The sequence below is a fragment of the Melanotaenia boesemani genome, chromosome 4, assembly GCF_017639745.1.
Source record: "Melanotaenia boesemani isolate fMelBoe1 chromosome 4, fMelBoe1.pri, whole genome shotgun sequence".
In the NCBI taxonomy this organism is placed as follows: domain Eukaryota; kingdom Metazoa; phylum Chordata; class Actinopteri; order Atheriniformes; family Melanotaeniidae; genus Melanotaenia; species Melanotaenia boesemani.
In genome coordinates, this window is record NC_055685.1 from 1,287,655 (window position 1) to 1,430,193 (window position 142,539).

The 142,539-nt window shown below is 43.7% G+C and overlaps 4 protein-coding genes and 1 long non-coding RNA gene across 8 annotated transcripts; 2 read left to right on the forward strand and 3 right to left on the reverse strand.

Annotated features, from left to right (window-relative positions):
• Positions 1 to 2,846: 2,846 nt before the first annotated feature.
• Positions 2,847 to 13,578, reverse strand: fam161a (FAM161 centrosomal protein A). The gene is made up of 7 exons (XM_041981892.1): positions 13,297 to 13,578; positions 11,841 to 12,109; positions 5,724 to 6,914; positions 5,284 to 5,451; positions 5,021 to 5,120; positions 3,774 to 3,895; positions 2,847 to 3,634 (listed from the first exon to the last, which is right to left on the reverse strand). The coding sequence occupies exons 1-7, from the start codon at positions 13,450 to 13,452 to the stop codon at positions 3,340 to 3,342; spliced, it is 2,301 nt and encodes a 766-aa protein (XP_041837826.1). The 5' UTR covers positions 13,453 to 13,578; the 3' UTR covers positions 2,847 to 3,339.
• A 785-nt stretch (positions 13,579 to 14,363) lies between these two features.
• cct4 (chaperonin containing TCP1, subunit 4 (delta)) lies at positions 14,364 to 19,916 on the reverse strand. Its single transcript, XM_041982772.1, has 13 exons — positions 19,613 to 19,916; positions 19,218 to 19,270; positions 19,028 to 19,117; positions 18,824 to 18,932; positions 17,878 to 18,142; positions 17,654 to 17,786; positions 17,312 to 17,451; positions 17,128 to 17,224; positions 16,492 to 16,602; positions 16,103 to 16,233; positions 15,763 to 15,997; positions 14,596 to 14,709; positions 14,364 to 14,516 (listed from the first exon to the last, which is right to left on the reverse strand). Exons 1-13 carry the CDS (start codon positions 19,728 to 19,730, stop codon positions 14,502 to 14,504), a joined length of 1,611 nt encoding a protein of 536 aa, XP_041838706.1. The 5' UTR covers positions 19,731 to 19,916; the 3' UTR covers positions 14,364 to 14,501.
• Positions 19,917 to 20,086: 170 nt separating this feature from the next.
• Positions 20,087 to 35,790, forward strand: pus10 (pseudouridine synthase 10). 4 transcript variants are annotated; one of them, XM_041982767.1, is made up of 18 exons: positions 20,087 to 20,179; positions 20,778 to 20,905; positions 23,415 to 23,717; positions 23,799 to 23,885; positions 23,961 to 23,995; positions 24,069 to 24,183; positions 24,266 to 24,327; positions 27,067 to 27,112; positions 27,412 to 27,476; positions 27,555 to 27,640; positions 27,720 to 27,845; positions 28,946 to 29,002; positions 29,288 to 29,364; positions 30,419 to 30,474; positions 30,570 to 30,687; positions 33,760 to 33,902; positions 34,053 to 34,152; positions 35,465 to 35,790. In XM_041982767.1, the coding sequence occupies exons 1-18, from the start codon at positions 20,155 to 20,157 to the stop codon at positions 35,501 to 35,503; spliced, it is 1,668 nt and encodes a 555-aa protein (XP_041838701.1). In that variant the 5' UTR covers positions 20,087 to 20,154; the 3' UTR covers positions 35,504 to 35,790. The 4 variants fall into 4 exon arrangements, with proteins under 4 accessions (XP_041838701.1, XP_041838703.1, XP_041838704.1 ...); XM_041982769.1 differs by having other exon boundaries at positions 20,089 to 20,233; XM_041982770.1 differs by lacking the exons at positions 20,087 to 20,179; positions 20,778 to 20,905 and adding an exon at positions 22,662 to 22,745.
• A 7,746-nt stretch (positions 35,791 to 43,536) lies between these two features.
• On the forward strand, positions 43,537 to 44,345 carry LOC121637703. Its single transcript, XR_006009926.1, has 3 exons — positions 43,537 to 43,722; positions 43,929 to 44,010; positions 44,258 to 44,345. It is a non-coding gene; the product is annotated as an uncharacterized LOC121637703 (long non-coding RNA).
• A 13,860-nt stretch (positions 44,346 to 58,205) lies between these two features.
• On the reverse strand, positions 58,206 to 120,960 carry akt3b (v-akt murine thymoma viral oncogene homolog 3b). Its single transcript, XM_041982515.1, has 14 exons — positions 120,489 to 120,960; positions 116,851 to 117,301; positions 95,536 to 95,661; positions 95,343 to 95,454; positions 90,639 to 90,783; positions 90,339 to 90,470; positions 86,195 to 86,260; positions 86,004 to 86,072; positions 62,161 to 62,283; positions 61,934 to 62,062; positions 61,526 to 61,740; positions 60,899 to 60,986; positions 59,838 to 59,940; positions 58,206 to 58,952 (listed from the first exon to the last, which is right to left on the reverse strand). Exons 2-14 carry the CDS (start codon positions 116,894 to 116,896, stop codon positions 58,867 to 58,869), a joined length of 1,440 nt encoding a protein of 479 aa, XP_041838449.1. The 5' UTR covers positions 116,897 to 117,301; positions 120,489 to 120,960; the 3' UTR covers positions 58,206 to 58,866.
• Between the last annotated feature and the right edge of the window lie 21,579 nt (positions 120,961 to 142,539).

Genomic DNA, 142,539 nt, shown 5'->3' on the forward strand with positions numbered 1-142,539 from the left:
GGGTGCCGATCGTAGCTGGTTAGGGCTGCCGGCGGCGAAGATAGTTAGGGGGCTATAGGGCAAGGCTGCGGTGTAGGCAGGGCAAGTGGGAGTTAGAGGGGCCATCTAGGAGCACGCTGTCCACTCTCCAGCTGTGGGAGAGGTTTTCCAGCCGCCATTGGAAACCTCACGGCGCTGGGGCGGTGTTCCAGACAGAGACTCGATCATGCCGGACCAGTGCCAAAGCTCAGACCCCGGGGGAGGGTCTTGAGCCCCCGGAGAGCTAAGTGGCCTTTTAGAACATTTATTTGTGTGTATGAGTGTGTGATTGAGTGTTAGAGTTTTAATTACAGCCAGTGGGGAAACCTGTCCGGGGGGAATCCAGGGAAGCCAGCGTAGTCGGAAGGTTCGGTGCTGCCCGCTGCTTGTCTTAGAGACACTTGGGGTTGGGGAAGATCATGTTGGTTTGCAGTGTAATGCTTGCCGTGTGAGATGGCTTAAGCTCTTTAACTGCTGTGCTATTGCTGTGCCTTATGGGGGTGGTTTGGTTGCTCGGTTTTGGCTTCTTCTGTGACTCACGTGCATGAAATGCAAGTACTGGCGCGGCCCTGTGCTGGATGAAAGAACTGACTGATCCTGGCTCCTTTACAGGTTGAAACAGGCTGCCTAATGAGTTGTCATAAATAAAGTTGGTTACTTGTAATTATACTCGCTCCCTCTGTGTTCTTTGCATCTAAAGGGACCCCTCAGCAAACAATTATTACACCATCATAAACTGGACATTTGTATGGACTAAAACTGTACATTTTACATTAAAATAATATACAAATATTTAATGACATAGGAGATTTCATTCAAACACTTCATTTATGAAATTGGGCGTAGCAGATATGACTACAGGTGGAGAACATAGGGAAAAGGAAAAAGGCGCAAAAAACTTTCAGATTTATGAAAACAAAGTGCGCGCACACGTCCTACGTCTGTTTTTCTTTATAAATCAGGATAAACGGAATCAACTCTAAGGCTGGTGCGCGTGAGGGAGCGTCTTGTCACGTGTTTATGGTGTGTATAAAAGGTCAGGTGACCCTACAATAAGACTGCATCATATCAGTTCCATGATGAAGGAGGGGAACAGGGGGAAGAAGCAGGTTTTTAGGAATGACAGACTGAGATTCTGATGGACCACGTTGAAATGCTATAAAAGCATTTATTTGGTGGACACGGCGTGGACGTTACTGGTGTCAGAAAGACAGAAAAGTGGCAGCAGGTGGAGACGCTGTCATCGGTGTCAGAAGGGAAGACGCGCCAGTATCAGTGGTCGCTGCTGGATATCTCGGGGTATCCGTCTGCCACGCGGGAGACCGATGTTCCAATCCCACAGAGGTGTAACACCGTCCAGGTGGGCCGCAGGCAGGACGCTGCAGCTGTGGGTGGAGAGGGTGAGGCCAGAGACTCCACCCAGCAGCCGTGTCCTTAGAGGAAGTCCTGCAGGTGCAGAGGTGAAGCTGAACAGTCAAGTCTGAAAGGTTAGAGAATTTAGAAATGTGGATAATGAAGCAGTGAAGGTGCATGGATGGAAGTTATTGTGCATATTGTGAATATTTCTCTCTCCTCACCATCTAGAAGCTGTGAGATTCTCATCCTGCTTTCTGTCTGTTCACCTGATGCTGATATTCATCACATATTGTTCCTTCTGTGTTTAGAAGGAAGCAGCTTCACAGCTTTAAATTCATCCTGCTGACTTTTTACCTTTTAGTTAGTAAATCCTGAACATTTCATCCTTCTTTCTCATAAATATGTGGTTTTATATATGAAGAAATATTTTAACTGTTGGTGTTTAAAGAGAAAACTGCTGCTAAACCTGTTGATGTGTTTAGTTCAGGGGTCTGCAGCCTTTCCAATCCAAAGAGCCATTTTTCCCTCAGCCAGCTAAATAAAACTCTTTTAGAGACGCAAATATTACCAGACTTTTCAAAAAGGAAACTTAACATATATTTTTAATGAAGAACCACCAAAGGATATTTGTTATTTTTGAAAAACCACATTTTTATTTCAGTTTTTAGGTTTTAAAACAAAGAAAAACATAAACCTTTATAAAAAGAGGATAGACAGACTTTCTTCTAAGGGATGTAGATATTTGTGGAAAATGATGTGAAAACAGTTTCCAACCTAATAAGAAGGACAGATAAAGAAAATATTATAGGTGCTTTTAGTAGGGCGGCATGGCTCAGTGGGTAGAGTGGTTGTCCTGCAACCCAAGGGTTGCCGGTTCAATCCTGGCCCAGAGAGTTCATGTCGAGGTGCCCTTGGGCAAGACACCAAACCCTTAAAAGCTCCTGATGGGTCGTGTTTGAGCGCCTTGCATGGCAGCTTTCAATACATGTAAAGCATTTTGGATAAAAGCACTATATACAGGCCATTATGTTGTAGAAATTCAACACAAGTATTCCACGAAAGAGTGAAAAATTGCTCAAATAAAATAAATAAAAACTGCATTTGTTATTACATCTAAATTTTAAAGATTAGTTAGTTCATGTTTAGCTGTGTAGAAGGAGCCACTGTGGAAGGTCCAGAGAGCCACGTGCAGACTCGCAGGTTGGAGACCCCTGACTTAGTGTTTGTAAACCAAAATGTACTGCATTTTCTTCATATAGCAGTAGGACTTCTTCTAAAGGAAAATAACATTTTGCACATAACAATGCAATTAATTTCAACATTTCATGCAATTGTGATTAAAAATTGTAATCATTGCCCAGCACAAGAAAAAAAAAAAAAAATATATATATATATATATATATATGAGAAATATATAATATGTATGTAAATAAATAAAATGAAAATGTGTTAATGAATTTTGTGGGAACCTTTTATTTTCTTCAAGACATTTCAGGTTGTTTTTTTTAAAGGATAGTTGATTAAATGTAGACGTCTTTAACGTACTTGTACTAATTTGCACTAAAAGAAAGGAGAAATGTTTTCATTATTTATAGGTTGCTGTGTTATTCCACCGGTCGGCCCACTGGAGGCCACACCGTGCTGCATGAACTGAAATAAAGTTGGTAAACTGACACCACTTGGCTGAGGAATGATTCTACAGGATGATGAGTGTCCTTAATTTGTTGCTAAAACAAAAAAATTTTTATTATGTCAAGAATAATGAAGAATGTAGGGATTTTAGAAACAGCCAATAAAGGTTTAACAGAGTTAAACATCATTTTTATTCTTGATTTATATACTTGTTTCTTGTGTCTTAAAAATCCTGTAAGGTTTCGTCCTCCTCGCTTGGTTTGTTAAACGTTCTCTGAGCTCTTCTTCATGGCTGAGAATCACTGTCCTGCTTCCTGCTGTCTACTGTCAGCATCACTGTCCTGCTTCCTGCTGTCTACTGTCAGCATCACTGTCCTCTGAGAAGTTCTCATGATCATCTGAGTAATGGTAACTGTCATCAGAATAGTGCTGATCACTGGCATGGTAATCCTCTTCTGTGTGGGGACGGCTGCCATCTTCCCCATCCTGGTGGTTTACTGGTTTATCGCCCTCCTCCTCATCCTCTCTTTGTCCTTTCCTCTCAGAAGGATCATCAATGTCTTCATCATCCAGGAAGACCTTTCTGTAGAGAACAGGTTCATAGTCCATGTCTGCCTCTGTCAGGTCCCTAATGAGCCAGAGAAAAACATCCGCAGCGTGATGAGCTTTGAAACGTGTCCTCCACTTCTCTCTCAATATGTTAGATATGTGTGAAATATCAGAATGATTCATTTTTTCCTGGTAAATGAAAAAGCTTTGGGACTTACCTGAGGCAGTCATCACTGATCGTGGCGGATGCAGCTGCTTTGCTGCTGATGAACTCCTCCATCACATCACATCCATGCAGGGTTTCTGTGTAGCGCTTCTCTGCTGCATGTTTGGCATTTCTCTGTTATCGGTGAACAGGTTCAGAAAGTTAGCTCACTCAGCAACTAGCCAAAGCTCCATGTAAGTTTATACTTCTGTATGAACTGCACGCTTGACTTCCCTTTAAACGGATCTTCCTCTGAGGAGCACCGCTCAGCTTTCTTAACTGTTCTTATTAAAAATAAACTGAACTAATGGCTGCACAATATTCCCACTCATCACATTTAGTAGTTCTCCAGTTGGTCTTTCTCTGACTTATTTCTCTGTTTTTAGTTGCCAGTGAAACCTCCTGACCTTCCTCAGACTGATGTTTAACAGTGCAGTAAGTGGTACCCAACCTGGGGTCCGGGACCCCCCGAGGGTGTTCCCCAAAGAGCACAGGTGGTCCCTGAGGTTTTGAACATTCAGAGCCATTGTGATTAATGTCCCAAATTTAATAAAAAAACAAGCTTTGGATTTATCCAAGGACAGGACCCAGCCAGAAAGCAGTTTTTATGGTGAGAGTCTGGAAGCATAAAAACAGCGTGGTTTCAGCAGGTGGGGCAGGGCTGTTCACGGCTTTTTAGTTGGGAGCCACTGCAGTAAGACAAGATGTAAAATACATAAAGCTTTTAGTTTTTACTCAAATATCAAAGTTTTTAAGAAGCGTCTGTAAAAAGCTGGAACAAGACAACAGGAGGGGCGTCAGCAGCAGGACTGGGTCTACTGGCTGGACTGGTGTTTTTATGTCTAGTCAAGCTGACGAACGTAAGCCGGTGATTTTATGTAGGCTACATGTATAATTACTTCGATGAACCCAGTCGAACCCAGTCGGCCCGGCAGAAGCTGCTTCAACCCTGATGGATGAAACCGACCCAAACAGACGCTGTGAAGTTTTAAAAACAACAAGTGCTTCTTGCTACAGAAACCACAATCACTTCATATTTCTTCTTTTCCAACATGCATTCAACAAGTTTAGTTTCTACATTTCTGGTTATGAACTCTATTTTCCACCAGATATCCGTGTAAAAGGGAAACTTGAGAACATTCGTGCACAGCTTTACACATACAAAGACCTGGCTGAGTTTCTACTGAACGTATAGAAATGTGTAGCTGTGTAGCGAGGCTCATGGGCTTCTGTGTTGTCTCTGGATGAGACGCCGTTCACCTGTGCAACCTGCTCCAGCAGCAGCGGCCTTCCCTTCACCCTCTGCTGCATCTCTTTAATCTCTTGCTGGTATTCCTTTTTGCGCTGAAGGTCTTGTTTCCTGTAGAAACAACAGATTTATGGATCACCTCTTTTCTAAAGGCAAAGAGGGATGAATCCCTCAGGCTAAAAGACTTTTAATCCATCCTGCAGTCCAGATTTGGAAAGTTACATTTAAGTAATATTAAATGAAAGAAGCCTGTGTTTGTTGTTTTGATGAGTACCTGAACTCTTTCAGTTTGCTGTGGTGGGTCTGTGAGAGAGCCAGATGGGGGTCGTTGGCTTGGGCTCGTTTCAAGACCACCCTCTGTAGCTTCTTCTCCCTTTGCCTCTGCTTCTCCTTCCACCGCTCCTCCTCCTCCTCCACCTTCTTCCTTTGCTCCAGCACCTTCCTACTCAGGGAGATAATTCTGTCACACACTGAGGAAGGGTTGGAGGAGGAGGATGCTGGCAGGAAGGGGTCAGCACCTGATACTGGTATGGAGTGGATGCTGGGTTACAAGCACACAGCAGAGGGATGTTGGAAAGGGAAGTTTAACCATAAAGGAGCGCAGACACAGGCAGCAGCTGCTGGGACCACTATGTCTAAACAGGACCTCGGAGCTGGGGCGTTTTGACTATCTCAACTAAAATGGTGGAGGTGTGTGGACACCTAATGTGGTACCTCACTGCATCATTTCGCTTTTTTGTGGCGTCTGTGGCTTTGGCCGGCAGGATTTCCAGGCTGCCTGAAAGGGAGGAACAGAGGCTTGAATTTGGCGTTTTGGCCAGCTTGGGGCCAAGGTACGGCCAGCGTGGCATCCGAGGGCTGCTCTGCTCCTTCTGAATGTCGGCCATGATACGTTCTCGATGTGAGGAGATCTGAGACGTCTTCAGATTGAAGGGCTCGCATGCAGTCGTAGGCTTCACCTCCTTCCGTTTCTCCAGGTGCTTCTGGAAGCGTCTGTAGCTCGCATCGAAATCAGGTACCTCTTTGTTTATCTGCGGCCTGTGTGTGAAGCTTTGATCTCCTGTTGCAGCATCTTTGTTTTGCTTACGGTCACTGAGTCGCCGCGTGAGCATGCTGGAGGGCAATGAGGAACTACGGAGCATCTCCTGGGCCCTCATCTGTATCTTAATAGACCTGTACAGCTGCTCCTCTTTCATCTGCTCGCCCAGTGCTGCCGTGTACACAGACTTAGGCACAGGCTTGGCCTTAAAGGGCTGAACTTTCTCCTGCTCGGATCGCTGTGACTGATGCAGCTGTTTCTGCTCCTTCTTCAGACGCTCCCTCTCCAGAAAGCTGAAAGGCTTCTGAATGGTTCGAAGATGCTGCTCCTCTCGGTCTCGCATGGTTTTGCGTCGCTCCTCGTTGCGCTCCTGCAGCTCTGTATAAAGTGGGAGGTGAACATGTGCAGGTACTGGACTAGCACGAAACTTTCTCTGGCATTCGGCCAGTTGCTCCATTTGTCTCCGCAGCTCCGTGTTCTCCAGTTCAACATCTGAGCGCGTCTTCAAGCCAAGCTTCTGCCTCTCTGCTTCACGCATCGTCATGAGGAAAGGTTTTGGGATAGTAATTCTGCTTTTCCAGTGCTCCTGCCTCCGCTTTCCTTTCCTCGTTTGGGTTACCCTCTGGTCCCCCGGCATGCTGTGCAGCGAGGAGGAAGAATGGCGGTGATCGTAAGGTGACACCTTAAAGTCCTTCCACATATTCTTGATGTGTTCTTTGGGAGAAAAAAGCAGACCTTTCTCCACATCGTTCCCGACAGCTTCTTCCTCATCAGGATGGTCACAGGCCCACCGGAGTTCAACAGCAGAGAGCGACCTCCTCAAACGGTGGCCTGAAGGTGCCGGACCGATACTGGACCACAGCAGCCTGTGAAAGGTCATTCATGGATGAATGAATAAATAATGAAATCTGTTGTAATTAATATGAAAAAGCACTATATTATCGTCGACACTGACTCAGCAGCTCCACTTCAAACAAAAACATCAGGAGTTAAATCAAAAACACCGTGGAGAAGCCTGGAAATGAAAGAGTTAAAAAGAACAGTCCATCAGCAAATTTTAAAGGAACAACTCAAAAATCTACAATAATTCAGTAAAACTGGGAAGAAAACTCTACTTTTCAAACCTCATTACAGATAACAAAAACAAGCCAGATTCCTTTTTAAACCACGGATCTTTAATAAATTCTGATTCTAACACGTCCTCCATGCCTGCATCAGTTTCTGCAGACTACTTCAAAAGTAAGATTAATGTTATTAGATCCAGTCTTTTATCTCAACAACATGTTGATTTTAACAGATCTGAACCTCTGCTTTTACCTGAGGAAACACTGGAGGATGCTTGGTCGAGTTTTCTCCCAACTTAACCCAACAACCTGCCTTTTACATCCAGTTCCCACTTCAAAGACCATAATGAGTGTTTTTCATTTTTAGGTAATGCAGTTTTGTTGTGTAAAGACTTATTTTGTTTTCAGTATGCATGAACTGAATTGAGATGAATTTTTTAAATCTTGTAAAGCACTTTGTATGAAGCCTTTGGTATGAAAAGGGCTTTATAAATAAAGTTTGATAATCTGAAGAAGGGTGAAAGCTGTCATGGCGTCAGACCACCGTTTGAAGGCGTCTTGTTCCACTTCAGAATGAAACCTAATGGGATTTCATTGGAATATGAACGCAAGCAGACGGGACGGGGCAAGAAAATATCTGACGGGCTGCCAGGAAAAGAGTGGTGATGCAAATAAGCCCTTAAAAAAAGGTTCTAGAAAAAAGATTTTTAGAAATAAATTTGTAAACGCCAACACCCAAAGGTATTTTAATCAACAACATATTTTCATTGTAATGTGTATTTCATACCTGTAATTTAAGAATGGTCTGAAAACAAATGATCCCTCCGATCCAACGTCTTTGCTTATTTTAGAAATTCATGCATATTAATAAAAGCAGCCAATCCACATGTGTGAGCGTTTTCTTTCTTTGAGTGACTTAAACAGTAAAAAGCTGGTTGTTGCATAATTATCTGTCAACTAAATAATGAAATGAATGAATGAATGAAAAATACTTTATTAATCCCAAAGGGAAATTCAATATTGTAGTAGTAGTAATTTTTTAGTAAATCAATCACATTAATTAATTAAGGGCTTTGTTCTTCAGCCTGATAGCTGCTGGAAGGAAGGATCTTCTGTATCTCTCTGTCTTGCATCGGACTTGAACAAGCCTCCCACTGAACACACTCTGTTGTTTCGTCACGGCGTTGTGTAGAGGGTGTGAAGGATCTTCCATTATCTTCATCAGCTTGTACAGAATTCTTTTTTTGATGATCAACTGCAGCGGCTCCAGAGTTACTCCAAGCACAGAACCAGCTTTCTTGATCAGTTTGTTAATTCTTTTCAAGTCTCTGGTTCTGATGCCGCTGCCCCAGCAGATTGCTGCAAAGCTGATTGCACTTTCAACAACAGACCTGTAGAACATTTGCAACATTTTGGTGCAGACGTTAAAAGATCTCAGCTTCCTTAAGAAGTAGAGTCTGCTCTGACCTTTCTTGTAAATGTACTCAGTGTTGCTTTTCCACTCAAGTCTGTTGTCCAGCTGAACTCCAAGGTACTTGTATTCCTCCACCACCTCCACCTCCTCTCCCATGATGGAAACACTTCTATGTGTGTTCTTGTTCCTCCTGAAGTCAACAATCATCTCCTTTGTTTTCTTGGTATTCAAGATGAGATGATTGTCACCGCACCATTTCACAAACTGACCGACCAGTTCTCTGTACTCTGCTTCTTGTCCATCACTGATACACCCAACAACTGCTGAGTCATCAGAGTATTTCTGCAGATGACAGAACTCAGAGTTGTACTGGAAGTCTGAGGTGTACAGCGTGAATAGAAATGGTGAAAGTACAGTCCCTTGTGGTGTTCCAGTGCAGCTGACCACCATCTCAGATACACAACCTTTCAGTCTCACAAACTGTGGTCTGTTTGTGAGGTAGTCGTAAATCCAGGTGGTTGTGGAGGGATCCACCTGGAATTTCTGCAGCTTCTCACACAGCAGAGCAGGCTGAATCGTATTAAAAGCACTTGAGAAATCAAAGAACATGACCCTCAAAGTGCTGCCTGACTGGTCCAGATGAGAGTGGGCTCTCTGAAGCAGGTATATGATTGCATCTTCAACCCCAAGCCCATTACGGTATGCAAACTGTAATGGGTCCTGAAAGGTGTTCACCTGCTTGCTGAGGTGAGCCAGTAAGAGTCTCTCCAGGACTTTCATGACGTGAGATGTCAGGGCGACTGGTCTGTAGTCTTTTGGTTCAGCTGGTTGTGGTTTTTTAGGCACTGGAACAAGGCAGGATGTTTTCCACAGCACCGGGATTCTTTTCTGGCTCAGGCTGGTGTTGAACAGGTGCTGGAGAATCGGACATAGCTGTTTTGAGCAGGTCTTGAGAACTCTGGGACTGACACCATCTGGACCTGCAGCCTTGTTCTGGTTCAGTTTCACCAGTTGTTGCATGACTTGGTTACAGGAGACAGACAGAGTGGAGGTGGAGGCAGAGGAGGTTTCAGGAAGTCCTGATGTGGAGGGAGATGAGGTTGTGTCCAGGTCCTTGACTGAGCTGCAGGGTGACAGAGTGGAGGTGTGACAGGAAAGCTGTGGGCTCATGGAGGGTGTGTGGCTAGTTGGGGTTGAAGCAGGAGGTGAGCTAAACCTATTGAAGAACATGTTCAGTTCATTCGCTCTGTCCAGACCTCCATCAGTCTGATCCTCCTTTATCCCGAAGCCAGTGATCATCTTCATTCCTGACCACACATCCCTCACATTGTTTTTCTGAAGCTTACTTTCCAACTTCTTCCTGTAGTCCTCCTTGCACTTCTTCATTTGTGTTTTAAGTTGTTTTTGTGTGGACTTCAATAACTCCCTGTCTCCATCCCTAAAAGCTTTCTTTTTGATGTTCAGCAGCTTTTTCAGGTCACTGGTGATCCAGGGTTTGTTATTGGGGAAGCACCTCACTGTTCTTGTTGGAATGGTGCTGTCCACACAGAAGTTAATATAATCTGTCACACACTCAGTCAAGGCATTGATGTCATCTCCATGAGGTTCACATAGGACGTTCCAGTCTGTAGCCTCGAAGCATCCTCTCAGAGCATCTTCAGCTTCATTAGACCAGGTTCTAATAGCCTTTCTAATGACTGGTTGTTGCTGAACGATGGGCTTGTAGGAGGAGGAGAGAAGAACTAGGTTATGGTCTGATCTTCCTAAAGGTGGCAGGGCAAAGGAGCTGTATGCATTTTTAATATTTGCATAAAATAAGTCCAACGTTTTGTTTTCTCTGGTGGAGCAGCTGACAAACTGTTGGAAAGTTGGTAGAGTTGCAGAGAGGGAGATGTTGTTAAAATCTCCAGAGATCGCCACAAATGCGTTTGGATGTTGTGTTTGAAGCCTGGCCACTACAGAGTTAATGACATCACAGGCTGCGTCTGGAGCGGTACCAGGTAATATATATACCGCTACCAGAATAACGCATGTGAACTCTCTGGGTAAATAATACGGGCGGAGACTCACAGCTAGCAGTTCAATGTCTCTTTTGCAGATCTTCTCTTTAACAGTGACATGTTCAGGATGACACCAGCGCTGGTTTACCAGCACCGCAATTCCACCTCCCTTCAGCTTCCCGCTGAGTTGTTTATTGCGGTCTGCACGGACCGTCCTGAAGCCGTGTACAGACGCATTACAGTCTGGGATGTGTTCATGCAGCCATGTCTCGGTGAAGCACATAATACTGCACTCTCTGTATTCTTTAAGAGACCTGGTTAGCTCCTGAAGTTCATCAATTTTGTTAACTAGCGATCTCACGTTTCCCATAACAACCGTTGGAAGAAACGGTTTGAATCGCCACCGTTTTTCTCTCTGCCTCGCTCCTGCCCTGCATCCTCTTCTCTTTCTTTTCAACTCCGTTGGGATTTGAAGTTTTGTTTCACTGATAATCTTGAGTTTGGAGAGTTTTATCAGTTGATCCCGATGGTAAACAAGTCTCGTTGCCATGGAGACTCACAATAACAATGTCTTGCAAAAAAGAAAAAATATTCAGAAAAATCTCCCGTATAGCACAGCCTCTGACCAGCGCGAAAGAATCTACCCGAACAGACACAGATTGACAGCTGATATCTTAAAAAAGACGGCTATATTGCAAAAAATCACAAGTTAAAAACAGAGCTACTACAATTGCTGCTGCCACCTAGCGGCGCATTCTAGAATAATAATAATAATCAATTAAACATAATACTGTGTTCACATTTCATCTAAACAAATTAAGATTCTTTCACTAAACATGTTGTATGAATCATCACTTGTAAAGAAGAAAGCTCTGAAGATTTAACTGAACGACAGCAATCAAACCACTTCTGTTTGGGACAATCCGCTGATCTTTCTGTAAATAAATTTATAACACATTTTTCTTTTTAAATGTCATTTTTAAACATAATACAAGTCCATTAATCTCCATGAAATCAAGATGGTAGATATTTCAGAGATGGATAGCTCAAAATGAAAATAAAATGAAACACTAAAATATCAATAATAAATATAAACACTACGGAGACCACATGAAGTGACTGTAAAAGTAAAATCTGTTTAAACTGTTGTGTTACAGTGGCATCCTCCCACGTATTGGAGGAGATTTAACTCACATCAGCACCACTGTACTTTAGTTTGACTCTGCTGTCACTTTAGTGCCACTGAAACAACTTTGTGTGTTTAAAACAAAAAATAGCACAACACTTTCATCATACTGACCTACAGCCACCCACCTGTGCCCTGCATCCACCACCATTGTGTCTAATGGCTCTATGGACTTGAGCTGCAGCTTGTGCCTATACATGCTCTCCAGCTCAGCCATGGTCCGCAGGTGAGCCCTCTTCAGCTCCTCCAGCTTACTGTAGTACTCCTCGTTGGAGAAGAAGATTTCCCTCAAGTTGAAGCGGTCTCCTGCTGCTGCATAGTTTCTCCCCAGGTGAGGGTCACCGTTTCCCAGACAGGCTTCGTCACAGCAATCAGAGCCTGAGTCCTCATACTCCAGCTGAAAGGGTCAAAGGTCACACAAAGCTCCAGTAAGTGGTCACTCTATCACTGAAATCCTGACACTAAATGGTTTTCTTTATATATTATATTGTTGTGCAACATTAAATTTAAATTTAAATGCTACAAGATGTTGGCTTTCCCCTCCATGCCCTGCAAGGTGCCTACCAAGGCTCCTACAAGGCTAAGCCTATTATCCTGCAGGAGCAGACACAGGAGCCATATGGTGGAGCGCAGATGGCAGCTTAGCCTGAAAGAGCTGAAATACTGGTATACCATGGATCAGGTGTGTGGTCTCATTACTTCTTCCTCTATAATAGGGCGTTAGAACATCATCAAGACTGGATGAACACGATCCCTGTATGAAATACAGCATTGTTGTTGTCCAGGAGATAAAAACAAGTTCGAGATTATCAACCGAGCGTCACGTCTGGTAATCTAGTAAAGACGGAAATCCAGTCAGGACAACAAATTACAGATCAAATCCCTTCCATGACATGGACTGACCTGAAACTGTCACGAGTTTGTTGACTGGTCTAGATCATCCTCAGATCCAGACTCTATCAAGTCTGGACTACGATGGTTGAAAGAGACCTTTGACCCTAAAGCAGATTTATGTTTTCACCTAAACCAGACAGGCAGCATGGGTGTGATGGGTTGAAGGATTTCACACCGGTAAAGCCAGACTGGAACTTTATGATAGACATCGTCTGATTATAAAATGTACTGTTATCCTCACTAATGTGCACATGTGGTTAGTTATCTTTCATTCATCGTTCTGTGAAGTCATGTTCATGTTTTCAGAATTTTCTGGGAAAGAAACTTCAGTTTTATGTAGTTAATGAGACTGTAATAAAATAAAAATCATGATGTTTAATCACTGCCTTGTCTGCTAAATTAGACTTTTTTAAACTGAATTTTTAAACTTGATCGTGTTTTTAAAAACTGTTTTAATCTAATGTTCTTTTTTCTTTCTTGTTTTTTATTATAAATTATGCTTATTTTCTGACGTTTCAATGTAAAGCACTTTAAAACACTCCTTTAAGCTCACCTGTTATTTATAACTAACAGGACCAAGTCCTTTGTATTAAAGAGAGAGTCTGGGTCCTTTTGAGGACTTCAAAACAAAAACCCTGACCGTGGACATTTGGAGAAAAAATAGAAAACATTTATATTAATGGGCTTTACCTCATTTTCGTAGTCCCGGTTGTCCAGGTGTCCTGATGCGGTGTACGGCAGGACTCCCTCCCTCTCGTACGAAGCTAGCGGCGCTTTAGTGTGCGGGTCTACCGGCGTTTTCAGACACGAAGTAACCAGAACGTTCGTCCGGTGAGCATTTGCCATCTCTATGTAGACTTTGTTTCGGTTTTTTATGGGTTAATGGCATTAAAATTAAGGGCTACATGAGTTAAGTCTACGGAGCAGGCGTCGCACTCAAGCTTCCTTCCTACTCGGTTTCCAGGCAACGGATTAGCGGAGCTCACGTCTCACGATCTCTCGCGTGACTTCATTACCAGTCCTACACGCTTGCTTAGCCGTATATTATAAAAGCTTTGCTGGAAAGAGGACTGCAGTTCTTTCTCCGTTAAAGTATCATATAAATATATATTATCAATGCACATAAATAAAAAAATATTTAAAATCAAGTCTAGAGTTCAGTTAATAAATAGCTGGATTTTTAGTCATTTAGGGTAAAAAATAAAAAAGGAAAGCAACATTCGTCAAAGCACACAGCCTATATTTCTTCATCAACCACTGCTTGCAGAGGATGTACTTTTGTATTAAATCACTGCTGCAAGACATATTTCATAATGAGGAAAACTTGCTTTGAGGTAAAAATCTGCAGTGTTGTGTTTCTTCAGCACAGACTAATTTGCACATTTGTCAATATGTTGTTATTTTCAATCACATCCTCTTAAAAAATGTAGTTTGGACAAATATTACCACCCACATAAGAAAATGATGTGGTTGCAATAAACCCGCAAAAATCCCTTTAAAGGAATACATATAATTCATATTTATAATTTATACATTACTTAACATATGTAGTTTTATTTAATTTCACTACTTAATATGCAAGTTAGCTACTTTAACATTTTACTGCTTTGTTTGCATTTACAATATTTAGCAAAATATAAAGTGAGCAAAGAGATAAAAATTAGCACAATGTATGCCATCGACTCTTCAGTAAAACGACTCAAACCTGAACTGAGGTCACACTGAGCAGGTTAAAGAAATCATACAGGCGAAGGATGGAGTGTCAACAACAAAAGCCTTTTTTTATTAAATAGGCAACGTAGCAACTACAGTGGAAATCTGAGCAGACTGAAGCCGGCAGGATCCGCCATCCGTCGACAAACAAGCCACTTCATGACGCGACTCACGGGGCAGACTTATCGAGTGTTGACCTGGAAGGAGACAAAAACAATAAATACGGAACAATGTGCTCAGTTTCAGCAACAACCTAAATAGGACGATGCTCCTTACCACGTCGTCGATCTTGAGAATGCTACGGACGGTTTCTGTGGCCAGGGTCAGCGCACTGACGGAGACCAGGAGAGGCTGCACCACCAGCTCCTCCAGGATGTTGGAGATCCCTCCCTGTCACAGACACGTTCGTTCAGTTAGTCTTCACTGATCACGTCAAACTCTGTACGTTTACTTGTTTAGCTACGTTTAAATGATTGTGTAAAGGCAGATAAAGAATTATATTGGGAACATAACATATTATTTTGGTTTGGTGGAGATACAAACAGTTTTAATAACATATAAAGCAAGAAATAATTTACGACATTACAACATACAAAATGTTTTTTTAATCATGAAGGGGGATATAATCTGGAGGAAATTTAAATCTAAAGATCTTAAGAACAACTATGAAAACCGCGTGTTTTACAATATATGGTGCAAAATTAAGGAATAAACTTCATGAAGAACCAAATGTCTAAACAACATCCAGTTTAAAGGGAAATAAATTAAATAATAAAAACCAGAAAATTGTATTCAGAAAGTACAGAGAAGATATTTAAATCTATATTTTTAACTATGTATGTAGAAGTATCGTGTTTGAAAGTGTGTGTATACAAAAAGAAAATGTAAATTATGCATTTGTACACGGTGGGTAGGTAGGTTCCCTTCAACTCATCTTTTATCTGTTGCTTTTGTTAGTGATGAATAAAAATTTATTTTTAAAAATCAGAGTATTTACATTTGTGACTAAATGTATTAGACGTAGAAGTACAGCTTTATATTGTAGATGTAGAATTTAATCATGTTGGCAATCTGTTTATATTACAATGTACATTTTTAGCCATTTTCATATGCATTTCCCATTCTGTTCACATGACACAGCATTACAATCCTTTTAATACAAATGCCTTTTTATTTATTACATAAGCATCTTCTTCCTGCTGGTAGCTTTAATTAATGGTGGGCCTCATAAATGTGTGAAAATACACACATTCATGAGCCCCACACATGCATCTGCTTGTGCTAAGAGACAGGATGGGTTGAAAATGTATTTATCTCAAAAAATGACAGATTTTTCATTTTGATCCAACTGTGAAATGATTGTAGGAAACAGCCCTGCTGTCTGCTGTGTGGCATGAGTTTAGCTGATCCGTGGAGATTAATTATCAAGGGAAGCGGGCAAACCTTGCGGACATTGATGCCAGCCATCTTGTCTCCCTGTGCATGCCTGTTGCGAAGCTCCGTCACCGTGGAGATGGGATTTAGGCCGGCGTTCTCAGCGAGAGTTGAGGGTATTACCTCCAGGGCATCGCCGTACGCCCGCACACAGTAGGCCTCCATGCCACCGAGGGTGCGCGAGTACTCTGCCAAACGCACAGCCAGCTCGATCTCTGGGGCGCCACCTCCAGCGATCAGAGCCCTGAAAGATGGAGGAGGCGGAGGCTTGACTTTGACTCCTGTGGAGCAAACCGAAGCAAGAACATGCCTGCTCATAAAGGCCAGAATCTACGGAAAACGAACGTACCGCTTCTTGACCAGGCAGCGGATGACACAGAGCGCGTCATGGATGGAGCGCTCCGCCTCCTCAATCACCAGCTTGTTGGAGCCACGAACCACAATGCTAACAGTCTTCCCAGGACTGGAGCAGCCGGTGATCTGGAACAGCAAGCAGCCACTCACTAGAAGCATGAATCTGTGTTCAGCATCATGTCAAACATGAGAGTCTGACCAAGGCAAGCGAGACACTTCATGAAGACATCAGTAACGGTGAAAGAGGGCACATGTCCCCCGTTTGACCTGCAACAATCAGATGGATTTCTATGTCCTGATAAGTAAAAAACATCGTAGAATATCGAGGGTCTGCTTTATTTTTTAATAATAGCCCTGAATTTTCCAGGACTGTGCAGAACGTACCTTGACCAGTTTGCCAGAACCGTCCAGGCTGACCTCCTCTGCCAACTCTGCTGTGCCAAGCATTTCTGGAGTGAAGTGGTCAATGTGGGCGATGGGCTTGGTTCCGATAGTCTGATAAAAAACAAGAGTCTTTGTTTAACTTTCCAGCAGTTTCATCAGACAGGAATGGACCACCAAGAGTCCCTTTAGTCATATCCAAGTAAAAAATCATTTACACTGTTCCACACTGTAAAGAGTAAATAAAAGAGTGAAAACAAAGTTTACTGTGGTCGATTTAACACATGCAAAGACAACCTGAAATGTTTAAAGACGTTTGTTCACTCCAGACAGCAGAAACGTTTTTATTTAATCTCACATCAGACCAGCACACATACTGGACCATTAACTGCCCGAATGCCTGGAAAGAAGCAAAAATAAGTCGTGGAGTTCCCCAAGGCTCCATCCTGGGCCACCGTCGTTTAACATCTACACGCTCAGATTATGAAAAGCTGCCTTTCCCGCATCCAGCTGAGCCTGTTTGCAGCTACTTTCCAGCTGCTTCTTGCCTTCCAGGATGTGTAAAAATATGAGCAAATATCGGTATCTTAACAAAACAGAGCCTCATCTGCTATTCTCAATGACTTCTCCTTCACACACCTTGCAGATGAACTCAATGTCCTCCCTCTCGACTTCTTTCACCACCATGATCTTCATTTTGTTCAGGAAGTGCAGAGCAAGGTCGCTCAGAGCATCTCTGCCAGACGACAGTTTATAATTAGCATGAAAGACATTAAACATTCATTTAAGACATGAACAACATCTGTTTCCAGCTGTTCTGTACCTTAGGATGGACTTCTGGATGAGCAGCACGTTGCAGCCAGCTTTCTTAATCTGTTTTACCAAGTTGAGGATGTAGGCACGCTCCTCCCGCAGCACGCGGTCCATCTGGGCGTAGTCCGATACCACGATCTGGTTGTCCATCTGTTGGTGCACAGGATGGCACGACAGAGAAAAGCTTTAATGTTTGGCCAAAACCTGCATCATAGTTACACTAAGTATGCTGGAATTAACAAACCATATGTAGAAACTAACACCACATGTATAACTGGTTCCTTAAAAGTTAAAAGTCAACCACAAAGCAGAAAAACGTTCAATCTAAGTTTCAGTTTGTCAAGTCACTTACATCCGTTTTGGGAGGCGACAGACAGAACTGGATGAGGCCAATCTTAGCCTTCTCCACCCGGGTTACACCAGTACTGGCCACCCTCTGAGTGAGCACCAGGCCGTCCACCAGCTCACAGTCATCAATGGTCCCTCTGAGTTCCCAACACAGCACAGAGGAGACAATGACGTCGTAAAGGAGCTCACACGAGAGGAAAAGATAAATAAAAAATCAGAGACATTCACCCAAGCTTCTTGATGATTTTAATGTCATGCAGGTCAACACCGGTGGCTGTGCCCGGGTCGATGACTCTCATCACAGCGTCCACACTCATGGGAGCCAGCAGGCTGGAGTACTGAGACACCACCTTGGAGCAAAGTGATGTGGTGGCACTGTTGAGCAGCGTTTCACGATCACTCAGCTCCACCGGCCGGCTCATGGCCGTCAGCACCTCGATGCCCTTATCCACAGCCTTCTGGAACGACTCCGAGATGATGGTGGGGTGGATCCCTGCCAACGAGACAAGGAAACGTACAACCTGTACGTTAAAAATACAGTACAGAAAAAAATTATTTTTTTACTTTAGCAAAAACATTTTCTTCTTATAGTGTAAAGCTGTAAATAAGTTCATGATTTACTGAGTCAATATTCTTTTCTCATTTAACCAGCTGACAATTCAGGTTTTACAGATATTACAAACTCTGTCACAGTACGGTTTGATTTGAGGACCCAGCTATCTATACAAAATATTAATAATAATACTAAAAATAATAATATTTATGGTTTGTTGTATTCAAGTGGAACAGTTTATTCTGCAGTTATACCATAATATATGTATACCATGGTCTGGGTAAATCTGGATATCACATACTGATTTAATACAATCACTTCCACTAAAATCAAATCAAACAAAGCAACTGAAACATCAAAATCTCATTTTCTTCCTCAGCTCAATCAGAAAAATGTTGACAGTCCTTCCATGGTGTAATGAACTTATGTTTAGTTATAAATTATTCAGGTTTCACAGCTGCATGATGTGAAGAACTGAAGACATGACCATCTCCTAACACCAATATCCTAGCATGGCATTCAGATTACAATTACTCTTGTCTTTGCAGTGCACAGTAAACAGCCAAGATGCCACATAAAAACTCAATGAGCAAGAGCTGGCTGGATCTCTTCAGCTCTTACCTTTCTGCAGCAGTTTGGAGCAGGCGTCCAGCAGAGCTCCAGCAATCACCACTACAGAGGTGGTGCCATCACCAGCCTCTATATCCTGAGCTTTGGACAGCTCCACCAGCTACAACATAACATACACCCAGATCAATTTATTCTCAGGATCATCATGCGTTCATGTTTCTTTTTTTTAAACAGGCATGGTCATAAAATACACACCATTTTGGCTGCAGGGTGGAGCACCTGCATCTGTTTCAATATGGTGGCCCCATCATTGGTAATGGTCACATCGCCTTTCTCATCCTGGATCTAAGAAAACGTAGAAAAACAGTCTCTTTAGTGTTTCAATTACCTGAAACTTCAAAACGACGTTTCAAAACGAGCTCAAAGGGAAAATGGTTTTCCTGACCATTTTGTCCATCCCTTTGGGTCCTAAACTTGTCCTGATGGCATCAGCAACAGCTGTCAATCAAACAAGAGATGGTGTGTAAGGTGACACAATCAGCTCAGGCAAAACATCCCGACAAAAATACAAACAGAATATCTTGAGTACTTTTGTATGTAGTAGTTTTTTAATTAAAACATCATCATATATATGATATAGGATTCATATTAAGCTCTGCTCCTGTCACTATATCGTGTACTTTTTTTATCCACTTGGTGTCTGCTGAAATGGGATTTGAGATTTTATTTATTCATATTACATAAAACAGATGTCTTTCCAGAATCAACAAAGTCATTTATTGGCCTAATTAGATGTCTTATCTCAGAGGTTTATAACAGTCTGTTAAGCTTGTAACCTACCTTTGGCAGCAGAAATGTTACTGAAGCGAATTTGGGCCGGCTTGTCGCGGTCCACATACGCCCCACCTTTGTTTTTGCCTGCGTTTGAGGGTCTCGGTGCAGCCATGGCTTCTGGCATCGCGACTTTATATTTGATGGAAAATATTAAAGGAGGTCTTCAGAGCGGGACCGACTGCAATCGAAGATGAAACACCGCGGCTCGGCCAAGGATGGACTTAGATTAAAACGTTTTCACCGAGTCGCGGTCAGAACGTTCCAGAGCCGCCGACTGAAACAAGGGGAAGGCTGTCAAACTGGCCGTCGCTTGGAGATGACGTAAGAGACAGTAGTTATCAATAGCCGAGTCAACAGAACTATGTCCTCATTTTTCACTTATATTTTGTGGCAATCGGGACATTTACCGTCCAAATTCTTATAAAATATAAATCTTTTTATTTTGAATCATCAAAAGCGGATTCAGAAGTTTCTTTATTTTGTTTTTCTTTTATCTTTGAGCTATCTGGGATTGATTAGCTTTGGCTAATGCATGAGGCTAAAACAGAATGCAAGCGCGGATGTATTTTGGACGTGCATCTGCCAGATTTCCTTAATATATTTATTTTTGTTATTTAACCACGTCAGGTAGGTTATGTGAGGTGTTTTTTTTAACTTGTTGGGTTGTTTGCATAGACATTCAAAAGGTTGATTTCTAAGCTTAGGGGAAGCTAACTTATCTTAGCAGTTGTCATGTTTTTATCTCATGTTTTACGTTGCTGTGGTGCTTCTTGTTAACCCCGTTGTGAAATGCTTCATTTTGCTCTGAAAGGCCCAGTCTGTTCTGACTGGTCAGAGGCAGCTATGCATTCTTGGTTTGTGGAAAACTAGCCTTTACCAGACAATAACGTATCTTCAAAATATGCTAATTTATCTGCTGTATTAACAGAATTTAATGAGTAATTGAAACATGATCACAGGAGAGCTGTCAGTGGACACAGTGGATTATAATTCAGCTAGGAATGGGGTAAAATATGTTTTTCGTCCCCAAGTTGGCTGTGTCTAAAAGGAAAAGGAAAGGCAGAGCCACCAGATCTTTTCTTGAATTAATAAAGAACCTGTCCATTGTGGTTAATATAGTATTTAATCATTACATCTGACCGAATAATTGTTCTTGCTCCTCATCCTACAGTCATGCTGCCACTGAAGGAAAAGGATAAACCCATCATCCAGAAGCTGCTGTCAGCTGGCTGCTGCGCCCGCTGTGTTCTCAGATTTTGTTGTGTGAGTGTTCAGGCAGCCTACCAACAACCACAACAGGTAGGAATCATACTGTATTCATGTCATTACGCTGTCCTTTGTACTGAGGGACTTTGTGTGGTTGTTATGAATACAATCCCTACAAGACAATATGGAAGATGAAAATGAAAAACAAAAAAATCTAAATTAAACATTGTTTTTCTCACATTAGCTTTACAATTCCCCTCCTTGAGCTGCCGCCTCATCAGGGTGGAGAAACTGCATACCCAATAACAGGACCTCAGTAGTTGGTGGGATTTGTGCCTCTGGCAGGGTCACCCAACATAAACAGGTCCTAGGTGAGGGACCAGATGGAGAGTGGTTGAAAAAGGCTTCCTTTTATGACCAAGAACATTTTATCTTCCTTTCTTTCACCTCGGATATGGGTCACCAGGGGCCTCCATTCAAGCCAAGTGCTGGGCACAGGGAAGACCCAGGACACACTAGAGGGACTAGGTCTCTTGGCTAGTATGGGAACGCCACAGGATTCCCCTGGAAGAACTATGAGAAGTGGCTGGGGAAAGGAAAATCTGGGCTTCTCTGCTTGAGCTGCTGCTCCTGCAACAAGCAGATGGATGGACGGATGGATGGATGAACGGATGGGTGGATGGACGGATGGGTGGATGGACGGACGGATGGATGGACAGATGGATGGATGGACGGATGGGTGGATGGATGATAGATGGATGGATGATGGATGGGTGGATGGATGGATGGATAGATGGATGGATGATGGATGGATGGATGGATGGACGGATGGGTGGATGGATGGATGGATGGGTGGATGGATGGATAGATGGATGGATGGGTGGGTGGATGGATGGATGGACGGATGGATGGATGGGTGGGTGGATGGATGGGTGGGTGGGTGGATGGATGGATGGACGGATGGGTGGATGGATGGATGGGTGGGTGGATGGATGGATAGATGGATGGATGGGTGGGTGGATGGATGGATGGATGGATGGACGGACGGACGGATGGATGGGTGGATGGATGGGTGGGTGGATGGATGGATGGACGGATGGGTGGATGGATAGATGGATGGATGGATGATGGATGGATGGATGGATGGACGGATGGGTGGATGGATGGATAGATGGATGGATGGATGGATGGATGGGTGGGTGGATGGATGGATAGATGGATGGATGGACAGATGGATGGATGGACGGATGGGTAGATGGATGGATGATGGATGGACGGATGGGTGGATGGATAGATGGATGGATGATGGATGGATGGATGGATGGACGGATGGGTGGATGGATGGATGGATGGGTGGATGGATGGATAGATGGATGGATGGGTGGGTGGATGGATGGATGGGTGGATGGGTGGATGGATGGATAGGATGGATGGATGGGTGGGTGGATGGATGGATGGACGGATGGGTGGATGGATGGATGGGTGGATGGATGGATGGATGGATGGGTGGATGGATGGATAGATGGATGGATGGGTGGGTGGATGGATGGATGGATGGACGGATGGACGGATGGGTGGATGGATGGATGGATGGATGATGGATAGATGGATGGATGGATAGATTACTAATATAAGTCATCCATTCCTCCATTTCAGGACTCTAAACAAGATAAAGTGAAAGTAATCCTTTGTAAACTGTCAGACTATTACAGGGCTGCGTTTAGAAATGGCAGCGATAGCTTAAGATTCTATTCTATTCTATTATTCTATTGTAGCTTTAGATGCAGAGAAGCAGCCTTTTGCTCATTTTTTCCAGAAGTTGCATTTCCTTTTGTGCTCAGAGCCATGTGGGTTTGACTGTTAGGGAGTGGACCGAGCTGAAAAGATTCCTGATCTGTGATGTGCAGCACGTCTAAAAGCCAGAGTGTGCATGGTATGGGCTCATAACAGGGATCTTGGTGAAGAGGATCTACATTTCTATGATAGTTTCATTAATGCAGAAAAGCACATAAAGATTTTGGTTCAATGTCGGCAACTTTCTACATGAAATCTTTTCATCCATTATTTTTCAATGCAAACATTCTGCACACATAACAAAGACGTGGCTGGAGAAGACGAGGGTGCAGGCACCCATCCAGACCTGTCTTCAGTAGAGAACGTGGAGAAATGTTTGAAACCTAAAATGCTTCATTCTGCTGTGTCTGAAATGCCAGAAGATCAGAGAACAAATGGCAGCTTTAAAAAAAAGAAAAGAAAGAAAAAGCTTAACTTTTTTCTGTTTGCAGGTGTAAAATACAAAAATTGAAGAACAGTAACAAATTACATGACGTTCACAAGAAAGCATGAAATATCTTGAGTTTATGCAATAAAACAAAAAGCCAGAATAAAAAAAAAAAAAAAAAAACATATTTTTTTGTTTACACTTTCCATACAGTCCCAACTTTTTTCCTTTGGTTTGGCAGTATTTATTATTTCTGTTAGTTTTGGTGATGAAAGCGTCTCAAAAATGACCAGTAAATAAAAAGCTGGAAAGCATTCGGGTGGGGCAACGCTGTTCCTTCCTGTTTTTAATGACTGACTGATCGTCTTTCAACACATACAGGAGACACTTAAAGAACTTAAAGCTTTCATTGTGGATGCAGCACACAGCAAAGTTCAAGACTCCACGGATATAAACAACTCCCATGATGCAACAGGATCAGAAACGTCTGAAGACCCACCCAGTAAAAAAGCCAAACTTGACTCCAGTGAATCGTCTGCTCAGACGGACGCTGCTGCTGCTGCTGATGAGGATGACGATGATGCTGATGATGAGGACGTCAGATTGAAGCGCGAGGAATTACGTGTGTGTGTTGTGTGTTTTGGAGTTCTGCAGGATTTCAGTGACACAGTCCAGGTGATGAAGGTGTGTTTGTTTGAAACAGTCATTGTTTTGTGGTGAATATTCTCTCGGTGGCTGGAAATGTCAACCTGTCCGTTTCCACAGATCGCAGAGACGGTGAAGATGCAAGGCTACGAGTTCTCCACGCTGACGCTGTCCGTCTCTCTGCCTGCGCAGCTGTATGTCCGCGAGGTCAGTGTGTGTGTTTTTCTTACGTTGTTCATTAAAGTCCTCCTTGCATCATTGTTAATGAGTTTTTTCCGGCAGCACTCCTGTTGGCTCCATGTGAAGAATGAAATAAGGTGAAATTTGTCTCGCATGTTCCATCAGAAGTCGTGTCGAGTCAGATGAAATCAATTCTTTTCCTTCTTTCAGACAGAAGGTGATGGTGCTTGACAAAAGTGATGTCATCCAGGTAAAAGAGGCCTTCAAATGGATCATACAGGGTCTGGTTGCTAAGGAGCTGGGGGGCGTTGCTGTGGTTACCAAGGTAGGCAGCATCCAATCATGAAAAGGCAAAAATTGATCCTGGCACTCCCTGAAATGACATCAGAGCGACTTTGTGTTTTCAGAGCATGTTTGAGGTCAGCATGGCGTTTACTCACCCAGAGACGGAGTCCGACTGCCACTTCCTGTGAGTCCTCGGTCCTCCTCTCAAACCTGTCTGAGACTCATCACTTCTACTGGAGATGCTTGTTCAGTAAAATTAAAAGCCTGAGTCGTCCATATTAAAAACCACTATTAGGAACATAATTACAGCTGGTACAAGGTCTGCGCTCCCGGGTTTAGCCTTTCTTGCTTCGCAGTGAAAACATTCATTCAGCATTTCTTATTATAAACTCGGCACAGCAAAAAGGAAATTAGCATCTGGTTAATTATTTCTCCCCTTTACTTATATCTACTGGTGTTGTGTTATATGTGGTTCAAAAGCCTGATTAGTCCCCTTTTACAACAAGGTATAACTTGTAAGGCCTGTCCTTCTGTGCAATGAACAAAGCAAGTAGGTAGGGCCCCCAGAAATGAGTAAAACCCGGTAATGTTCCTCTGTCTGATTTTTATTCTTGTTTGGAGATTTAAACAAACCTTATTGGCATATAATCGATACCAGAATGAGATTCTGGAAAGCAGCAGTGATCCCACATCTCCAGGATGACAACGCACCCCCCCCCCAAAGCCAGAATCCTCACAGAACACCTCCAGGATTTGGGATTGGAGACGATGAAGTGACTCAGCCCGTCATGTGAGATCAGCTTGGTTCCAGACCCGGGTCCAGACCAGAGTCCAGACAAGAGTCTAGACCCGGGTCCAGACCAGAGTCCGGACAGGGTCCAGACCCGAGTCCAGACCCGAGTCCGGACAAGAGTCCAGACCAGAGTCCAGACCCGAGTCCACACCAGAGTCCACACCAGAGTCCAGACCCGGGTCCAGACCAGAGTCCGGACAAGAGTCCAGACCAGAGTCCAGACCCGGGTCCACACCAGAGTCCAGACCCGGGTCCAGACAAGAGTCCGGACCCGAGTCCAGACAAGAGTCCGGACAGGGTCCAGACCAGAGTCCGGACAAGAGTCCAGACATGAGTCCAGACATGAGCCCAGACATAAGTCCAGACAAGAGTCCGGACCCGAGTCCAGACAAGAGTCCGGACAGGGTCCAGACCAGAGTCCAGACCAGAGTCCAGACCCGGATCCAGACCGGAGTCCAGACAAGAGTCCGGACAGGGTCCAGACCAGAGTTCAGACCAGAGTCCAGACCTGGGTCCAGACCCAGGTCCAGACCAGAGTCCAGACCCGAGTCCAGACAAGAGTCCGGACAGGATCCAGACCAGAGTTCAGACCCGAGTCCAGACAAGGGTTGGGACAGGGTCCAGCCTAGAGTTCAGACCAGAGTCCGGACAGGGTCCAGACAAGAGTCCGGACCCGAGTCCAGACAAGAGTCCGGACAGGATCCAGACCAGAGTTCAGACCAGAGTCCAGACCAGAGTCCAGACAAGGGTTGGGACAGGGTCCAGACCAGAGTTCAGACCAGAGTCCAGACCAGAGTCCAGACCCGGATCCAGACCGGAGTCCAGACCAGAGTCCAGACCAGAGTCCAGACAAGGGTTGGGACAGGGTCCAGCCTAGAGTTCAGACCAGAGTCCGGACAGGGTCCAGACAAGAGTCCGGACCCGAGTCCAGACAAGAGTCTGGACAGGATCCAGACCAGAGTTCAGACCAGAGTCCAGACCAGAGTCCAGACAAGGGTTGGGACAGGGTCCAGACCAGAGTTCAGACCAGAGTCCAGACCAGAGTCCAGACCCGGATCCAGACCGGAGTCCAGACAAGAGTCCGGACAGGGTCCAGACCAGAGTTCAGACCAGAGTCCAGACCCGGGTCCAGACCCGAGTCCAGACAAGAGTCCGGACAAGAGTCCAGACCAGAGTCCGGACAAGAGTCAAGACATGAGTCCAGACCAGAGTCCGGACAAGAGTCCAGACCAGAGTCCAGACCCGGGTCCACACCAGAGTCCAGACCCGGGTCCAGACAAGAGTCCGGACCCGAGTCCAGACAAGAGTCCGGACAGGGTCCAGACCAGAGTCCAGACCCGAGTCCAGACAAGAGTCCGGACATGGTCCAGACCAGAGTTCAGACCAGAGTCCAGACCAGAGTCCAGACCAGAGTCCAGACCCGGATCCAGGCCCGAGTCCAGGCCCGAGTCCAGACCCGAGTCCAGACAAGAGTCCGGACAAGAGTCCGGACAGGATCCAGACCAGAGTTCAGACCAGAGTCCAGACCCGAGTCCAGACAAGGGTTGGGACAGGGTCCAGACTAGAGTTCAGACCAGAGTCCGGACAGGGTCCAGACAAGAGTCCAGACCCGAGTCCAGACCAGAGTCCAGACAAGGGTTGGGACAGGGTCCAGACCAGAGTTCAGACCAGAGTCCGGACAGGGTCCAGACCAGAGTTCAGCCCAGAGTCCAGACCAGAGTCCAGACCCCTGGAGAAGCAGCATTTAGCTGTTCTGCTGTAAACAAGTTGAAGTAGCTGCTGGTGGAGATTAGATGTTAAATCCAGGTTAAAACATTTTCTCCTGCATAAAATCTGCTCGGTAACAATAAACGACTTCATTTTAATCAAGTGGAGAAATAACCAATCAAAGGCAAACATAACTTTTTGAGCTTGGGGTTCTATGAAATCTGTCATCATGTCACATCCTGTTTTTCTAAAAACTGTCTGATGATCATTGTGGGTTTCAATGTTTTGCTCAAGGACACTTCGGCACGATGTCGAGTTTTAGTCTATGGCCTCAGTAGCTTCTACAATCAGATGTTTCTTTAATCAGAAACCAGACGATTAGCGTGACGTCTGTCCTGTCTGCTATGTTCTGTCTTTCCTCAGACGAACCGCTTGTCCTGACTGCTTCACTTCAACCAAGAACAAGCAGGTGAGAAGCCAAAAAACCCCAATTATCACAATCAGGAGTAGATGCATTTCATTTAAAGTGAGATATGCTGCTCATTAGATTTAACTGTGAGAGATTTAGTTACATGTAAGTTTAAAACATTTGCAGCTTCATGATTTTCTATAACACATTTTAAAGGTTAAACCGGTATGAAAATACGGTTGGACAGCTAATTGAAAGTGAAGACATGAAATCCAGAGCGAGTTAAACTGGCTGATGAGCTCAGTTATTTAAATCTTTCCAAGCAGGACTGATCGGGTCTTTGTCTCGTTTCTCTGCAGTCTGTCTTCACTCGCATGTCTGTGGTCAAAGCTCTGGAGAAAATATCTGATGCCAAGTTTCTGAGGTAATTATCACCTCACTATGTCATTTTAGATTATTTTCAATTTATTCACATATTTGTTTGTTTGTTTTTCGTCTCCAGGCATTACCCTTGTCCTCCCAAGCAGCCAACCAGCAGATGCATCTCTCGGGATGTCCAGTGTCTCCACATGTCCGTCTTCGTAGCCGGTAATACTCGACTTCCAGAACTTCCATCAACATCTTTTCTACACCAAAAGACTAAATGATGGTTCTTTTTTATGTTCAGGCAGGTACAATAAATTCTGCCGCAGTCTGCCTCAGACTCCCTGGGTGATTGATGGAGAGAGGAGGATGGAGTCCTCGGTGGAGGAGCTGATTGCAACACCCATCCTGTCTGCTTTCCGAGCTGACGGTGAGTCCACCCTGGACCTTCATCACGCTGGTTCAGGGGTAAATAGCTGCTGTTTTCCTCCTGTTTTCATCTTTAACTACCATATGCTACCACCTCAGGCTGAGTACGACACAGACCTTGTTACCCTGTTTCAATAAATATTTGTAGTCTTTTACTTTTGGCTTGGAATGTCACAAAAATGGTAAAAAAAAGATGGCAGTGGGTGTAAATGTGAGTTCAGTAGTTCAAACACTGGCCACAGTTTGTGTGGTCCTGGCTCTAGCGCCCTCTAGTGGCCAGCTGCCACTGATATGCTCCCTTTTTCTGGACTTTTTGAGGACACCAGCAGCAGCATCTAGATTAGTTGCAGTTCTTAGTGAAATTTTAGAGAGACCTGTAAAAACTCCATGACAGTATTCAAGACTACTGAAAACAGATGATGGAAATTTTTTCTTAATCATGATGAGCCATCAGCCCCTCGCTCTAGATATATTCTTCAGGTGGTAAAAGGCTGATCTGGTTCTTGTTTAAAATGGCTGTTAAAATTTAGCCCAAAGTTCTTACTGATGGAATCTGGATGCTCCTCTTTGTTTCCAAACACAATGATTTTAGTTTTATGTTTATTTAGCTTGAGGAAATTCTGGCACATCCATGTCTGAGTGGATGCCTGCATGGTGGCTGGCTGTGAGCATAATTATGATCAGATATTTAGTTTTTTATGAGCTCATGGGAGCATGTACATGCTGAGCAACAGGGGGCCTAAAATGGAGCCTTGGGGAACTTCACATAATATATAATTCCAAGTAATTGATATGAGGTAGTTCCTGTCTTTCAGAACTGGACCGGAGATTCCCTCTCAATGTTCCAATCGGGCTAATAGGATGTTCTGGTCGACCGTTTTAAAAGCAGCACTGAGATATAACAGAACCAAAACCGAGTGAAATCTCGGTTTTCTGAGGGGGCCGTCTGTCGTTTTCTGACCCCTGTCTACTGGAACATCTGCAGTCTGGCTACATTAAAAATAACATTTAAGCTTATTGTTAGTGAAAATGTTTTTACTCCTAAATTGACTTTATAGGAAATGCATAAAAGTTCTGCTTTTTCTTTTTCTTGCTTGATAGGATTTAATTTCTCCTCATCTGGGAGGGAAGACGTGGACGTCAGGACTCTGGGAAACGGTGAGATTTGGTTTTTTTAAGATCCAGTGTGGTCGATGTCATCCCAAAAAAGTAGTAAAATACTTAACCTTTTTATTCTAAAGTAACAACAACACAAAGCTTCTTATTTTCACTTTATTTTACACACACGGAGATACATTCAGGAATATTCCTTTTCATATCTAATAGATGACCCAAAGATATTTGACACTGGAGGTGTGAAACTGCATTTGCCCAGGATGTTGCCCGACTGAAACTATTTATTTATTTAGTCATTTCACTTCCTGTTTTTGTTTCCCCTGACAGGACGTCCATTTGCACTGGAGCTGCTGAATCCACACAGATCCAGACTCAGCAAAGTGGAGATGAAGCAGCTGCAGGAGGTGCTGAATATCTCCATTAACTCTGCGTTGTTCAGCAGACACTCAAAGGGAAAACAAGAGGCAGTTTAACTCTGTTTGTGGCTTTGTGAGAAAGTTCATATGGTAACTGAAAATATCATGAATCTTCTTGGAGGGAATCCTAAATGGATAGACACGCGGTTTGCACAGCTAATCTCTGCCTTTTAGTTATTATGTGGCCACATCTTAGAAGCTCATTTTCTGAAACACGATGCCATTTTTCTCCATTGGCCAAATGCAAAATTCAGTATGAAATGTGTTCTGGTTCTTATCAGGTGTATGATGAAAGCCCCGGGAGCTGTTAGTAAAGTCCAGTTACGTTGTCATTTAGGCAGTTGATCACAACAATTTAGCCTTTTCCATCGTAGTTTTGAGAAAACCATGGCCATCAAAACTAAAACTGGCTAAAACATGGCTAGAAGTGTGTGAGAACTTTTGAGAGATTTATCGCACGAAACTGTTGAGACTCCCATAGAAGTGAAAGAGCAAGCCCAGTTTGGAGACCTATAACTCAGACATACTTTCACGTAGAAATTCCTCCATAACTTGAGCTGTTCATGAAAGATAAAACTTTTTGTGTCTGGAAGTGCATTTTGATAACTTTTACGGTTCTATGGGACCATGCTGGCCATTTGTTTTAAGTCACTTCCTTGCTTCCTTGGGGAATGCCATGATGCAGTGGTATGGCACATGGTAAGTCTGCAGAAGATAAACTGGCTGCAGTTTTGTGTGTTTGTTGCATTAAAAAAAAATCATAAATAATAGGAGGAAAAAACTTAATGCAGCACAATATTTCATGAAATGTATTCCTTGCATCAAAATCTAAATTGTCATTTAAACATATTTTGAATAAAAATCTGTTTCATCATATGATATATTTACCGTATTTTATATTCTTAGTAATTCAGTGTATTGTCTAAATTGTTTTCAAGTCCTTACTTTTTTAAACATGTTACATAAAATTCTTTCTGGTGACAAACAGAGCTGCACCTGTGCAGTACTACAGTCCTCACACAAATCTTTTTGTTTGTTTTAGACAATAAACACATCTTCAGACAAAATCAGAGTAAGAGACCTGCAGATAGTTTCCAGGTGAGTGACAACTGAGCTAAAACTTTATCTACACAGTTAAACCTCCACCTTTTGAGTGAGGAGTTTGTGTGGGTTTTCTTTGTGTTAAACTGCAGAGAGGCAATGAGTCGGATGAAGGAGGGAGAGGAGGAGAAGACCAAGTCATATACAGCATTGGTCTGGACCCAGAGGCCCATCCAGAGAGATGACATCGCCTTTATTGATGACATTAAGGTCAGTAAAACTTTCACATTAGTCTGTTTTGTCCAGAGATGAGAGTGCAGTATCTGTTGATGTGTTTTTGGTAAGGCAGGTTTATTTCTATAGCACATTTCATGAACAAAACAACTCAAAGTGCTCTACATAAACCATTAAAAGAGCTGAGTGTCATCAGCATAATTATAATCAGATATTTAATTTGTTTCCATAGTTGGACTTAGTGGGAGCATGTAGATGCTGAACAATAAAAGTGGAGCCGTGGGGAACTTCACGTATCACCTTTGTTTAAGTACCAGTATCAGTAGTTATCAACTGATACAAAGTAGTAGGGAGCCGCCACCTTACCATGGTGGAGGAGTTTGCGTGTCCTGATGATCCTAGTGGCTATGTTGTCGGGGGGCTCATGCCCCTGGTAGGGTCACCCATGGCAGACAGGTGTCTAGGGGAGGGACTAGACGAAGCGTGGCTCAAAACACCCCTTTGATGATGACAAATCATGGACCCAGGTTTCCCTTACCTGGACATGGGTCACTGGGGATCCCCTCTGGAGCCAGGCCTGGTGGCTGAGGCCCGAAAGGGTGACATGGGCCCCCCCCTGCCGTGGGCTCACCACCTGCAGGAGGGGCCATCGGTGTCAGGTGCAGCGTGAGCTGGCGGTCTGATCCTCAGCTGCAGAAGCTAGCTCTAGGGACGTGGAATGTCACCTCTCTGGCGGGGACGGAACCTGAGCTGGTACTCGAGGTTGAATGGTTCCGTCTAGATATAGTTGGACTCACCTCGACGCATGGCTTGGGCTCTGGAACCACTGTCCTTGAGAGGGGCTGGACCCTCTTCCATTCTGGAGTTGCTCCCGGTGAGAGGCGCCGAGCAGGTGTGGGCATGCTCATTGCCCCCAACTTGGCGCCTGTACGTTGGGGTTTACCCCGGTGGACAAAAGGGTAGCCTCCATCCGCTCTGCCCTTTGTCACCGATTCTGTTCATAACTTTTATGGACAGAATTTCTAGGTGCATCCGAGGTGTTGAGGGGATCTGGTTTGGTGGCCTCAGGATTGGGTCTCTGCTCTTTGCGGATGATGTGGTTCTGTTGGCTTCATCAAGCCGTGATCTTCAGCTCTCAATGGAGCGATTCGCAGCTGAGTGTGAAGCGACTTGGATGAGAATCAGCACCTCCAAATCCGAGACCATGGTCCTCAGCCGGAAAAGGGTGGAGTGCTGGACTCTTTCAGTACAAGCGGCTGAAATGAGTTTTCTCCGCAGGGTGGCCGGACTCTCCCTTAGAGATAGGGTGAGAAGCTCGGTGATCCGGGAGGGGCTCAGAGTAGAGACGCTGCTCCTCCACATCGAGAGGAGCCAGATGAGGTGGCTCGGGAATCTGGTTAGGATGCCTCCTGGATGCCTCCCTGGTGAGGTGTTCCGGACACGTCCCACCGGAAAGAGGCCCCGGGGAAGACCCAGGACACGCTGGACAGACTACATCTCTCGGCTGGCCTGGGAACGCCTCGGGATCCCTTCGGATGAGCTGGTGAATGTGGCCGGGGAGAGGGAAGTCTGGGTTTCCCTGCTTAGGCAGCTGCCCCCACGACCCGACTCGAATGGATGGAAGGACAAAGCAGTAGGGCCGGGCGATTAATAGAATTTTAATCTCAATTACAATCTGAGTTTTCAATGATCACAAAAATTAAATGATCCAGTTATTTTTGTCCTTCGCAGTTTCCTCTTGTCCTGTTTTCAGTTACAAATCGAGCACCACTGGCATTGCAGCGCTCTACTGCAGACTCCTCCCACTGCTGCAGACTCCTCCCACAGCCCCACCTGCTTTGCTTTTATTCAGCACGAGTTGCCAACACCTCTCAAGTTAGACTGAAAGTCGCGACTAAATAATCCACCAGCTCCCCGAGACACAAAGAGACAAACGTTATAAACAAACAGAACTTTTTCACTCCAAAGGCCAGTAAACACAACAAACAGCCCAGATTTAAGAACCTCATCAAAACTTTGGACAAACGGCATCACCTCCGTCTCGTCTCCATGTTAGTGGAGCGTCTCTCCTGCCCTGGATGATGAGGATGATGAGGGTGGTGTGAAGGACGTGGCTACAGTCCAGTGTTTCACCACCGCTACGATCAACCACCGTTACGACCAACCTGTGGTCAAGCTGGATCATAGAGCCGCATATAAATTGTCTAATTGTGTTAAATAATTAAGATTTCAATTTCAGTCAAAATAATCGTGATTATCATTTTTCCCATAATGGAGCAGCCCTACGAAGTAGTTCCTGTCTTCTAAGTAGCATTAAAACCAATTAAAAACTGGACCGGAGATCCCAACCCAGTGTACCAGTCGGTATAACAGGAAGTTCTGGTCGACGGAGGTTCAGCCAGATGGAACCATGACTGAACTTCTGCTGCTGCCTGTGTTTACATGGATGTCATTTCAGACTTTGAAGAGGGCAGTTTCAGAGTGTGGTCCAAGCCCTGACTGAAATACATCAAAATGAAGTTGTAAATAAGTTGTTGACAAACAACTTTTTGGAATTATTTTATTTGAAAATGGGAATTTTGGTAGGAAAAGAGCTGACTGTATAGAATAGTAAGTGTCGTATGAATGGGTGAATGTGGTTTGTTTTATTCTGGAAACTGATGTGTGAAGACGACAACCTTCTGATTAGTAGTTGCCATTTTTGAGCCCTTTGGTACCAGACGTCATGTAGTCCTGCTTCAACACACTTAAATCAGATTAAATGGATCTAACAGCCTGTTCTGCACAATGACTCATTATTGTTGGTGCAGGGATACAAGGAAAATCTGCTGGGTTGCTGCCCTTGTAGGACCGAAATAAGTAGCCCTGATGTATACCATTCCAGTTTCAATCATGTCTGTAGATTCAGTAAACAGTTATTACAGCCCAGCGTTTGAGGCCATGCTGTCCTCCAGTAGCAGATGATACAAAAACGCTCATGTTACATCAGCAAGGGTCCAGTAAAATAGTTGGTCTTTAATTCATTAGACAAAAATTTAAGGATATTAAGGGGTTTATGGGAGCAACACTGAAGAACCAAGAACCTGTAACCTTTGTTTTTCTGATCAGGATCTGACTCTAAACCAGAAGACCCCTCTGAGGGTTTTGCATCGACGGGCTCTGGCCATCCGGCAGCGAGTCATCCACAACATGAACACCCGCTTCCTGGACTCTCATCACTTTTACCTGGGCCTGAAAACCCAGGCTGGGACGTATCCTTGCAATAGATCCCATCTCTCACTTTCCAGATTACTGTTAAAGACCAGACCAGGTTAGAAACTGGGCCATTCCACTGATTTAGACTAAATTCCTGCAGTCAAACAATAGAAAAATGGGTGTAAAAGCTTCTTAATGTTGAACAGATATATCAAAGAGTTCGTCCATGGAGACTTTGGCCGCACAAAACCGAACCTGTGTCAGCTGCTGAAGACGGACACGGACATCGTGGAACTGGATGTGGAGGTGGGAGAAAAATAACGAGGTTAACCTGGCAAATGGTCATTCACTGGTTTCATTTTGTAGAAAAACTATAAAAAGTGACTAGTTTAATTAGTTTATTATTATAGTTTAGAGGTCACGGCCCTCAGTATCGGTATTATTCAGGCTTTATGTGCTCCTTCTTGATGTCGGGATTGATCCATCAACTGCACCTGGCTGAATATGAAACTCTCTGACCGCTTTAATTCAGTGGGGTGTGTGGCTAAAGATCTTGGTTTTCTCCCATCAGTTGTGTCTAAACTTTGCACAGGTACCAACAAAATGACAAGTTTGTATAAAGGAAACAAGGTCTGCAGACACATAACTGCAGTCTGACTTGCAGTTTTAGACTTGTGCAGGTATTTTCACTCTTTTTTTCCTTTTAGGATGAATTTGTATATGGGTTTTTTTTATTACATTTCTTTTCTTTCCAAAGTCAAAATATCAAGCTATTTAATAAAACAACCATGTTAATTATTTTATTTACTTAAACATGCTCAGAGAACAGTGATTCCATGTATTTTTTGCCAGAAGTTGACCTGAAGAGAAAAAGGTTGTATAAAAACTCAGCATCAACGTTGTTACGGACACTGTGTTAGTACCAGGTTGGACCCTTTTTCCTTCAGAAGTGCCTTAATTCTTGATTCACCAGGGAGTTGGAAACATTCCTCAGAGATTTTGGTCCAAACTGACATGAAATCATCACACAGTTGCTGCAGGTTTGTTGCAGCTGAAATGGAGACTCATCAGACCAGCAACGTTTCTCCATCTTCTTGGTGAGTGTGTGTGAATTGTAGCCTCAGTTTCCTGCTCTTAGCTGGCAGGAGGCACCCAGTGTGTCTTCTGCTGCTGGAGCATCTGCTTCCAGGCTGGACGTGTTGCGTTCAGAGATGCTGGTCTTCAGACCTTGTTGGAACCAGTCTGCCCATTCTCCTCTGACATCAGCTGGATATTTTCTCTTCGTCGGAAACCCTGGAGATGGCTGTGTGACCAGTAGATCAGCAGTTTCTGAAATAACCAACAACCATGCCACGTTCAGAGTCACTTAAATCTCTTTTCTTCCTCATTGTGATGCTCAGATTGAACTTGAAGTTGTGTTGACATGACTACATGAGTTGAGCTGCTGCCATGTGATTGGCTGATGAGACATTTCTGTTAACAAGCAGATGAACATGTGGAGCTGATAATGTGGACAATAAGTTTGTGTTGCTCTGATTTGTGTAAATAGGTATTTAAATGGTCAAATAAAATGATACAGTTCCTACATGTTCAGACTAATCTCTGTCTCCTGTCTCAGTCTGTGGACGTGGACTGGCCTCCTGCCGTACCAGAGTGACGCCCACGCTGACCTTGTATGGAGACGCCTGGTGCAGCTGGAGGTGGGCTGACTCAGCGATGAGGATGGAGGACTAACAGGATCTCCGAGCGGCCGGCTCTGTGCAGCCTCATCTGTTTAGCTTCCGTATTGTTTTTTTTAAGTCGGAGGTGACTATCTTCAGTTTGATCTCAGGACATGTTTATTATACGCCAGCAGTGGTCGCTTTCTGTTGTGTTTTGCATCAGTAGCCATGAAAGGCATCATTGAGTTTATTTTTCAATAAAATCCAGGTGGTGTCGTCCTGAGTGGGGTGATGTAGTTTATTTCCTCTGTACCGTGGCTGCTGTAGGACTTAGCAGCTTTATTTACGAGGCCTGACTTTTTTTTTGGTTTTTAAGGAAGGTCATTCAAACTTTAAAAGATGCATCACATTTAATGTTTCTTTAATATAAAGTTCTTACAATGAGTCTCTGGATGAGACGGTGAACTGAGAAGATTCCTCCATCTTACTGTCGAAATCTTTTTCATTATTTTGGATCACATTAAGCCCACTTGTAAAGTTTTGGTTGAATTATTGTCAGACCTAGTTTTTCTGCCTCCTCTGATCTTGGTGTTCCTGTGTAAATTGACCTGGAACACTAGAAAATTTAATGTTATCTATTTTTTCTACTTCTGTTTCAATGTACAATGAATCCAACAGAAGTTACATTTCCATTTTACTCCATCCACATCTCTAACCCCAACCCAAGCCATCCTGAGAGCATGCAGACATAAATTTTATCCTGTTTTATATTACTATGCAGCTCTATTAGTTTATCTTATTGGTTGTCAGGCTGCCTAAAACAGCCTGAGTCCTAAAGAGTCGTGTCGATGGGGCAACCAAATATTTTGATGTCATGGAATTATTTCGACCCTGTGATGGACTGGTGACCTGTCCAGGTGTACCTGCCTCTCACCTGCTAAGATGTTGGGTTAGGCTCCAGCTTCCCTGCTACCCTTCACTGCACAAAGCGGCGTAGCTCATGGATGGATGGATGGAAGTATTTCACAGGCAGGACGTTTATTAACACAATTTAGTGATGGATTCCAGTAATATTAAAATTTTTCAGGACATCTTAGACTAAATTTAAAAGTTTCCAGCTTCACTAGAAATAATAAATCATGTAGCCATGATTAAATGGACGGTCGCTGAGAGGATTTCTATGCAAAAAGAATTCTTCTACGTGCTATTAAAGGTGTAAATGCTATAATATTATCTGGCATTGATGTAGTGACAAGTTTATCAGGAGACACACCAAAGATGGCCATCTATGAAGAAGGGCTAGTGGAAATACCGACTACATCAGAGATGAATTTTAAAAAAGTTTGCCAATAATTAGTTTGGAAAATAACCAAAACAGTGTGCTAAGTTACAGAGCGTCTGGGACCATCTATCACATGCTTCAGTTGTACCAGGATAGAACTTGGGAGTTTTTCTCTACAATTGTCCTGTGAGAAGCTGTGAGGACCCGAGAGCAGACGAGAAGCCTTAAAATCACAAAAAAAGTTTTTTTGGACAAAGGAGGAGTAATATGCTGATGTAGAGGCAGGTTGGCAGGCTTAAACAGCGGAGACAGCAGGTGGCAGGAGTACTTCTGAACGGAGTGGAGCACATATTAATTTTCACAAGTTATGTACAAAAACTAGGAGAGAGCTGCAGAAAACAAACCTTACCCCGCGGGTGCAGCAGAGGTGTGTGATAGACCAGAACATATATGCTGTTAGAGTAATGATCATCCTCAGCTGTGAGAGACAGAAACAAAGAAGGCAAGTCCACACTGTTGTTGAAAAATTACCAAGCGTCTGGAATGAGTAAAAGTATATAAGGTTTATTTACAGAAGTATTGAATAAAGAATTACTTGCAAGTAATGAGAGTGGTCGTCCCGACTCGCGTGAAGGCGGGAGAGACTCTGAAGATTCATCAGAGAGAAACAGTTTTATTCAGCTGGTCTCCAGCTGAAGGTCAAACAGCAAAATAATAAATGAGGAATAGAAGACTTAGTGGCTCCACTTTCTTCCAGTTTTCAGACAAAACCCACAAACCACAACAAGCTGATATCCCAAACAACTACTGCTAAAAACCAGCCTCAACTCTGTCATATCAGAGCTCTGGGAAGAAAGTGGTCAGTCTGACCTCTCACACACACACACACCCCCTTTCTTCAAAAGCTCCTGCTGTAACATGCCTTATAAAGCAGTGTGTACTAACCACCTGGACAGGAGACAAGAGAAGCTCCTACACATCTTTATTCTTCAGCTTGTTCTGCAGATATACACAGTCCGTCATCCATATGTGTCCTAAACCTACACACACTGGTTCCTACTACACATTCACTTCTGCTACATCTGCTATTTCTACAGATGTTGTCCTCGTCATCTTCTTCCTCTTCTCTGGTTTGTTCCTTTCACTGGTCACATGCTATCTAATCTGCTCAACACTACCCCAGTGGTTGCCGGTGGTATTGCTCCGTTTGCTGCATCAAGCAACGGATCTCCACGGTGCCTGAAAACGTTTGTGTATCCATCATCTGTGTGGAGGCCTGAACTCTGACCTATGACCTAACTAAAGGGATGAACCAGAGTTGTGTCGACACATTAACAGACAACTTAGCAAAGAACCAGTTTAAACTGGATTTTTAGGCTCTTTGTTACCATCAGCTGTCACAACGACACACCATTTGTTCCCATTTCTTTAGTTTAATCTGTCATCAAACTTTCCAAGTTTTTAAGGTTACCTGCGGTTTTAAAACAGTGTTTTATCATGTCCCACCATCACCCAGTTAACTGAACATCTGTTTATTCCTCATCCTGGAACTTTTATTTCTTGCATTTTATCCTATTTCATTTTAGCCTTTATTAAATTCTTTTCAAGGGTTTTTGGGCTCTGGTAGCCTTTATTCAGCAGTAGCTTGACAGGAAAGAGTGGGTAATGATGTGCAGCAGAACCTGGGCCGGCTGCACCAAGGCTGTAGCCTTTGTACATAGGCTTTTTCTTTTTAAATTTAGTTTTTAATCTACTTTTTTAATTATTCCTCTTCACCACACGTTAAGACATTTTGAAATTTTATATATGAATTGTGCTGTACAAGTAAACTTGTCTTGCAGACGTCATTTTGATCACTTTGTGTCTCCTGATTATTTTATGGTGTTTATATCTGTCATCTGTTGAGACGGATGTCACAGTGAGCTGTTGGTGTTTCTGTGCTTCCGTGTCAATGCCCCGTGTGTGTCTGAAAACTTGCAAAAACTGGTTATATTCTGATTTCCTGGGAATGAGAACACGTCATTCTCATTTTAACAACCCCAGTTCCCCCAAAACGCTGGGGTGCTGTTTGAAATATAAATAAAAACAGAATGCACACTGATAAATCTCATAAACCCAGCTTTTATTCACAGTGGAACCAAGAAAGTAGATTTAGGCTATGTCCACACGGCACCGAATCTGATTCAGGTGTGAAGATGGTGGCGAAAACTAGTAGAAAGGCTTCAACATCCCCACAACACCGTTTTTAGTACAAACTACAGGCTGTAGGGGGCGCTAAAGAGTAACACTCCAAAGCTAGAGCGAAACAACGCATGTGCAGATAAAGGCTCACTGCGTGTTGCAGGAAGTTGACATTGGAAGCAGAGAAGAGAAGATAGCTGAGGATTCACTGTGAAGCAAAAGAAAAACATTTCTTTGAACGAATGAAGACGTTGAGCTGCTCCTTCAAAAAATGCTTGACTACAAAGCATAAAAAACTCTAGGAAGGGTGGACTGGGAATCCGTGCGTGTTCGTCACATTGACGTCATATCTTCGAGTGGTGCATTTACACTGTCTGCACAGTACCGCAGACGGTAGAGGACTCAAACCGATCCACCTTGGTACCTGGCTTCAGACATTGTCGGTTTCATGGAAGCTAACTCCTGGCTTCGTGGGGATGAAAGGGCGGTTTGCTAAAATACTTTTGCGGTCGTGCTGCAAACCGGCGTCGTGGGGACGGCCCCTAAATGCTGAAAGTGAGACAAAATCAACAAAAAATGCAAAGATTTTGAAAGGAGTTCATCATCTCCAGAACATCGTATGATCTCTGGAAACTTTTATATCGCATCTTAAACACGTTTACTCCTTAGCTTTTAACACAGCATGATAATTGTGTGGTCTTTTAATTTCTCTTAGTGTATCTTAGTCCTTTTAAAAAATGTTTTTAGTCTTGTAATTTCTTCTATACTATCTTCTATCTATCTTTAAATTGTTTGTGTCATGAATGGTGGACGTCGGAGGAAGTGAGGACCCAACTGCAGGCAGTCAGAGGCAGGAGGCAGAATTGGTGCAGGTGACCGGTTTATTTCCAGAACTCAAGACAGGGATAAGTCCAACGAACTAAACCACACATGACCAAATGAGAGGATCTGACAAGGAGTGACTGAAAACCAGGAGTACTTATACACAGAGGGAGTAACAAGACACATGTAAAGTGGATGACTAATCAGACCAGATGAACTAATGAGGCAGGAACAGAAAACCACAGCACACAAGGGAAAACTAACTAAACATGACCAGAAACCCCAAAACATGAACATAACACACACCAACACCCAGAAACCATGACAGATTGTCTTTAAATTTAATTTAGTGTAGTCTACCTTTCTAATTGCTTTCTCTTAATCTGATCATTTATTTTAATGCATGTTATTATTTTTATTGGTTTTAGTGATTTCCTTGGTATACTTAAAATTTATTCATGTATTTTGTTTCACTAGTCTTTGATGTCCTTTTGGAGACTTTCTGGCTGTGTAGGGAACGTCTCTGTGTTCCACCAGTAAGATTTTATATGTTTAGTACATTGGCAACCATGAATTTTTAAATGTGAATTGGACTGATCAAAAGATTGAGAAAATCTGGAGACATGTCAGTGAGCAACACCGCTGAAAAAGCAGTTTTGGATGTTAGTGATCTTTAAGGTTTTGGGAAGCACAACATAAACAGACATGATCCTAACATGGAAATCACTGCAGGAATCAGTTCACCATGAAACCCACAAATGTAGGTTAAAGCTCTGTCACGCAAAGAAGAAGGCTCTTCGTCCTATAACGTCTTCTTGTGTTTATTTGCTGAATCAGCCGCAGTGTGTGTTTAAAACGGCCAGTGTGTTTATATTTGCCTTTTAGCGTGTGACGCGGTACATAAAATGAAACTCAGCTGCTATGTCGGGCAGCATCCTGGTAGCAAAAGTTGTCAAGTTCGGTGTTTTCAGCTTTGGGACGCTGCTGGCCAGCAACGGCTCCAGTAATGTACATAATAAATGTGGCGTGTCGAGTAACGAAGTACAGACACTTTGCTTAAGTGAAATTTTGCGTTTTTATACTTTACTGGAGTAATTATTTTTCGGTGACTTTTTACTTCTAGTCATTACACTTTAAAAATAGCCTCGTTACTCCTTTCTAATTTGGGTTGTCATCATTAAAACACGCACATAAAAAACCCTATCCAGATACATCAGATAGAGTGACTGTGACTTTGGTTGAATGACAAGTATAAACATATATCACTCTGACATCTTATTGGTTTAAACTAAATATGTTAATAGTTTCTAGCTCTTCACGTCCATGTACACACCAGCTGATTATTATGTCATTTTCCATCCAGCGACACCTCTGTTGAAGCAGCGGGGTACCGTCAACGTGTCAGGTATGTGTGACACATGACATGTCGAATCCATGTTCATGACGCAAGTCACGTCACAGTCTAGCAAGGACATACTAGACACATGTAGCCTGGTACAAAGATGTCCGTGGTAGAGACTAAACTGAACAGCTTACTTATAGCATCCCAAAATTTTCAACATTAACATTCTAAATATAAAATTCTAATCATTATGGCCTCTAGAATAATGTTTTTTGTGGGAGGTTGTGCACTGTGGGCCCCTGTGGAATGGCCTAAGTTTTTGTTCTTAATAGATTTTTTTGTCCTTACTCTACTTTTATACTTTATGTAGTTTTGAAACCAGTACTTTTACATTTTTACTTGAGTAAAAAGCTTAAGTTGATACCTCTACCTGAATAATATATGTGAATACTTTTGACAACTCTGCCTAAATGTCACTGTACCATCAAGCATGTCAGGCATGTATTGGACGCTGTATAAATAGATCCTATCCGACAACGGCACCCAGTAAAACTGGGACTAAATCTACCTACTGCAAGCCGTGGTTTGGTGGGAGCAATTACAACAGTGCAGCCCAAACAAGTGTAGAAGTAATTTATATTACAATTAATGTCTTATTTAAAAAAATGTCCTTCATCCACTTGGGCTGGAGCTCCGGCTGCAGCACACCTCTCACACGGAGGCTGGTCCGAGAGGTCCTAGGTTGGCCAAGTAGATCCTTGGCCCCAGCAGGGGCTGTATCGTCTGACGTATTCAAGTCCCCGAGTCCACAAACACAATCTGTTCTGCACAAGTGATGGCCCAGTACACTTGCTGCAGACAAAAAAAAAAGGAAAAAGAAGCTGGCAGTATCTCCACACAAAACAAACAACACAAACACCAAAGTTAGCAGGTAGGCTAAAAAAACACTGCTATTAACAAACACAGCTTAATCAGCTAAAATTTAAAGTAGCAGTCCAATCTGTGTAGTCTTCCTTTGTGTGGTTACAGTATGTTTTTTCTTGCGTTGAGGAGGCGGGATTCACCATCAAACCAGGAGCAGACCAATCTAGCTCCCAGTAACTTCAAGCCACTTTACAGGACGACCACTTTGGGTGGGCCTTGAGACTATGCTGACCAAAGGCAGAGGATAGCACAGGCCAGAATCCCAGCGGCAGCTAGATGGAGGTGGTCACTTGCCACAGCGACAGAGGACCAAATACAGGGGTCTATAAACCCACAGAATTTTCATAACTCCACACAGAAACCCAGACACAACCACCAGAATATTTACAACAATAACTAATAGCAGCTTGGAGCAGGACACACAGCAGGGGCTCCTCGCTGCCTCACACCAGTCTGCTTTTTCACCTCTATGTCCTCTAATGTCATTTGGCCAGCAATCGTCTGCACCAGTTACTACTAATCAGCAGAGTTCAACACAAGTGGGGGAAAATGGATGTTGTGGGGAAGTTACGACCACTGGTTGCTGATTCAGGACTGTTACAGACCGATGCAGGGCTTCGGTTAGAAAGCTGACGAGTCATCCAAGAAGATTTGACACTTTACTTGAGAGCAGGCAGATACAGAATTACAGCCGTGGGCACGCAGGTGAACAGCATGTACAGGCAGCAGGGACAGGCAATGGATGGCAGTAAAAGGCAGGATAAACAGGGTAGGCTGTTTTAGGCGGTTTCTGGAATACAACAGAAAGGGGATGTACTGGTCACAACCTCTTATCACGTAACAGGTTACTGACGGCTTAACATCATTATGACACACAACATAGGAAGTACGCAGAACCTGAAGTTAGCAGCTACGGGACGTAGCTAACGGCTAATCCACAACATAACATCAGCTGCAACTCACATATGTTAGCGAGTGTAAACATGTCCCCTACTAAACAACACTAGTAGTCTTAACTGGTCATATTCATGCCCTACTTTCTTCAGATATGAACATAACTTACATCGTCAAGGACTGCATTAAGGCGCTGAACACATCGTATGAACTACGCGGCGAGCCGGAAGCGGAACTACTCTAACTAGTACAATGTAAACGCTTCCTTCAGAGTAAGAACACAAGTCCGTCACTTGGAGAATTCACAACAGATGTTGTTTATACAAGAAAAAAATAATAAGATAAGACAATTACCATTCTGAGCACAACATGTAAAACAATATAAGAAATTTAATCACAACTCCCATTTAGTCTCCCCGTAAAATTTAATGTCAGAAAGTTACATAGTGAGTCTTTAAATATACTCTAAAATGCTGGAATTTCATGCCATGAATGTATACATCTGGAGCTACGTTGGTCTACAGCTCACAATGTTGCCTAAAAATTAAAGTGTAAATTCGGTGGCAGTGACAGAAAGTGAGGACGTATCTTAGCAACACCTTGATGTGACGACTCTGCTTCACGCTTATGTTTAAAAGACTTCTGGAACTGGCCTCATCTGAACTGGTTTCCATGGAAATCCTCAGTCCACCAGTCAAACTTCAGTACGTTCTGACCTCTGTGACGAAGCTCAGAAACCTGCAGATTGACAGCATTTTACCCCACAAGCGGTAAGAACAGCTCCTTGCTTCACTGGAACTGACGTAGTTTACAGGAGAGTTCTTATTAAAAAGTATATTAACTTATTTTTAGTCAGACTAATAGACTTGTATTTTTTTCTGTATCTGGGATTGAAGTGTTTCTTTATCTGCTGTCTTTGTCCCAGTTTCTGATTTTTCTTCTCTGACTTTGTGTCTCTTTTTGTATTTTTTTTCAGAGCAGATTAAAAAATGAAGGAAGAAGAGGAGGAAGTTTCAATTGAGGAGAAAAACCATCAACTGTCTTCCCTGCCAGCAGAAGTAAATCACTTTTTTGTTGTCATTCAAAATTATAAGCTAATATCTGATTTAGTCCTTTTTAAACAGTTTCCGAGCTTTTCTGGAGTTTGGTGAACAGAAGTGTTAATAAATTATCTTGATTAAAAAGCTAATAACAAAACTTTGGTGTAATGTTTAACTTTTCTAGATATAATAAGTAGCCTAATTATTATTTTTTCAGTGGTCACCATGGTAACAGTATATCTTTCCTTCTGTCTTTGCTTCATAGAATCAATGTCAAGCCAGGCCTCATGATGAAGAGAAAGGTGGGCCCAGTGAAGGACTGTCGGCTCATCAGACCCCAACTGTGGACAAACAACACCGCTGTGATTGTGGAAAATCCTTCAGGTGGCTGTCCAGGCTGAAACAACACCAGCGCATCCACACCGGAGAAAAGCCGTACGCCTGTGACCGGTGTGGGAAGAGTTTCAGCCAGTTGGGAAGTCTGAAACTACATCAGCGCATCCACAGTAAAGAAACTCTTCTCCCACCTCTGTGATAATCTTTAATAATAATCTTTGCATGCAGTTCGTCGAGTGTTGTGTTATTTTTTGCAGCAAGCAGAGTCATGTCTGCATGTGACAAGTTCAGAAAGGGTCTCAGTTTTACTGAGTGAAGCTGCACTTGTTTGCCATGGTGATTTATGTGGGTATGATCAAGTATAAAGTTAGTGTTGATCACAGGATAAAACAGCATCTAAATACTGTTCTGAGATCAGTTTAATATTCTCAAAATGGAAAGTTTTTTCGGTACATACAAATACAAATCATGTCCTAATAAATAAACCAACCAAAGAAAATGCTAGGCTAACATCTTCACTAATATTTATGATGAAGTGAGAAGTGGATTACGTTTAAGTTATATTAGTGATCATCTTCCTGAGGACACCATGAAGACAACCAGTAACAGCCCATTTATGCTCCCTTACTTATGTAAATAAGTACGTACGTTTCTAACGCCACATGTTGCCTCATACTTCTGTGCATCTTTTATGTTGCCATGGTTATGAAGTCAATTCATCCACTAGTGGGGAGTGTTGAGTTCAAAATTCACTCCCACGTTCTGACGTCAGTTTCAGACACTGCTTGGTGGCGGTAATGCACAGTTATAAACACACACACACACACACACACACACACACACACACACACACACACACACCCACACACACACACACACACACAAATACACACACACACACACACACACACAATGAAAACTGTAACTTCAGTATTCTGTAGAATGAGAACACACACTATGAAAACGTAATAGTGAATGGATTAACAATAATAAATTAATAATGAAAACTGAATATACATGTGATTATTATAGTAGTAGTAGTAGTAGTAGTTTATTTCGAGCACATACAAAACCACATGTACAGCCATGCGAATTCAAATTACAAAAAAGAAAAATGAAACAAAGGTCATGCTCGAAAAGGGGAGGGAAGAAGTAAAACTTATTAAATCCCACCCCTTCTCCAAAGTTAAAATAATATTTTCCACTTCCTGTTAATTTACCATCTGAACTTTACAGTCCTATATCACAATACACATATAATAATTTCATATTGTTCAACCATTGCAAGTAGTTCATCTTAAACCAACACAAAAAATACATATTTCAAAAAGAAGCTTCTTCATTCATATATTGTGTGAAAGCAAAATCTTTAAACATTTTTTTAAATTGCTTTAAATTTGGACATTCCTTGAGCTCCACATTCAACTTATTCCACAATTTTACTCCACAAACAGAAATACAGAAACATCTCCTCCTTGTTTTTACCCTTCTGACCTTATAATTAAATTTCCCTCTCAAAAGATAACCCCCTTCCCTCTCTGTAAACAGTCCTTGAATATTTGCAGGTAGTAATTTGTGTTTTGCCTTAAATAAAATTTGTATAGTCTGTAAATTAATAATGTCTTTCAGTTTTAATAATTTTGACTGCAAAAATAATGAACTGGTATGGTTCCTATAACCTGCCCCATGGATGATCCTTATGGCTTTCTTTTGGAGAACAAATAGTGGATGTACTATTGTTTTGTAATTATTACCCCAAACTTCTGCACAGTAATTAAAATATGAAAGAACTAACGAGCAATAAAGAGTATGTAGTGATTTATGATCTAAATTCTGTTTTGCTTTATTTAATACTGCTAAACTTCTTGAAACTTTACTGTGGGTATGTCTAATGTGTTGTTTCTAGCTAATTTGTTCATCTATTATCAACCCTAAAAATTTGATTTTATTCACTCTTTCAAGCTCTACCCCATCCAACATAATTTCAGTCTGCAAATTTGTTTGATCATTTCCAAACACCATTATTTTGGTTTTCGTCAAATTTAATGATCATTTATTTCGATCAAACCATAATTTCATTTTTTTATTTCTATGTTAATCTCCTCTATTAACAACTGGAGATTACTGCTAGAACAAAATGCACTGGTATCATCTGCAAATAAGACCAACTTTAACACATTTGTTACCTTACACAAATCATTTATATAAAGAATGAACAATTTGGGGCCCAAGACTGACCCCTGTGGGACACCACAAGAAATGTCCAAACTAGTGGAGCAGACGTCCCCAAGCTTGACAAACTGCTTCCTTTCCATCAGAAAACTTTTGATCCAGTCAAGTACCTTACCTCTAATCCCATATCGGTCTAATTTATACAACAAAATATCATGGTTAATTGTATCAAACGCTTTCTTCAAATAAAAAAATAATCCCACTGTGTGCAATCTTTTATCAAATGAATTTGTTATATCTTCTATAGAATCTATAATTGCCATTGATGTTGCTCTATTTGCCCGGAATCCATATTGATTTTCATGAAGTATTTTGTATTTTTCTATGAATTTATCCAGTCTAATTATAAAAAGTTTTTCTAGAATTTTGGAGAATTGAGAAAGTAGTGAAACTGGTCTATAGTTTGTAAATTGGTGTTTATTCCCAGATTTATACAGTGGAATTACTTTGGTTATTTTCATTTTATTAGGAAATGTACCAGACTGAAATGATAAATTCATTGATAACTTTCTTAACAACAGTCATATCAATACCATCATAATCTACAGAAGTTTTATTCTATTTATTATATGAGTATATATGAACATTTCTTTCACAACACACACACACACACACACACACATACACACACACACTACTGCCAGGATGAGCAGAGTCATGACAACTATAGTGTAACCTGAATATTACTTTAAATTCAATAATAGTTGTCTAACAATAGTTGAATAATAATAGTTGAATAATAATAGTTGAATAAAAATAGTTGTCTAATAATAGTTGAATAATAATAGTTGTCTAATAATAGTTGAATAATAATAGTTGAATAATAATAGTTGAATAATAATAGTTGAATAATTATAGTTGAATAATAATAGTTGTCTAATAATAGTTGAATAATAATAGTTGAATAATAATAGTTGAATAATAATAGTTGTCTAATAATAGTTGAATAATAATAGTTGAATAATAATAGTTGTCTAATAATAGTTGAATAATAATAGTTGTCTAATAATAGTTGAATAATAATAGTTGTCTAATAATAGTTGAATAATAATAGTTGAATAATAATAGTTGTCTAATAATAGTTGAATAATAATAGTTGAATAATAATAGTTGAATAATAATAGTTGTCTAATAATAGTTGAATAATAATAGTTGAATAATAACAGTTGTCTAATAATAGTTGAAAAATAATAGTTGTCTAATAATAGTTGAATAATAATAGTTGAATAATAATAGTTGAATAATAATAGTTGAATAACAATAGTTGAATAATAATAGTTGTCTAATAATAGTTGAATAATAATAGTTGTCTAATAATAGTTGAATAATAATAGTTGAATAATAATAGTTGTCTAATAATAGTTGAATAATAAAAGTTTAATAATAATAGTTGTCTAATAATAGTTGAATAATAATAGTTGAATAATAATAGTTGAATAATAATAGTTGTCTAATAATAGTTGAATAATAATAGTTGTCTAATAATAGTTGAATAATAATAGCTGTCTAATAATAGTTGAATAATAATAGTTGAATAATAATAGTTGTCTAATAATAGTTGAATAATAATAGTTGTCTAATAATAGTTGTCTAATAATAGTTGAATAATAATAGTTGTCTAATAATAGTTGAATAATAATAGTTGAATAATAATAGTTGTCTAATAATAGTTGAATAATAATAGTTGTCTAATAATAGTTGTCTAATAATAATTGAATAATAATAGTTGTCTAATAATAGTTGAATAATAATAATTGAATAATAATAGTTGTCTAATAATAGTTGTCTAATAATAATTGAATAATAATAGTTGTCTAATAATAGTTGAATAATAATAGTTGAATAATAATAGCTTAATAATAATAGTTGTCTAATAATAGTTGAATAATAATAGTTGTCTAATAATAGTTGAATAATAATAGTTGAATAATAATAGTTGAATAATAATAGTTGTCTAATAATAGTTGAATAATAATAGTTGAATAATAATAGTTGAATAATAATAGCTTAATAATAATAGTTGTCTAATAATAGTTGAATAATAATAGTTGAATAATAGTAGTTGTCTAATAATAGTTGTCTAATAATAGTTGAATAAAAATAGTTGTCTAATAATAGTTGAATAATAATAGTTGTCTAATAATAGTTGAATAATAATAGTTGAATAATAGTAGTTGTCTAATAATAGTTGTCTAATAATAGTTGAATAATAATAGTTGTCTAATAATAGTTGAATAATAATAGTTGTCTAATAATAGTTGAATAATAATAGTTGAATAATAATAGTTGTCTAATAATAGTTGAATAATAATAGTTGTCTAATAATAGTTGAATAATAATAGTTGAATAATAGTAGTTGTCTAATAATAGTTGTCTAATAATAGTTGAATAATAATAGTTGTCTAATAATAGTTGAATAATAATAGTTGTCTAATAATAGTTGAATAATAATAGTTGAATAATAATAGTTTTCTAATAATAGTTGAATAATAATAGTTGTCTAATAATAGTTGAATAATAATAGTTGTCTAATAATAGTTGAATAATAATAGTTGTCTAATAATAGTTGAATAATAATAGTTGAATAATAATAGTTGTCTAATAATAGTTGAATAATAATAGTTGTCTAATAATAGTTGAATAATAATAGTTGAATAATAATAGTTGAATAACAATCGTTGTCTAATAATAGTTGAATAATAATAGTTGTCTAATAATAGTTGAATAATAATAGTTGTCTAATAATAGTTGAATAATAATAGTTGTCTAATAATAGTTGTCTAATAATAGTTGTCTAATAATAGTTGAATAATAATAGTTGAATAATAAAAGTTGAATAATAATAGTTGTCTAATAATAGTTGAATAATAATAGTTGAATAATAATAGTTGTCTAATAATAGTTGAATAATAATAGTTGTCTAATAATAGTTGAATAATAATACTTGTCTAATAATAGTTGTCTAATAATAGTTGAATAATAATAGCTGTCTAATAATAGTTGAATAATAATAGTTGTCTAATAATAGTTGTCTAATAATAGTTGTCTAATAATAGTTGTCTAATAATAATTGAATAATAATAGTTGTCTAATAATAGTTGAATAATAATAATTGAATAATAATAGTTGTCTAATAATAGTTGTCTAATAATAATTGAATAATAATAGTTGTCTAATAATAGTTGTCTAATAATAATTGAATAATAATAGTTGAATAATAATAATTGAATAATAATAGTTGTCTAATAATAGTTGTCTAATAATAATTGAATAATAATAGTTGAATAATAATAGTTGTCTAATAATAGTTGAATAATAATAGTTGTCTAATAATAGTTGTCTAATAATAATTGAATAATAATAGTTGTCTAATAATAGTTGAATAATAATAGTTGAATAATAATAGTTGTCTAATAATAGTTGTCTAATAATTGAATAATAATAGTTGTCTAATAATAGTTGAATAATAATAGTTGAATAATAATAGTTGAATAATAATAGCTTAATAATAATAGTTGTCTAATAATAGTTGAATAATAATAGTTGTCTAATAATAGTTGAATAATAATAGTTGAATAATAATAGTTGTCTAATAATAGTTGTCTAATAATAGTTGAATAATAATAGTTGTCTAATAATAGTTGAATAATAATAGTTGAATAATAATAGTTGTCTAATAATAGTTGAATAATAATAGTTGAATAATAATAGTTGTCTAATAATAGTTGAATAATAATAGTTGTCTAATAATAGTTGAATAATAATAGTTGAATAAAAATAGTTGAATAATAATAGTTGAATAATAATAGTTGAATAATAATAGTTGTCTAATAATAGTTGAATAATAATAGTTGAATAAAAATAGTTGAATAATAATACTCTTGTTTAATCGTCTTTCAGTGATTGCATGGACCGTGTAACTATCATAACTATTATATAAGTATTTTATGTCCACTTTAGCTGCTTTAAATGGCATCAATAATGCTGGAATTTCCATAGCCATAACAATTGACTTATCACAAAATATTCACTTTATGTTCAATTTATAACCATAAAAAAACACTATTTGAGTCTAAGAGTGAGAGGATAGGTGGGAGGCTTGTCAAAGGATCGCTAACATACAGGAGAAGATCATCGGCGTACAATGAAACATGATGTGCCGCCCCATATCTTCCGATTCCCCTAAGTCCACCTTCTAATATTTGTGCAATAGAGAGTGGTTCAGTGGTGCTGTAGAAAAATGAATTACCAGAGTCTGGTTAAGAGAAAGTGTGACAAAGTTTAGTAAAAAGAACAAATACTTGCAGCAAGGAGAGCATCATCTGACTCGCATAAAGTCAGAGGAGACTCTGGGGAGGCAAGAGGAAAACAAAAGTTCTACATTTCTGTTGAAAGAATCCTCCTTCCTGAAGACCTTGGGTGGACACACAACTCCCAGGACTGGCATCAAAGCAACCTCACATAGTTGTCTCCACAAGAACCAGTGTGACTACGGGTCTGAAGAAGGACCAGATAAAGGTCATCTTACCCTCGTAGTGAACTTTTAACAGAGCATGTATATGAAGAGAATAAACCTTAAAAAGTGAATTAAAGCATGATGAGTGAAAATGTACAATGTAAAAAGTGTCATAAAATGTGAAATCTAGTAACATTCAATGAAGAAATGTATATAATGAAAGAAATAATGGGATAAATGAACCCTTAATGAAGTGAATATATGAAGCAATAAGGCATAATAAGTTACATTTCTTCCACAATGATAAGCGTGAACAGCCCTGGGGAGAGAGGATGCAGGGCTAGCCCCACATTTACCCTAGAAACACCACGAGGATCCAGAAAGAAGTGAAGCTAAGGACAGTCTATGATAGGAAGAGTGAATCCTTCACTATGAACCTCCTTCATATCCATGGAAACCAGCAGGACCTTCATGGTTCTTTTGAAACACAGCAAACGAAAGACCTGGTTTCTGGTTCTGGTTGCGAGCCCCAGAGTTTCTGTCCTACGGTGATGAGACAGAGGTCTTTGTATCAGCAGAGTCTCTGCTTTCATGTGACTCCTGGTTTGTGTGGACAAATTAGCAGAAAGTAGACAGTACAGTTCTCAGGATTTTTTATGTTCCCATATCATTGTTTGGGGGTTAAACTGTGTTTGGTCCGGACACCAGTGGTTGTTAGAGTCTTTTAGCTGAGTTTATCCCCGTCAGAGGTTAATAAAACCTTCAGCTTGAGTACTGGTTTATAGGTGCATGAATAAGGTGATATAAATTAAATTTCTATTTAAAGAACCTTACCATTGTCATGCCTACACCCGCCTCTCGGGTACGCTCCACTTCTCCTGAGTACTAACCACTGGTTCCTGCACTACATTACCCAGAATCCCTCTGTTCCAGCCATCTTGGATCTCACCTGCTTCCCATCATCATCATCATCATCAGTCTGCACCTGGTTGTCTCCCTATAGAAACTCCCCGTCCAGACTGATGCTTGTGTTGTTTGTCTGTGTTCCCCAGACATCTGTGCTACAGGCTTCATTAAACACTTCGGCTTTGTACCTGCGCTTGTTTCCGGCTTCTCCCTCTGGCTCGCCTGACAAGCATGTAGTAATAAATATTTAAATCATAGATTTATTAATTAGATCTGAATGATCATGTTCAATATTTACTGTATGAAAGTCTTTTTTTTCAGTCCAGTTTCTTCTGGCATGCCTCAGTCCTGGAGTGGTCCTCGCTCTGGCATGTACAGCACCAAGATGATCAGGACTTTCCAACGATACAACACCAACTAACAATAATAATAATAATAATCAACCAAACACAAGGATCCCAAATATTACAGCTGAAATCATTTGGTCCAAAACTTAATTAAATATACAGAGTGATTTTACATTAGACATATTTGAATATAGGAGGAAAAACTGGTGCACAAGTTTATATTGTTTTGGGTGCTTGGGTTTGTGGATGAGCACCAGGAGAGGGCGCTGTAGAAGTGCTGCTACAGTGAGTGAGGTGTGACTGTGAACGAGGCCATACCTCAAATTCTGGTATCAATCCAATACCAAGTAAATCCAGGGCAAGAATTGCTGATACCACCACTGATATCCATCCTGTTTGCTTGAAATTTCACCATCATTTAATGATTTTGCATTTTATAATTGATCATTATTATAATTAAACACAATATAAAGATTACTGTCAAATAAAACATGTTTTATCAAGAAACTAAATGGCAGAACTTAAAATTTAAATTTAAGCTTTTTTTTTATTTGTAAACAAGATAAAATCAACAATGTCACGAAATAAGAAAATAAACTTATTAACTTTTCTTAAACTTTAGTTTGAGAAAAACAAAGTCAAGAGTGTAAATTAGCTAAACAAAAACAAACCCTACTACTGGTGGCTTCTATTATTATTATTATTCTATTAGTATTTGGCTTTTCCCCTAAAGTACTCTGTAAGTAGAATAACGATGTCACCACACTGGTATCAATCGATACCAATACTAGCCCTGGTATTGATAATATCTATATTTGGCTCGATCTGCCCATCCTACCTACAGCAAAGAGAAGAAGAAGAAGAAAGCTGGAAGCTTTGCTTGGCCTGAGTCTTTTCACTGCCCTGGATATGCACATTGAAGGTAACAAAGTCATTTCTACAACAAGCCCCAGACCCACAACCTGCAACCCTCACAACACAAAACCAGCTACACACTGACTGCTCCTCAGGCCCAGGTAAGGGAAGCTGGATGTGCAAAAGGATTTGTGCACAAAATTAAACTGAAACCACAACCAATTCTAGTGCAACAGAAGCTGAGGGAGGAGCTTAAAGATCTGCAGGACAAGAGCTCCTTGATCACATTGATGCATCTCCATGGGTTTCCACTCAGAGGAGAGGTGGAGGAAATGCCAAGCCTCGCCACACATGGACGAACTGCTCACTAACCTGCCAGAGGCCAGCTTCTGCAGATCATCAGATGCTTCTACACCCAGATATCTGTGACATTAATGCGTTTATTACAGCATTTAAAAAAATGATGTCCACCGTACTAGCTGGCCTTCCAGTTGTATGATCCTACCTTGATGATTTGCTATGGCACCACCCAGCAGGTGCCAACCTGTGCGTGTGCCAGCCTACGGAGAGAACTGCATGCCTTGAATGAAGCGGGACTCATACTGAATATGAGTGAATGTAAGTTCAATCAGCATCTTAGTCTTTCCCTAGAACACACCACATCCAAAGATGGACTCTAACCCAACAAAGACTGAGTCAATGCAATGGGTCATGCACCTGCCCCACATCATACGTGCTCCTTGAGGTCATGTCTTGGTCTTGCTTCTTTCCAGGCTTCCACTTCCTGCTACAGGAGCGGTTCCAGACATGGTTGCTGCTGTGTTTCACAGTTTCAGAGTGTCCTGATGTAGCATTTGCTCCTTCCGTCGTAACTGATGTAGTTATCCCGTTTCTGACCACTGTTTTCAGCCACGAAGGAAACCCTTCCTACTTAGTCTCAGACAATGGATCCCATACCTTTACCACTTCTTCTGAGGGAGAGAGAAGTAAAGCACCTGCACTCAGGTGTATCCTATCCAAGAGCTAACGAAGCCATGGAGAGGTCCAGCAGGGGCCTTGAAGAGCTCAGGAGTAATGAATGAGAGCCTAAAATATTTAAAGATAGCCAGTTTTAACCACTTTTTCATTTTTACACATGGTCGACTTATGTTGAATGCTTTACGTTTGCTCCTCCACACATCTCTGTAATATAATTACGTCTCATTTGACCTCTTTTCAGCCGGAAGCTGCTTTCTTTATCCATGTGGTGGCAAAGCTGAGCTTCCAGCTCTTCCTTACAGGCAGGCAGGCGTCTTACACCCCGAACGCCATAAAAGTCGGGACGCTGTGTGAAACGTTAATGTTGGAACAGATTTCTTAAAATATTCGCTTATTTTGACATTCTGATGGATCTGCATAATTTCTAATAGATATTCATGTTCAGTCTGAAATGTTTTTCCTTTGTGCCATCTTCATTTATTCTTCGCCAGTTACACACACACACAGATATTTACAGTCTCACAAATGTTCCCTTTACTACTCCAAAAGTGTCCAGCTAGACCAGAGGTGTCAAACATGCGGCCCAGGGGCCAAAACCGGCCCATCAGAGGATCCACGGCATGAATTTGGTAAATGTGAAAATGACATTAACTACAATTTTTTAACAGTAATTCCTCATTAGTCTACGTGAGGTTTCATTTTTTGTGTTGAAATATAAATAATTACCAAGGCGGGGGGTCACTTGTTCTTACTCTACAGAACAGACTTTGTGTGATGAGGATTATTACATGTAGAAATATACACGTACGTACATTTAAAATAACTTCTAGATCTCGAAATGACTAATCATGATGTGAAATACGGGATTTCCAGTTCCAGACCCCTGTGCTTAAATATTTGGTGATTTGTACCGAATCAAACGTGTAAATGACCAACATCACTTCCTTAGAAAGGTGAAAAGTAAATGTTTTGATGAAACACTTCTTTAACTAAAGCAAAGGGAAGTGGTAGTCATTATTTACCTGTTCTGGCCGGCTGATTGTGGCCCTGAACAAGACCTTGTGGCATGTTGTGATACTTAAAATGCCCCTTTTTCAGATGGTCTTCCTCTTTTTCTTGCAAACACCCAGCTTGCCTGACCTCTTATGTAGCACGTTCAGCTTTGCTGTAAACTCAATATTTAATCAACTTCTTTCTCATCAGCTTATAAAACCATCCATTCAGAAATAAAGCAGGCCTATTACAGATTTGCTTCATTTTTATTGTTATTACTGAAGTGTGTTTCTTTTATCAGATAACCCGTGTGGTTCTTTAACTTGCATGAATTAACTCGCTTCTAGCTGCTGATCCTCAGCTCTGAGCACAAAAAACAAAAACAAACAAAAAAAACAGCCACAACAGCAGAAAGCCTGAAATTTATTCATTTTAATTTAATTCAAAATAAATACTACCACAGCAATGCAAGTCCAATATTGAGATCTTGCTCTAATGTTTGGTAAGAAAAAAACAAAAGAAAAACAACTTAAACTCAAAACATTAAAAAAAGAGATTTAAGTTAATAATGCGTCCATCATCATTTTTCAGCGACTTTCAAAATGTGCCTTTTTCAAACATACAAGGTAACTCTGCTTAAAACACCAACATAAACAAACGTTACAGTAAAAAAGGAGGAAGCGAGGACTGGTGGGACAGATCGGCGTAGTTCTGGGTGGGACAGGAGTGGATTTAAAAAGTGTGGGGCCGTCCCCCGTCTCTTGAGCCTCGTCTCTGGTAGTTTGTATAAACTTTATTTATAATTTTTATCTACAAACAGACTGTGTGCAGCTATTTTTCCTCTCAATCGTGACAGAAAACAGTCTTTTCTGTGCTGCTGGATGTTTCAGTCGAACACTTTCTGCTCAGTAGCAATAACCTGCAGCATGAAAGGCAATCTGAAAACAGCTGGTAGCAGCCAGTCACGTTAAAGGCTTTTGGCCATTTTAAGTGTCAACAACAACAAAAAAAAATGCCTTGACAATAATATAATAAAGCTACGAAGTTGTTGGTCTATCACAAAAAAAAATCCATTGAAAACGTAGAAACTGCAGCTGAAACTATACACACACATTGGATTGCATTTCTGGGAAATAAAATATTTTTAAGACTTTTTTTTGAGGTTTTTATGATCGTTTGAGGAATTTCCTTGAAAATGTTTGAAATTTTATTTGACAGTGTACTGACATGAAATCATGAACTGATGTATGTAAATAAAGGTTTGGTACAACAGATATTTCAGATACAGGCTCTTATAACTGTAGCTGAAGAGAGAAATGAAATTAAAACTACGTCATCACATCTAGTTTTCTCTTTTTGACGAGCAAACTACACAAAAACAGCAAAAACTATTTTATTTCCAATAAATGCAGTCCTATTATTACGTTATAGGCTAGTTATTACATTTTTAAGGGCTCTTCTTACATTAGCACTAACCAGTCAGTGATGTAATAACCTATTACATTAGTGACTTTACCTTGAAGATGGCCAAAATGACAACATTACTGGCTGCTACACACCTCTACACCTCTCATCTCCCCAAACCTGTGAAGGAACCCTCACACATTTACCTATTTTACCAGGTTTAAATGACAAATCTGCAGGACATTACAGTTTCCCTTCAAACTGACCACGCTGAGGCCATGTCGTCAATATGTCCTCATTATGTCGTCATGATGTCATCATTATGTCCTCATTATGTCGTCAGTATGTCGTCATGTCGTCATTATGTCATCGTGATGTCCTCATGTCGTCATGATGTCCTCATGATGTCGTCATTATGTCCCCATGTCCTCGTCATGTCATCATGATGTCCTCATGTCGTCGTCATTATGTCCTCATGTCGTCATGATGTCCTCATTATGTCCTCATGTCGTCATTATGTCGTCATGATTTCATGTCGTCATTATGTCTGCATGATGTCCTCATGTCGTCATTATACCGTCATTATGTAGTCATGATGTCCTCATGTCGTCATTATGTCCTCATGATATCCTCATTATGTCGTCATTATGTCCTAATGATGTCCTCATGACGTCATTATGTCTGCATGATGTCCTCACGTCCTCATTATGTAGTCATTATGTCCTAATGATGTCCTCATGTTGTCATTATGTCATCATGATGTCCTCATTATGTCCTAATGATGTCCTCATGTTGTCATTATGTCATCATGATGTCCTCATGTCGTCATGATGTCCTCATGTCGTCATGTCTGCATGTCCTCATGTCGTCATTATGTCCTCATGATATCCTCATTATGTCCTAATGATGTCCTCATGACGTCATTATGTCTGCATGATGTCCTCATGTCATCATTATGTCCTCATGATATCTTCATTATGTCGTCATTATGTCCTAATGATGTCCTCATGTTGTCATTATGTCATCATGATGTCCTCATGTCGTCATGATGTCCTCATGATATCCTCATTATGCCGTCATTATGTCCTAATGATGTCCTCATGTTGTCATTATGTCATCATGATGTCCTCACGTCGTCATTATGTCTGGGTTTGTCAACTTTTGACTCATTTTAGGGAAATAAACACACAGATAAAAAGACTCCGGGTTATAGCAGCATTTCAACCATCTTTTAGGAAGATGAAATTCACAGGAAATATGAGGATGCACAAACAGGAAGTAACACAATAAAACTAAAACACAAATGAAAAAAAGCCACGGCCTCAGTCGGATGATAGTTGTGAAAAACGCCACATCTGGTTAGTTTGAGGTCTGCAGCTGATCATTACGGACGACGATGAAGAAACGTCGGTGTTTGCACGCTATCACCCCACGTCCCACATACATGCAGTAATCCAGACATACTTGAAGCCACGCTCGTCTGTAAACATCCACTAATCCTTCTTCTACAAGAGACAGAAAAGAGGAGGAAGAGGAGGAGAGAACAGAGGAAGTCCTTCCAGAGTCTGATGGTTGTTGTGCTCTGTGGTGCCTGAGTGAGTTTAGCTTTTCAGAAAAACAAGGAATTTTAAATGAAATGAACGTGTTCAAATAAAAACACAGTACAGTGGTCAAACAGCAGCGATGAAAGAAATAATACACACTCATCAATTCTCATTTTCTGCTTTTTTTTTTAATCTTTCTTTTTTTTAAATTGCCACAGGATTGGCAAATGTGCACTGCCATGGCAAACAATGAGGAAGATTCATTTTTTGTTTTGTCATTTGAAATGAGTGAACCACGAGCCATGCACTTATTCTCAACTACGACCCATAACAACCGAAGACCCGCCCACCCCAAAGAGAGAAAACAACAAACCAAACACCCTGTCGGTACGATACGAAATGTCTGCACATGTAAGGCAACATTTTTGGTTTCTTGTTCCCTAAAACGACTTTTCCAAACCAAGTGCAAAAAAGTCAAAAGAAGACGAAAACGGGTACAAACAAACAAACAAAAAACGGTTAACGCAACCAGCGTCAACAACTTAACACTGACAGAGAAAATAAATAACAAAAACATTGCCTTCTGCAGTAGATAGCGCTGAAAATGTGGGAGACTTTTTTTAGTGTGGGGAGACCAGCTGGAGTCTGTCCCACTGTGCAAAACCTCTGAAGTCCCTAAAAAGACCTCCACCCGTCTGCGAGGTAGCAGACGAGGAGAAAAAGAAGGGAGAATGTTTTTTTTCCTTTTTGACTTTTTCCTTCCCGAGAATGGCTACGTGTTTTCCTCAAAATGGCCACGAATGGGGCGAAGCAGCCGGAGAGCTCACTCCCGTCCGCTGGCTGAGTAGGAGAACTGTGGGAAATGAGGCCGTCGCTCGTTGTCTGCTGCGTCCATCCCGTCCTCGTCATCTGTCCACACACACACACACACACAGATTTTTCTGTTACACGCGTATAGGCTTGTTTCAACGCAGACAGAATGCTAACATGCTAACATGCTGCTGCGTCTTGGTTTGGTCACTAAAACAACAGACTTGTTCCGTGGGTTGAACTTCGTTCTGAGACACTTGTTTCTGATCTCACTGCTGAATCTGATGTGATTAAAAACCTTCTGATCTGCAACAACATCGAAGCCATATCTGAATTTTTACTGTCACCATCATGCTAGTCTCAGCAATGGTACGAACCAGGTAAAAACCACATGAGCCCGTGATGACAGGTGACGGGAAAAAACAACAAAACCTTTAAACCTCGTTGTCTAAGTATGACAAGGTCACTATGGAGTCAAATTAGCCTCAATAACTGGTACAAACCCTGCAGACGCACGCTTGAATCCACATGAAAACACAGTTTAAACACAAATTTCACACATCACACAAAAAAAGAAGACGTGAGACATAAATTCAAACATAAATACATGAATACAAGTAAGTAAAAACAAAGAAAATAAAAAGAAATTTGGGACAACAGGTGTCGGGGGGTAAAGATGTAAAACTACACAGCAGCAGATTCAAAGCAGAGCTTCACACCTGCTCAGCAAAACAACCCGACCGTTTCCTGGATTAAAGTCAGAGGACCGTGACGACCAATCAAGAGGGCATAAAACTCGACTGACTCAACTTTTACTTCTAAAGCTCCTGAAATGGTGAAGGTGACCAAGACGCACAGCAGACCATGAACACAGAGGATGTTAGAGCAGCTATGACCAGTAAAACCACAGCAAGGCCGGATTAACTCCACCACACAAGCAGCGACTGAACATGAGGTGAAGACAGGATTTATGGCCATCCTTACACTTTTCTGGTGGAGTGATGGTGATGGTCTGTGCTGTGAACTCTTCATCGAAGTAGCGCGTGTCGGTCTCCGAGCTGACCTGCGGCTGGAAGGGCGGGACCAGCTGGGACAGACAGGAAGCAGGTCGGTGAGTTCCAGGCCCAGAAACAGCTTGAAAGGGCTTTTTATGCTCTAGATCCCTGCTTTCAGATCATTGTAAAAATACACAGCCTACATTTAAAGTCAAAATGAACCATTAATGAAGAGAAAAATCTTTGAAATTTGCACCTTAATTTTTTTAACACATTAACTCATTAATGTCACATTAAAATCTGAATTTGACATCATCTCTGTGAAAGAAGCTGACCTGGGGCATGCGAGTATCTTGTCTCAGTGGTAAATCACCTTATTTATGATGGTTCTGACAGTGGTCCGGCCTTAAATCAGAGGATGCTGCAAGATGACCATGTCGTTGATGTTACCTTATTCATGTTCAGGAGGTCCTCGGGGACCCTGCGTGTTTTACAGGTGTCCATAACACACCCAACTCCAATCAACGGCTCATTCACATTTAGCAGTTCGGTTAATCCGACTCTGGCGTGCTGGAGCTGGAACCATCTAAAACCCTGAGCCAGGGGGTCCTGAGGACCAGGACTGAGGAACACAGATTTAATTAATGGCTCGTCCTTTCTGATGATACATGGTCACACGTTCATAACTTTCCTCCACCCCCGTGTGCACATGCAGGTGAGCACACTCCCCGATTGGGGTGCTGTTCGGCTCAACTGGCTGAGCAGCCCCCCCATGTACAGATCCGAACCCCGCTCTCTGACCCCTTTCCTGTGAAGCTACTGTTAAAAATAAAGGCCACTAGAGCCCAAAAAGCACAATCAAGTTATTAAATCGTGATTTTCTTCCTTTTAACGCAAAACCTCTGCTCACTGGAGATCCTGTGCTGCGCCTGGATGAAGATGAGGCCTGGATGAAGATGAGGCCATTTAGTTTTTTGTTTTAGCGACTACAACCCAGACAAATTCTGAAACCCTCCGATGAGATCATCCAGCAGCAAATCCTGCTCTCACCTTCTTGTCATAGATGTCCTGCCAGTCGACTGTGCCAAAGAAATTGTGCCGCATGATCTCCTTCGCATCATCCGGTCCGCCGCCCAACCTGTCAGAAACACACAGAAGAAGATCTTAAAACCAGCATCAAATGTCTCCTCATAAAGTCTCCAGATCCCAAAATAGCTCGGGGGAACGAGTTGACTCAGAAGCTTCAGTTTTTACCAGCTTCCTTATCAGAGACAGAAAATACATCAAGGATGAGACAACATGGTGCCAACTTCGTCCTGAACAACACAGTCCTGTTCAAACCTGTCCTGGATCACATGGCCTGGATCTAAATCTGGTTTTATATTATATACCGAGTCAAAAAAAAATATATGTAATATTATATTAAGCTGTTTGGTAACTCACCAGATCCAGAATATCAACATTATGTGGGTCAAACGTAGTCGGGTTATGATGACATCTACCGTGATGTCATGTTGCCATCGACTCGTCATCCGATGGCTTAAAGCTTTAAAACCATCCCTATCTCTAAATAGTAAAGAATCCTTCAAAAATTCCTGGATCCCGACGATGATCCGGACCACCCGTTTCTTTATTCCTGAAAATTTAATTAAAATCTGTGTGTGTGTGTGTGTGTACCGTTTATTGGGGTCCTTGATTAGCAGCCCTGACAGCAGCGACTTGGCGTCAGCCGACAGCGTTCGTGGGAACTTGATCTCTTCCATGAGGATGAGCTCAAACAGCTTCTCGTGGTCCTGGTTGTAGAACGGCAGGCGGCCACACATCATCTCATACGTCACCACGCCCAAACCCCACCAGTCTACTGCCCGCCCGTAGTCATTGTCCTCCAGCACCTGATAACACACAAGTCAGGCACTTTACCCACCGAGACCTGGATTTGATGAAGTTCCCTCTAAAGGAGCTAAAACAGACCAATATGAAGAAGCTTATCACCAAAATATACCACAAGCGCTCAGAGTGGATGCAGCTTTCATGGCTTATGTCACCAACACGTGAGCTACAACATGAAAATGTTGGTCCTCTGACCTCAGGAGCCAGGTACTCCGGTGTTCCACAGAAGGTCTTCATGGTGGCAGTGTCAGTGATGCCTTCTTTACAGAGGCCAAAATCAGTGATCTTAATGTGGCCGTCTTTGTCCAACATGAGGTTCTCCAGCTGTCGGGGAGGTCAAAAGAAAGTAGTTTGGTTTGTCCAGCTGAACGTGTTTCACTACAAAAAGCGTGTGGTGCGTCAGACGAGGATGAGCAGCTTACCTTCAGGTCTCGGTAGACGATCTTGGCAGAATGCAGGTAGTCTAAAGCAGAAACGATCTCGGCGCCGTAGAAACGAGTGCGGTCTTCTGAAAACACTCGCTCTCTTGACAGGTGGAAAAACAGCTGCACACAGAAACAGTTCACACACTAAACGCCCTTCATCCACATTCACACAGTTTTAAAGAGTCTTCCTAGTTTTATTTGTTCCCATTCAATCTAATGAATTTAATTTCAAATCTGCTTTACTTTAGCGTGACTTAATTTAGCGTGTCAGAATTTCTAAAAGGCCGGTTTGTAAAAAGCTTCCTAGCGAAGGAAACCAGAGGATCAGCCCCTCCATCCTGACAACACAAGTGGTGGGAAACAGAGAAGACCACGTTCCAGCTAAGCTAGACTGAAGGAGGGCGGCTACGAGCCTCGGCCACAAAATCTGGAGTTTGCAGATAAAAGCTGGCGGCCACCGTTCACCGTGTGCCAGCACTAGCAAACAATCCAGAATCCACGCAGCCTACATCATACGGAGGAGCTGGTGGGGTGAAGGAAGGAGCAGCTACAGTTTGCTAACGGCAGACATGGAGTGAGGGGACGTTAAAGAGGAAACCAAGGAGACAAAAACACCAACAAATACGTAACATAATAAAATAAATAAAGTTTAAGAAGAGGCTCAAGACTCACCTTTTAGCTTTTACCAGAAGTTTTCATTTTTTATTTGTACTTTAGCCTTTTACTTTATTTATTTATTTACTTTTATCTGTTCTTTTTGCTTTTCGGGGCTTGTTTTGACATGTTAAACCTCCACACCGGGGCCTTGCCTGCTGGGTCTGGGAGGTCCCTACAGCTGGGGTTAGGACTCTGGCCCGCCCTGGTTTGGTCGGGTTCTGTGGTGGCGTCCTCTGTGGCCATGGGGGGGCTGGCTCCTGGTGTGGACGGATCCTCAACGTTTCGTTTCCTCACCGCAGCTTTTATTTTACACCCACATTCAGTCAAGGGACAGAAATGAACGATTGGAGTTCATGTCTGTGTCAAACAGGGCGGGAGTGTGTGTGTGTGTGTGTGTGTGATTAGGATCAGCTGTTTAAAGTTGCTATATTTTGATGTGTAAAGACTTATTTTATTTTAACATGTATAAATTGTTTTTATTATGTGAAGCACTTTGTGTTGCTCTTTGCCTGAAATAAATATAATTTATAAATAAAGTGATTTGATAAAGAGACAGAATATTTGTTAAAGCCGTGCTTTACGTGGACAGATATGTAAACTGGCTCAGAATGAAGTTCTCAGAATAAAAAAGGTGTGAAGAATGTCTCTGTTATTACAGGTTATCTGGAGATCATGGACTTTAGTACAATCTGCTTTATTACTCAGGGAGGAGAACAAACTTCCTGGTGCCTTAAAAACACAAGGAACCAGTGGCGTAAACATTGATGCACAGGTATTGTAGGTGTTTCAATTTAAATTACCAATTTCTAATCATTAGATTTAAAAAATCATTAATACCCTAATGTCTAAATTTATTAAGATTTAGCAAAAAATAAAAATGGATATGATAAAAAGAAAAAACAAATACTAGAAAAAGAACAGAAAATAAAACAGAAACAAATATTAGATAATAAAAATAAATTTAAAATTATATATATTCACACACATACAGACGTGGATAGAATTGTTGGTTCCCTTCGGTTAATAAAAGAAAAACTCACAAACAGAAATAACTTGAATCTGACAAAAGTTATAATAAATAAAAATTCTATGAAATTTAATGAAAGTCAGACGTTGCTTTTCAACCATCAACAGAATTATTTAAAAAAAAAAAACTCATGAAACAGGCCTGGACTAAAATGATGGAACCCTTAGAAAAGACTGAAAATAATGTGACCAAAGGGACGTGTTAATCCAGGTGTGTCCACTAATTAGCATCACAGGTGTCTACAAGCTTGTAACCAGTCAGTGGGTCTATATATAAGCTACAGGTAGTCACTGTGCTGTTTGGTGACATGGTGGGTACCACACTCAACATGGACCAGAGGAAGCAAAGGAAAGACTTGTCTCAGGAGGTTAGAAAGAAAATTATAGACAGCATGTTAAAGGTAAAGTCTATAAGACCATCTCCAAGCAGCTTGATGTTCCTGTGGCTACAGCTGCACATATTATTCAGAAATGTAAGATCCATGGGACTGTAGCCAACCTCCCTGGACGTGGCCGCAGGAGGAAAACCGATGACAAACCAAAGAGACGGATAATACGAACGGTAACAAAAGAGCCCAGAAAAACTTCTAAAGAGATTAAAGGTGAACTTCAAGCTGAAGGAACATCAGTGTCAGATCGCACCATCCGTCGTCGTTTGAGCCAAAGTGGACTTAATGGGAGACGACCAAGGAGGAACCATTGTTAAAAACAAACCATAACAAAGACAAACTACATGCTGACAAGCCACAAAGCTTCTGGGAGAATGTCCTATGGACAGATGAGACACAAATGGAACTTTTTGCCATCAGCTCTATGTTTCCAGACGGAAAAATGAAGCATATGAAGAAAGAACACCGTCCCTACTGTGGAACATGGAGGAGGTTCTGTTATGTTCTGGGCTGCTTTGCTGCATCTGGTACAGGGTGTCTGGAATCTGTGCAGGTACAATGAAATCTCAAGACTATCAAGGAATTCTAGAGAGAAATGTGCTGCCAGTGCTTGGTCTCGGTCGCAGGTCACGGGTCTTACAACTCCATTCTCTGTGGGGAACTACATCTCCGCCCCCCTAAAACATTGCCTTTAACTTCGATGCCACCGCTGACCAACACCCTTAGAATCCAGTCCATCACAGGCAAGAACCTTTCTCAGTGCACCAACCAGCTCCAGATCCCGCCATTATCCCTTAGTGTAGGATGTTTACATCAAGAAAAGATTAGATTAGATTAGATTCAAATTTATTGTCATCACACATGTACAGGTACATGGCAACGAAATGCAGTTTAACATCTAACCAGAAGTGCAAAAACAGCAAGAGCAGATATAATGAATTAAGTATGTACATGGTATGTTATGCGAATATTTACAGTGATTTACAGATGCAACAAAAGCAGCAAGTACAGATATAAGAAATTAAATATGTACAAGGTATGTTATGAGAATATCTTAGTGATTTATAGAATGGACTATGAACATATTATCCAGATTAATATATAGCTTTAAATATAGTCAACTATTAACAAACTATGAACATAATTTACAGGATGAAATATGCAGATGATAAATTATGCTATATAAAGCTACAGGTGGAATGACATGAAATATTGCAATAATATAGACAGTAGCTACCTAGGATTGCTAAAAACTAGTGAAATGCGTGAGTGCAGGATAATCAAGTGGTACAGTGGTGGCGGAGTACAGTTTATGGTCTAAGGAGGAATGGGGGGTGGGCAGTGAAGTTGTGTGTCGGGGTCAGCAAGAATTCAGTAAGGACACAGGAGAAGCTATTCCTCAGTCTGCAGGTCCTTGTCTGGAAACTCCTGAAGCGCTTGCCCGAGGGCAGTAAGGAAAACAGTTTATGGGCAGGGTGGGAAGAGTCCTTGCGGGCTCGGTTCAGACAGCGTTTCTTCTGGATGTCCTCGATGGCTGGAAGTGGAGTTCCTGCGTTGTGTTGGGCAGTTTTCACCTCCCGCTGCAGTGCCTTGAGCTCCGCGATCGAGCAGCTTCCAAACCAGACTGTGACACAGTTTGTTAGGATGCTTTCAATCACACAGCGGTGAAAGTTCACCAGGATGTCTGAAGACAGGTGGTTCTTCCTTAGTGATCTCATGAAGAACAGGCGCTGGTGAGGTTTTTTGACCAGACTGGAGGTGTTGGTGGTCCAGGACAGGTCCTCTGAGATGTGGGTGCCCAGGAACTTGAAGCTGGAGACACACTCTACAGCCTTCCCGTTGATCCAGATGGGGTCGTGTGTGCCTCCTTCCTGAAGTCCACAATGAGCTCCTTGGTCTTGCTGGTGTTGAGGAGCAGGTTATTTGCAGTGTACCACGTGGCCAGGTGCTGCACCTCTTCTCTGTGGGCGGTCTCATCGTTGTTCCTGATGAGACCAATCACCGTGGCGTCGTCCGCAAACTTGATGATGGCGTTGGATCCATGCACAGGTCTGCAGTCGTGGGTTATGAGGGAGAAGAGGAATGGGCTCAGCACACAGCCCTGTGGCACCCCGGTGTTGAGGGTGATAGTGGTGGAGCAGGTGTGGCCTGGCCTAAAGTGCTGTGGTCTGTTGGTCAGGAAGTCCATAATCCAATTGCAAATTGATGTGATCTCCAAGTTTAGTGATTAACTTGGAGGGAATACCGGTGTTGAATACTGACCTGAAGTCTGCAAACAGCAATCGTGCATATGTGTTGCTGTTGTCCAGGTGTGTGAGCACAGAGTGCAGCGCTATGGAAACTGCATCATCAATGCTCCTGTTGCTGCGGTAGGCAAACTGGTGTGGATCCAGTGTGGGTGGAAGGGAGTTCTTCAGGTGTGCCAGGACCAATTTCCTGCAATTTCCTTAGGCGTCAAAGCTACCGAGTCTCACGTTCAGATGTTAAACTGCATATTGACCTCCCAGTGGAGGTCATACTGTATGACCAGCAATATGGTTTTAGAACAAATAGGACAACTGCTCATGCATTAATAGATTTCACTGAAGAAATAACAACGGCCATAGAAAATAAAGAATATGCTGTAGGGATTTTTTTAGACTTACAGAAAGCATTTGATACTGTGAATCATGAACTGTTAATGGAAAAATTGCATGGATATGGAATTAGAGGGATAGCATATAATTGGATCAATAGCTACTTAAAAAATAGAAAACAATATGTTCAATTACATGAAGCTAAGTCTAGTGTACAAAGTGTAATAAGTGGGGTGCCCCAGGGGTCAGTTTTGGGGCCATTTCTGTTCATTTTGTACATAAATAATATATGTGAATTGACAACAAACATGAAAATCATTTTATTTGCAGATGATGCAAATTTAGTTTGCTGTGGGGAAAATCTGCAGCAACTCCTGGATATCGTCGAAAAAGAACTCACTAAGTTGAAGAAATGGTTTGATGAAAATAAACTAACCTTGAATGTAAGTAAAACTAAATTTATGATCTTTGGGAATCGCCGAATAGACACAAACAAACAACTATTGATAGAAAATACTAAAATAGAAAGAGTAACTGAGATAAAATTTCTTGGGGTAATAATAGATGATAAAATAAACTGGAAATCGCATATAAATTATATAAAATCCAAAATTTCCAAATCAATTGCAGTTTTATACAGGGTCAAGCACCTCCTAAATCAAGCATCACTTTTCACTTTGTATTGTTCCTTCATACTACCATATATGACCTATTGTGTGGAAGTTTGGGGAAACACTTATAAAACAAACACTGATCCAATATACATTCTACAGAAAAAAGCAATAAGGATCGTTTGCAATGCAGAGTTTAGACAACCAACCAATCAACTCTTTGTTAAACTGAACGCACTTAAGTTTAAAGACCTTGTTGACTTTAAAACAGCACAACTAATGTATGGTGTAATTCATCGGAAGGTTCCTGACGGTATCCAGGGGTTGTTTCAGATTAGGGAAAGTAGATACGGTCTGCGAGGAATGTGTATTTTTAAAAAACAACCAGTAAGAACAAACATAAAACTACATAGCCCTGTAATCCGGGGAGTCAATTTGTGGAATAAATTGAACAATAAAATGAAACTATGTGAAACAATAAATATATTTAAGAAACTATTCAAAACCGATAAATTTTGTATATATAGGACGGAAATATAATTAGGCCCGAGCACCGAAGGCGGTGCGAAGGCCTATTGTAATTGCTCCGTTTCTTCCTTATTCTTCTTCTTCTTGTCAAAAGTAAATTGCATTTTAGGGGACCTGAACATGCACGAAAACGCGCCTAATTTTGCGTACCCCCCCAAGGGAATGTGTAAATTTACGTATTTTGTGGTGCTTGGGACGGTTCGGGCAAAATTGAATGAGAGCGCCACCTATTTATGATGCCCCGCCACTGCACCTCATCAATCTTTATGAAAATCGCTACATGTATTCCAAATGTTTGGGCGAACAAAAAATCCTCTTGGAATAACAGCCTAAAACCAACAGGAAGTCGGCCATTTTTGGTCAAAGTCGCCATTTTGGCGTTTTACTGACATTTTCAAAATCTATCTCCTCCCAGAGATTTCTTCGTACCGCTACCAAAATAGCTCAGGATGTCCAGAAGACATGTCTCTTTAAAAGTTATTGAAAGTTTTCTAATAGGAGAAAGGGCATGGAGGGGGTGGGGCCTCAAAGTTTGACGTCTCGCCGTGAAGAACGAAAGTGATATAACTTCCACATAAAACAATGTATCTGAACCAAAATGGCCATGTATGATGCCAGTCCCATCCTGAACACATCTACATGTCAATATTTGGGTTATGAATTGGCCACGCCCCCTGGCGACAGGAAGTCATGGTTTTTACTTGGAGACCGACTTATCTGAAGTTTTGGACACAACCAGGTCCAAACTGGGTCAGACAGCAGAAAACAAGTTGGTGATGATATCCAGTGAAAACTGTTGCTCTACGCTGCACGGCGAGACTGTGGCGCCATGGCGAACTTCGATAAGACGCCATGACATCATAAATCACTATAAATCCCTCAATTCTGATCCAATCCCCATCAGACTTGCAGGGATTAATCAGGGTCCGGCCCTGAACAGATTCATATCACCAATTCTGGTCTAGCCCTAAGCCCCGCCCACTTTCAACAGGAAGTGCTTTTTTTCAGACGCCGGGGTCCATCTCCTCAGGAATGACACTTACACACTTGAAACTGCTTCAGAACAGGTCAAACCCTTTCATGATACCACAATAAAAATCTCAAATTCCTTCGCCAAACGTAACCATGGCGAATAGTGGCCCGACGCCATCAAACAGGAAGTACTTCTGACTGAACCATTGTACTGCTTATCTCCACCAAACTTGGCAAGGAGGAGCGCGGACAGGTCGGGAACTCAGCCACATTGACATATGCTGCAAAAATTTGAAATCCGGCTGTATAGCGCCCCCTACAAATATTTAATTGATCATAACTGCCCACTACATTGACCGATATGGCTGAAATCCAGTATATTGATAGAACTTGGGAGGATGTACAATAAAGCCTCTTGGACCTATATGATAACTTCAACAGGAAGTCGGCCATTTTGAAAAAAGTGTCATTTTTGGGGTCATTTTTGCATGTTTCTTTGCCTTGCATTTGAACGAACTCCTCCTACAGATTTTAGCGTATTTACCTCAAACTCAGTCTGAACACTCCAGAGGCATGTGTGGTTAAAAGTTATTGAAAATTTTCTAATAGGAGGTGGCGTTCAGCAGCGGCGCCTCATCATCAAGCACTGAATCCAATATTTGTGAAATACAACACTCATTTTGTACCAAACTTCCCATGTTTCACTTCAGTTCCATGCCGACCACATCTACAAGTCCTGATGTTGTCATCTGGACTTTGCTCAACGCTGCATGGTGAGACCGTGGCGCCATGACAAGGTTGGATAAGACACCATGACATCATTAATGAGTATAAATCCCTCAATTTTCATCCAATCAGTATCACACTTACAGGGATTATTCAGGGTCTGCTCCTTAACAGATACATGTAACTACTTCTGGTCTTAGCCTAAGCCCCGCCTACTTGAAACAGGAAGTGCATTTTTCCTGCAGCGGGGTCACTCTCGTGAGGGATTAACCTCAGACACTCAAAAGTGCTTGGGATCAGGTCAAACCCTTTCATGATATTACAGAAAAAAAAGCTCAAGTTTGTTCCTCAAGCAAAACATGGCGAATGGCGTCCACCGCCATGAAACAGGAAGTACTTGTAACTGACCCAATGTACTCCTAATCTCCACCAAACTCGGCAGGAAGGACAGTGGTCAGACCTGGAACTGATTCAAATACACATATGCTGGTTATGTGGCTCTATAGCGCCCCCTGTAAATATTTAATCTATCAGCTCCAACCACTGCTTTGAACGACATGATGAAATGTGGCATATTTATGTAACATGCCAGGACAAACAAAAAAGTCTCTTCATGTCCTGATGTTCTCAACACCATAGCCCGGCCCCCTGGGAACAGGGAGTCCCATAATTTTAATAATTTATCCTCTGTATAACTAATTCAAACTCATTAATATCATCCTTCATGAACTTATTGTTGAAACTATCACTGACTTCTTACAGCAGCATGATTAAAATGGATTCCTGTGATGGTTTAAATCATTCGCCATTATACAGGAAGTGGCACAAACCCTGCTGTCAGTTGACCAATTGAGCTAATATTTTCCTGTTCTCAATAGAGTTCCAACCTGAACATGGTTCTACATTAAAACAACTTTACCACCACCTAGTGGCCACGTGGAATTTTCCTCTTGATGAAATCATGCTCCAGTTTGTGGGAATTCAACACAGGTTGTAAGAAATAAGGTCATGAATGGTTCAGATGTCATCACTGGACAGGCTGAGTTGCAAGTTGATCCTCTCATGCCGACAATCGCCTCTTGATGGAGATAAACTCTGGAAGAATGGGTATATGGCTGTGGGCGAGAGCGGCCGCACTGCTGGAGGGAGGTTGCAGGGTGATGGGGCGGTGCAATAGGCCGAAGCGGCGCCAGAGGTGCGAGGGCCTCCAACGCTGCTTGCAGCTTTAATGATTTAATTGTATCTTTGTTACTACCTTGTTTCTGTGGAAAATGCTGTGCTTGTTATAAATTGACAGCCGATAGTATATTTGTTTTATTATTATTATGTTTATTTTTGTTTTTGGGAGCAGGCCCTGAAAAGTTTTTTTTACTTCTGCCTGCTCCTTTTTTTTTCGGACCACAAAGGTAATCAGGCAAGCAATTCAAATTGTAGAAAGAGGGGAAAAGGGACAAAGATGGGGACTGGAAGATTTTGCTTGCTTGTTTTCTTGTTCTTCTTGATTTGTCATGTATTTTATTTTATCTTTTAGAAGAGAATCTTTTTTTATAACTTTGTTCGAAAAAAATAAATAAATGAATAAAAAAAAAAAAAAAAAAAAAAAATAAAAAAAAATGGTTAATTGTCAAAATACCTGTTTTTCACATTGTGTAGACTTCCAGAATTGGTTATGGACAGATGGACCCAATATAGACGTGACCTGCATGTCCATCAGACGTCAAATGTTTAGTGGGTACACTGAAGGAGCAAAACAACATAATGTTGTTCCTTGGCATTTTAAACCACTGGTGTTCAGATGGCCATACCTGTGAACCAGTTGGAAAAACACAACCATCAGGAGTGCAGACAGAGTTAATTCCAGGTACATCACTCAGGTTTAGGTTTTATGTTAAGGCAACAGGTGAGTCGACCTGTCCTCAGCAAAATGAAATATTAATGAATAAATGAAAAATATGGCAGACATCAGAGGAAGAGAGAGAGTGAATATGCACTGCTCAAAAAAAATAAATGAATAAATAAAAATAAATAAAGGGACCACTTAAACAACACAGTGTACCTCTAAGTCAATCACACGTGTGTCAAATCAAACTGTCCACTTAGGAAGCAACACTGACTGACAATCAGTTCCACATGTTGTGTAAAAGGAACAGACAACAGGTGGAAATTATCGGCAATTAGCAAGACACCCCAATAAAGGAGGTTCTGCAGGTGGTGACCACAGACAACTTCTCAGTTCTGCTTTCTGGATGATGTTTTGGTGACTTTTAAAAGCTGGCAGTGCTTTCACTCTAGTGGTAGCATGAGACGGAGTCTACAACCCACACATGTGGCTCAGGTAGTGCAGCTCATCCGGGATGGCTCATCAATGCGAGCTGTGGCCAGAAGGTTTGCTGTGTCTGTCAGCGTCGTGTCCAGAGCATGGAGGTGCTACCAGGAGACAGGCCAGTCCATCAGGAGACGTGGAGGAGGACGTAGGAGGCAACAACCCAGCAGCAGGAAGCTACCTCCACCTTTGTACAAGGAGGAACAGGAGGAGCACTGCCAGAGCCCTGCAACATGACCTCCAGCAGGACACAGATGTGCATGTGTAGCTCAAACGGTCAGAAACAGACTCCATGAGGGAGGTATGAGGACCGACGTCCACAGGTGGGGGCTGTGTTTACAGACCAACATCGTGCAGGACGTTTGGCTTTTACCAGAGAAAACACCAAGATTGGTAACTTGGCCACCGGCACCCTGTGTTCTTCACAGATGAAAGCAGGTTCACACTGAGCACATGTAACAGACGTGACAGAGTCTGGAGACGCCGTGGAGAACGTTCTGCTGCCTGAACGTCCTCCAGCATGACCGGTTTGGCAGTGGGTCAGTAATGGTGGGGGGTGGCATTTATTTGGGGGGCCGCACAGCCCTCCATGTGCTCGCCAGAGGTAGCCTGACTGCCATTAGGTACCGAGATGAGATCCTCAGACCCCTTGTGAGACCACATGCTGGTGCGGTTGGTCCTGGGTTCCTCCTAATGCAAGACAATGCTAGACCTCATGTGGCTGGAGTGTGTCAGCAGTTCCTTCCAGACGAAGCATCGATGCTATGGACTGGCCGCCCGTTCCCCAGACCTGAATCCAACTGAGCACATCTGGGACATCATGTCTCCATCCACCAACGCCATGTTGACCACAGACTGTCCAGGAGCTGGCGGATGCTTTAGTCCAGGTCTGGGAGGAGATCCCTCAGGAGACCATCCACCACGTCATCAGGAGCATGTCCAGGTGTTGTAGGGAGGTCCTACAGGCACGTGGAGGCCACACACACACACACTACTGAGCCTCATTTTGACTTGTTTTAAGGACATTATATCAAAGCTGGATCAGCTGTAGTGTGTTTTTCCACTTTAGTTTTGAGTGTGACTCCAAATCCAGACCTCCATGGGTTTATAAATTTGATTTCCATTGATAATTTTTGTGTGATTTTGTTGTCAGCACATTCAATTATGTAAAGAACAAAGTGTTTAATAAGAAGATTTTTTGTTGTGTGTGTGTGTGTGTGTGTGTAAGGTGTGTCTAAGGTGGATAGTTGTGTTCTACAACAGGTTTTGCTTTTGTTACTGAGCAGTAAGCTGATGTATCAACACCTCCAGAGCCTGGTGCTGAGCCAAGCTGAAGAGCAGGATTAACCCTGTTCATAAGCTTTAGTGGGATTTAATCTTCTATCCTAAACAATAATGCACATTGAACCCTCAGTGGCTGACAGTCATTGCAACACAAGATAAAACCTTTATAAAAAAATGCTAGTTTAATTGTATGAAGTCAATACATATATGAAGCCAGCAGGATCACAAGGACACATTTATGATTTGATGGAAAACTGCTCAGTTTCCTGCCACCAAGTTCCTGTAGGTTTACATTAAAGACTCACATGAAAATCCTGAATTGAATTGAATTTCTATACTTTTTAATTATCATTTTGCAGCATATGCAGACCAGTGTTTGATGTAGACCATTTATGTCAGATAGCAAACACAATTCAGCCATCCGCTGTGTTAATATCAGCTTTCTTAGTGACCACTAAACACCCTTATGTTTACTCGCACTCGTCCTTATAATTTAGCTTATAATTTTTATTTTATTTTGTATCCCACGCCTGAAATGAGATTTTTAACATCTTTTCAGAGATTTTGCTGTTCCAGCTTCAACTGTGTCCAGGTAAATGCTGCCGAACTGCCTATTGTAGATAAAAATAGGTGTTCTTGAGCATGATCCTTTCTCTGGCTTCTCCTGGCTTCAGATGCTACAGTGGCAATCACAAAACAAAATTGGCCACGAAGACCAGGCTTTAAATACAAAGATAATGTCTGATGGGAAGTTAAACTTGTTTGATTCTCTGTGGCACAATAGATTGAGATTACAGAGGTGACAAGTCAGGGTTTTTATGGTCAGAATTTGTCTTCAGGATGGTTTCCAATTTATCTGTCTAAAACAAGCAGATTCTTTTCCATTGGTTGGTGTAGCATCTTTACTCTCAATACTCTAAGGCAGAGGTCTCAAGCTCGTGGCCCGCGGGTCAATTGTGGCCCGCAGGTTGATATCTTGTGGCCCTCACCTTAATATAAGAGTGTAATATTAGTGCGGCCTGTGGGGGAAGAGGACCTCAGATTGTCCACTCAGCCAGCTCCCGTCTGCGGTCCCTCGCCGTGGTTGACATTCGGGGCTCTGCTAAGCAACACCGGCTTCATGCACTCTGCACTTATAGCAACTTGGAAGATAAACAGTCTGGTAGCAGTCGCCTCTTTTGCGCTTGTCATCCTGATTATTTCTGCCATCAACAAATGCCATGATCGAGCGCAAAAAGAAGGGCGACTGCTATCAGGCTGTTCATCTTCCGCCGCGCTGTTGTTACAAGTGCGGAATGCATGAAGCCGGTGTTGCCGGTAGAAGCGGACATGACGTCATGCGCTGAGACGTTCTCCGTGCATCGCTAGCTGGCTATACACTTATTTTAAACGTGAAAAAAGAGCGACACCAAGTGGAATAACAAAATTTAGTCACACCTTCATTATGTCTTTGTCAAAACCTGCAGTGAAGAGAAAGATTGGTGATGAGCATAGACAATTGCAGCAAAGGTGGGAGACGCCGTAATTCCTTGTTGAGCACAGGGGCATCCCGACTTGTCTTATTTGCACAGAGAAAGTTGCGGTATGTTACAACATGTATGTAATATTAATGTAATATGTAACTATGCATGTAACATGTATATAATATGTATGCTACTGTGTGTGTAAAATGTATGTAATATGTATGTAACCATGTATTTAACATGTATGTAACAATGTGTGTAACCATGTATGTAACTGTTTATGTAACATGTATGTAACCATGTATGTAACAATGTATGCAACATGTATGTAACATGTATGTAACAATGTATGTAACATGTATGTAACAATGTATGCAACATGTATGTAACATTAATGTAATATGTAACCGTGTATGTAACATGTATATAATATGTATGCTACTGTGTGTGTAACCATGTATGTAACTGTGTATGTAGCATGTATGTAACCATGTATGTAGCAATGTATGTATTATGTATGTAACAACGTAACAATGTATGCAACCATGTATGTAACATGTATGTAGCAATGTATGTATTATGTATGTAACAATGTATGTAATATGTATGCAACATGTAGGTAACATGTGTGTAACCATGTATGTAACATGTATGAAACCATGTATGTAACATGTACGTAACCATGTATGTAACATGTATGTAGCAATGTATGTAACATGTATGTAACAATGTATGTAACAATGTATGCAAGCATGTATGTAACATGTATGTAGCAATGTATGTATTATGTATGTAACAATGTATGCAACCATGTATGTAAACATGTGTGTAACCATGTATGTAACATGTATGTAACCATGTATGTAATATGTATGCAACATGTAGGTAACATGTGTGTAACCATGTATGTAACATGTATGAAACCATGTATGTAACATGTACGTAACCATGTATGTAACATGTATGTAGCAATGTATGTATCATGTATGTAACAATGTATGTAACAATGTATGCAAGCATGTATGTAACATGTATGTAGCAATGTATGTATTATGTATGTAACAATGTATGTAACAATGTATGCAACCATGTATGTAACATGTATGTAACCATGTGTGTAACCATGTATGTAACATGTATGTAACCATGTATGTAATATGTATGCAACATGCAGGTAACATGTGTGTAACCATGTATGTAACATGTATGAAACCATGTATGTAACTATGTATGTAACATGTATGTAACATACATGTAACATTTATTTAACCATGAATGTAACTGTGTATGTAGCATGTATGTAACCATGTATGTAACATTGTATGTAACAATGTATGCAACCATGTATGTAACATGTACCTAACCATGTGTGTAACCATGTATGCAACCATGTATGTAATATGTATGCAACATGTAGGTAACGTGTGTAACCATGTATGTAACATGTATGTAACATGTATATAACAATGTATGTAACATGTATGTAGCAATGTATGTAACAATGTATGCAACCATGTATGTAACATGTACATAACCATGTATTTAACCATGTATGTAACTGTGTATGTAGCATGTATGTAACAATGTATGTAGCCATGTATGTAACAATGTATGTAACTATGTATGTAGCAATGTATGTAACCATGTGTGTAATATGTATGCAACATGAAGGTAATATGTGTGTAACCATGTATGTAACCATGTGTGTAATATGTATGCAACATGTAGGTAATATGTGTGTAACCATGTATGTAACATGTATGTAACATGTATGTAACATACATGTAACATGTATTTAACCATGCATGTAACTGTGCATATAGCATGTATGTAACCATGTATGTAGCAATGTATGTATTGTGTATGTAACAATGTATGCAACCATGTATGTAACATGTATGTAGCAATGTATGTAACAATGTATGCAACCATGTATGTAACATGTACATAACCATGTGTGTAACATGTATGTAACCATGTATGTAATATGTATGCAACATGTAGGTTACATGTATGCAACCATGTATGTAACCATGTATGTAGCATGTATGTAGCAATGTATGTATTATGTATGTAACAATATATGCAACCATGTATGTAACATGTACGTAACCATGTATGTAACATGTATGTAACCATGTATGTAATATATATGCAACATGTATGTAACATGTGTGTAACCATGTATGTAACATGTATGTAACAATGTATGTCATATGTATGCAACATGTATGCAACATGAATGTAATATGTAACTATGTATGTAATATGTATGTAACATGTATGCAACATGTATGTAACATGAATGTAACATGAATGTATTATGTATGTTACTGTGTATATAACATGAATGTAATATGTATGTAACATGTATGTAACATGAATGTAATATGTATGTTACTGTGTATATAACATGTATGTTATATGCATGTAACAATGTACGTAATGTAAGTTCATTAATAAAACAGGCCAAGCTAAGAAAACCAGCAGATTGCACCTCTGATTTAATGTTAATGGAGAAAAAATACATTTCTGTGTGGAACAACTTCACCAGAATGAAGGGAAAAATGGGTCCAGTTAAACCTCTGCAGATCAGTCCACCACCACCAGATCAGAGAAGTTCCAATCAGCAGTCAGCAGCCATGACACCAGCTGAAGTTTGATGTTCGACGAGAAGACCTCTCAAAGGTGGTAGCTAAACACATGATTAATCAGTTTGGTTGAAGTTGTCTGAGGATTGATAGACTTAGTTGACCCTGAGTTCCTCATCCTGTAGGTAAGCTGGACACTTAGAGGATAAATAAAGGTGACTAAAAAATGAAGACCAGCTGAACTTTACAACAAACTTGCTGGCTTTTTTAAATACAAAGTTTAGTAAGCAGCTGGCTCTGAGGTTACCATCATGGTTGTATTCAGGCTCAACCTGAGGAAACCTCGTAGGACTGGCAAGTTATTTATAAACGATGTGTCTCCACACAAATCTCATGAACATCCTCAGATCTAATCACCACAACAACCACAACAGGTTGCTTAGTTACCAAATAACTAAATATGATTCATAGTTTGCTCGAGTGGACAGAATTTCATTCATTTTCATCACTAGGTGTAATTTCTAGAAGGTGGTAAAAGGTTTCTACTTATACAGCCCTTTTCCAGTCGGTGCTCTGCACTGGGTCACAGTCGCCCATTAACACACACATTCATGCCTGACAGACACATCAGGAGGCACCGTGGGGTTCAATGTCTTGCCCAATGACACTTAGCCATGCAGTCAGCCTGAAATCGATCCACCAGCCTTGCGGTTAAAAGACGACTGCTTTGCCTCCCAAGCTACAGCCCTTAATGTGACGTATTCCAACATTGATCTGATTTGTTGTAAACTCATTTCAACAATTAGATTAAGGGCGCACAGTAGATGTAACATTAAGGCCTATTATTACCCACGCAGGTCAGCCGGGTGGGCTTTGGCTGTGTCACATGCACACTTGCAGCTAACCAGCTAAGCTAAAGGGTGAGACAATGATGAGCTGCCCTGCTGTGAGGCTGTAAACACACCACATGTCATCATGTCATGGTTCAGCATGCTACAGCTGACTGACCCACAACAAAACTGACACCATGAAAACACATTCTGACTGCTGCTTTTAGCTCCGTGGAGTCCCCAGTCCGCACAAACCAGGCCAACCATGGCTTCCTATGCAACCACCAAGCACCAACCGCTTCTCCTCCCCGGCTGTCAAACGCTGTGCTTCTGTCAAGCTGTTGGACTAAAGGCATCGACGTTTCCCAACAGCAGTGGTTATTATCATCTGGGCTGAGATTAGAGGTGACATAAGCATCATAGCTGCTTTAAGTGATAAATATTTCACACTCCTGCTGACAATAAGAGCCGATATGTGTGTGTGTGGTATGCTGACATGCAGGGAATAACCCTGGAGATTAAGTTGTCTCCACCAGATGAAGAATGATTCTTCTCCCAAAAACAAACTGTTAAACGATACAGCAGAAACAAACTAAGTTTAAAATCCTGCAAGCAAAACATCAGTGGCTGGTCCATTCACACACACCCGCCTGCAAAACACACTTCATTAAATCTCTTAATGAAATGATCCAAACTTGTTTTCTGTCACAAGCTGATGTTGTATGGCAAGGTCTTCTCCAAAAGTTGCCTTGTACATCAGGAAATTCTGCATTATTAATGTATTCAAGATCACACGTGTTGTAAGAACCAATGAACTAAAGCACTGTAAGACAAGACTCACCAGGAGTTCCCTCTGCAGAGCAGTCCACCAGGATTACCCAGCTCACATATCAAACATTCATTTCTTCCACAGTTCAACATCAAATGAGACCTACTGCAATCATTAATGACCCACAAGGACAAAAAATACACATTAGACCACTTCTGAATATGAATTTTGGTCCGATTAATCTTTAAATTCCTGCTGTGACACCAGCCACCTGCTTTGTCCCATTCAGGAGCTTCATCTTATTTTACTAGAACAATGAAGCAGAGCTCTAGACGCTGTAAAGGAGGCACAAGCAGCCCCTGCTACAACCCCCCAGCCTAAACCAAGCTGTAATGGTTTGGGACAAGTTGGATGACTGAAGGAAAAGCAACAAGATGTGCTCAGCTCCTTCCACCTGCTTTAAACAACAAGAACATTTTCTCATTTAAAGGATCTGAAGGCAGATTGAGTGTGTTTAGACACTTCCAGAGACGTTACTAGATCTAACTCATCCATGTGCTAACTTGAAACGTCTCCAACCCTGATAACGTTTGTCTGAAGACAGACGCATGGCCTGTTGCTGATTGGCTGTCTGCTTCTTCGCCTTCTTAAAGCTTTAAAAAACTCAAAAACAGACAATTCTATTTTCCCTGCCTGGTTTCCTAGACTGAAGCCATCTTCAGCCTGTTACTCACTGATGAGCCTCCCAGCTTTTGGTCCCCAGAGCGGGTTTTTTCTTGATCTTCTGCATCTCTACGCAGCTCTGGAACAGATGTGGTGATATCAGATTAAATTAAAGGATGAGAAGAGAGAGGAAACGTCCCAAACGCCAGGCTGTGTTGACGCTGGTCCATGTGCAGCCAGCTCGGTCTGAAGTGTTGTAACCTTGCTGCCTCTCTTTTACCACCTCCCCCTCTGTGGCATTTCACATGCACTCACCTACAGCGACACCCCCCCCCCCACCCGACCAGTGTAGGCAGTTCTTATCACCACTCCTAAAATGCATACCAAATCATTTACCTCCAAATAACAGCATCCAGAGCTGAACCTTAGCGGGTTCTGGTCTCTGGTTGTATAAAAAACAAAGACACTGAGGCTATAACATCATTTTCCGTTCAATCACATAAAATCCTGCTCCTTTTAAATTCACACATATTTCAGATGGTATTTAGCTGTTTGTGACATTTCAGTGAGCTGGTCAGGGCAGCATCCAGGGATAGCCCTGTTTTACAGGATGGTAGGGATTACTGGGTCACAGTTTCAGAGGGTCCAGTTACAGCAGACTGCTGATTCAGACGGCTAACACTGAGGCATCAGGGGACCTGAGAGGGAGGATGGACTGGAATGATGTAAGGCGATAGAGCAACACGTGAGACGAGAGGCGGGCTAATGTAGCTGAGCAAGACAGGGACCCCCTAAATGAGCCGAAGAAGCAAAAACAACTACTTTGGTCTTTGGGTTGAAAAAAAAAACTTGAATCTGCAATTGTTTACAGTTGTATTTAAACAAACTGAATGTCAGAACTGTGAGACTGATCCGCTATGTTTATTGTCAGTCTTTGTTTCATCCCACACATCCACATATTCCACACATCCTACACATCCACAAATCCTACATCCCATACATTCACAAATCCTACACATCCCACACATTCACAAATCCTACACATCCCACACATTCACATATTCCACACATCCTACACATCCACAAATCCTACACATCCCACACATCCACAAATCCTACACATCCCACACATCCACAAATCCTACACATCCCACCCATCCACAAATCCTACACATCCCACCCATCCACAAATCCTACACATCCCACCCATCCACAAATCCTACACATCCCACCCATCCACAAATCCTACACATCCCACCCATCCACAAATCCTACACATCCCACCCATCCACAAATCCTACACATCCCACACATTCACAAATCCTACACATCCCACACATTCACAAATCCTACACATCCCACACATCCACAAATCCTACACATCCCACACCTCCACAAATCCTACACATCCACATATTCCACAAATCCTACATCCCATACATACACACATTCACACATCTCAAATTTCCACACATCCACAAATCCTACACATCCCACACATTCACAAATCCTACACATCCCACACATCCACAAATCCTACACATCCCACACATTCACAAATCCTACACATCCCACACATCCACAAATCCTACACATCCCACACATCCACAAATCCTACACATCCCACACATTTGTTTAAATTTACATGAACAAAAAATCTTTCAATAATCCATTAATTAATTTTAAAATCACACTGAACTCTGTTCAGAAAATATTTATTTTGAATCAGTTATTACGGCAGGTTTGAACCTCTTCCTCCTACATTGGGCAGTGAAGGTGGGACAACGAGGAGAAGAGGACTGTCCACTGAGCCACTGAGTGTCCATGCGTTTCTATGACTGTCTATGTGTGTTTATGGTAAATGGTCTGCATTTATATAGCACTTTTACTGTACCTGGAATGATACCCAAAGCGATTTAACATCATAAATCACATCATAAATCCCATTCACACAAGGCAAGGCAAGGCACTCAACCACGACCCATCAGGAGCAATTTGGGGTTACATGATCTCGGCAGGCTGAGGACCAAACCGGCAACCCTCAGTCTGCAAGAAGACCACTCCACCCACTGAGCCACGCCAAAAACATTCAGACGTGTTTATATGCACACCGCCTATGTTTATGGACCATTGTGTATGTAGTTGGTAAACCTGACCACACATTTGGCTGTGTCCTTACTCCTTGTTATGTGTCGTTAGTCTTTATCGTTTCACCATGTCGTCTGACTTTGATTTCTGTGGTGATCATTTAAAACAAAAATAAAAATCTTATCAATGAAAGTCCTTGGAATTGGCTCATTCAAATATGAGTGCCAAGAGTAGTCAAAACAGGGCACACGACTTCCTTTCTGTCAAGAGCAGCCAAAATAGTCAAACTGCTCTAAAATAGCTGGATTTAAACAGCTTGTAGATAAAATTGTCCCAGCACCAATAATTACAGTGTACCCACCAAAATGGCCTTTAACCTGATAAACTCTTTTATTACCATAATGAACTCTGAGTGGTCGCCTGGATGTCCGTTACTATGATAACGGATCTACCAGCCACAGACCTGTAAGAAATCTTTTCTCAGCACCCGTCCTGGCACCAGCATGGTTTAAAGAGCGCATTTTGATAAGAGGACGTTTTTTATATTAAAATTTCAAAATGTATGTTTTGAAGGATCATATACAAGGGCAAACATGACAATTCCTAATTTCTTTTTCCCTTTACTGCAAGTGTTAACTGGTGAGATGGATGCCTCCCTCTGTGTGTGTGTGTCATATATATATATATATATATGTGTGTGTGTGTGTGTGTCATATATATATTTCATTATGTTTTTTGGAAAATGAAAAAGACTGAATTAAATAAATGGTAAATAAAAAGAAAAAGCTGGAAATATCAGATTGTCCTTTACACTCAATTCAAAGCAATTCAAAACATCAAAGTTTTAACTGCACAAGTGAGACACTGACTTGCATAAAAAAAGAGGAAAATAAAGTGTGAATAAAGTTTGAATGAAATCGTTGTGACTTACATCCACCTTATCACACAGAGTCTCACTCGTTACGTCAATGCAGGCGCAGTTTAAACAAACTTTATGTATAACTTTGTATGTAGTTGGTTTAATCTCTTCTGGTCTTTTACCTTCAATCTGTTTTATGTGCTCACTGGTTTTGTTGTTTTAACCTAAATTATACAGCATAACCCTGAACAGAGTCTTCAATGTTGGTTTCCTAAAATGTACAAGCTCCATTACCCTCTTCCTTTATCCGGGCTTGGGACCGGCAAAGTGACCCAAATGAGACACTTTGGCAGAGTTACTTAGGTTTTTTTTTTGTTTGGTTTTTATATATATTTATATATAGCTTTTGTTTTTTAATATGTATATATATGTATATATATATATATATATATATATATATATATATATATATATATATATATATATATATATATAATATATAGTTTTTTTTGTTTTTTATATATATTTATTTATATATAGTTTATTTTTTTAATGTATATATATATATATATATATATATATATATAGTTTTTTTTGTTTGTTTTATATATTTATATATAGTTTTTTTGTTTGTTTGTTTTTCTATTTTTATTGATTTTGTTGTATAAGATTTGAGTTTGTTTAGTTTTAGGGCTTTTACATTCTGTGTCCTTCTGTTTCTGAACTCAAAAAAAAAAAATATATATATATATATATACAGTACAGACCAAAAGTTTGGACACACCTTCTCATTCAAAGAGTTTTCTTTATTTTCATGACTATGAACATTGTAGATTCACACTGAAGGCATCCAAACTATGAATTAACACATGTGGAAGTATAGTACATAACCAAAAAGTGTGAAACAACTGAAAATATGTCATATTCTAGGTTCTTCAAAGTAGCCACCTTTTGCTTTGATTACTGCTTTGCACACTCTTGGCATTCTCTTGATGAGCTTCAAGAGGTAGTCATCTGAAATGGTTTTCACTTCACAGGTGTGCCCTGTCAGGTTTAATAAGTGGGATTTCTTGCCTTATAAATGGGGTTGGGACCATCAGTTGCATTGTGGAGAAGTCAGGTGGATACACAGCTGATAGTCCTACTGAATAGACTGTTAGAATTTGTATTATGGCAAGAAAAAAGCAGCTAAGTAAAGAAAAACGAGTGGCCATCATTACTTTAAGAAATGAAGGTCAGTCAGTCCGAAAAATTGGGAAAACTTTGAAAGTGTCCCCAAGTGCAGTCTCAAAAACCATCAAACGCTACAAAGAAACTGGCTCACATGCGGACCGCCCCAGGAAAGGAAGACCAAGAGTCACCTCTGCTGCGGAAGATAAGTTCATCCGAGTCACCAGCCTCAGAAATCGCAGGTTAACAGCAGCTCAGATTAGAGACCAGGTCAATGCCACACAGAGTTCTAGCAGCAGACACATCTGTCGAACAACTGTTAAGAGGAGACTGTGTGAATCAGGCCTTCATGGTAGAATATCTGCTAGGAAACCACTGCTAAGGACAGGCAACAAACAGAAGAGACTTGTTTGGGCTAAAGAACACAAGGAATGGACATTAGACCAGTGGAAATCTGTGCTTTGGTCTGATGAGTCCAAATTTGAGATATTTGGTTCCAACCACCGTGTCTTTGTGCGACGCAGAAAAGGTGAACGGATGGTCTCTACATGCCTGGTTCCCACCGTGAAGCATGGAGGAGGAGGTGTGATGGTGTGGGGGTGCTTTGCTGGTGACACTGTTGGGGATTTATTCAGAATTGAAGGCATACTGAACCAGCATGGCTACCACAGCATCTTGCAGCGGCATGCTATTCCATCCGGTTTGCGTTTAGTTGGACCATCATTTATTTTTCAACAGGACAATGACCCCAAACACACCTCCAGGCTGTGTAAGGGCTATTTGACCAGGAAGGAGAGTGATGGGGTGCTGCGCCAGATGACCTGGCCTCCACAGTCACCAGACCTGAACCCAATCGAGATGGTTTGGGGTGAGCTGGACCGCAGAGTGAAGGCAAAAGGGCCAACAAGTGCTAAGCATCTCTGGGAACTCCTTCAAGACTGTTGGAAGAGCATTTCAGATGACTACCTCTTGAAGCTCATCAAGAGAATGCCAAGAGTGTGCAAAGCAGTAATCAAAGCGAAAGGTGGCTACTTTGAAGAACCTAGAATATGACATATTTTCAGTTGTTTCACACTTTTTGGTTATGTACTATACTTCCACATGTGTTAATTCATAGTTTGGATGCCTTCAGTGTGAATCTACAATGTTCATAGTCATGAAAATAAAGAAAACTCTTTGAATGAGAAGGTGTGTCCAAACTTTTGGTCTGTACTGTATATGTGTGTATATATATGTGTATATATAAAATATATATATATATTTATATTTATATATATATATATATATATTTATATATATATATATTTATATATTTATATATATATTATATATATAGTGTGTGTAAATATAAAATGGTAAACAAAATAAAATGATTTAATTTAAGGAATTAATTAGATAAAAAGGATGAAAAATAAATAAAAGGAGTCCAGAAGAGAATCACAGCAGACGTGGGGATAATAAATCTCTGAGAGAGGAATTTAAACTGAGGAATTATCTTTATGAAATGAGTTGTATGGTTATGAGTCTTAGTGAAGTCGGTTAACTGTGTTTGCACTAATGAAAGTGAAGCACATTTTTAGTTTACCTGCTCTGCGACTGCAGATGGAAATAAACAGCTAAATGTGGTACATGCCTCTTTTCTCCTCTAAGATGAATGTTTTCTGCAAGAACCCTGATGACCAAAAATAAACAAACATAATGGGCATTCCATTTTGTGGAAAAAGCTCTTCCTTTGTCCCAAACTGTGGTCTGGGAGTGTTCAGAAGGAAGATCTCTGTGGACCTCAGTGGTGAAGAGTGTATCATGTCAGGAAGTCCAGGATGTATTTAGAGGCAAGGCTGTTAAGGCTTTAAAGGTGAGCAGCAGTATTTTAAAACCAATCTGATTTCTAACAGGAGGGATGCTGCAACGTTTTTAATCAACTCGAGCTCATGTAGAGCCCTGAATTTACACCTGAATACAGGTACAAGTGAATGTGACGATAGACAAAAGCTGCAGAACTCTATGAGTCATCAAAGAGTGACTTTTTAATCGTCTTGAAAGCTGAAAAAACTAGACTGAGGGTCATGTTTGACTGAAGCCTCAAAACCAAAACAGACTGACTTCCAACTTCTAAGAGAAATATTGTTGAAAACATGAGCTGAATTCAAGGTACAGTGAAACCAGCAGAATGGGGCATCGACCCAATCACACTGCAACAGGTTTGAGTTAAAATAGAATAAAAACACTGAAGCCATCAGTAAACAGATACTAGTGATAAACAACAAACACCTTCTCTCACTGTAGACGTAATCAGCATTATGAAGTTTTTTTACCTCTCCTCCGTTCACATACTCCATTACAAAGCACAGCCGATCTTTCGTCTGGAACGAGTACTTCAGAGACTGCAAGATACACAAAGCAGACAGTTTGTAGTAGAAATTCACGCTTTCTTCCAGATGACTTCACAACGCCTGATTGTACTCAACCATAGTCATCCATGTTTAATCTACACAGTCGTACTTACAGTTAGGAATGGATGCCGAGTGTTTTTTAATACCCTACTTTCTGTCAGCGTGTGAGCAACTTCATCCTGTGATGAAAAAACAAAGAGGAGGAGTCATGAGACAAATCAGATAAACTGTAACTGGATGGAAATGTGTGAAAAGCAGGAGTAGAAAGGCTGAAAGACACATGGCTCATTAACCTCTTGAACCCGAGGGTTTTTGGAGGTGTAGTTCGCCTGAACAGACCTACTTAAATTAAATCAACAATAATTCTGTAATTTTCAGGTCAGTATACATAACCTTGGTCTCAATGGACAGATAGGACCCTATGGAGTATAAATCCAGTGTCAGAAACATTGTGAATGTTCATATGTCTGTGCAAATTGTGATAAACCATAGGTTAAAATAAAAAAAAGATATCCTCGCCTAATTGTTTTTTTTACACAGATGAAAACATCATGATAGAAATCATTCAAAGTTTCATGAGAAGAGAACAAAGCTCGTAGCTTTAATGTAGGTTTTAGTGTGGATAGAACCAGGTCGACTCTCCATTTGGTCACTTGGATACCCAAACTGTGCCAAATTATGCTGTGTCTGTATTTCCTCCAGAGCTTCTAACACAGTGTATTTGTTTTTTTGTAATTTCTTGGACATGTTTATGGCTTTTATCCTTCGTTCTAAATGGATAAAAAGTCAAAATGAACGCTGTTCGATATTCGCTCTTTCCGATGCGCCCACGTACGTAACTGCAGCCAAATGGCACCTTTGCTCCTTTGTTTACACCAAGCATTTATACCTGACAGATAAAGTGTCGTCCAAGTGTAAGATATCGTTGGAAAGCTCGTTAGATGTAGAATTTGACCAACCTTTATTTAACTGCCAAGACCCACAACAAGACAACAACATGTCTGTGAATGGGAGCATATGACATGTTAGCGCATGACGCAGTTTCACCATTATGGATTACTACGCTGTGAGTTTTGGTTAAAGAACAATGTGGACAGACTGAAAATGACCACAAAAAGGTAAGGAAATAAAAAATATCGCAGTTTGTGAGAATATCTTTGGGATTTGGTGTATTTGGTGATAAACATGCTATCTGATAAGGCTGCTGTGATATGCGAAGGTTAGCTTTGTGTTTGTTTTGAGACTGACGTGAGGTGCTTGGTGAATATCTTTTTATGCTTGGTATCATATGAAAGTGCAGCTTTTCTAGTTTCATTTGATACCATCATGTTGGGGTGGAGTGAACGGATCACGCGTTGTGTTTCATTTTGTTTCGGGTGTTACTGGTTATGGTGGAGCTGTTGTTTGTGGCATACGTATTTTAAAGTTATTAAACAAATACTTTGTTGACTAAATGCACTTGGAGAGTTGATTTAGTGGCATTAAGTTTTCTTCTTTAAGACACATTATAAATAAAATATCCTTACATCACTAAAGTAACTTTTTTACACACATGAACTTGTGTTTACACCTGTTGGACCGTGGGTCCGTGGGGCTTAAGGGGTTAACCAAAGTGGAAAAGACATCCTGACCTGCAGTTTCTTTTTACTACAACATCTCAGCTGACATAGAACTCAACTTCTGACTTATAAGCAACAGAGGCTGAATTATAAATGTGGTAGCTTTTATAAAAGAAGGGTCTTCTAGACTTAAAGGTCTCATTATTTAGTCAACAAATTTGAAATTTGACTAATGACTTTTATTTATTCGGATGTTTACAGCAATGTTTTCACCTCTGAGGAAATATTCAGTTCGGATTTAAAATCAGTATAAACCAGCCACTTACTTCCTATTTAAGTTTAATATATGAATATACACACACACACATATATGTGTGTGTGTGTATAACATAAAATAATCATTATGATCTCCTGGACCTTGGCTCTAAAGTTTTTCTTTAACTGCAAATTGTCGTTGAATACCCCAGTTCCATACGATTAAAATCAATCTGATCAGAGATCCCAGCTGTTTACATGGATGCTAAGTAAAGTGATCCAGTCAGCTGTTTACATGGATGCTAAGTAAAGTGATCCAGTCAGCTGTTTACATGGATGCTAAGTAAAGTGATCCAGTCAGCTGTTTACATGGATGCTAAGTAAAGTGATCCAGTCAGCTGTTTACATGGATGCTAAGTAAAGTGATCCAGTCAGCTGTTTACATGGATGCCAAGTAAAGTGATCCAGTCAGCTGTTTACATGGATGCTAAGTAAAGTGATCCAGTCAGCTGTTTACATGGATGCTAAGTAAAGTCATCCAGTCAGCTGTTTACATGGATGCTAAGTAAAGTGATCCAGTCAGCTGTTTACATGGATGCTAAGTAAAGTCATCCAGTCAGCTGTTTACATGGATGCTAAGTAAAGTGATCCAGTCAGCTGTTTACATGGATGCTAAGTAAAGTGATCCAGTCAGCTGTTTACATGGATGCTAAGTAAAGTGATCCAGTCAGCTGTTTACATGGATGCTAAGTAAAGTGATCCAGTCAGCTGTTTACATGGATGCTAAGTAAAGTGATCCAGTCAGCTGTTTACATAGAGCTAAGTAAAGTGATCCAGTCAGCTGTTTATATGGATGCTAAGTAAAGTGATCCAGTCAGCTGTTTACATAGAGCTAAGTAAAGTGATCCAGTCAGCTGTTTACATGGATGCTAAGTAAAGTGATCCAGTCAGCTGTTTACATGGATGCCAAGTAAAGTGATCCAGTCAGCTGTTTACATGGATGCTAAGTAAAGTGATCCAGTCAGCTGTTTACATAGAGCTAAGTAAAGTGATCCAGTCAGCTGTTTACATAGAGCTAAGTAAAGTGATCCAGTCAGCTGTTTACATGGATGCTAAGTAAAGTGATCCAGTCAGCTGTTTACATGGATGCCAAGTAAAGTGATCCAGTCAGCTGTTTACATGGATGCCAAGTAAAGTGATCCAGTCAGCTGTTTACATGGATGCTAAGTAAAGTGATCCAGTCAGCTGTTTACATGGATGCTAAGTAAAGTCATCCAGTCAGCTGTTTACATGGATGCTAAGTAAAGTCATCCAGTCAGCTGTTTACATGGATGCTAAGTAAAGTGATCCAGTCAGCTGTTTACATGGATGCTAAGTAAAGTGATCCAGTCAGCTGTTTACATGGATGCTAAGTAAAGTGATCCAGTCAGCTGTTTACATGGATGCTAAGTAAAGTGATCCAGTCAGCTGTTTACATGGATGCTAAGTAAAGTGATCCAGTCAGCTGTTTACATAGAGCTAAGTAAAGTGATCCAGTCAGCTGTTTACATGGATGCTAAGTAAAGTGATCCAGTCAGCTGTTTATATGGATGCTAAGTAAAGTGATCCAGTCAGCTGTTTACATAGAGCTAAGTAAAGTGATCCAGTCAGCTGTTTACATGGAGCTAAGTAAAGTGATCCAGTCAGCTGTTTACATGGATGCTAAGTAAAGTGATCCAGTCAGCTGTTTACATGGATGCCAAGTAAAGTGATCCAGTCAGCTGTTTACATGTGTGTTTACATGATCAGTAGGTTTAATACATCATGTTTTTGATGTGTGTGATGTGTACTGATCAACGAAAGATGTGGAACAACTCACTGTTTTGTGCCTTTCTAAAGTCAATGATGAATAATCCTTAACTCAGAGTTTTCCACTCAGACCAGAAACAACACACACACCAGAGAATGATCAGAATGAGCGTGAAAACACAGGATTTTTTCCTGCTGATCCGATTATGGAAAGGTTTAAATCATCCCTCTCGGATAGGCTGCGGCGTTTACATGACGCACTTTTATTCTGGTTGGACGTTTGATCCAATCAAAAGTAAAACGCAGCCACTGATATGTTAATTGCAGCTGTTACTGAACGTCCACTTAAAGCAACATTTTACAAATAAAGAACTGACTGACAAATAAAGCAACCTGTTCCCACTGCAGGAGACAAAAACCAATATTTCTGTCTGCAGATGACTCAAAGAAGCTACCTGGAAAATTGTCTAATAGCTGCTAATTACACTTTAATGTTGGCTCGTTCACCCACAGTATATAAAAACTGGAAATGTGTCCCACACGTTTTCTCGACTTCTTAAGACGAGTGGATCTGCCTGTTCTCACACCATTCTCATGTTTTTATATATCTAAATGTGTGCATGAAAAGTGGAATATTGATCATTAAGACGAGCACCTTGGCTATAATGACTTCCTTCTTGAGGATCTTCATGGCGTAGTAGGTGCCGCTTGCCTTCTCTCTCACCAGAATGACTTTTCCAAAAGTGCCTTTGCCCAGAAGCTTCAGATAGTCAAAGTCATTCATTGTCTGCACAGAAATACAGCAGAGAAACACAAAGAAACCTGTCATTCTTCCCCAAAAAGAAAACCAGTATTTCCAGTTGTCTAGACATTTCATCCCGTTAGAACGCAGCATGTCTGAAGGGTATTTTTCTACATGCAACTCTTCTTTAGTTTTCACATTTAACTTGTGCACCTTTCGTTTGTAGTGAGTGATGGAGGTGTCCATCTCCTCCTCGTTGACATTCTCGATCTGGGACGTGGGGCTGCACAGGATGCCCTCCTCCTCCTGCTTAGCAAGGGACTCTGCTACCGTCTGGATGGCTTCGGCCCATTCATCCCTAGAGCAGAGAATAAGGGCTCAAATATGAGAGTCAAAACTCCTTTATTAAGGATGTGGAAGTAGGCCTGAATGGTTTAAAAATAAAATCTAATTGCATTTTTCTGACAGATATTGAGATTTAATCTTTAAATTCCACCTTTCAGTGTACACGCAGAAATATATTTCTAACATGAAATGGAGGATAAGCCAATGAGACGACATGTAAATATGAGACGCTCTATATTCTAACAAAGATGTGAAGCTGAGATATGAGCGGCTTCATTTACCAGCTACACGATGCAACCTGTGGCCCAAACACTGAAGTTTCCTCCAGAACAGGATTCTACTTTGTCCTTGTAGTAAAACCTAAAGAGCCTGATCTTATTTACAGCACAGCTCCTCGTCTCTCTACATGCTTGCAGTAGGGCCGGGCCATTAATCCAATTTTAATCCCAATTACAACCTGGGTTTTCAACAATCCTAAAAATGAAATGATCCGATTATTTTTGTCCTTCGCAGTTTCCTCGTGTGATTTTCAGTTACAAATCAAGCACCACTTAGCAGACTCCTCCCACAGCACGCTGCTGCAGACTCCTCCCACTGCTGCAGACTCCTCCCACAGCACGCTGCTGCAGACTCCTCGCACTGCTGCAGACTCCTCCCACAGCACGCTGCTGCAGACTCCTCCCACAACACGCTGCTGCTAACTCCTCCCACAGCACGCTGCTGCAGACTCCTCCCACAGCACGCTGCTGCAGACTCCTCCCACTGCTGCAGACTCCTCCCACAGCACGCTGCTGCAGACTCCTCCCACTGCTGCAGACTCCTCCCACAGCCCCAACTGCTTTGGTTTTATTCAACGCGAGTTGCAAACACCTCTCAAGTTCTGGGCTGGACACACTGGAGGCGACGTCGCTCCTTCTCCATCATTTTCTGTGGAACTTACGCGATGACGTGAAAATGGCTCCAGCCAAGCGACATTCGTGCATGTGAAATGTTGCGCTCGCTCATGCAGACGTGCACACGGGGTTGCAACGCCACACAAAGAAAAATGTTCAGTTTTTTTGAGTCACCCCCTTGGTGTCTTTTGTCTCAGCGTTTCAGTCATTTATGGAAAATAAATGTGCAATGAGGACTGAAAATGTAACGTAGCTTAATGCTGAGTGTAGCCGTGCATGACGTTTAGATGACTGTTGCAGGAGAAAGGCGTCAGCAACTACGACCAAAGGAGTGGATTTATAAAACCGCTGCAGGTCTGAAACCTGGATCAGGCGCCGCGCAACATGAAAATTCATCCATTTATTAACTGCAACATTTTGGATTTAAAAAAAATTCAGCCCTCTGGAAAAATAGAAATACCAGGATAAAACGACACAAACAGCAGCATCACTGTGTTTTTATGCTGGAAAAATGGAAAAAAGGTTAACTTAGATTAGCCAGATTCTGTTTGTCTGACATGTGAATTGATAAAAATTTTAATAATCAGAATTTGGTTTAATCCAACCTAAACTACTTTAGCTGTTAAGCTCTGTCTTATGACAGAAATCCAACATCCTAAAAACCAAAGAGCTGTTGCTGCTGGGTCTCCCCTCTCACCCTCGGGGCAACAAGTCATGTGTGTATTATAATGTGTTCTGGAACAAAGCACAACATAACACACACATGTGACATGGCATCCAGCCACACACACACACACACCACAGGTTTCCGGTGCTTTTTGTCCTCAGTGTTGACTGACTATTGTGTCCAGTGAGAATTTAACAGCACAAGGAATTTTCCTTTCAGAGCTGCAGTCAGACCACATCACCTACACTGGTTTATACAGCATGATTTAGTCTACATAACTATTAGCATGAAGAAAACATAAAGATGCAGAAAAGGTTTCATATACATACATACATACATATATATATATAATATATATTTGAAGTAAATTTTTAATGCTGCTTTGTAAATATTTGCATCAAGATAGAAAAACTCTTGAGGATCTGCTGCATCTTGTTCAGACACACATCTTCTGTCTTGGTATCTGCTGTAGTATCACTTTGACAAACGTTTTTACAAGAATTTGGCTCAGATTGACATTTTAACCCAAACAAAACAAATACTTGCCTATCAAAGGCGGGTCGCAGCTCATTTAAACTTGTATGAAGGTACTCGGCTAACTTTTCCATGAAGACTCAGCTGCTGCAGGTTATTAGGAGTCTACATATCCCAGGCAGGAGCTGTGTCTGCCTCCTTCATGTAAAACTGAGTTAAAAATCTTTGTAGTATTCATATACAGGATCTTGGGGTATAGTCGGTAGAGGAGGGTGTCTGGAAAGCTCAGGATTGCAGGCTGCTTCTTGAAGATGATGTGGTTCTTTTGGCTTCTTCAAGCCGACTGTTATTCTGTGGCTCAAGCAGAAGAGTTGAAGTATCTCGGACTGTTGTTAACAACTAGTGGTAGGGTGGCGCTAGAGATGGACAGAAAGACAGGGGCTTCTCCAGCAGTAATGAAGGTACTGATCTGGTCTGTTGGTGTTAAGAGGAACCTGAGCTGAAAGGCGAAGCTTTTGATGTACTGGTCCTCCTTCGTAGACCCTCACATACGGTCATGAGACATGAACAACTCCTGAAAGACTGCGTGAAAAGGAGTAAGCTATGGTGGTTCCGGTATGTGATTAAAATGCTTTCTTTAGAGGCTTTTTGTGGATTTCCAGCTGGAAGGAGACCCCAGCTCTGACCCAGACCTGGCTGGAAGGAGATCACCCAGGAGCAGCTGGAGGGCGTAGGTTGGGGGATGCAGTTTAACTTACTGTTTTGTTGAACGATTTCTCCAAGAGCAGCACCGTCTCTCAGGCTGGGATGACTGATGTTGCTCTCTGAGCTTCTCCATGTATCCTTACAGGGTGTCCAAGCTATTTCACCCCACACCACAGCACGGAGACGGCTCTACGTTCACATCAACACCAACAACAGCAACGTCTGCGTCTCGGTTTTACTGGACCTTGGTGCTGCATCTCATACACGTGATCATAACATGCAGCACAAAACGGAAACCTGTTTGGGAACCGGGCTGGTTTGAGACTATATGTGAAGCCAAAGAGTTTAAACATCTTTGGTCAAACTCAGTTTGTAATGTTAAAACCTGTAAACAAAGCCGGAAATCTGGGTGTGAATATGGACCTTCATATTCTACTTCCAGCCTACAACCACCTGGAGAATATTTCCACAATGAACCGAATCAGAGCGATTTAGAAACAGACTGATTACTAAAAATGTGTGTTTTCAGCTCTGCTCTAAAAGATCAACTTCAGAAGACCAGAAAAGTGCATCACATCGCTCCTGAAGTCTCCACATCGTGTTCATTTTAGAATTACTGGTTGAAAAAGCTTTAAATGGTTTAGGATCAAAGTACATTTAAAATGTATGATATGGGTTCATGTTCGGTTTGCATGTTGTGTTCATTCCATTCTCATGGAAGAACGACACCATGATAAGAAGCCAACTGAAGGCTGAGAAAGGATGGATCCTCTCCTCTGACTGGCTCTGATCAGCAGGTGTGTGAGCCAAATGAACAAGCAAAGGAAGTGAAGCTTATTTAAACAGCTACCACCTCCCGTCTGTGTGGCGTCACCGGAACCGACTCCAATCCTCCCCAGAAGTTCAGCAGTAGCTTCAAGGGCGACAGAAGCTCTAAGTTCTCTAAACAGTTTGAAAATGTGGCTCTAGAACAATGAAAAATAGCTGTTTATTCGTGAGTCATTAGGCTGAGAAAATACTGGCTGGCAGGGAGACTTGCCAGAAAACCAGAGCAGCCTCCATCTCAGCCGGCCAGTCTGCACCTGGAGGCTGTCCTACAGAAAGCCGGCCATCAACTAAACTACCAACAGAGGAGAGTGCTGCTTGTCTATTTACACTAAATAAATTAAAAGAATAATAAAGAAACAAAAACAAAACCAAAGAAAAGGAAAACAAATGCGTATGGCTTGACAAACGTCTACCCAGACAAATTCAAGTCTAAGTAGATATTTGCCAGTAAATCTGGGGAAGGGAAGTTTGCATCTTTAGCTCGATTAATTCACTGAAGCTGTTAGTTTAAGTTTGTTTTCAAGAGTAATGATTTTTCTTCAGCTCAAAATTCATTCTTCAAATAAACTTTTGTTCCCAAACCTCATTGTTGTTTACGGGAACTGAAAAACCACCGAACGTCTCTGGGTAATTGTAAAAAAGAAAATGGCTGGCATGTTTAAAAACGTGGTTTAGAGCGCGACACTGGTGCACCCAAACCACTGCTGAACGTTGGTCTGGGGTCCTGCTGAAGGGGGTTCGGGATGACTAAACATGGTTTTAAAGAAGGAAACGATGAAAAGGTTTTATCCTGGAAAACTAATCTGTCTACTGACTACCTCATTAGGAAAGAAGGTGAAGCTTTCTTCTTTTGGTTAATGGTTTTATAAGTTTTTCCTCTTGATATGCAGAAAAAGGTCCCACTGATAATGATTTTACTTCTTACTTTGGGTTTACACAGCAGCACGCATTGTAAATAAACCAAAGAAGCAGCTGGATGAACATTGTGAAGAACTCATTGCTCACCTCTCATCAGGAGTATCGACGTGAAAAGTCCTCTCAATGACCGTGGTCCACTGCAGACAGCGGATGATGAAGGTGTTTGGCTTTGGCCGTTCTGTCTTCATCAGCTGACATTCTGCAAGCCAAACAGACGTGAAGTTTTCCACAGACTTTAGTTTGCAGTTTGTAAGGCTGTGATGTTCTGCTTGAGTCCTACTTGCTACGGAGAAGTTGTTGAGCGGGTAGGCCAGGTCTGAATCCTGTGGTTTGTCCTTGTAGCCGATGAAAGAACCATCTGTCTTCAGTAAAAAGTAGCGTGGTCGCCAGTTCTTGATATACTCCCCTGCAAGGAGGAATAACGTGAGTTCAACATGTCACAGCCATACAGCCATTTAGTTATTACGTGTGTGTTTGGTGTTCCTGCATGTTGGTGTCGGCCCCACAGACCGAGCCGACACGTCAGGGTATTAAAATGCTGTCTGGAACTGGGCTCAGTCTGTATGGGCCTCCTCTTTCTCCTCAAGTATTATCAACTGTGACTTACACATTCGTGAAACTCAACAAAACTGCACCTTTCTAAGTCATCTCTGGTTTCCCACATCCCCACTGATCTTTTTCTCTGAGGCTTCCACATGCTGAGCTCCTCAGTTTATAGGCTGAAATAAACTTTTCAGCTTTCCGAAGTTTTCTTCATGAAGAGGTCAGTCTGAGTTATCATACTTTTCTTTTCACATGCCCAGTGTTTTTCCATCTGTTCTCTAAAATCAGAAAAAGGATGCAGCTGTGTGCCGACTAAATTCTTGTCTCTTTTTTGAAGATTAGACCATAAGATCAAGTTAGTTATCAGTTTAATTGAATGCACAGACTTAACTGATGATCCGCCATGACAGTGGTGGAATGTAACAAAGTACAAGTACTTCAATACTGTATTTAAGTACATTTTTCATGCATCTGTTCTTCACTTAAGTAGATTTTGTTACTCATTTTGTATGCTTTTAATTTTTTACTTCACCACATTTTACAGCAAGTATCTCTACTTTCCACTGACTCCACTACATTTCTATACAGCGTAGAATTATACGTCACATTCCAGGTTTTATTGTTTGTTAGTCTTATTTTAAATCATCTGGCTACCCAGAAAGCTGCAGGATATTCCAGTGAATTGAATGAGCTGTAAGCTTCACACCGTTTATATCATTCTCCAGGTAGTATGTTCATGTTTGGACCCACCTTCACCTGCAGCAGCAGTATCAGCATCAGCAGCACTAACGGGTAGTAAAACACACAACACAGGTAAACCAGCTGAACTTGGATGGAAAGCTGAAACAGGACCCAGCTCCTAACTTTGTTTATTCTATGGAAAATATTACACCAGTCTTTCATGCTAGGTAAATTAATGTTGGCTAAACAGAACCAGTTTTTGGTATAATAATGGAATAGATTTCTATAGCCCTTTCCACTCATTCAGTCCTCATTCATACTTGGTGATGGTAGCTGGTGCAGACTGACGGAGACGTGGCAGCTCTGGCATCTTCCACCACCACCTGCTCTACCACCATGTATAAGACATGCTGTCAAAGTATAATCAAATCTCTTCAACCATCAAAGGCAAAAGATGCGTTTGGAATAGATACAAATATGATTAAAATCTTAATTTATCATTAGCCCATCATTAATCATAAAATATCAGAAAAACGGTCCCTGGATGACATGGTTAGAATCTTATCTCTCAAACTGACCTTAAACAGAGTGAACTGGTCATTTTCAAACAAGTGCGCTTGGTTTGACCTCTGGTCTTCCACCAGGAACTATACTGGGCCCTCTCTTGTTTGCATATATAATCACTGATTTGCTGTCTTTGTGGCCTGATAGTCATACACAAATGAATGCAGATGTAAGTGTTCTATGTACACGGTACCACGATAACAGAAGTTAGAGCCAAGCTTACAAAGTGCATGGTAAATGTCTTAACATGGCCGAGGCAGTAGGTGTGTACCCACCAAAAACAAATCCTGCTTGTGTGGATCCAGAGGTCTTAGTTCCTGGAGTAAAATAATTCAAATATCTAGCCATTCTGTTGGGACTCAAATCTGAGATTCAGAGCTCAGGTCTAAACAGCTTGTAAATGGGTCAATACTAGTACTGCAAATTTCAAATTCATACGTATCTCCCTGTCAGCTGAAGTACCAAACAACTAAAGCACACATGCATTCAATGATTTTCTCACAAATGAGTTACTGTTTGACAAGCTGGTCGCAAACCACTTCCACTCAGTACGGCCACATGGATGGGAAACGCAGTAAATATGCAAACATACGTCTTCTTTATAAAACCACACATGGCTCCGCTCTTCCTCTTGAATCTTTTCTTGCCATTAGAACAAGTGAAAATTAAACCACGGGGGGGGGGGTTTCAGGAGGGGACTGTGTTAGAAAAGAGGGAAAAAGCTTCACAACAGGAATAACATAACATTTATAAACAAGATCGACACGTGGTTTTAAAATCTCCTTTAAATCGGTGGCTCGTCAGAAAAAAAACCTCTCAAGAGCAAAAACTGCCAGCTGCTGTTTGTTAGGGTTAGTTTTTATGTCTGTAGCAAACACCGTCTCCATGTCCACGTCCTGACTGACCAGCTGCTGTTTGTTAGGGTTAGTTTTTATGTCTGTAGCAAACACCGTCTCCATGTCCACGTCCTGACTGACCAGCTGCTGTTTGTTAGGGTTAGTTTTTATGTCTGTAGCAAACACCGTCTCCATGTCCACGTCCTGACTGACCAGCTGCTGTTTGTTAGGGTTAGTTTTTATGTCTGTAGTAAACACCGTCTCCATGTCCACGTCCTGACTGACCAGCTGCTGTTTGTTAGGGTTAGTTTTTATGTCTGTAGCAAACACCGTCTCCATGTCCACGTCCTGACTGACCAGCTGCTGTTTGTTAGGGTTAGTTTTTATGTCTGTAGCAAACACCGTCTCCATGTCCACGTCCTGACTGACCAGCTGCTGTTTGTTAGGGTTAGTTTTTATGTCTGTAGCAAACGCCGTCTCCATGTCCACGTCCTGACTGACCAGCTGCTGTTTGTTAGGGTTAGTTTTTATGTCTGTAGCAAACGCCGTCTCCATGTCCACGTCCTGACTGACCAGCTGCTGTTCGGTTTTAAATTCCTTCCTTCTTTAAATGACTATTATCTTCTGCGGTTGTGATCTGGTGGCTTTGTCTGAAAGGAGGGTCGATTTTAACAGTGTTATTATAATTTGTCAGCTTTATCACCTTCTGATCAGTTTTAGCTTACTGATTAAAATTTCAAGATTTTTAGATGGATGGATATGTAGTCTCTTGTTTTTTTTCTTCTTCTTCTTGTGTGGTTTTTTCCTGGTGATTTAGTGGTTTCATCTCTGTGGGAATCTTTGTAAGATCTGTCCAGGAAGAATAGATGGAAATTAAATCTGGCATATGGTCGAGTGTTGCTTTGTTTTTTTTTATATGCTCTGTCATTGTCAAATAAACAAGTACTGAAATGAGATTGTTTCCAGTGTAATATCTGTATCATTAATTAAAATGGAACAGCCCATTCTACTGATGTGTTAAAATATAAATACTAGACTGAACTAGCAAATACATTCAGTATGTACTTTCACTTTTAATGCCTTAAGTATATTTAAAAGCAAGAACTTACATCTACTACAGTAAAAAAGGTTAATGTGGTACTTTTACTAGAGTATATTTTTGTCTGTGTATATACACTTTTACTTAACTTCTGTAAATCAGAAATTCTCAAACTGGAGGTCGCAAAATCTTTTCAGGGGGTTGCAAGAAAATTGTAAAAAAAATGATATATTATAAAGTCTAGATTTATTTATTATTATTATTATTATTATTATTATTATTATTATTAAACTTGGGATTTCTACCAGGGCTGTAAAAACTAACCATCAGTGAATATTTTAAATTTGTGCCCTAATATTTTAATATATTACCACAGACAACAAGGTAAGTACACATGCCACATTAAATATCTGAATCTGACATTATTATCAGAAGCTTATAATAATGTCTTGTTGCACCAGTGAACCACCAAAAACCACTTTATGCTCCTCATTTAGGAAGATTCTGAGTTTTCCAGTCTTACATTTAGAGGATGCTGCAGGATGAGCTCTTTGATATGTCAGACTTTTAATCACCAGGTTGTCGCGCAGGGGTCTGGGTCGGGAGCAACGACGTATGTTTTCTTGGGGGTCGTGGCTCGAATGCTGTAGATTTTTTATTTTAGTTATTTATTTAAAAGGGACAATGCATATTAATGGACATAAAAACAAATTCTACATTTAGGGCACATTTCAGGTACGTGGGGTGTACTTGACATTATTTAAATGTCAAGTTTGCTCTTAAAACTTAACAATAGAATAAATATTTTTACATATTATTTCAGTGTTAATTGTTAAAAAACAATTATTAAAACACAATAAAGCTGATTTCAGATCTATATAAAATCTTTTTGTGTATCTGAAAAGTCGCTGTCAGCTGTGTGACTCACTGATTAAACCCTATAAATCAGCAATGGTTTACTCCAAAGCCACATGACTTACATTGCTGGAGGGACATGCTTTGTGGTGGGAGCTCTGGAGACAGTGTGGAAAGTTTCACCTCCTCCTCGTCAACATTTCATCTACATGCTTGTCTACACACGGAGCACATGAGCTGGTTTTCAATAAGTTCTTCTGTACTTACTTTACATGTTGTAATGACAAAAATGTAAAGAAAGCACAGAGAAATGTGAGTCAATCGTGGTCACGTGGTGACACCTGCAGCAAGAACGAAGATGGAAACATGGAGGAAACGTCAGCAGCGTCACCCGTCAGGTGTAACACGGTTGACAGGGAAGGACACAGCTGACATTTTAGCAGGTTTATCATCGTATTCATGCTTTTTTAGCGAAGCTGGTTTAGACACATTAACTTGATTAAATTGATATTCCACATAAACTGCGTGATGAAATATATAAATAAGTATATATATATAAAAATATATAAATAAGTGTAATGAGGTCGTAATTACAAAAAATGCATGATTTAAGTGATACATAACTGGAAATAACTGATCTTAAACTATTAATTCACTGTTGCTATTAGATAGAAATGACATGATGAATACATCATTGAAAGTGTGAATAATTAGTAATTAGGCTTCATAAATCATGAATATCATCAAAATAATCGATACACTGAAAACACCCTAACTAGACTTTCCTACATGATTAACATAACTTTCTTAAATATATTCCTTCATTAATCGCTTCTCTTTGGCTCCACAGATAATCAACTTGGGCCGGTTGTTCCAACGTAATCCGATTGGATTTCAGTTATCGGACTGGATCAAATCTTGAAAATGGGTTGTTCAAAAAGGGATAGAAGGATTACGAAATCCAGTCCGGTTGTTATCCAAATAAAACCCTCAGTTTGTGTTGTCTAAAACTTTTGAGTAATTTCTGGATAACTTTGATTCAAGAAAACGGGATTATCCTAATCCCAGTAGGTAGGATTACAAGGCGGATTTCAAGAGGAAACTGCAGTAAAACCTCAGATTTGAACAAACAATAGTATCCTTTTAGTCGGTGCATATGCTAATATTTATATGTTGCACCTAGCTTGTTTACAGTTACTGAGATAGAGTAGATGAAGTAGCATAGGCTCCTACTAATCCTGTCAGCATAATACAGCAACAATGAAAACATAACCTCAACTCGTCCCAATGAAATAAAGCCCGAAACAAATTCAATAACAACCACACATAAAATAATTGATTTATCTGTCTGTCAGCGTTGCATAATCAGAACAGGAGCTGTCAGGAACAACGTTGAACACCTGCACCTTACTAGACGTCCAGTCCGTCCCTCATTCTGACAGAAAGCCGGAGGTTGGTTCGCTTCCTCGCCACGGGGCTCCGGTGCATCATTAACGTTGTCACAGAGAGGGACGTTGCGTCTTCGTGAAGACGTTTCCACAATGTCCACTAGGGCTGCAACTAATGACTATTCTGATGGTCGATTAGTCACCGACTATTAAAAAGACTAGTCGACCAATCGGATTATGTATCTCATGATTATTAAATGGATCTTATTTCACTTTCAGCTTTGAAATCTTGCATAAGGTTGTTAAGTCCGACGTGCCTCCTCTTTAAGTGTTTGAGCATTGCAGATGTACTTCCGTGGTACACAAGGTCCGCTTTACAGATCTCATCTGTATTTAATTTATTTTGTAAGTTTAATGTGAAGTTATCCCAGACTTTTAACGCCGCGGGTTTCCTCCCTGGTCCGCCACCATATTTTTCCCGTGGCAGACTTTATTGCGCATGTGCAACTCTCAGATAAAAAAAGACGATGTCTCACTCTGTATTTTTTCCCTCTCTGCGCATGTGTATTGTGAAACTCTCAGCAGAGATAGCATTAGAAGACGATGTCTCACTCTGTAGTTTTTTTTTGTTTTGTTGCTGACAATAGTCGACGGCTAAATTCATTGTCGACTATTTTTATTGTCGACTATTGTCGACAACGTCGACTAATCGTTGCAGCCCTAATGTCCACAATGTAGTTGTTAATGGAGCAGTTTTCTATTTGTTGTGGCTCCGATGGGAAGTCATACGGTTATACAAAGAAGTGGATGTTTATGGTTTCTGTGTGTTGTCTTACGATAAAAATCACTAAAAGTGACCCCATACCGGCTATTCTGTTGTTCTTCACAAAGCTGGAAGCCCACATTGATTTACATGCTGGAAATCTGGATTTGGTGATCCTGAAAAACGGGATTCTGGATTCTTCATCACTGAGAACAGCTTCTCACACAGATATGTGCTACCAAACATGCACAAGGTTCGAGCCACATGTAGACGGAGCAGGGAATTGCTTCAGGAATGGAGTGAATTAACTGTGCGGGGCCTGCAGTGTCGTACTTTGCCTTTAGTGTCCTATTACGCTGCCGCTCAGTCCCCTCCATCTGAATCTGTACAGTTTCCACGTTAATGAGTTGCGAAGCAGTTCGAAATTCTTTCTTTGTGCTTCAAAGTCACCAAAGCGCTGTGTGAACTCAGTGCGCAAGTATGCTCAGTTTACCAGCAAAGTGCGCATTTGGGAACACCGTTGCTCCGACTCGGTTCAACAGCAGCAGGGAAAGTGAGGCAAGGTGCATTTGTGTCTCCCATAAGAGCAGCTTCACTTACCACATCGTACACGTCAGTGATAATGCAGTCATTCCCTGGAGCTGAAGGTTTAAGACGTTAAGATGAGCTGTTTCATCAGCCAGAAACGCCAACTCACAAAATCGTGGAGTCTTTTCCTTTGCTGTCCGTGATCTGACAGATCTCCTTGCTGAGCTCAAAAACTTTGTTGAGAGCTTTCCCCGACTCTGCCAACGCAGCTCTGTAAGGAATGTCGGCAAACTGAATCTATTTCCCACATAAAAGACTGAAATTGCCAGTGATTTAAGCCTCCAGCTCGGGTAAAGCTTACCGTTTGCTACTGTGCTCATTATACGCTCCATTTTTAAACTTCAGCACATCTCGGTGTGTGATGCCGTGGTATGCTGTTAACTCACCATCTCCTCCTGCATCTTTACTCGCATCCTCCCCACGACTCCATTCTTTTCAGTTTGTCCCAGGGCAGTTTCATGTCAGTTACACTTTGACATACATTTTCAAAAGTCCCTTCTACTGTTGTCTGCACCGATTTAATGTCCAATGTCTCCTCTGTAACGCAAATTGGAGTCCACTCCACGGTTGAAGATGGCCAGCTGTGCAGCATCCGTCATGTCAGTACTCTCACCCACAGAACGAGAGTATGTGATAAAGTCTTTGCTTCTTTGACTCAGTTGTAGTTTTAGGTCAGTGGCCCTCCCACAAACCCGATCAGCCACCATATTTCCACTCAGGTTACGGATGACAACATGTGTTTCTTGTCTGAATACAAGAACCCCCACACCTTCCCCATGCAGCTCTTCAGAAACTCGCCCTTAGTAAACGGCCGGGCGGATCTGGTTTATCTCCTCAGCCACGATAAAACTTGCTTTCACAGCAGCTTCACTTTGTGATTTTGCTCTGGTGACAAACGTCTGTTGAAATGTCAGATTCTTCTTTAACTCTTGTACTTTCTCTTCTGATTCAGGTTTTCCATCTTATCCTGATGTTTTGTCTCCTAGTGCTGTCTTAGATTAAATTCCTTAATTAGAGCCACATTAGCTCCACAAATAAGACACATGGGTTTATCAGCAATGTCAGTAAACATAAACTCATCCTCCCATCGCTTTGGAAAGGCTCTGTTTTCAGAATGAACCTTTCTCTTCGCCATTGTAAGGAGCTAGCTTTGCAATAACTTTACAGCTTCAGAAACCTGATTTGATTTAAGCGGGAATGTTCCCAGGTAGCTCAGTGTTCGGCAAGGCAGCTGAAGCGCTGCACTAAGGGATATGTAGTTTGTGTGATATTAACGCTTCATATTGCCGGGCCACCAATAATAATAATAATAGATCTATTCGAAATGATCTCGCAGGCTGGATATAAATGTATGCTGGGCCGGATGTGGCCCGCGGGCCTTCAGTTTGACACATACGATGTAGATGTTAAACAGAAAAGGCCAGGATGGAACTTTGGAGACCTCCACATGTTATTGTCTGCTCAGATGTAAAGTTACTTACTGACACAGAGTACTTCCTGTTATCTAAGTATATTTAGAACCATTGTAGTGCAGTACCAGAGAGGCCCACCCGGTACTCCACATATATTGTTATGTTAATAATTGTTCAATAATTAAAAAGGAGGAGTGAAAGGAAAGGCAGAGCTCCAGACTCCAACCAAACAGTCACATTATGTGACTAAAATATGAGACAGTACGAGTGAATTCTTCATCTACTCTACAACGGCGACGATACATCTACCGGTCTTTTTCTTGTAGTAGTTATAAATGAATTTATTTAGTCGCTAACAAACTTCTGCTCCCCTCTTCAGCCCAGTAGTTCAGTAATAACAGATTAGCTGCTGGTTTGCCTCAAACTAACTTCAATACGAGAAAAGCAGACGAACACCAACGAAGAAGACTGCAGCCAATGTGTGTGTGAGCGGGGACGAACGAGCTCTGTGATTGGCTAATGTGTGGAAAGAGGCGGGTCTTGGGGGAATTTATTATTCCTCAGAGTTGCTAACTTAGCGACTTTGTGGCTGTATTTAGCGAGTTTTCAGACCCTATAGCGAGTTTTTCTGGTGTTATTGGAGACTTTTGGAGACGGAGGTGAATGAAGAGAGTTTATCTTCCCAACGAGGAGCGGTGCTGGTCAGACCCTCTCATACGAGGCTTGGTCTTCTCGCAGCAGCAGCAGCTGCATTCAGACGACGTTCAGCTCTGTTTTTAATGACCAGGCTGGAAATGAAACGTAGAAGCTGCTGCTGGAGGATCCTGCTGGTTTACCGTCACAGTAACGTCTGTTAATGAAGAGTGTGGAGGAAATATTTAAAAATGTTGTGACATGTTAAAGACTCCTAATAAAAAAAAAACAAAATACACTTAAAAATTAACTAAAAAATAAGGAAATTATTGACAGAATTATTTTATTTATTATGTATTTTATTTATTTATTTGCTGTTCTAAACATTTTTAGGTTGTCTTTTTATTAATGTTTGCCTTTCATCCCTCTTTTTAACAGCATCCATTACAACTATATGAACCAGGCTAATTATGCTAATTAGTGACTTGTAGGACAGCCAATAGCTGCTGTTCTTACTGAGGAGTGGGAACAGCAGCTGGAGGAGCATCAGTCCCTGAAGCTGTTTATTACCAGGAACTACATGGACCAGTCCTACCATGTCCTGTGGGGGATGATGGGGACAACGATAACGTTCTGCTTCCACTACAAAGTGAAAATCAAATCAAATTAAATCAAATCTGATTTGATTTGACAGCTTCTATGTCTACTTGTTTTCTGTTAGTGTGACCAATAAGAGGTTTTTATGTCAACTGCTGCACAAAAAATGTGAATTGTAAACATTGTAATTTGTGAATTTAATGTTCAAGTTTTTATCAGTAATACAGTGAAAATGAGAGGAAATGAGAATATTTGCTATGCAAGGCGATTTCATTTTTTTTTTTTTTTTAACTTGTCCTGTCCAGCATCATAGCAGCAAAATGATAATCTGGTTTCTGTATCGTGCTGAACAAATTTGCTCTGCCAAGGGGAGGCCTATGGGTAAGGCTCCTCTTCATAATCTGATTAATTTATTTATTTATTTACTTTGAATCACGGAATCTATGTAATCTTGCTGGACCTGACCGGAGGGGACAGAAAAAGATGGAAAATAGAAAAAAAAGAGCAAAAGGGAAAGAAGAAAGGAGACAAAAAGATCACAGACAGAAGGAAAACGACTCTTCAATCCACACCATCACCAGACAACAAACTGTTACACCTGTACATGAACACACCAGAACATTTTCTACAACTTTTACAAAAGCAGAAACACAGAAACACACACACAAAAAAAAAAAAAAAAAAAAAAAAAAAAACAAAAACAAAAAAAAAAAAACAGGGTTGCCAGTCATTAAGAGTTTTTAAATAATAACCAAATCAAATCAAAAAGACATAACAGCGACCAGATACTAACTCACAGGAAAAATACAAATTTTTTTTTGTTTTTTTCCCTTTTTTAATAATTATCGCTTAGTATTAAAAAACCCACTAGACAACTCAGTGACTGTGTCAGCATGCAGAGCATGAGAAACAAGGAGTGATCAGTGATGAAGAGTGGTGAGTCAGATCATGCAAATGCGACCTCGCCTCCACGGAGGCCAGAGGCAGACCAGGGCCTGGGCCGGGCCCTCAGCAGCAGACCCGGAGCACCAACCCATGCCACCCCACCACAAAGACAACTCCAGCCCCACCCGAAGGGCGGCAGAGGAGAGCCCCAGCAAGAGCCCCCCAAGGTCCCGGGGCACAGGCCCCAGTGGGCCAAGATCAGCAGCCGCCGGCCCCGCCAGGGACCGGCCCACCCAGGGAAGCCCAAGCGAAGGGCCCAGGGCCCCAGGAGCCCAGAGGCGGCCGCCCCACCCCCCAAAGGCAGAAGGCCCGCAACATGCCCAGGAGGACCAGGCCCCCCCAGACAGCCACCCGGCGTAGGCCAGCACACACCCCGATGTTCCAGCCGCACACCCCGGGAACCAGGGTGCTATCGGTCCCCTCCCCCCACTGCCCATCTACTTCAACCTGCATCCCATATAACCCCACACTCACACCCTCCCCCGTGCCGCACCCACAATCGCTCACCACCACACAATCACACCACACACAACCCTCCCACCATGCCCCGTGGGGGACTCCCCAGGCGGACAGCGGACCCCAACCCCCATAGAGCCAGCAGCCCACCAGCGCAGCCATCCCGGGACCCGGCCCCCAGCCACACACAGGAGGAGCAGGGGCGTAAGAGGTCCCCAATACCCTCTCCCTCCCCGCTCCTGACTGTTAATGTAGTGTGTGTTGTGTGCAATTAAAATTGAGGGGCAGTGACTGCAATGAGCCGCGAGCCGGGCCACCTAAGTGGCCCCGCCCGCCATGCACCGCATGCCATGCCCCCCAGGTGTTGTTTGTGTGTTGTGTTTCTTGTGTTTTGGTGTCTTGGTGCAATTAAAACTGAGAGGCGAGCAGCCACGGGGTGCATCCAAGGAGAACACTGAATGGTCTCCTCCGTTCCACCCCTCTTGGCCCCAAGCCTCCCAACTCCCTACGTGTGTGTGTGTGTGAGACAGAGAGAGCGGGAAGTAAGAGGGGTCCGGGGATGTACGTCCAGAGGGAAGCAAACTTCCCTCTGGATGATGAGCCTTTAGTGGCATTAGGCACCCCTGCTCCCCAGGAGGCCCCCCAGGGCAAGACAGGCCAGGAGAGGCCGCCCCCCACGACCGGGCCATTCAGGGACCGCAGCCAGTGAGCCGCCACCCACCCCAGAAAGTTCCCACCCTCCCACACCCCTAACGGGGAATGAGAGGATGGGGACAGCGGCAGACCCACGGCCCACCACCCCCAGGCCCGCCCAAGCCCCCCCCACAAGTGCACTTAACCCCGCCCCAACCACACACAGAAACACATGCACACACCTATTTCCTTGCACACTCCCACTCATCATAACTCACATATGCCCTCTCAGCCCCACCCAAAAAATATAAACACTCGCACAGCATCCAACCCTCCCACTCTCACTCCCCAGACACACCCCCACTCATCCTAACACATGCATACGCACGCACACAAACATACCCCCCCATTCACACAAACATCCACAGTGTAGACACACACACAACATACAAGCATCCCTGTCTCACACCCCAGCACCTCCCCCTATAATCCCCCGAATCCCACTCAGCCCTCCTTCAAACCCCTACACCCCCCCTGCCCCCGGGCCATACCCTGGGTCCCAGGGTGTCAACCAGACAACAGGGCATGCACCAACCCACACCATGGCAGCACATCCGGGCAGGCCCAGACCCCAGGCACATACGGAGCCCACCACCCCGGAGGGAGGAGGACCACCTCCAGGCACCAGAGCCCAGAACCCCCGCCCAGCCCGCCCCAGAATAGCCCGGCCACCCGGCTCAGGACCGACGCCCACCAACCCAGGCACCACCAGTGGCCTCACCAGCCGCCACGAGGCGACTCCAACCGCTGGCCCCCACAGCCCCCGACGGGGACAGACTCAGAGCCACCCCCACCGCAGAGCAGCCCGGTCCTGCATCACGGGCAACCACAAAGAACCCGCAACCACCAGTCACTCCCGTCCATTTCTCAAACCCCCATAGCAACGAGGTCACAGTCCTCCACCTACACTAAGTGATGGAACTAAGCACAGGGGACCAGAGGGAATGAAATTCAGCTAAATAGATCTTTAAGGAGGCAGACATTGTCTCATTACTGATGTGGTCAACTAAGAGATTCCTAAACTGCTGAATACACAGATTATTTTTGGTTTTCCAGTTGACAAGGATAGTTTTCTTTGCGATGCATAATGCTGTGCGTATCATGTGTGCAGAGTTAATTGCCATATTAATGTCACCCAAGTCACCTAGTAGACATAGTGCGGGGATTGTAGGAATATTACATTTAAACCATGTTGACATGTCCACACATACCTGAAGCCAGAACCTGTGGACAGGTGTGCAGGACCACAAGGCATGGAGGTAGTTATCTGGTGTGTTTTCATTGCAGTGTGTGCAGATGTTTGATTGTGACAGACCCATCCTGAACATCCTTTGTCCTGTATAATGAGTTCTATCCAGAATTTTGAATTGTATTAGTTGCATATTTGAATTTTTAGTCATTTTAAAGGTGTTTAAACATATTTGTGACCATTTATCTTTATTAAAGTTACTGGATAAGTCACCCTCCCATTTTGAAGTTGGAAGACAGATTGAGTCTTCTAGTTTAGATAATAGTCTATATGTTTTTGATAATAGCTTTGGGGCATTGAGATTCATGAATTCTGCCACCCTAATAGGTAGCTGTAAGTTTAATTGATTAATGGTATATTTTTTACATATAATAGATTTAAGCTGGTGATATTCTAAAAATGTTTTGCTACTGATTCCATATTGTGAAGTGAGAATATTAAATGATAAGAAGGTTCCATTTTCTATTATATGTTCTAACTGTTTTATTCCTTTATTTTTACATTGAGTAAAATTGATAAGCTTTTTGTTTTGAAGGATGTCAGGGTTGTTCCAGAGGGGTGTAAACTTACATGGAAAAAGTGAGGATTTGGTTATTTTTAGAAAATCCCACCGAGCCACTAAAGAGGAACTGATATTGATGCTTTTAAAACACTTATGTGTTTTGATGGTTGAGCTGATGAATGGCAGGTCAGAGATAAACACATCCTCACACAATGCTTGCTCTACATCTAACCATGGTTCATCCAGACTGCTAGGTTTAAGCCATTTGGAGATATATTGCAGTTTGTTAGCTAAGAAAACATGATTAAAGTCGGGTAGCTCCAATCCGCCTCTATCTTTAGTCTGTTGTAAAGTTTTTAGGCTGATACGTGATGGCTTATTTTTCCATAAAAATTTAGATATATGTGAGTCCAGTGACTTAAACCAACTGGAGGATGGTTTAGTGGGTATCATTGAAAACAGGTAGTTTACTTTAGATAGAACCATCATTTTAACTGTGGCAACCCTCCCCATGAGTGATATGGGTAAGCGCCTCCACCGTGAGAGATCATCCTCTATTGCTTTAAGTAGCTGGACATAATTTAGCTTTGTTAGTTCTGATAACCTGGGGGAAATGTTTATGCCTAAATATCTAATATTTCCAGACTGTATTGTAGTATTGGGTATGTTTTGTAGGTCACAGTTGATGGGCATAATAATAGTCTTAGACCAGTTAATAGAGTATTCAGATATTGATGAGAATGTGTTAATAAGTGTGATTGTCTGGGGGAGAGACGTCGGTGAGTTCTGGAGAAAGAGTAATACGTCATCAGCATAAAGACTTATCTTGTGTTCTATATTTTTGGCATGGATTCCTTTAATCTCTTTATTTTGTCTTATGGCCGCAGCTAGGGGTTCAATAAAAATAGCAAAGAGTGATGGAGAAAGCGGGCAGCCCTGTCTGGTGCCTCTCTGCAAACAGAAGCTTGGAGAGGTTTGATCATTGGTCTTCACACATGCATTTGGGTTGTTATATAATATCTTTATCCAATCTATGTAAGATGACCCAAACCCAAATTTGTTTAACGTTGCAAATAAAAATTTCCAGTTTACTCGGTCAAACGCTTTTTCTGCGTCTAAAGAAATTACTGTGGATTCCAGATTATGTAGAGTAGAATAATCTATGATGTTAATTAATCTACGCATGTTAGTAGAGGAATGTCTAACTTTAATAAAGCCTGTTTGGTCAGGATGTATTAGTAGAGGGGTTATTTTTTCTATTCTTCTGGCCAAAGCTTTGCTAATTATTTTGAGATCTACATTTATTAATGAAATTGGACGGTAACTGGATGGAAGTGTCGGGTCTTTACCTGGTTTTATTAGTAGAGTAATATTGGCTAGGTTCATATTTGAAGGTATTTTTTGTTTTTCCTTTATTTCTAATATCATATTGTAGAAAGTGGGTGCCAATGTTGTCCAGAATTCTTTGTAGAATTCTGCTGGGTAACCATCTGGACCTGGAGCTTTATTGCTGGGCATATGCTGGAGAGCTTCATGGAGTTCGCCGACTGAAAGGGGGGAATCCAAGACCATTTTATCTTCATGTTTTAATTGTGGAAGATTAATGTTACTAAGAAATTTATCAATATTGTCATCTGTTGTAGTTAGTTGTGATGTATATAATGTTTTATAGAATTCTTTGAAAGTGTTATTTATCTTGTCAGGGTAGTGGCTGATGTTTCCTTCTGGATCTCTGACAGAGGAGATGGTTGTTTCTCCTTGTTTGTTTTTATGTGATTAGCCAGGAACCTTCCAGATTTATTTCCATGCTCAAAATTCTCCAAGCGAAGTCTTTGCACCAAGAACTGCATCTTTTTATCTATTATTTCATTAAATTCAAGTTTAGCTTTCCTTATAGCATTTAGTGTGCGTTCTTCTGGGGAGACATGGTAAGCATCCTCTAAGGATTTAATTCTGAGTTCTAACTCTGAAAGGACTGCAAGGCGATTTCAGTGCGTGTCCCTAAATGTTCTGCTTGCGTTACTAAAAATTTAAGTTAGGGGCCGCTGTGGTCCTGGTAAGAAACGTTAGTCTGGAGCCCTGAAAGGAGTGAGGAGAAGGGGAGAAATGACGAAGAGATAATGAGAGGAAAAAGGAGAGATTGAAGGAAGAATAAACAGAAGGGATTGGTGGGAGGGGATGGGGAATGTTAAGAAATGTTGGAATGTTAAAAATAACTTTTCATTTGAAAACCAAAGAAAGGTTTTCCTCTTCTTTTCCTAATGTGTCCCGTCAGCTGTCACACACGATTCTTGTGCTTTAAATGACTTTAAAAGTTGGCTAAACTGTGATTGAAATGATGAGGAACAACTTACATAATAATGTTGAGTAGCTTTTTAAATTCACCGTAATATGGATTTGTGTTAAAAACAGAGGATAATATCTCACTGAACGTACATTTTTAGTTCAAAATTCTTATTTTCAAAGCAGTTAGACAAACAACAACAAAAGCCTGGATGAACAGACCCGAGTGCTTTATCAAATGCTTCCTTCATGTCTTCGACAGCACAACGTTGTCCGTAACACAGTTGGCAAAACAATGAACCGGGTGTTTAGTTTGATTTGAATATTGAAAAGATCATTAGAGCTCAAGCTTGCCAATGAATAGATTTAGAATAATCCAGGGGTATACTACGGGAACAAATAGAATAATAAGCCAAAAAGCACACTGACTTTTTGGTTGAGCGTAAATGCACCTCTAATTAGCAGTTTACAACAAAGACAAACATAATCCACACACACCAACACTTGCGAAATAACACACAAGTAAAGGAACAGTCATTGGTGGTTACATGTCTGCTTCCTCATTAGTCAACATCTGAGTTTTTCTAATAAAATACGACGGGATGCGGTCCCACACTGTACCTCTTTTAACTGATAGGACCTGGTTGGCTGGTACTACACAGTCGCCTCTAATGAGGCTCCGGTTACTTTACCACATACTGGATTCCAACCTGATAAATACATTAAAGGTACGGTCGAGACTTCACCTAAAGAGCTATCCATCACTATTTACCCCACTGAGTTATAGACCACCGTTCCTGAGAAACTGTTGACACGGTCATATACTTGGGGAGTATAGTACAGAGTACTTGGGGAACTGGTAATCTGGCAGAGTTTGAAGGGTTAAAGAAAGAAAGAAAGAACACTATGGAAATGTTAACAGGATTAAAACTTGATATTTAGAGTGACCACACAGAGCTGATCTGGAGCTTCACATCTCAGCCAAGTTTGAAAGTTAGAGCAACACAACCAAACCAACACGTCATTTTACTGATAATCTGTGCTGTTTTTAATGTGTGTGTGTCTGAGCGGAGCAGTATTTTTAATCCTACAAACAGCAGAGAACTTGTGAGGGCTATTACGACTGAATTACAAGAACACACAAAGGTGCAGTAAACAACTGTGGGTCTGTGGGGGCGGCAGAGGAAGGAACCGAGTGTTAAGTCATCCTCTGTATGCTCCTAGTGCCACACAGAAACTTCCTCCTGCCTGCCAGCCAACAGCCATGAGCTCAGACCAAAAACACACACCTCCAATGAATACAAACCTACACACTTACATAAAACCAGTGTGGGAAACAGAACACACCAGCTAAGTGCAGCTCTGCAAAGCTCAGCCTCTCTGCTAGCCCACTGGCAGATAAACAGCCATTGTTAGGAGGTGCTGTTCTTCAAACCGGCAGAGTCCACGCTGAACCGGATGAAAACACATCTTTCACGACGGGACAGTGTTTTCAACAAGAAACAATGCTGTTATTCCAAAGCACCATTAGCAGAACATTCATGTGATCCTGTGTGGTGTGGACCCAGAAAACAAGCCTTCCAGCTCCAGCTCCGTCCTTCTGAATGTCAGAGATGGTTTTAACAAAGATTCCTGCTTCAACTTCTGTCAGTTAATCATCAACAAAGCTACAAACAGACCAACTTTTTACACTTGTTTTGCATGCTGTTAAAAAACTTCCTAAATGGAGCAACTAAGCTGTTAGATGAAAGTGAATTTTCATCGAGAAGCAGAGCATGTTGTCATCTCTGGTCTTTGCTCCTGAACAAACAGAGACAAGCAGAGCAGCGTTACAATCACCTTAGATTAGTGGTTCCCAAACTGTTTCTGCAGGGACTCCTTCACACCGACAAAATAATGTCTAACCCCTCCAACTCCACCACCACATGCAGCCCAGTGCTTCCAAAGCAACGCTCAAAGAAAGAAACCCCTCCGCTAGGGTGAGGAACGGCCATCTTCCTCCGGTAAGTCGACGTGCTTTAGTAAAACAACTCTGCTGAACTTCTGAATTTATCAACAGATTTTTCTTTGTGTTCAGGATGAGAAGTTCCACAGCGGTGCTGGAACTTGTTTGGCTTCAGTCCTTCAGATGCTGATATTTGGAGACATGCAGCACACTGTGGCCTGTCTTCATCACCCACCTCTGACCATCACCTGGTCAGGCCTAGACAAAGACAGGCCTCCTCATATCTTTTGTCTTTTTTTTAGGTAGTTTAAATGTTTGTGGTTAACTCATCATGTGCAGATTGGTACTTTCACAAATTTGTCCATATCTTGCTAGCACTTCCAAATAAAACTTTTTATTTACAGCTATTTATTTATTCATATCTCTGCCCCCCCCCACCCAGGGGGGCTGCCCCCCAGTTTGGGAACCACTGCCTTTATCTTAACTATTAGATCCAGCAGTGCAACATCAGACTTAACTGGTAGTAAACGCAGAGTGCCGTCCATTACAAAGGGCAATTCACAACCTGACCCTGGTAGATCAGAACTGACCGTGGTCGATCAGACCTGACCCCGGTCGATCAGACCTGACTCGGGTCGATCAGACCTGACCCAGTTCGATCAGACCTGACCCCAGTCGATCAGAACTGACCGTGGTCGATCAGAACTGACCCTGGTCCATCAGAACTGACCCCGGTCCATCAGAACTGACCTCGGTCCATCAGAACTGACCCCGGTCCATCAGAACTGACCCTGGTAGGATGCTGTAGCTGATGTACAGCTGGTGTACTGCTCCTCCAGGTGTAGTTTTAACTTCAGCATGTAAACAAAACTAGCTCAGCAATACCCCTACCTCCTACCCTTACCTCCTACCCTATCCTGCCCCTACCTCCTACCCTATCCTACCCCTACCTCCTACTCTATCCTACCTCCTACCCTATCCTGCCCCTACCTCCTACCCTATCCTACCCCTACCTCCTACTCTATCCTACCTCCTACCCTATCCTACCCCTACCTCCTACCCTATCCTACCTCCTACCCTATCCTACCCCTACCTCCTACTCTATCCTACCTCCTACCCTATCCTGCCACTACCTCCTACCCCTACCTCCTACCCTATCCTACCTTCTACAGAAGACACTCAACACTCAGACAAACATATCCTGCTTCAAGACCCAGATAGGTTTATTTTAAATGTCCCTCTGGAACAATTTTAATGCTGTTTTAACGTCATTGGTGCTTTTCAAAACGGTTGTTAAAATATTACATAGTGTTTTTAACCAGAGAAAACACAAATCAATACATCGTTGTTCTAGTCTGCACATTTGATTTTTTATTCTACATAAATAAGTGATGAAAAGATGTAATCCCACCAGACGGATTCTGTGTGTGAAATAATGGATTAGATTTTGATAGGGCTTCTATAGTACTGGAGTGTTTTACAGTGAATCTATTATTCATTCATGCTCGGTGGTGGTGAGTTGTGTGTAGCTACAGCTGTGCTGGGGCAGACCGGCAACGTGGCAACGGCCTCTCAGACCAGCACCGACCATCATACACATTCATACAGCAGAGACGCCGTGCTGAGGTAAGGAGGGTGTCATTTGGATGAAGCAGGATCCGAACACAGCCTTCCGAAGATTCGCTCTGCTGCCTGAGCCACTGACCATTCACTTACTACAAAACAAAAAACAAAAGCTATGTTTTTCTGAAGTAACAAGATTATTTTACCCCCCAAAATAAGAATTTCCTGGTTTTCTGAATAAGTGAGACGATTTTTAGAAAAAAACTTGAGTTTTTCCTGAGTTCGTAGCTACTTTTAATTGGATCAAACGTCCGGTCGGAATAAAAATGTGGCATGTAAACATGTCAGCTGATTCGATTGGATCGGAAAACAGATTCCGATCATGTTTTGTTTTTCTGCGCATGCTTGAACTACATGCGGTTAAGTGACGTCATCAGTTCCAGGAAGACTTGAACAACGATGGCAGCGAAACCAAACGGGACCGTGGCAGATGCAGCGTTCTTGTTAGAAACTGAAAGATTAACAGTTATTGTCCAACGGCCCAAAGGTTTAAAGAAACAATCCCAAACATTTCTTCTTCTGAAGCTGTAGGCCCTGCGCAGGTCAAACGCGTTACGATCGTATTAAATCTACGTCAATACATCTGATCTGATAACTTGATCTGCCATCAGATTGATTTCAGTCAGATTAATTCTTTTTCCATATAAAATAGCTAATGAGATCATTTTACCCAAATTACACAACAAAATCCTGTATTAATGGAGTAATTTTACAAATAATATACACATTTTCCCCTTGTTTTTTCTGATGAAAATAAATAGGGTGTTTTCCTGAATTAACAAGTTAATTCTACTATACAAAGAAATATTGTGGGTTTCTCTGAATTAAATCTTACATAAAAAAAGTGCTACATAAAAATAGAAAACTCTCTAATAAAAGGGATTAATGAAGTATTTTTCATTTAATTTCATTCCATTCATTGTGCTCTGCTTGTTTGCATCACTAACCAGACAAGTTTCTTCTAAACAAAAGACACTAGTTTCCTCCAGAGAAGCTCCCACATGTTCCACAGCTAAAGGACGAAGGCTCTAACGGAGCTAAAGGACGAAGGCTCTAACGGAGCTAAAGGACGAAGGCTCGAAGGCTCTAACGGAGCTAAAGGACGAAGGCTCTAACAGGGCTAAAGGACGAAGGCTCTAAAGGAGCTAAAGGACGAAGGCTCTATCGGAGCTAAAGGACAAAGGCTCTAACGGAGCTAAAGGACGAAGGCTCTAACGGAGCTAAAGGACGAAGGCTCTAACGGAGCTAAAGGACGAAGGCTCTATCGGAGCTAAAGGACAAAGGCTCTAACGGAGCTTAAGCACGAAGGCTCTAACGGAGCTAAAGGACAAAGGCTCTAACGGAGCTAAAGGACAAAGGCTCTTACGGAGCTAAAGGACGAAGGCTCTATCGGAGCTAAAGGACGAAGGCTCTAACGGAGCTAAAGGACGAAGGCTCTAACGGAGCTAAAGGACGAAGGCTCTTACGGAGCTAAAGGACGAAGGCTCTATCGGAGCTAAAGGACGAAGGCTCTAACAGGGCTAAAGGACGAAGGCTCTAACGGAGCTAAAGGACGAAGGCTCTAACACAGCTAAAGGACGAAGGCTCTAACACAGCTAAAGGACGAAGGCTCTAACACAGCTAAAGGAAGAAGGCTCTAACACAGCTAAAGGACGAAGGCTCTAACACAGCTAAAGGATGAAAGCTCTAACACAGCTAAAGGATGAAAGCTCTAACACAGCTAAAGGACGAAGGCTCTAACACAGCTAAAGGAAGAAGGCTCTAACACAGCTAAAGGACGAAGGCTCTAACACAGCTAAAGGATGAAAGCTCTAACACAGCTAAAGGATGAAAGCTCTAACACAGCTAAAGGACGAAGGCTCTAACACAGCTAAAGGATGAAAGCTCTAACACAGCTAACACTTTAGTTTTTGTAAAATGATCTTAATTCAGCTTTCTGTAATTCAGCTTTGTTTTGTTTATGCCCCGGTTTCTTTGGGGGAAAAAAAAGACCAGCTCACCTCTTTTCTGGACCCAGCCTTCCTTGACGACGTTCTGGTCGGTCATGGTGGCTTCTCCTCAACACCAGTTCTCCCAGTTCTCCCAGTGTGTTAACGGTGGAGGAGCAGTAGTTTGATGGGTGGTGGAGCGGTGGGCTTATCTGAACTCGGTCAGCTGCCACCAGTCTGACAGCTCGACCCCTCGAACCTGACCTGACCTCAGACTTCGCCACCTGCTGCTGGGATGTGGAATTCTCCGTCTGGAACCTTCTCCCTCTCTTTCCAGCTATCACCTTCTCTTCCCTCCGGCCACGATGCCCACCCAACCTGACTTCCCTTCTACTGCTCCTCACTTCCCTTCCTTCCCTCCTTCCTTCTCACGCTCCAATTCACAGTGTCCCTAACCCTCGTTCTTCTAAACTTTTTCTTCTTCTTCTTCTTCTATATCCAAGCGCTCCCGGGGAGAGTCAGCCTGGAAGGACACAGAGGCAGAGAAGGGGGGCAGGTCAGTGGATGGTTTCCTTTACACAGTAAATACAGCAGTCATTGTTTAGAGCCTTAGCACACTTTCTGCCTCCTTCACTCCTAACCTCTACCTTTTCCTGCTTCCTTTGTTCCCTTACTTATCCAGCAACTCCCTCTCTTCCTCAGCATGGAGTATTTTTTATAAACATCTTGCTTCTCTCTTTCTTTATGGTCCCTTACTGTCCTTCACCCATTTTCCATGCTTCCTGAGATCATTCACAATCTTACAGCTCCCTCCATTTCTACCGTCCCACCCTCCTTGTGTCAGTTCCTGGTTTCTTCTTCTACGTCATCGTTTCTTTGTCCACCAATGTTTCAATTTTCTCTTGATTTCTTCCCCAGCTACTTCGATGCCAGCTTTTCACCTCTCCTCCTCCTTTTTTAGCCCCTCTACTCAGCCCCCTTTTCCTTCCACCAGTTCCTTCTTTCTCACCTCATCCCTTCCTTCCGAAGCCCATTCACTCTCGTTTTCCACCTTCTCCTGCTTCTCCCTTTCCTCTATTCCTTCTTTGACTCCCTTTATCTACATCAGTCTCTCGTTCCCTTTGCTTACTTTTTCTTTACTAGTGACTTTCTCACCTCAATCTTTCTGTCATCCCTACTTTAGCAGACCTTTCCCACCCCGTTTCCAGCTTCTACCATCTTCTCCTCTTCCTAGTTTCCACTAGTAATATTTACATGACACTAGAGAGGAAAAAATAAAAAGAAATAAGTTCAGAAACAAGTTGTTTGATAAATGAATTCAATGCCTTTAATCCCAAAGCCAAATAAAGGAAATGCTGCTTGAAGAGAGGGATACAAAATAAATCTCTTCATTTTTCTTTAGCTTATTCTCTTTTCTATGTTTTACTTTTTGTAAATCTGTTTAATCTTTTTACTTCCTAACTTCCACCTATACAACAAACACCAAAAATAAATGTAATCATAAAACTCGTATGCTCGTGTCCCTCCACCAGAACACTGAGATATCTCCATCTGTATTCTCCTTTCTTCTGTTCCAAACAGCTCGTTCTTCATTATCAACTCTTTCATTTACCTCCGTGGGTTCTTAAATGATAGGAAACTCAACTAACATTTAACCACTTCATTTCGCTTGAAGGTTTTAAATTAATATAAATTTCTTGTGAAACAGCTGTTTCTGGGTTTTTTTCTGTTTTTTTTCTGCTGCAAACCCAAACTTACAATGATATCTCTATGTTAAAAGGGACATCAAATTAAATAATAAATAATATTAGTAAAACAATTTAAGATATATTGGTTAACAGCCAGCAACTGTTCACCAACCATCACTCCTCATGTCTGCACGTTGAAATAAATGCAGGACAGATCCAGTCACAACAAAGCGGTGAATAGATGCAGCAGCCTCGCTGCTGGCCTATAGTGAGGATTTCTAACAACACACAGCTACTGTACCTGGTGATCTGACCCTCTTAAAGAGCTACATACTCAACATTAATGTCAGTCTGCACAGCATACGGTGACAGAAGACAATTTAAAAGCTGATGCACTTTCTGCTAGCATTCACTACAGAAGTAAAACGGCTGAAATCACCATCACAAACATGCCAAACCATCAAACTCGTGCTACTGTGGCCAAGTGTGACACACTGCAAAGAAACACAGCTCAAACTTAACTCTTTTAGTCAGGGTCTACTTACAGAATAACATAAAGAAATAGTATGTTCAGATTATATGAATATGCTAAACAACACAATGGTTTTTAAATGCGTCTTGAATTTAACGGTGTTTTGAAGTAAAGTCATTTTGTTCTGCTTCCATTGTTGGATGATGCTAAAAAAAAGGATTAGTTTGTACATGGGAAATGTTTTCCCATTCAGCACTTAAGCATATCATGTCATCATGAAAAATCCTAATCCTCCTTATTTTACAAGGAATTAAACAGTAAAGCAGCATTTCAGTCCTATCAGGCCTAGAACTCCTGTACCCTCCAATGCATTGTGGGTAGTCAGGACATTCCTTATGATGACATTCATCACTGACACATTCCTTCAACGCAAACCCACCACATAAGCAATCAATGAAGAGCCAGGGATGAAAAATAAACGTGAGACCCCCCTATAACCCCACCCCCACCCACTGATGACAACACAAACAATGGCGGACAGGAGCAGCGGGTTTATCAGCCGGTTCAGAGCTGCAGCTCCTCCGTACGTCAAGCTCCCTCCTCGTCCCTAGTTTATGGCCCATGACGTGCATCTCACAAACATTAAAAACAATAAATGAAAGATAATTACACTGAAACAACAGCTTTTCTGTCAAGGGCGTGTGGTGTCATTATCTGTTACATAACAAAATGCATTTGACGTTCTCTATTATACTTTAATGGCCCAGACAAGAATAACCGTCCGGCTACGTCTATTTTTATTTATTTTAAACCGATTAGTAACTCTAAGTCCTCATATAATTGGTTGTGTGAGACGACACTATAACGGTTGTTAATGACAAGCCGGCCTGTGATGGGTGGGATGCAGGATGCGGGCTAGCCAGGGATGCTAGCTGGGGTGAGGATGTTGGGGGGGAGGGGGGCGTTAGCGCTAATATTAGCCAGCTAGCTAGCTGGATGCTTGACTAGCTCTGCTACCTGGTTAACGGTCATTCTCCAGCAGGGAAACTGACCAAAAATGGGCAGTTTGCTATTTGCTATTATATTAATTTCTGATATTTTTAGGAAGGAAAAATAAATGAAAAATAAATCAGTCAATGCTGTTTTGTCGGTTAATTTCAGAAAGAGACGAGACACTGGTATTTTTTAATGGACGAGGGATAGAGGAAGATGGGAGGGGGGAAGGGGGAGGAGAGGATGAGGTTGTCATCCATCATGGAGATGGGTCAGACCGGGCCAGACGGACGGTAAAGCTACTATTCTTACCCTCCACTCTTTTAGGAAACAGCCGCAGCATCCCGACGCCGTATCCCTCTCAGAATGGTGAATGACGTAGCAACAGTCCACTAACGGCAGCTAGCTAGCATGCTAACCTCCGCTCCCACCCAGTCCGGCTCAAGATAAACGCGATGCCCATGTCTCTAAAACGAGGAGCCCGAGCCTGCTTCTTACCACCCAACAACCGATCTCCTGCCAGATCATGTTACATCACACCATACTGTTTATTTCACCTGGTAGTTGAAGACTCATAAGGATGTCCCTTCCTCTTCCTTCACACCTCTATGGCTCCTGGAGCATCCAGCGGTGTGACGTCCCTCAGAGGCAAAAACAGCAGTAGGACAGCGATGGAGCCATAGCCACTGACGCCGTGTCCAAAACCTCGAAGCTGGAAGGTTTTGTGTCCCAGACAGAAACGGCGGTGGCAGACAGATGCACGAGCAGAAACGCCGCTGAGCCTCGCTGCCTCCACAGCTCCGCCAGGAAACCTCGCTCGGCTCCGGGTCGGCGCGTCACTTTCAGCCAGATCTGACTGGGAGGACCCCACTGCCTTCAAAGACTGTCGGAAATTTTAGCTTTCATATCACCGTTGACCCAACCTGCAGACACACCAGGAAGATTTTATTTACAGCTGCTGTATTGTTAAATCCTTTTGAAAAACATTTATAATTAGTTAATGTTCAAAGAATGGAGCACCTGCATTTGATTATATTGAAGTTAAATTTCATCTTACTTGTCAAAACAAAGGTGTTGAGTTTTTGTGTAATAATATTTAAAAATTTCACATACACAAGTGTAAATTATTCTCCAAATTTTCTGGCATTTAAGAATAATTTTTATAAAACGTCCGTCTGATAGGATAAGAAATGCCTTAAGGCTTCTGGAAGGGGTGTCTACAGTTGGTCCTCGAGGGCCGCTGTCCTGCAGGTTTTCAGCGTTTCCTGTTTCAACACACCTGACTCAAATGAAATGGATCCAACAGCCAATTAAGTTTTGCACAATTAATCATTAATTTGAGTCAGGATGTTTTGGAGCAGGGAGACATGGAAAACCTGCAGGATTGTGGGCCTCGAGGACTGGAGCTGGCTTTAAGAAACATTGGTGTTGTGTTTTAAACTTCTATTTAGTGTGAAAGAGGTCTTTCATACTTCCTTTCTTTTCTTAATTTATTGTACTATACATACATGTCTTAAATACCATCCATATGTCAATTTTGCACTTTGTTATGTTGCTGATTTGTGAAATGACATAAAGAATCATTGTAAAAAATGTGCCTGAATCTGAGATTTTGGAGCACTTAGTCCTCCTATTTTGATAAACAGCTCGAAGTGAAATAGATGCAGTACTAGGTGTTGAATCCTGGGCTTTATCTGGTCAAGGATTCACGTGTTCGTTGATTTGGGAATAATCAGGAGAGAAAACAGTAAATTTCATTCAGAAGATGTATTATTACAATTCAGGTTACATCAGAAATGGAACGTGCTGGTGCAGAGCTCTGGTTGTTCTCACGAGCAAGCAGACAAAAATGTGTCTTTGCTCACCAGGAGAAGAAGGAAACTTAACTAGAGCCCCAGTGGTTTTATGCAGATCCGGGACTTGGAGGCGGGCTCACCGCAGCCTACATCTGACTCCAGGTCGGCTTGCGTCTGTTGTTGGTCAGAGTTTCTTCTTATCAGCCACTGCTCTTCTATCTGGACCTGTGTGTGTGACCGGAGAATCACAGAGAGTTTGCACACCATCTTCTGGAGTTATTAAAATAGTTTCATGTGCGTGGGTGTCCTAAGCCTGAATATCTACTTTGTTATATGAGAAACATTCCACCATGTGAAAAGGCCAAAGTGCATCACACAATATACTGAGCTGATTAATATAATCCTGCAAGCTAATAAATGTTTATCACACAACATAGTGAAACATAATCCTACGTAGGCAAGTTAATTTGTATAACATATTTAATGTGCAAGACAATCCAAATTACATAAAACATTTAAAGCAGGACTGATGGTGCAAAGAAAGAATTACAAAGTAGTAAAAGACAGCAACAAAAAGCAAACATGACAATAAAATCATAAATTAAAATGATTAAAAGCTAGATAAGTTCAAATGGTTCATGCTAATTTATTGCACAGGTGCATGACAAAAAAAAAGTTATAACCTGGATTTAAAAATGTCTACATTTGGTGAAAGTTTAATCTCCACCAGCAGTTTGTTCCACTTCTTTACAGCATAACAGCTAAATGCTGCTTCTCCATGTTTAGTCTGGACCATGATCTGGACTCTGGTCTGGACCCTGTATGGACCCTGGTCGGGACTCTGGTCTGGACTCATGTATGAGCCCTGTCTGGACTCTGGACTGGACTCTGGTCTGCACTCTGGTCTTGACCCTGTCTGGACCCTGTCCAGACTCTGGTCCGGATTCTGGTCTGGACTCTGATCTGGACCCTGTCTGGACCCTGGTCTGACCCTGGCCTAGACTCTGGTCTGGACTCTGGTCTGGACCCTGGTCTGGACTCTGGTCTGCACTCTGGTCTGTACCCTGTCTGGACCCTGTCCGGACTTTGGTCTGGACCTTGGTCTGGACTCTGGTCTGCACCCTGGTCTGGACCCTGTTTGGACCCTGTCCAGACTCTGGTCCGGACCCTGGTTTGGACTCTGGTCTGGACCCTATCTAGACTCTGGTCTGGACCCTGGTCTGGACTCTGGTCTGGTCTCATCTATGGGCCCTGTCTGGACTCTGGTCTGGACCCTGGTCTGGACTCTGGTCTGGACTCTGGTCTGGACTCTGGTCTGGACCCTGGTCTGCACTCTGGTCTGCACTCTGGTCTGTACCCTGTCTGGACCCTGTCCGGACTCTGGTCTGGACCCTGGTCTGGACTTTGGTCTGCACCCTGGTCTGGACCCTGTTTGGACCCTGTCCAGACTCTGGTCCGGACCCTGGTGTGGACTCTGGTCTGGACCCTATCTAAACTCTGGTCTGGACCCTGGTCTGGACTCATCTATGGGCCCTGTTTGGACTCTGGTCTGGACTCTGGTCTGCACTCTGGTCTGTACCCTGTCGGGACTCTGGTCCGGACCCTGGTTTGGACTCTGGTCTGGACCCAATCTAGACTCTGGTCTTGACGCTGTCTGGACCCTGTCCAAACTCTGGTCCGGATTCTAGTCTGGACTCTGGTCTGAACCCTGGTCTGGACTTATGTATAGGCCCTGTCTGGACCCTGGTCTGGATTTTGGTCTGCATTCTGGTCTGGACCCTGTCCAGACTCTGGTCTGGACCCTGTTATGGACTCTGGTCTGGACCCTTGTCTGACTCTGGTCTGGACTCTGGTCTGGACTCTTGTATGGACTCTGGTCTGCACTCTGGTCTGGACCCTGTCTAGACCCTGTCTGGACCCTGTCTGGACTCATGTATGGACCCTGATCTGGACTTTGGTCTGCACCCTGGTCTGGACCCTGTTTGGACCCTGGTCTGGATTTTGGTCTGCATTCTGGTCTGGACCCTTTCCAGACTCTGATCTGGACCTTCGTCTGACTCTGGTCTGGACTCATGTATGAGCTCTGTCCGGACTCTGGTCTGGATCCTGGTCTGGACTTTGGTCTGCACCCTGGTCTGGACCCTGTTTGGACCCTGTCCAGACTCTGGTCCGGACCCTGGTCTGAACTCTGGTCTGGACCCTATCTGGACCCTGTCCATACTCTGGTCTGGACCCTGGTCTGGACTTTGGTCTACACCCTGGTCTGGACCCTGTTTGGACCCTGTCCAGACACTGGTCTGGACCCTGTCTGGACCCTGGTCTGAGATTTGGACTGCATTCTGGTCTGGACCCTTTCCAGACTCTGGTCTGGACTCTGGTCTGACTCTGGTCTGGACCCTGGTCTGACTCTGGTCTGGACTCTGGTCTGCACTTTGGTCTGTACCCTGTCTGGACTCTGGTCTGGACCCTGGTCTGGACTTTGGTCTGCACCCTGGTCTGGACCCTGTTTGGACACTGTCCAGACTCTGGCCCGGACCCTGGTTTGGACTCTGGTCTGGACCCTATCTAGACTCTGGTCTGGACCCTGGTCTGGACTCATCTATGGGCCCTGTATGGACACTGGTCTGGACTCTGGTCTGCACTCTGGTCTGTACCCTGTCTGGACCCTGTCGGGACTCTGGTCCAGACCCTGGTTTGGACTCTGGTCTGGACCCTATCTAGACTCTGGTCTTGACTCTTGGTCTATTTGGAGGCACACGAGCGCCCTCAAAAAAAAAAAAAAAAAAAAAGAATATCACCACTTTTCTACACTAAAACCCTGATTTCCACGTCAAGTTAATGAGCGCTGGACTCTGGTCTGGACCCTGTCTGGACCCGGTCCGGACTCTGGTCTGGACTCTGGTCTTCACTCTGGTCTGGACCCTGTCTGGACCCTGGTCTGGACTCATGTATGGACCCTGGTCTGGACTTTGGTCTACACCCTGGTCTGGACCCTGTTTGGACCCTGTCCAGACTCTGGTGTGGACCCTGTCTGGACCCTGGTCTGGATTTTCGTCTGCATTCTGGTCTGGACCCTTTCCAGACTCTGGTCTGGACCCTGGTCTGACCCTGATCTGGACTCTGGTCTGCACTCTGGTCTGGACTCGTGTATGGGCTCTGTCCGGACTCTGGTCTGCATCCTGGTCTGGACTTTGGTCTGCACCCTGGTCTGGACCCTGTTTGGACCCTGTCCAGACTCTGGTCCGGACCCTGGTCTGCACTCTGGTCTGGACCCTTCCTAGACCCTGTCCATACTCTGGTCTGGGCCCTGGTCTGGACGTTGGTCTGCACCCTGGTCTGGACCCTGTTTGGACCCTGGTCTGAGTTTTGGACTGCATTCTGGTCTGGACCCTTTCCAGACTCTGGTCTGGACTCTGGTCTGACTCTGGTCTGGACCCTGGTCTGACGCTGGTCTGGACTCTGGTCTACACTTTGGTCTGTACCCTGTCTGGACTCTGGTCTGGACCCTGGTCTGGACTTTGGTCTGCACCCTGGTCTGGACCCTGTTTGGACCCTGTCCAGACTCTGGCCCGGACCCTGGTTTGGACTCTGGTCTGGACCCTATCTAGACTCTGGTCTGGACCCTGGTCTGGACTCATCTATGGGCCCTGTTTGGACTCTGGTCTGGACTCTGGTCTGCACTCTGGTCTGTACCCTGTCTGGACCCTGTCGGGACTCTGGTCTGCACTCTGGTCTGGACTCTGGTCTGGACCCTATCTAGACTCTGGTCTGGACCCTGGTCTGGACTCATCTATGGGCCCTGTATGGACCCTGGTCTGGACTCTGGTCTGCACTCTGGTCTGTACCCTGTCTGGACCCTGTCGGGACTCTGGTCCAGACCCTGGTTTGGACTCTGGTCTGGACCCTGTCTGGACCCTGGTCTGGACTCATGTATGGACCCTGTTCTGGACTTTGGTCTACACCCTGGTCTGGACCCTGTTTGGACCCTGTCCAGACTCTGGTGTGGACCCTGTCTGGACCCTGGTCTGGATTTTCGTCTGCATTCTGGTCTGGATCCTGTCCAGACTCTGGTCGGGACCCTGGTCCGACCCTGGTCTGGACTCTGGTCTGCACTCTGGTCTGGACTCATGTATGGGCTCTGTCCGGACTCTGGTCTGGATCCTGGTCTGGACTTTGGTCTGCACCCTGGTCTGGACCCTGTTTGGACCCTGTCCAGACTCTGGTGTGGACCCTGTCTGGACCCTGGTCTGGATTTTCGTCTGCATTCTGGTCTGGACCCAGTCCAGACTCTGGTCTGGACCCTGGTCTGACTCTGGTCTGGACTCGGGTCTGGACTCTGGTCTGGACCCTTGTCTGGACTCTGGTCTGCACTCTGGTCTGGACTCATGTATGGGCTTTGTCCGGACTCTGGTCTGGATCCTGGTCTGGACTTTGGTCTGCACCCTGGTCTGGACCCTGTGTGGACCCTGTCCAGACTCTGGTCCGGACCCTGGTCTGCACTCTGGTCTGGACCCTGTCTGGACCCTGTCCATACTCTGGTCTGGGCCCTGGTCTGGACGTTGGTCTGCACCCTGGTCTGGACCCTGTTTGGACCCTGGTCTGAGTTTTGGACTGCATTCTGGTCTGGACCCTTTCCAGACTCTGGTCTGGACCCTGGTCTGACTCTGGTCTGGACCCTGGTCTGACTCTGGTCTGGACTCTGGTCTGCACTTTGGTCTGTACCCTGTCTGGACTCTGGTCTGGACCCTGGTCTGGACTTTGGTCTGCACCCTGGTCTGGACCCTGTTTGGACCCTGTCCAGATTCTGGTCCGGACCCTGGTTTGGACTCTGGTCTGGACCCTATCTAGACTCTGGTCTGGACCCTGGTCTGGACTCATCTATGGGCCCTGTTTGGACTCTGGTCTGGACTCTGGTCTGCACTCTGGTCTGTACCCTGTCTGGACCCTGTCGGGACTCTGGTCTGCACTCTGGTCTGGACTCTGGTCTGGACCCTATCTAGACACTGGTCTGGACCCTGGTCTGGACTCATCTATGGGCCCTGTCTGGACTCTGGTCTGGACCCTGGTCTGGACCCTGGCCTGACTCTGGTCTGGACTCTGGTCTGGACCCTGGTCTGGACTCTGGTCTGCACTCTGGTCTGGACTCATGTATGGACCCTGTCTGGACTCTGGTCTGGATCCTGGTCTGGACCCTGTTTGGACCCTGTCCAGAGTCTGGACCGGACCCTGGTTTGGACTCTGGTCTGGACCCTGGCCTGACTCTGGTCTGGACTCTGGTCTGGACCCTGGTCTGGACTCTGGTCTGCACTCTGGTCTGTACCCTGTCTGGACCCTGTCCGGACTCTGGTCTGGACCCTGATCTGGACGTTGGTCTGCACCCTGGTCTGGACCCTGTTTGGACCCTGTCCAGCCTCTGTTCCGGATTCTGGTCTACACCCTGGTCTGGACCCTGTTTGGACCCTATCCAGACTCTGGTCTGGACCCTGTCTGGACCCTGGTCTGAGTTTTGGACTGTATTCTGGTCTGGACCCTTTCCAGACTCTGGTCTGGACTCTGGTCTGAGTCTGGTCTGGACCCTGGTCTGACTCTGGTCTGGACTCTGGTCGGCACTTTGGTCTGTACCCTGTCTGGACTCTGGTCTGGACCCTGGTCTGGACTTTGGTCTGGACCCTGGTCTGGACCCTGTTTGGACCCTGTCCAGACTCTGGCCCGGACCCTGGTTTGGACTCTGGTCTGGACCGTATCTAGACTCTGGTCTGGACCCTGGTTTGGACTCATCTATGGGCCCTGTTTGGACTCTTGTCTGGACTCTGGTCTGCACTCTGGTCTGGACCCTGTCTGGACCCTGTCGGGACTCTGGTCCAGACCCTGGTTTGGACTCTGGTCTGGACCCTATCTAGACTCTGGTCTTGACTCTTTGTCTATTTGGAGGCACACGAGCGCCCTCAAAAAAAAAAAAAAAAAAAAGGAATATCACCACTTTTCTACACTAAAACCCTCATTTCCACGTCAAGTTAATGAGCGCTGGACTCTGGTCTGGACCCTCTCTGGACCCGGTCCGGACTCTGGTCTGGACTCTGGTCTTCACTCTGGTCTGGACCCTGTCTGGACCCTGGTCTGGACTCATGTATGGACCCTGGTCTAGACTTTGGTCTGCACCCTGGTCTGGACCCTGTTTGGACCCTGTCCAGACTCTGGTGTGGACCCTGTCTGGACCCTGGTCTGGATTTTCGTCTGCATTCTGGTCTGGACCCTGTCCAGACTCTGGTCTGGACCCTGGTCTGGACTCTGGTCTGGACTCTGGTCTGGACCCTGGTCTGGACTCTGGTCTGCACTCTGGTCTGGACTCATGTATGGGCTCTGTCCGGACTCTGGTCTGGATCCTGGTCTGGACGTTGGTCTGCACCCTGGTCTGGACCCTGTTTGGACCCTGTCCAGACTCTGGTCCGGACCCTGGTCTGCACTCTGGTCTGGACCCTGTCTGGACCCTGTCCATACTCTGGTCTGGGCCCTGGTCTGGACGTTGGTCTGCACCCTGTTCTGGACCCTGTTTGGACAGGGTCTGAGTTTTGGACTGCATTCTGGTCTGGACCCATTCCAGACTCTGGTCTGGACTCTGGTCTGACTCTGGTCTGGACCCTGGTCTGACGCGGGTCTGGACTCTGGTCTGCACTTTGGTCTGTACCCTGTCTGGACTCTGGTCTGGACTTTGGTCTGCACTCTGGTCTGGACCCTGGCTGGACCTTGTCCGGACCCTGGTCTGGACTTTGGTCTGCACCCTGGTCTGGACCCTGTTTGGACCCTGTCCAGAGTCTGGTCTGGACCCTGTCTGGACACTGGTCTCAGTTTTGGATTGCATTCTGGTCTGGACCCTTTCCAGACTCTGGTCTGGATTCTGGTCTGACTCTGGTCTGGACCCTGGTCTGGACTCATGTCTGGACCCTGTCCAAACTCTGATCCGGATTCTGGTCTGGACTCTGGTCTGGACCCTGGTCAGCACTCTGGTCTGACTCTGGACTGGACTCTGGTCTGCACTCTGGTCTGGACCCTGGTCTGGACTCTGGTCTGGACTCATGTATGTGCCCTGTCTGGACTCTGGTCTGGACTCTGGTCTGGACCCTGGTCTGGACCCTAGTCTGGATTCATGTATGAGCCCTGTCTGGACTCTGGTCTGCACTCTGGTCTTGACCCTGTCTGGACCTTGTCCAGCCTCTGGTCCGGATTCTGGTCTGGACTCTGATCTGGACCTTGTCTGGATCCTGGTCTGACTCTGGTCTGGACTCTGGTCTGGACCCTGGTCTGGACTCTGGTCTGGACTCTGGCTTGGACCCTGGTCAGGACTCAGGTCTGGGCCCTGTCCGACTCTGGTCTGGACTCTGGCCTTGACCCTGTCTGGACCCTGTTCGGACTCTGGTCTGGACACTGGTCTGGATTTTGGTCTGCACTCTGGTCTGGACTCTGGTCTGGACCCTATCTAGACTCTGGTCTGGACCCTGGTCTGGACTCATGTAGGGGCCCTGTCTGGACTCTGGTCTGGATCCTGGTCTGGACCCTGTTTGGACCCTGTTCAGACTCTGGACGGGACCCTGGTTTGGACTCTGGTCTGGACCCTGGCCTGACTCTGGTCTGGACTCTGGTCTGGACTCTGGTCTGGACCCTGGTCTGGTCCCTGGTCTGCACTCTGGTCTGTACCCTGTCTGTACCCTGTCCGGACTCTGGTCTGGACCCTGGTCTGGACTTTGGTCTGGACCCTTGTCTGACACTGGTCTGGACTCTGGTCTGGACTCTTGTATGGACTCTGGTCTGCACTCTGGTCTGGACCCTGTCTAGACCCTGTCCGGACTCTGGTCTGGACTCATGTATGGGCCCTGTCTGGACTCTGGTCTGGACTCTGGTCTGCACTCTGGTCTGGACTCTGTCTAGACTCTGGTCTGGACCCTGATCTGGACATTGGTCTGCACCCTAGTCTGGACCCTGTTTGGACCCTGTCCAGACTCTGGTCTGGACCCTGGCTGGACCCTGGTCTGGATTTTGGTTTGCATTCTGGTCTGGACCCTTTCCAGACTCTGGTCTGGACCCATGTCTGACTCTGGTCTGGACCCTGGTCTGACGCTGGTCTGGACCCTGGTCTGGATTCTGGACTGGACTCCGGTCTATACCCTGTCTGGACCCTGTCGGGACTCTGGTCTGGACCCTAGTCTGGACTCATGTATGGTCCCTGTCTGGACTCTGGTCTGGACTCTGGTCTGGACCCTGTCCGGACTCTGGTCTGCACCCTGGACTGGACCCTGTTTGGACCCTGTCCAGACTCTGGTCCGGACCCTGGTTTGGACTCTGGTCTGGTCCCTATCTAGACTCTGGTCTGGACCCTGGTCTGGACTCATCTATGGGCCCTGTCCGGATTCTGGTCTGGACTCTGGTCTGCACTCTGGTCTGGACCCTGGTCTGGACTCATCTATGGGCCCTGTCTGCACCCTGGTCTGGACTCTGGTCTGGACTCTGGTCTGGACCCTGTGTGGACCCTGTCCGGACTCTTGTCTGTACCCTGGCCTGGACTCATGTATGGGCCCTGTCTGGACTCTGGTCTGGCATCTGGTCTGCACTCTGGTCTGGACCCTGTCTGGACCCTGTCAGGACTCTGGTCTGGACCCTGGTCTGGACTCATGTATGGGCCCTATCTAGACTCTGGTCTGGACCCTGGTCTGGACTCATCTATGGGCCCCGTCTGGATTCTGGTCTGGACTCTGGTCTGCACTCTGGTCTGGACCCTGTCTGGACCCTGGTATGAATGTTGGTCTGCATTCTGGTCTGGACCCTTTCCAGACTCCGGTCTGGACCCATGTCTGACTCTGGTCTGGACCCTGGTCTGACTCTGGTCTGGACTCTGGTCTGGACCCTGGTCTGGACTCTGGTCTGGACTCATGTATGAGCCCTGTCTGGACTCTGGTCTGGACACTGGTCTGGATTTTGGTCTGCACTATGGTCTGGACTCTGGTCTGGACCCTATCTAGACTCTGGTCTGGACCCTGGTCTGGACTCATGTATGGGCCCTGTCTGGACTCTGGTCTGGATCCTGGTCTGGACCCTGTTTGGACCCTGTTCAGACTCTGGACGGGACCCTGGTTTGGACTCTGGTCTGGACCCTGGCCTGACTCTGGTCTGGACTCTGGTCTGGACTCTGGTCTGGACCCTGGTCTGGTCCCTGGTCTGCACTCTGGTCTGTACCCTGTCTGTACCTTGTCCGGACTCTGGTCTGGACCCTGGTCTGGACTTTGGTCTGGACCCTTGTCTGACACTGGTCTGGACTCTGGTCTGGACTCTTGTATGGACTCTGGTCTGCACTCTGGTCTGGACCCTGTCTAGACCCTGTCCGGACTCTGGTCTGGACTCATGTATGGGCCCTGTCTGGACTCTGGTCTGGACTCTGGTCTGCACTCTGGTCTGGACTTTGTCTAGACTCTGGTCTGGACCCTGATCTGGACATTGGTCTGCACCCTAGTCTGGACCCTGTTTGGACCCTGTCCAGACTCTGGTCTGGACCCTGGCTGGACCCTGGTCTGGACTTTGGTCTGCATTCTGGTCTGGACCCTTTCCAGACTCTGGTCTGGACCCATGTCTGACTCTGGTCTGGACCCTGGTCTGACGCTGGTCTGGACCCTGGTCTGGATTCTGGACTGGACTCCGGTCTATACCCTGTCTGGACCCTGTCGGGACTCTGGTCTGGACCCTGGTCTGGACTCATGTATGGTCCCTGTCTGGACTCTGGTCTGGACTCTGGTCTGGACCCTGTCCGGACTCTGGTCTGCACCCTGGTCTGGACCCTGTTTGGACCCTGTCCAGACTCTGGTCCGGACCCTGGTTTGGACTCTGGTCTGGTCCCTATCTAGACTCTGGTCTGGACCCTGGTCTGGACTCATCTATGGGCCCTGTCCGGATTCTGGTCTGGACTCTGGTCTGCACTCTGGTCTGGACCCTGGTCTGGACTCATCTATGGGCCCTGTCTGCACCCTGGTCTGGACTCTGGTCTGGACTCTGGTCTGGACCCTGTGTGGACCCTGTCCGGACTCTTGTCTGGACCCTGGCCTGGACTCATGTATGGGCCCTGTCTGGACTCTGGTCTGGTCTCTGGTCTGCACTCTGGTCTGGACCCTGTCTGGACCCTGTGCAGCCTCTGGTCCGGATTCTGGTCTGGACTCTGATCTGGAACTTGTCTGGACCCTGGTCTGACTCTGGTCTGGACCCTGGTCTGGACTCATCTATGGGCCCTTTCTGGACTCTGGTCTGGACCCTGGTCTGGACCCTTGCCTGACTCTGGTCTGGACTCTGGTCTGGACCCTGGTCTGGACTCTGGTCTGCACTCTGGTCTTGACTCATGTATGGGCCCTGTCTGGACTCTGGTCTGGATCCTGGTCCGGACCCTGTTTGGACCCTGTCCAGAGTCTGGACCGGTCCCTGGTATGGACTCTGGTCTGCACTCTGGTCTGGACCCTGGCTGGACCCTGTCCGGACCCTGGTCTGGACTTTGGTCTGCACCCTGGTCTGGACCCTGTTTGGACCCAGTCCTGACTATGGTCTGGACCCTGTCTGGACCCTGGTCTCAGTTTTGGACTGCTTTCTGGTCTGGACCCTTTCCAGACTCTGGTCTGGATTCTGGCCTGACTCTGGTCTGGACCCTGGTCTGGACTCTGGTCTGGACTCTGGTCTGGACCCTGTGTGGACCCTGTCCGGACTCTGGTCTGGACCCTGGTCTGGACTCATGTACGGGCCCTGTCTGGACTCTGGTCTGGACTCTGGTCTGCACTCTGGTCTGGACCCTGTCTGGACCCTGTCAGGACTCTGGTCTGGACTCTGGTCTGGACTCATGTATGGGCCCTATCTAGACTCTGGGTGGACCCTGGTCTGGACTCATCTATGGGCCCTGTCTGGATTCTGGTCTGGACCCTGGTCTGGATTTTGGTCTGCATTCTGGTCTGGACCCTTTCCAGACTCTGGTCTGGACCCATGTCTGAGTCTGGTCTGGACCCTGGTCTGACTCTGGTCTGGACTCTGGTCTGCACTCTGGTCTGGACCCTGGTCTGGACTCTGGTCTGGACTAATGTATGAGCCCTGTCTGGACTCTGGTCTGGACTCTGGTCTGGTCTCATGTATGAGCCCTGTCTGGACTCTGTTCTGCACTCTGGTCTTGACACTGTCTGGACCCTGTCCAGCCTCTGGTCCGGATTCTGGTCTGGACTCTGATCTGGACCTTGTCTGGACCCTGGTCTGTCTCTGGTCTGGACTCTGGTCTGGACCCTGGTCTGACTCTGGTCTGGACTCTGGTGTGGACCCTGGTCAGGACTCAGGTCTGGTCTCTGGCCTGGACCCTGTCTGCACCCTGGTCTGGATTTTGGTCTGCATTCTGGTCTGGACCCTTTCCAGACTCTGGTCTGGATCCTGGTCTGACTCTGGTCTGGACTCTGGTCTGCACTCTGGTCTGGACCCTGTCTGGACCCTGGTCTGGATTTTGGTCTGCATTCTGGTCTGGACCCTTTCCAGACTCTGGTCTGGACCTTCGTCTGACTCTGGTCTGGACTCTGGTCTGGTCTCTGGTCTGGACTCATGTATAGGCCCTGACCGGACTCTGGTCTAGATCCTGGTCTGGACTTTGGTCTGCACCCTGGTCTGGATCCTGTTTGGACCCTGTCCAGACTCTGGTCCGTACCCTGGTCTGCACTCTGGTCTGGACCCTGTCTGGACCCTGTCCGGTCCCTGGTCTGGACTTTGGTCTGCACCCTGGTCTGGACCCTGTTTGGACCCTGTCCAGACTCTGGTCTGGACCCTGTCTGGACCCTGGTGTGAGTACTGGACTGCATTCTGGTCTGGACCCTTTCCAGACTCTGGTCTGGACTCTGGTCTGACTCTGGTCTGGACCCTGGTCTGACTCTGGTCTGGACTCTGGTCTGCACTTTGGTCTGTACCCTGTCTGGACTCTGGTCTGGACCCTGGTCTGGACTTTGGTCGGCACCCTGGTCTGGACCCTGTTTGGACCCTGTCCAGATTCTGGTCCGGGCCCTGGTTTGGACTCTGGTCTGGACCCTATCTAGACTCTGGTCTGGACCCATGTCTGACTCTGCTCTGGACTCTGGTCTGCACTCTGGTCTGGACCCTGTCTGGACTCTGGTCTGGACCCTGGTCTGGACTTTGGTCGGCACCCTGGTCTGGACCCTGTTTGGACCCTGTCCAGATTCTGGTCCGGGCCCTGGTTTGGACTCTGGTCTGGACCCTTTCCAGACTCTGGTCTGGATCCTGGTCTGACTCTGGTCTGGACTCTGGTCTGCACTCTGGTCTGGACCCTGTCTGGACCCTGGTGTGAGTACTGGACTGCATTCTGGTCTGGACCCTTTCCAGACTCTGGTCTGGACTGTGGTCTGACTCTGGTCTGGACCCTGGTCTGACTCTGGTCTGGACTCTGGTCTGCACTTTGGTCTGTACCCTGTCTGGACTCTGGTCTGGACCCTGGTCTGGACTTTGGTCGGCACCCTGGTCTGGACCCTGTTTGGACCCTGTCCAGATTCTGGTCCGGGCCCTGGTTTGGACTCTGGTCTGGACCCTATCTAGACTCTGGTCTGGACCCATGTCTGACTCTGCTCTGGACTCTGGTCTGCACTCTGGTCTGGACCCTGTCTAGACCCTGTCCGCACTCTGGTCTGGACTCATGTATGGGCCCTGTCTGGACTCTGGTCTGGACTCTGGTCTGCACTCTGGTCTGGACTCTGTCTAGACTCTGGTCTGGACCCTGATCTGGACATTGGTCTGCACCCTAGTCTGGACCCTGTTTGGACCCTGTCCAGACTCTGGTCTGGACCCTGGCTGGACCCTGGTCTGGACTTTGGTCTGCATTCTGGTCTGGACCCTTTCCAGACTCTGGTCTGGACCCATGTCTGACTCTGGTCTGGACCCTGGTCTGACGCTGGTCTGGACCCTGGTCTGGTCTCTGGCCTGGACCCTGTCTGCACCCTGGTCTGAACTCATGTATGAGCACTGTCCGACTCTGGTCTGGACTCTAGTCTGCACTCTGGCCTGGAACCTGTCTGGACCCTGTTCGGACTCTGGTCTCGACACTGGTCTGGATTTTGGTCTGCACTCTGGTCTGGACTCTGGTCTGGACCCTATCTAGACTCTGGTCTGGACCCTGGTCTGGACTCATCTATGGGCCCTGTCTGGACTCTGGTCTGGACTCTGGTCTGGACCCTGGTCTGGACTCTGGTCTGCACTCTGGTCTGGACTCATGTATGGGCCCTGTCTGGACTCTGGTCTGTATCCTGGTCTGGACCCTGTTTGGACCCTGTCCAGAGTCTGGACCGGACCCTGGTTTGGATTCTGGTCTGGACCCTGGCGTGACTCTGGTCTGGACTCTGGTCTGGACCCTGGTCTGGACTCTGGTCTGCACTCTGGTCTGTACCCTGTCTGGACCCTGTCCGGACTCTGGTCTGGACCCTGATCTGGACATTGGTCTGCACCCTGGTCTGGACCCTGTTTGGACCCTGTCCAGCCTCTGGTCCGGATTCTGGTCTGCACCCTGGTCTGGACCCTGTCTGGACCCTGGTCTGAGTTTTGGACTGCAATCTGGTCTGGACCCTTTCCAGACTCTGGTCTGGACTCTGGTCTGGACTCTGGTCTGGACCCTGGTCTGACGCTGGTCTGGACTCTCGTCTGCACTTTGGTCTGTACCCTGTCTGGACTCTGGTCTGGACCCTGGTCTGGACTCTGGTCTGCACTTTGGTCTGGACTCATGTATGGGCCCTGTCAGGACTCTGGTCTGTATCCTGGTCTGGACCCTGTTTGGACCCTGTCCAGAGTCTGGACCGGACCCTGGTTTGGATTCTGGTCTGGACCCTGGCCTGACTCTGGTCTGGACTCTGGTCTGGACCCTGGTCTGGACTCTGGTCTGCACTCTGGTCTGTACCCTGTCTGGACACTGTCCGGACTCTGGTCTGGACCCTGATCTGGACATTGGTCTGCACCCTGGTCTGGACCCTGTTTGGACCCTGTCCAGCCTCTGGTCCGGATTCTGGTCTGCACCCTGGTCTGGACCCTGTCTGGACCCTGGTCTGAGTTTTGGACTGCAATCTGGTCTGGACCCTTTCCAGACTCTGGTCTGGACTCTGGTCTGGACTCTGGTCTGGACCCTGGTCTGACGCTGGTCTGGACTCTCGTCTGCACTTTGGTCTGTACCCTGTCTGGACTCTGGTCTGGACCCTGGTCTGGACGTTGGTCTGCACCCTGGTCTGGACCCTGTTTGGACCCTGTCCAGACTCTGGCCCGGACCCTGGTTTGAGTTTTGGACTGCATTCTGGTCTGGACCCTGTCCAGACTCTGGTCTGGACTCTGGTCTGACTCTGGTCTGGACCCTGGTCTGACTCTGGTCTGGACTCTGGTCTGCACTTTGGTCTGTACCCTGTCTGCACTCTGGTCTGGATCCTGGTCTGACTCTGGTCTGGACTCTGGTCTGCACTCTGGTCTGGACCCTGTCTGGACCCTGGTCTGGATTTTGGTCTGCATTCTGGTCTGGACCCTTTCCAGACTCTGGTCTGGACTCTGGTCTGACTCTGGTCTGGACCCTGGTCTGCACTCTGGTCTGCACTCTGGTCTGGACCCTGTCTGGACCCTGTCGGGACTCTGGTCCAGACCCTGGTTTAGACTCTGGTCTGGACCCTATCTAGACTCTGGTCTTGAGTCTTGGTCTATTTGGAGGCACACGAGCGCTCTCAAAAAAAAAAAAAAGAAAAAGAATATCACCACTTTTCTACACTAAAACCCTCGTTTCCACGTCAAGTTAATGAGCGCTGGACTCTGGTCTGGACCCTGTCTGGACCCGGTCCGGACTCTGGTCTGGACCGTGGTCTGGACTCATGTATGGGCCCTGTCGGGACTCTGGTCTGGGCTCTGGTCTGCACTCTGGTCTGGACCCTGTCTGGACCCTGGTCTGGACTCATGTATGGACCCTGGTCTGGACTTTGGTCTGCACCCTGGTCTGGACCCTGTTTGGACCCTGTCCAGACTCTGGTCTGGACCCTGTCTGGACCCTGGTCTGGATTTTGGTCTGCATTCTGGTCTGGACCCTTTCCAGACTCTGGTCTGGACTCTGGTCTGGACTCTGGTCTGGACTCATGTATGGGCCGTGTCCGGACTCTGGTCTGGATCCTGGTCTGGACTTTGGTCTGCACCCTGGTCTGGATCCTGTTTGGACCCTGTCCAGACTCTGGTCCGGACCCTGGTCTGCACTCTGGTCTGGACCCTGTCTGGACCCTGTCCGGACCCTGGTCTGGACTTTGGTCTGCACCCTGGTCTGGACCCTGTTTGGACCCTGTCCAGACTCTGGTCTGGACCCTGTCTGGACCCTGGTCTGAGATTTGGACTGCATTCTGGTCTGGACCCTTTCCAGACTCTGGTCTGAACTCTGGTCTGACTCTGGTCTGGACCCTGGTCTGACTCTGGTCTGGACTGGGGTCTGCACTTTGGTCTGTACCCTGTCTGGACTCTGGTCTGTTCCCTGGTCTGGACTCTGGTCTGCACCCTGGTCTGGACCCTGTTTGGACCCTGTCCAGATTCTGGTCCGGACCCTGGTTTGGACTCTGGTCTGGACCCTATCTAGACTCTGGTCTGGACCCTGGTCTGGACTCATCTATGGGCCCTGTTTGGACTCTGGTCTGGACTCTAGTCTGCACTCTGGTCTGTACCCTGTCTGGACCCTGTCGGGACTCTGGTCCAAACCCTGGTTTGGACTCTGGTCTGGACCCTATCTAGACTCTGGTATTGACCCTGTCCAAACTCTGGTCCGGATTTTGGTCTGGACTCTGGTCTGGACCCTGGTCAGCACTCTGGTCTGACTCTGGACTGGACCCTGGTCTGTACTCTGGTCTGGACTCATGTATGGGCCCTGTCTGGACTCTGGTCTGGACTCTGGTCTGGACCCTGGTCTGGACCCTGGTCTGGATTCATGTATGAGCCCTGTCTGGACTGTGGTCTGCACTCTGGTCTTGACCCTGTCTGGACCCTGTCCAGCCTCTGGTCCGGATTCTGGTCTGGACTCTGATCTGGACCTTGTCTGGACCCTGGTCGGACTCTGGTCTGGACTCTGGTCTGGACCCTGGTCAGGACTCTGGTCTGGACTCTGGTTTGGACCCTGGTCAGGACTCAGGTCTGGTCTCTGGCCTGGACCCTGTCTGCACCCTGGTCTGGACTCATGTATGGGCCCTGTCCGACTCTGGTCTGGACTCTGGTCTGCACTCTGGCCTTGACCCTGTCTGGACCCTGTTCGGACTCTGGTCTGGACACTGGTCTGGACTCTGGTCTGGACCCTATCTAGACTCTGGTCTGGACCCTGGTCTGGACTCATCTATGGGCCCTGTCTGGACTCTGGTCTGGACCCTGGCTTGACTCTGGTCTGGACTCTGGTCTGGACTCTGGTCTGCATTCTGGTCTGGCCTCATGTATGTGCCCTGTCTGGACCCTGGTCTGGATCCTGGTCTGGACCCTGTTTGGACCCTGTCCAGACTCTGGACGGGACCCTGGTTTGTACTCTGGTCTGGACCCTGGCCTGACTCTGGTCTGGACTCTGGTCTGGACCCTGGTCTGGATCCTGGTCTGCACTCTGGTCTGTACCCTGTCTGGACCCTGTCCGGACTCTGGTCTGGACCCTGGTCTGGATTTTGGTCTGGACCCTTGTCTGACTCTGGTCTGGACTCTGGTCTGGACTCCTGATTGGACTCTGGTCTGCACTCTGGTCTGGACCCTGTCTAGACCCTGTCCGGACTCTGGTCTGGACTCATGTATGGGCCCTGTCTGGATTCTGGTATGGACTCTGGTCTACACTCTGATCTGGACCCTGTCTGGACTCTGGTCTGGACCCTGATCTGGACTTTGGTCTGCACCCTGGTCTGGACGCTGTTTGGACCCTGTCCAGACTCTGGTCTGGACCCTGTCTGGACCCTGGTCTGGATTTTGGTCTGCATTCTGGTCTGGACCCGTTCCAGACCCTGGTCTGGACCCATGTCTGACTCTGGTCTGGACCCTGGTCTGACGCTGGTCTGGACTCTGGTCTGGACTCTGGACTGGACTCTGGTCTATACCCTGTCTGGACCCTGTCGGGACTCTGGTCTGGACCCTGGTCTGGACTCATGTATGGGCCCTGTCTGGACTCTGGTCTGGACTCTGGTCTGGACCCTGTCCGGACTCTGGTCTGCACCCTGGTCTGGACCCTGTTTGGACCCTGTCCAGACTCTGGTCCGGACCCTGGTTTGGACTCTGGTCTGGACCCTATCTAGACTCTGGTCTGGACCCTGGTCTGGACTAATCTATGGGCCCTGTCCGGATTCTGGTCTGGACTCTGGTCTGCACTCTGGTCTGGACCCTGGTCTGGACTCATCTATGGGCCCTGTCTGGACCCTGGTCTGGACCCTGGTCTGGTCTCTGGTCTGGACTCTGGTCTGGACGCTGTGTGGACCCTGTCCGGACTCTGGTCTGGACTCATGTATGGGCCCTGTCTGGACTCTGGTCTGGACTCTGGTCTGCACTCTGGTCTGGACCCTGTCTGGACCCTGTCAGGACTCTGGTCTGGACCCTGGTCTGGACTCATGTTTGGGCCCTATCTAGACTCTGGTCTGGACCCTGGTCTGGACTCATCTATGGGCCCTGTCTGGATTCTGGTCTGGACTCTGGTCTGCACTCTGGTCTGGACCCTGTCTGGACCCTGGTCTGGATTTTGGTCTGCACTCTAGTCTGGACCCTTTCCAGACTCTGGTCTGGACCCATGTCTGACTCTGGTCTGGACCCTGGTCTGACTCTGGTCTGGACTCTGGTCTGCACTTTGGTCTGGACCCTGGTCTGGACTCTGGTCTGCACTCTGGTCTTGACCCTGTCTGGACCCTGTCCAGCCTCTGGTCCGGATTCTGGTCTGGACTCTGATCTGGACCTTGTCTGGACCCTGGTCTGACTCTGGTCTGGACTCTGGTCTGGACCCTGGTCTGACTCTGGTCTGGACTCTGGTTTGGATCCTGGTCAGGACTCAGGTCTGGACTCTGGTCTGGACTCTTGTATGGACTCTGGTCTGCACTCTGGTCTGGACCCTGTCTGGACCCTGTCCGGACTCTGGTCTGGACCCTGGTCTGGACTCATGTATGGGCCCTGTCTGGACTCTGGTCTGCACTCTGGTCTGACTCTGGTCTGGACTCTGGTCTGCACTCTGGTCTGGACCCTGGTCTGGACTCTGGTCAGGACTCATGTATGGGCCCTGTCTGGATTTTGGTCTGCATTCTGGTCTGGACCCTGGTCAGGACTCAGGTCTGGACTCTGGTTTGGACCCTGGTCAGGACTCAGGTCTGGTCTCTGGCCTGGACCCTGTCTGCACCCTGGTCTGAACTCATGTATGGGCCCTGTCCGACTCTGGTCTGGACACTGGTCTGGACTCTGGTCTGGACCCTATCTAGACTCTGGTCTGGACCCTGGTCTGGACTCATCTATGGGCCCTGTCTGGACTCTGGTCTGGACCCTGGCCTGACTCTGGTCTGGACTCTGGTCTGGACTCTTATCGGCACTCTGGTCTGGACTCATGTATGGGCCCTGTCTGGACTCTGGGCTGGATCCTGGTCTGGACCCTGTTTGGACCCTGTCCAGACTTGGACGGGACCCTGGTTTGTACTCTGGTCTGGACCCTGGCCTGACTCTGGTCTGGACTCTGGTCTGGACCCTGGTCTGGATCCTGGTCTGCACTCTGGTCTGTACCCTGTCTGGACCCTGTCCGGACTCTGGTCTGGACTCTGGTCTGGACTTTGGTCTGGACCCTTGTCTGACTCTAGTCTGGACTCTGGTCTCGACTCTTGTATGGACTCTGGTCTGCACTCTGGTCTGGACCCTGTCTAGATCCTGTCCGGACTCTGGTCTGGACTCATGTATGCTCCCTGTCTGGACTCTGGTATGGACTCTGGTCTGCACTCTGGTCTGGACCCTGTCTGGACTCTGGTCTGGACCCTGATCTGGACGTTGGTCGGCACCCTGGTCTGGACCCTGGTCTGACTCTGGTCTGGACTCTGGTCTGCACTTTGGTCTGTACCCTGTCTGGACTCTGGTCTGGACCCTGGTCTGGCCTTTGGTCTGCACCCTGGTCTGGACCCTGTTGGGACCCTGTCCAAACTCTGGTCCGGATTCTGGTCTGGACTCTGGTATGGACTCTGGTCAGTACCGTGGTCTGGACACATGTATAGGCCCTGTCTGGATTCTGGTCTGGACTCTGGTCTGCACTCTGATTCTGGATCCTGTCTTGACCCTGGTCTGGATTTCGATCTGCATTCTGGTATGTACCCTGTCCAGACTCTGGTCTGGACCCTGTCTGGACCCTGTTATGGACTCTGGTCTGGACTCTGGTCTGGACTCTTGTCTGACTCTGGTCTGGACTCTGGTCTGGACTCTTGTATGGACTCTGGTCTGCACTCTGGTCTGGACCCTGTCTGGACCCTGTCCGGACTCTGGTCTGGACCCTGGTCTGGACTCTTGTATGGACTCTGGTCTGCACTCTGGTCTGGACCCTGTCTGGACCCTGTCCGGACTCTGGTCTGGACCCTGTCTGGACCCTGTTATGGACTCTGGTCTGGACTCTGGTCTGGACTCTTGTCTGACTCTGGTCTGGACTCTGGTCTGGACTCTTGTATGGACTCTGGTCTGCACTCTGGTCTGGACCCTGTCTGGACCCTGACCAGCCTCTGGTCCGGATTCTGGTCTGGACTCTGATCTGGACCTTGTCTGGACCCTGGTCTGACTCTGATCTGGACCTTGTCTGGACCCTGGTCTGACTCTGGTCTGGACTCTGGTTTGGAACCTGGTCAGGACTCAGGTCTGGTCTCTGGCCTGGACCCTGTCTGCACCCTGGTCTGAACTCATGTATGAGCACTGTCCGACTCTGGTCTGGACTCTAGTCTGCACTCTGGCCTGGACCCTGTCTGGACCCTGTTCGGACTCTGGTCTCGACACTGGTCTGGATTTTGGTCTGCACTCTGGTCTGGACTCTGGTCTGGACCCTATCTAGACTCTGGTCTGTACCCTGGTCTGGACTCATCTATGGGCCCTGTCTGGACTCTGGTCTGGACCCTGGTCTGGACCCTGGCCTGACTCTGGTCTGGACCCTGGTCTGGACTCTGGTCTGCACTCTGGTCTGGACTCATGTATGGGCCCTGTCAGGACTCTGGTCTGTATCCTGGTCTGGACCCTGTTTGGACCCTGTCCAGAGTCTGGTCTGCACTCTGGTCTGTACCCTGTCTGGACCCTGTCTGGACTCTGGTCTGGACCCTGTCCGGACTCTGGTCTGCACCCTGGTCTGGACCCTGTTTGGACCCTGTCCAGCCTCTGGTCCGGATTCTGGTCTGCACCCTGGTCTGGACCCTGTTTGGACCCTGTCCAGACTCTGGTCTGGACCCTGGTCTAAGTTTTGGACTGCATTCTGGTCTGGACCCTTTCCAGACTCTGGTCTGGACTCTGGTCTGACTCTGGTCTGGACTCTGGTCTGACTCTGGTCTGGACTCTGGTCTGCACTCTGGTCTGGACCCTGTCTAGATCCTGTCCGGACTCTGGTCTGGACTCATGTATGCTCCCTGTCTGGACTCTGGTATGGACTCTGGTCTGCACTCTGGTCTGGACCCTGTCTGGACTCTGGTCTGGACCCTGATCTGGACGTTGGTCGGCACCCTGGTCTGGACCCTGTTTGGACTCTGGTCTGACTCTGGTCTGGACCCTGGTCTGACTCTGGTCTGGACTCTGGTCTGCACTTTGGTCTGTACCCTGT

Coding starts and splice junctions, on each gene's coding strand:
- akt3b (XM_041982515.1), bottom strand. CDS start 116,896: ATGACCGACCAGAACGTCGTCAAGGAAGGCTGGGTCCAGAAAAGAG. Junction 95,455..95,535: donor CAACAACTTCTCCGTAGCAA/GTAGGACTCAAG, acceptor TTTGGCTTGCAG/AATGTCAGCTGATGAAGACA. Junction 61,741..61,933: donor CGGAGTACCTGGCTCCTGAG/GTCAGAGGACCA, acceptor GTGTGTTATCAG/GTGCTGGAGGACAATGACTA.
- fam161a (XM_041981892.1), bottom strand. CDS start 13,452: ATGGCAAATGCTCACCGGACGAACGTTCTGGTTACTTCGTGTCTGAAA. Junction 5,452..5,723: donor AAGCGAAATGATGCAGTGAG/GTACCACATTAG, acceptor CTCCCTGAGTAG/GAAGGTGCTGGAGCAAAGGA. Junction 3,896..5,020: donor TGCTGGAGCAGGTTGCACAG/GTGAACGGCGTC, acceptor CACCGATAACAG/AGAAATGCCAAACATGCAGC.
- pus10 (XM_041982767.1), top strand. CDS start 20,155: ATGCAAGCGCGGATGTATTTTGGAC. Junction 27,641..27,719: donor CATGTCCGTCTTCGTAGCCG/GTAATACTCGAC, acceptor TTTTATGTTCAG/GCAGGTACAATAAATTCTGC. Junction 29,365..30,418: donor AGATGAAGCAGCTGCAGGAG/GTGCTGAATATC, acceptor TGTTTGTTTTAG/ACAATAAACACATCTTCAGA.
- cct4 (XM_041982772.1), bottom strand. CDS start 19,730: ATGCCAGAAGCCATGGCTGCACCGAGACCCTCAAACGCAGGCAAAAAC. Junction 19,271..19,612: donor TAACATTTCTGCTGCCAAAG/GTAGGTTACAAG, acceptor TTTGATTGACAG/CTGTTGCTGATGCCATCAGG. Junction 14,710..15,762: donor CTGGCATCAATGTCCGCAAG/GTTTGCCCGCTT, acceptor TGTCTGTGACAG/GGAGGGATCTCCAACATCCT.